The sequence below is a fragment of the Triticum aestivum genome, chromosome 5D (assembly GCF_018294505.1).
Source record: "Triticum aestivum cultivar Chinese Spring chromosome 5D, IWGSC CS RefSeq v2.1, whole genome shotgun sequence".
Classification (NCBI taxonomy): Eukaryota; Viridiplantae; Streptophyta; class Magnoliopsida; order Poales; family Poaceae; genus Triticum; species Triticum aestivum.
In genome coordinates, this window is record NC_057808.1 from 187,436,519 (window position 1) to 187,580,697 (window position 144,179).

Genomic DNA, 144,179 nt, shown 5'->3' on the forward strand with positions numbered 1-144,179 from the left:
AAATGCTCTTCCAAAGATTTGCTATAAATCAGTATATCATCAAAATAGACTACCACAAATCGTCCAATGAAAGCACGTAAAAATTCGTTCATTAGTCTCATGAAAGTACTAGGTGCATTAGTTAACCCAAAAGGCATGACTAACCACTCATATAAACCAACCTTAGTTTTAAATGCAGTTTTCCATTCATCTCCCAATTTCATACGAATTTGATGGTATCCACTACGCAAATCAACTTTGGAGAATATTGTAGAGCCACTCAATTCATCAAGCATATCATCTAGCCTAGGAATAGGATGACGATAACGAATAGTAATATTATTAATGCCTCTACAATCAACACACATACGCGACGTACCATCCTTTTTAGGCACTAGTATAATAGGAACAGCACAAGGACTAAGAGATTCGCGTATATAACCTTTGTCGAGCAGCTCCTGTACTTGACGCATAATCTCCTTCGTCTCCTCTGGATTGGTACGGTATGGTGCACGGTTGGGTAGCGATGCACCGGGAATTAAATCAATTTGATGCTCAATCCCTCGAATAGGTGGTAATCCCGGTGGCACGTCTTGTGGGAAGACGTCAGCGAACTCCTGCAAAATGTTAGTGACAGCAGGGGGCAAAGAGGAAGGCACGTCCTCGAATGAAAATAATGCCTCTTTGCACACAAAAGCATAGCAAACAGATTTGTTGAAATCTTGCTCATCAATATCAGATTTTGTGGCAAGTAAACATGCACTTTTCAATTTAATTTCAGAAACAACACTAGATGGTTTATTATTAGGTTTCATTTGTTGCTCAAATTCTTTTGCCACAATCTGATTTTCACTCTTATTTTTCTCCTGTTTTGCTTTATTAGCTCTATTAATGTCATCTTTCAAAATGGAATCAGGAGTCATAGGAAGCAAAGTAATATTTTTATCCTTATGAACAAGAGTACACTGATTGTTTCTACCATGGTGTACAGAATTTTTATCAAATTGCCATGGTCTACCAAGTAATAAGGAACATGCTTGCATGGGTACCACATCACAATCAACATAATCAGCATATGTACAGATACTAAAATGCACACGAACAGTACGTGTTACCTTAACCTTGCCGCTGTTATTGAACCATTGGATGTAGTAAGGATGTGGATGTCGTCTTGTGGTGAGAGATAGTTTCTCCACCATCTCCATGCTAGCCAAGCTGTTACAGCTCCCTCCATCTATGATGACGCGAACAGAACGTTCCTTCACAACTCCCTTTGTATGGATCAAATTATGCCTCTGATTTTGCTCTGCTTGTGTGACCTGCACACTCAAAACACGTTGAGCAACTAAACATTCATACCTGTCAGCGTCTTCAGGAGCCATGTATTGTGTCTCATTTTCAGAATCATCTCCACCCTGTTCTTCACGTGTAATAAGAGCCAAAGTCTCCTCATCATAGTCACTAGCGGACTCATACCCACCATCCTCAGTAGCAATCATCACACGCTGAGATTTGCATTCTCTCGCATAATGTCCTCTTCCCTTACAACGACGACAAATAATATCACTTGTGTGCGCTGTTGACGCATGGAAGAAGAAGAGATCTGCGCAGGCCCGGCAGGTGTGCTCTTGGCAGAGAGTGGTGGTTGTGCCTGCTTTCTTGTATCACGGCTGGAGGTGGCACCTGACGGAGGTGATGGTGAAGTGGAAGTAGAGGATGCACGCGGTGTCCATGATGAAGGTCGACTTGCAGAAAAGTTAGTTCGCACCAATGCTTGTCGATCCTGCACTTCACGTTCAGCTTTACAAGCAAGATGAAATAAACGAGTGATATTATTATAATCCTCATACTCTAGAATGGTCTGAATCTCTTTATTTAATCCACCCATAAAACATGCAAGCATAGCTTCATTCTCCTCAACAATACCACATCTAATCATGCCAGTTTGTAATTCGGCCCCTAAGCTGGGCTTTTTTCCCCTGATAGTCAAAGAACATCATTTGCCGCTGCTTTTCATACAAGTTTCTCAACCCATTGACACTCCTTTGGAAGGAAATCCGAGAGATTATGGTGAGTATAAACATTACTCTATCTGGAAAGGACAAACCTTGCATTATGCACATGCGCTATCATCCGGGGAATCCCATTCTTTTGTAAATTCAAGAAAATAAGGAGACTATAAGGCTTATTCTCCTTGTTTTTGCCGTGTGGCATGCCGTAACGTACGTGTGTGACAGCCAATAATAAGAGGGCAATCCTGGCATCGGTCAACATATATGTGGAAACAATATCTGCACTATGGAGGACGCAAAATTTTGGGGTGGCGCGCTAGAACTTGTCACGAGAAAATTAAATTCTTTCAAGGACTACCATATAAAGCACCAATGTTCACTAAAATGGTCATAACTTGGTCATTCGTAGTCCGTTTCGTACCCACAAGTACTCAAAATGCTCGTGACAAGCACGGGAATCTAGAAAATACTTCTGGCTTACGCAGGAGGCCCGGAGGACCCTCAAATTCGGCCCCTAAGCTGGACTTTTTGCCCCTGACAGTCAAAGAACATCATTTGCCGCTGCTTTTCAGACAGGTTTCTGAATCCATTGGCACTTCTTTAGAAGGAAATCCGAGAGATTATGGTGATTATAAACATTACTCTATTTGGTAAGGACAAACGATGCATTCTACACATGCTCTATGATCCGAGGAATCCCATTTGGTTGTAGACTCAAGAAAATAAGGCGACTATAAGCCCTATTCTCCTTGTTTTTGCCATCTGGCATGCCATAACGTACGTGTGTGACAGCCAATAATAGGAGGGCATTCCTGGCATCGGTCAACATCTATGTGGAAACAATATCTGCACTATGGACGACACAAAATTTTGGGGTGGCGCGCTAGAACGCGTCACGAGAAAATTAAATTCTTTCAAGGACTAACATATAAAGCTCCAATGTTCACTAAAATGGTCATAACTTGGTCATTCGTAGTCCGTTTCGTACCCACAAGTACTCAAAATGCTCGTGACAAGCATGGGAATCTAGAAAATACTTCCGGCTTACGCAGGAGGCCCGGAGGACCCTCAAATTCGGCCCCTAAGCTGGACTTTTTGCCCCTGACAGTCAAAGAACATCATTTGCCGCTGCTTTTCAGACAAGTTTCTGAATCCATTGGCACTCCTTTAGAAGGAAATCCGAGAGATTGTGGTGATTATAAACATTACTCTGTTTGGTAAGGACAAACGATGCATTCTACAGATGCTCTATGATCCGAGGAATCCCATTTGGTTGTAGACTCAAGAAAATAAGGCGACTATAAGCCCTATTCTCCTTGTTTTTGCCGTGTGGCATGGCATAACGTACGTGTGTGACAACCAATAATAGGAGGGCATTCCTGGCATCGGTCAACATATTTGTGGAAACAATATCTCCACTATGCAGGACACAAAATTTGGGGCGGCGCGCCAGAACGCGTCACGAGAAAATGAAATTATTTCAAGGACTGCATATAAAAGACCGGTGTTCACTAAAACGGTCATTACTTGGTCATTAGGAGTCCGTTTCGTTCCCACAAGTACTCGAAATGGTCGCCATGAGCGTGGGAATCTGGAAAATCCTTCGGTCTTGTGCAGGAGGCCCGGAGGACCGTCAAATTCGGCCCCTAAGCTGGGCTTTTTTCCCCTGATAGTCAAAGAACATCATTTGCCGCTGCTTTTCATACAAGTTTCTCAACCCATTGGCACTGCTTTGGAAGGAAATCCGAGAGATTATGGTGAGTATAAACATTACTCTATCTGGTAAGGACAAACCTTGCATTATGCACATGCGCTATCATCCGGGGAATCCCATTTGTTTGTAAATTCAAGAAAATAAGGAGACTATAAGGCTTATTCTCCTTGTTTTTGCCGTGTGGCATGCCGTAACGTACGTGTGTGACAGCCAATAATAGGAGGGCAATCCTGGCATCGGTCAACATATATGTGGAAACAATATCTGCACTATGGAGGACACAATATTTTGGGGTTGCGCGCTAGAACCTGTCACGAGAAAATTAAATTCTTTCAAGGACTACCATATAAAGCACCAATGTTCACTAAAATGGTCATAACTTGGTCATTCATAGTCCGTTTCGTACCCACAAGTACTCAAAATGCTCGTGACAAGCACGGGAATCTAGAAAATACTTCCGGCTTACGCAGGAGGCCCGGAGGACCCTCAAATTCGGCCCCTAAGCTGGACTTTTTGCCCCTGAGGGTCAAAGAACATCATTTGCCGCTGCTTTTCAGACAAGTTTCTGAATCCATTGGCACTCCTTTAGAAGGAAATCCGAGAGATTATGGTGATTATAAACATTACTCTATTTGGTAAGGACAAACGATGCATTCTACACATGCTCTATGATCCGAGGAATCCCATTTGGTTGTAGACTCAAGAAAATAAGGCGACTATAAGCCCTATTCTCCTTGTTTTTGCCGTCTGGCATGCCATATCGTACGTGTGTGACAGCCAATAATAGGAGGGCATTCCTGGCATCGGTCAACATATATGTGGAAACAATATCTGCACTATGGACGACACAAAATTTTGGGGTGGCGCGCTAGAACGCGTCACGAGAAAATTAAATTCTTTCAAGGACTAACATATAAACCACCAATGTTCACTAAAATGGTCATAACTTGGTCATTCGTAGTCCGTTTCGTACCCACAAGTACTCAAAATGCTCGTGACAAGCATGGGAATCTAGAAAATACTTCCGGCTTACGCAGGAGGCCCGGAGGACCCTCAAATTGGGCCCCTAAGCTGGACTTTTTGCCCCTGACAGTCAAAGAACATCATTTGCCGCTGCTTTTCAGACAAGTTTCTGAATCCAGTGGCACTCCTTTAGAAGGAAATCCGAGAGATTGTGGTGATTATAAACATTACTCTGTTTGGTAAGGACAAACGATGCATTCTACACATGCTCTATGATCCGAGGAATCCCATTTGGTTGTAGACTCAAGAAAATAAGGCGACTATAAGCCCTATTCTCCTTGTTTTTGCCGTGTGGCATGGCATAACGTACGTGTGTGACAGCCAATAATAGGAGGGCATTCCTGGCATCGGTCAACATATATGTGGAAACAATATCTCCACTATGCAGGACACAAAATTTGGGGCGGCGCGCCAGAACGCGTCACGAGAAAATGAAATTATTTCAAGGATTGCATATAAAAGACCGGTGTTCACTAAAACGGTCATTACTTGGTCATTAGGAGTCCGTTTCGTTCCCACAAGTACTTGAAATGGTCGCCACGAGCGTGGGAATCTGGAAAATCCTTCGCTCTTGTGCAGGAGGCCCGGAGGACCCTCATATTCGGCCCCTAAGCTGGGCTATTTCCCCATATAGTCAAAGAACATCATTTGCCGTTGCTTTTCATACAAGATTCTCAACCCATTGGCACTCCTTTGGAAGGAAATCCGAGAGATTATGGTGAGTATAAACATTACTCTATCTGGTAAGGACAAACCTTGCATTATGCACATGCGCTATCATCCGGGGAGTCCCATTTGTTTGTAAATTCAAGAAAATAAGGAGACTATAAGGCTTATTCTCCTTGTTTTTGCCGTGAGGCATGCCGTAACGTACGTGTGTGACAGCCAATAATAGGAGGGCAATCCTGGCATCGGTCAACATATATGTGGAAACAATATCTCCACTATGCAGGACACAAAATTTTGGGGTTGCGCGCTAGAACCTGTCACGAGAAAATTAAATTCTTTCAAGGACTACCATATAAAGCAGCAATGTTCACTAAAATGGTCATAACTTGGTCATTCGTAGTCCGTTTCGTACCCACAAGTACTCAAAATGCTCGTGACAAGCACGGGAATCTAGAAAATACTTCCGGCTTACGCAGGAGGCCCGGAGGACCCTCAAATTCGGCCCCTAAGCTGGACTTTTTGCCCCTGAGGGTCAAAGAACATCATTTGCCGCTGCTTTTCAGACAAGTTTCTGAATCCATTGGCACTCCTTTAGAAGGAAATCCGAGAGATTATGGTGATTATAAACATTACTCTATTTTGTAAGGACAAACGATGCATTCTACACATGCTCTATGATCCGAGGAATCCCATTTGGTTGTAGACTCAAGAAAATAAGGCGACTATAAGCCCTATTCTCCTTGTTTTTGCCGTCTGGCATGCCATAACGTACATGTGTGACAGCCAATAATAGGAGGGCATTCCTGGCATCGGTCAACATATATGTGGAAACAATATCTGCACTACGGACGACACAAAATTCTGGGGTGGCGCGCTAGAACGCGTCACGAGAAAATTAAATTCTTTCAAGGACTAACATATAAACCACCAATGTTCACTAAAATGGTCATAACTTGGTCATTCGTAGTCCGTTTCGTACCCACAAGTACTCAAAATGCTCGTGACAAGCATGGGAATCTAGAAAATACTTCCGGCTTACGCAGGAGGCCCGGAGGACCCTCAAATTGGGCCCCTAAGCTGGACTTTTTGCCCCTGACAGTCAAAGGACATCATTTGCCGCTGCTTTTCAGACAAGTTTCTGAATCCAGTGGCACTCCTTTAGAAGGAAATCCGAGAGATTGTGGTGATTATAAACATTACTCTGTTTGGTAAGGACAAACAATGCATTATACACATGCTCTATGATCCGAGGAATCCCATTTGGTTGTAGACTCAAGAAAATAAGGCGACTATAAGCCCTATTCTCCTTGTTTTTGCCGTGTGGCATGGCATAACGTACGTGTGTGACAGCCAATAATAGGAGGGCATTCCTGGCATCGGTCAACATATATGTGGAAACAATATCTCCACTATGCAGGACACAAAATTTGGGGCGGCGCGCCAGAACGCGTCACGAGAAAATGAAATTATTTCAAGGACTGCATATAAAAGACCGGTGTTCACTAAAACGGTCATTACTTGGTCATTAGGAGTCCGTTTCGTTCCCACAAGTACTCGAAATGGTCGCCACGAGCGTGGGAATCTGGAAAATCCTTCGGTCTTGTGCAGGAGGCCCGGAGGACCCTCATATTCGGCCCCTAAGCTGGGCTTTTTTCCCCTAATAGTCAAAGAACATCATTTGCCGCTGCTTTTCATACAAGTTTCTCAACCCATTGGCACTCCTTTGGAAGGAAATCCGAGAGATTATGGTGAGTATAAACATTACTCTATCTGGTAAGGACAAACCTTGCATTATGCACATGCGCTATCATCCGGGGAATCCCATTTGTTTGTAAATTCAAGAAAATAAGGAGACTATAAGGCTTATTCTCCTTGTTTTTGCCGTGTGGCATGCCGTAACGTACGTGTGTGACAGCCAATAATAGGAGGGCAATCCTGGCATCGGTCAACATATATGTGGAAACAATATCTGCACTATGGAGGACACAAAATTTTGGGGTTGCGCGCTAGAACTTGTCACGAGAAAATTAAATTCTTTCAAGGACTACCATATAAAGCACCAATGTTCACTAAAATGGTCATAACTTGGTCATTCGTAGTCCGTTTCGTACCCACAAGTACTCAAAATGCTCGTGACAAGCACGGGAATCTAGAAAATACTTCCGGCTTACGCAGGAGGCCCGGAGGACCCTCAAATTCGGCCCCTAAGCTGGACTTTTTGCCCCTGAGGGTCAAAGAACATCATTTGCCGCTGCTTTTCAGACAAGTTTCTGAATCCATTGGCACTCCTTTAGAAGGAAATCCGAGAGATTATGGTGATTATAAACATTACTCTATTTGGTAAGGACAAACGATGCATTCTACACATGCTCTATGATCCGAGGAATCCCATTTGGTTGTAGACTCAAGAAAATAAGGCGACTATAAGCCCTATTCTCCTTGTTTTTGCCGTCTGGCATGCCCTAACGTACGTGTGTGACAGCCAATAATAGGAGGGCATTCCTGGCATCGGTCAACATGTATGTGGAAACAATATCTGCACTATGGACGACACAAAATTTTGGGGTGGCGCGCTAGAACGCGTCACGAGAAAATTGAATTCTTTCAAGGACTAACATATAAACCACCAATGTTCACTAAAATGGTCATAACTTGGTCATTCGTAGTCCGTTTCGTACCCACAAGTACTCAAAATGCTCGTGACAAGCATGGGAATCTAGAAAATACTTCCGGCTTACGCAGGAGGCCCGGAGGACCCTCAAATTGGGCCCCTAAGCTGGACTTTTTGCCCCTGACAGTCAAAGAACATCATTTGCCGCTGCTTTTCAGACAAGTTTCTGAATCCAGTGGCACTCCTTTAGAAGGAAATCCGAGAGATTGTGGTGATTATAAACATTACTCTGTTTGGTAAGGACAAACGATGCATTATACACATGCTCTATGATCCGAGGAATCCCATTTGGTTGTAGACTCAAGAAAATAAGGCGACTATAAGCCCTATTCTCCTTGTTTTTGCCGTGTGGCATGGCATAACGTACGTGTGTGACAGCCAATAATAGGAGGGCATTCCTGGCGTCGGTCAACATATATGTGGAAACAATATCTCCACTATGCAGGACACAAAATTTGGGGCGGCGCGCCAGAACGCGTCACGAGAAAATGAAATTATTTCAAGGACTGCATATAAAAGACCGGTGTTCACTAAAACGGTCATTACTTGGTCATTAGGAGTCCGTTTCGTTCCCACAAGTACTCGAAATGGTCGCCACGAGCGTGGGAATCTGGAAAATCCTTCGGTCTTGTGCAGGAGGCCCGGAGGACCCTCATATTCGGCCCCTAAGCTGGGCTTTTTTCCCCTGATAGTCAAAGAACATCATTTGCCGCTGCTTTTCATACAAGTTTCTCAACCCATTGGCACTCCTTTGGAAGGAAATCCGAGAGATTATGGTGAGTATAAACATTACTCTATCTGGTAAGGACAAACCTTGCATTATGCACATGCGCTATCATCCGGGGAATCCCATTTGTTTGTAAATTCAAGAAAATAAGGAGACTATAAGGCTTATTCTCCTTGTTTTTGCCGTGTGGCATGCCGTAACGTACGTGTGTGACAGCCAATAATAGGAGGGCAATCCTGGCATCGGTCAACATATATGTGGAAACAATATCTGCACTATGGAGGACACAAAATTCTGGGGTTGCGCGCTAGAACTTGTCACGAGAAAATTAAATTCTTTCAAGGACTACCATATAAAGCACCAATGTTCACTAAAATGGTCATAACTTGGTCATTCGTAGTCCGTTTCGTACCCACAAGTACTCAAAATGCTCGTGACAAGCACGGGAATCTAGAAAATACTTCCGGCTTACGCAGGAGGCCCGGAGGACCCTCAAATTCGGCCCCTAAGCTGGACTTTTTGCCCCTGAGGGTCAAAGAACATCATTTGCCGCTGCTTTTCAGACAAGTTTCTGAATCCATTGGCACTCCTTTAGAAGGAAATCCGAGAGATTATGGTGATTATAAACATTACTCTATTTGGTAAGGACAAACGATGCATTCTACACATGCTCTATGATCCGAGGAATCCCATTTGGTTGTAGACTCAAGAAAATAAGGCGACTATAAGCCCTATTATCCTTGTTTTTGCCGTCTGGCATGCCATAACGTACGTGTGTGACAGCCAATAATAGGAGGGCATTCCTGGCATCGGTCAACATATATGTGGAAACAATATCTGCACTATGGACGACACAAAATTTTGGGGTGGCGCGCTAGAACGCGTCACGAGAAAATTAAATTCTTTCAAGGACTAACATATAAACCACCAATGTTCACTAAAATGGTCATAACTTGGTCATTCGTAGTACGTTTCGTACCCACAAGTACTCAAAATGCTCGTGACAAGCATGGGAATCTAGAAAATACTTCCGGCTTACGCAGGAGGCCCGGAGGACCCTCAAATTGGGCCCCTAAGCTGGACTTTTTGCCCCTGACAGTCAAAGAACATCATTTGCCGCTGCTTTTCAGACAAGTTTCTGAATCCAGTGGCACTCCTTTAGAAGGAAATCCGAGAGATTGTGGTGATTATAAACATTACTCTGTTTGGTAAGGACAAACGATGCATTATAGACATGCTCTATGATCCGAGGAATCCCATTTGGTTCTAGACTCAAGAAAATAAGGCGACTATAAGCCCTATTCTCCTTGTTTTTGCCGTGTGGCATGGCATAACGTACGTGTGTGACAGCCAATAATAGGAGGGCATTCCTGGCATCGGTCAACATATATGTGGAAACAATATCTCCACTATGCAGGACACAAAATTTGGGTCGGCGCGCCAGAACGCGTCACGAGAAAATGAAATTATTTCAAGGACTGCATATAAAAGACCGGTGTTCACTAAAACGGTCATTACTTGGTCATTAGGAGTCCGTTTCGTTCCCACAAGTACTCGAAATGGTCGCCACGAGCGTGGGAATATGGAAAATCCTTCGGTCTTGTGCAGGAGGCCCGGAGGACCCTCATATTCGGCCCCTAAGCTGGGCTTTTTTCCCCTGATAGTCAAAGAACATCATTTGCCGCTGCTTTTCATACAAGTTTCTCAACCCATTGGCACTCCTTTGGAAGGAAATCCGAGAGATTATGGTGAGTATAAACATTACTCTATCTGGTAAGGACAAACCTTGCATTATGCACATGCGCTATCATCCGGGGAATCCCATTTGTTTGTAAATTCAAGAAAATAAGGAGACTATAAGGCTTATTCTCCTTGTTTTTGCCGTGTGGCATGCCGTAACGTACGTGTGTGACAGCCAATAATAGGAAGGCAATCCTGGCATCGGTCAACATATATGTGGAAACAATATCTGCACTATGGAGGACACAAAATTTTGGGGTTGCGCGCTAGAACTTGTCACGAGAAAATTAAATTCTTTCAAGGACTACCATATAAAGCACCAATGTTCACTAAAATGGTCATAACTTGGTCATTCGTAGTCCGTTCGTATCCACAAGTACTCAAAATGCTCGTGACAAGCATGGGAATCTAGAAAATACTTCCGGCTTACGCAGGAGGCCCGGAGGACCCTCAAATTGGGCCCCTAAGCTGGACTTTTTGCCCCTGGCAGTCAAAGAACATCATTTGCCGCTGCTTTTCAGACAAGTTTCTGAATCCAGTGGCACTCCTTTAGAAGGAAATCCGAGAGATTGTGGTGATTATAAACATTACTCTGTTTGGTAAGGACAAACGATGCATTATACACATGCTCTATGATCCGAGGAATCCCATTTGGTTGTAGACTCAAGAAAATAAGGCGACTATAAGCCCTATTCTCCTTGTTTTTGCCGTGTGGCATGGCATAACGTACGTGTGTGACAGCCAATAATAGGAGGGCATTCCTGGCATCGGTCAACATATATGTGGAAACAATATCTCCACTATGCAGGACACAAAATTTGGGGCGGCGCGCCAGAACGCGTCACGAGAAAATGAAATTATTTCAAGGACTGCATATAAAAGACCGGTGTTCACTAAAACGGTCATTACTTGGTCATTAGGAGTCCGTTTCGTTCCCACAAGTACTCGAAATGGTCGCCACGAGCGTGGGAATCTGGAAAATCCTTCGGTCTTGTGCAGGAGGCCCGGAGGACCCTCATATTCGGCCCCTAAGCTGGGCTTTTTTCCCCTCATAGTCAAAGAACATCATTTGCTGCTGCTTTTCATACAAGTTTCTCAACCCATTGGCACTCCTTTGGAAGGAAATCCGCGAGATTATGGTGAGTATAAACATTACTCTATCTGGTAAGGACAAACCTTGCATTATGCACATGCGCTATCATCCGGGGAATCCCATTTGTTTGTAAATTCAAGAAAATAAGGAGACTATAAGGCTTATTCTCCTTGTTTTTGCCGTGTGGCATGCCGTAACGTACGTGTGTGACAGCCAATAATAGGAAGGCAATCCTGGCATCGGTCAACATATATGTGGAAACAATATCTGCACTATGGAGGACACAAAATTTTGGGGTTGCGCGCTAGAACTAGTCACGAGAAAATTAAATTCTTTCAAGGACTACCATATAAAGCACCAATGTTCACTAAAATGGTCATAACTTGGTCATTCGTAGTCCATTCGTACCCACAAGTACTCAAAATGCTCGTGACAAGCACGGGAATCTAGAAAATACTTCCGGCTTACGCTGGAGGCCCGGAGGACCCTCAAATTCGGCCCCTAAGCTGGACTTTTTGCCCCTGAGGGTCAAAGAACATCATTTGCCCTGCTTTTCAGACAAGTTTCTGAATCCATTGGCACTCCTTTAGAAGGAAATCCGAGAGACTATGGTGATTATAAACATTACTCTATTTGGTAAGGACAAACGATGCATTCTACACATGCTCTATGATCCGAGGAATCCCATTTGGTTGTAGACTCAAGAAAATAAGGCGACTATAAGCCCTATTCTCCTTGTTTTTGCCGTCTGGCATGCCATAACGTACGTGTGTGACAGCCAATAATAGGAGGGCATTCCTGGCATCGGTCAACATATATGTGGAAACAATATCTGCACTATGGACGACACAAAATTTTGGGGTGGCACGCTAGAACGCGTCACGAGAAAATTAAATTCTTTCAAGGACTAACATATAAAGCACCAATGTTCACTAAAATGGTCATAACTTGGTCATTCGTAGTCCGTTTCGTACCCACAACTACTCAAAATGCTCGTGACAAGCATGGGAATCTAGAAAATACTTCTGGCTTACGCAGGAGGCCCGGAGGACCCTCAAATTGGGCCCCTAAGCTGGACTTTTTGCCCCTGACAGTCAAAGAACATCATTTGCCGCTGCTTTTCAGACAAGTTTCTGAATCCAGTGGCACTCCTTTAGAAGGAAATCCGAGAGATTGTGGTGATTATAAACATTACTCTGTTTGGTAAGGACAAACGATGTATTCTACACATGCTCTATGATCCGAGGAATCCCATTTGGTTGTAGACTCAAGAAAATAAGGCGACTATAAGCCCTATTCTCCTTGTTTTTGCCGTCTGGCATGCCATAACGTACGTGTGTGATAGCCAATAATAAGAGGGCATTCCTGGCATCAGTCAACATATATGTGGAAACAATATCTGCACTATGGAGGACACAAAATTTTGGGGTTGCGCGCTAGAACTTGTCACGGGAAAATTAAATTCTTTCAAGGACTACCATATAAAGCACCAATGTTCACTAAAATGGTCATAACTTGGTCATTCGTAGTCCGTTTCGTACCCACAAGTACTCAAAATGCTCGTGACAAGCACGGGAATCTAGAAAATACTTCCGGCTTACGCAGGAGGCCCGGAGAACCCTCAAATTCAGCCCCTAAGCTGGACTTTTTGCCCCTGAGGGTCAAAGAACATCATTTGCCGCTGCTTTTCAGACAAGTTTCTGAATCCATTGGCACTCCTTTAGAAGGAAATCCGAGAGATTATGGTGATTATAAACATTACTCTATTTGGTATGGACAAACGATGCATTCTACACATGCTCTATGATCCGAGGAATCCCATTTGGTTGTAGACTCAAGAAAATAAGGCGACTATAAGCCCTATTCTCCTTGTTTTTGCCGTCTGGCATGCCATAACGTACGTGTGTGATAGCCAATAATAGGAGGGCATTCCTGGCATCGGTCAACATATATGTGGAAACAATATCTGCACTATGGACGACACAAAATTTTGGGGTGGCGCGCTAGAACGCGTCACGAGAAAATTAAATTCTTTCAAGGACTAACATATAAACCACCAATGTTCACTAAAATGGTCATAACTTGGTCATTCGTAGTCCGTTTCGTACCCACAAGTACTCAAAATGCTCGTGACAAGCATAGGAATCTAGAAAATACTTCCGGCTTACGCAGGAGGCCCGGAGGACCCTCAAATTGGGCCCCTAAGCTGGACTTTTTGCCCCTGACAGTCAAAGAACATCATTTGCTGCTGCTTTTCAGACAAGTTTCTGAATCCAGTGGCACTCCTTTAGAAGGAAATCCGAGAGATTGTGGTGATTATAAACATTACTCTGTTTGGTAAGGACAAACGATGCATTATAGACATGCTCTATGATCCGAGGAATCCCATTTGGTTCTAGACTCAAGAAAATAAGGCGACTATAAGCCCTATTCTCCTTGTTTTTGCCGTGTGGCATGGCATAACGTACGTGTGTGACAGCCAATAATAGGAGGGCATTCCTGGCATCGGTCAACATATATGTGGAAACAATATCTCCACTATGCAGGACACAAAATTTGGGTCGGCGCGCCAGAACGCGTCACGAGAAAATGAAATTATTTCAAGGACTGCATATAAAAGACCGGTGTTCACTAAAACGGTCATTACTTGGTCATTAGGAGTCCGTTTCGTTCCCACAAGTACTCGAAATGGTCGCCACGAGCGTGGGAATCTGTAAAATCCTTCGGTCTTGTGCAGGAGGCCCGGAGGACCCTCATATTCGGCCCCTAAGCTGGGCTTTTTTCCCCTGATAGTCAAAGAACATCATTTGCCGTTGCTTTTCATACAAGTTTCTCAACCCATTGGCACTCCTTTGGAAGGAAATCCGAGAGATTATGGTGAGTATAAACATTACTCTATCTGGTAAGGACAAACCTTGCATTATGCACATGCGCTATCATCCGGGGAATCCCATTTGTTTGTAAATTCAAGAAAATAAGGAGACTATAAGGCTTATTCTCCTTGTTTTTGCCGTGTGGCATGCCGTAACGTACGTGTGTGACAGCCAATAATAGGAGGGCAATCCTGGCATCGGTCAACATATATGTGGAAACAATATCTGCACTATGGAGGACACAAAATTTTGGGGTTGCGCGCTAGAACTTGTCACGAGAAAATTAAATTCTTTCAAGGACTACCATATAAAGCACCAATGTTCACTAAAATGGTCATAACTTGGTCATTCGTAGTCCGTTTCGTACCCACAAGTACTCAAAATGCTCGTGACAAGCACGGGAATCTAGAAAATACTTCCGGCTTACGCAGGAGGCCCGGAGGACCCTCAAATTCGGCCCCTAAGCTAGACTTTTTGCCCCTGATGGTCAAAGAACATCATTTGCCGCTGCTTTTCAGACAAGTTTCTGAATCCATTGGCACTCCTTTAGAAGGAAATCCGAGAGACTATGGTGATTATAAACATTACTCTATTTGGTAAGGACAAACGATGCATTCTACACATGCTCTATGATCCGAGGAATCCCATTTGGTTGTAGACTCAAGAAAATAAGGCGACTATAAGCCCTATTCTCCTTGTTTTTGCCGTCTGGCATGCCATAACGTACGTGTGTGACAGCCAATAATAGGAGGGCATTCCTGGCATCGGTCAACATATATGTGGAAACAATATCTGCACTATGGACGACACAAAATTTTGGGGTGGCGCGCTAGAACGCGTCACGAGAAAATTAAATTCTTTCAAGGACTAACATATAAAGCACCAATGTTCACTAAAATGGTCATAACTTTTCGTACCCACAAGTACTCGAAATGCTCGTGACAAGCATGGAAATCTAGAAAATACTTCCGGCTTACGCAGGAGGCCCGGAGGACCCTCATATTCGGCCCCTAAGCTGGGCTTTTTTTCCCTGATAGTCAAAGAACATCATTTGCCGCTGCTTTTCATACAAGTTTCTCAACCCATTGGCACTCCTTTGGAAGGAAATCCGAGAGTTTATGGTGAGTATAAACATTACTCTATCTGGTAAGGACAAACCTTGCATTATGCACATGCACTATTATCCGGGGAATCCCATTTGTTTGTAAATTCAAGAAAATAAGGAGACTATAAGGCTTATTCTCCTTGTTTTTGCCGTGTGGCATGCCGTAACGTACGTGTGTGACAGCCAATAATAGGAGGGCAATCCTGGCATCGGTCAACATATATGTGGAAACAATATCTGCACTATGGACGACACAAAATTTTTGGGTGGCGCGCTAGAACGCGTCACGAGAAAATTAAATTCTTTCAAGGACTACCATATAAAGCACCAATGTTCACTAAAATGGTCATAACTTGGTCATTCGTAGTCCGTTTCGTACCCACAAGTACTCAAAATGCTCGTGACAAGCATGGGATCTAGAAAATACTTCCGGCTTACGCAGGAGGCCCGGAGGACCCTCAAATTCGGCCCCTCAGCTGGACTTTTATCCCCTGAGAGTCAAAGAACGTCATTTGCCGCTGCTTTTCAGACAAGTTTCTGAATCCATTGGCACTCCTTTAGAAGGAAAACCGAGAGATTATGGTGATTATAAACATTACTCTGTTTGGTAAGGACAAACGATGCATTCTACACATGCTCTATAATCCGAGGAATCCCATTTGGTTGTAGACTCAAGAAAATAAGGCGACTATAAGCCCTATTCTCCTTGTTTTTGCCGTGTGGCATGCCATAACGTACGTGTGTGACAGCCAATAATAGGAGGGCATTCCTGGTATCGATGAACATATATGTGGAAACAATATCTCCACTATGGAGGACACAAAATTTGGGGCGGCGCGCCAGAACGCGTCACGAGAAAATGAAATTATTTCAAGGACTGCATATAAAAGACCTGTGTTCACTAAAACGGTCATTACTTGGTCATTAAGAGTCCGTTTCGTTCCCACAAGTACTCGAAATGGTCGCCACGAGCTTGGGAATCTGGAAAATCCTTCGGTCTTGTGCAGGAGGCCCGGAGGACCATCATATTCGGCCCCTAAGCTGGGCTTTTTTTCCCTGATAGTCAAAGAACATCATTTGCCGCTGCTTTTCATACAAGTTTCTCAACCCATTGGCACTCCTTTGGAAGGAAATCCGAGAGATTATGGTGAGTATAAACATTACTCTGTCTGGTAAGGACAAATGTTGCATTCTGCACATGCTCTATGATCCTGGGAATCCCATTTGTTTGTAAATTCAAGAAAATAAGGAGACTATAAGGCTTATTCTCCTTGTTTTTGCCGTGTGGCATGCCGTAACGTACGTGTGTGACAGCCAATAATAGGAGGGCATTCCTGGCATCGGTCAACATATATGTGGAAACAATATCTGCACTATGGAGGACACAAAATTTTGGGGTGGCGCGCTAGAACGCGTCACGAGAAAATTAAATTCTTTCAAGGACTACCATATAAAGCACCAATGTTCACTAAAATGGTCATAACTTGGTCATTCGTAGTCCGTTTCGTACCCACAAGTACTCAAAATGCTCGTGACAAGCATGGGAATCTAGAAAATACTTCCGGCTTACGCAGGAGGCCCGGAGGACCCTCAAATTCGGCCCCTAAGCTGGACTTTTTGCCCCTGAGAGTCAAAGAACATCATTTGCCGCTGCTTTTTAGCCAAGTTTCTGAATCCATTTGCACTCCTTTGTAAGGAAATCCGAGAGATTATGGCGATTACAAACATTACTCTGTTTGCTAAGGACAAACGTTGCACTCTACACATGCTCTATGATCCGAGGAATCCCATATGGTTGTAGATTCTAGAAAATAAGGCGACTATAAGCCTTATTCTCCTGGTATTTGCCGTGTGGCATGGCATAACGTACGTGTGTGACAGCCAATAATAAGAGGGCATTCCTGGCATCGGTCAACATATATGTGGAAACAATATCTCCACTATGGAGGACATAAAATTTTGGGGCGGCGCGCCAAAACGCGTCACGAGAAAATGAAATACTGTCAAGCATTGCCATATAAAGGACCGGTGTTCACAAAAGCGGTCATAACTTGGTCATTGGGAGTCCGTTTCGGACCCACAATTACTCAATATGCTCGCGGCGAGCGCGGGAATGTAGAAAATACTTCTGGCTTGCGTAGGAGGCCCGGAGCGCCCTCAAATTCGGCCCCTAAACTGGACTTTTTGCCCCAGAAAGTCAAAGAACATCATTTGCCGCTGCTTTTCAGACAAGTTTCTGAATCCATTGGCACTCATTTGGAAGGAAATCCGAGAGAATATGGTGAGTATAAACATTAGTCTGTCTGGTAAGGACAAACGTTGCATTCTGCACATGCCCTATGATCCGGAGAATCCCATTTAGTTGTAAATTCAAGAAAATAAGGCGATTATAAGCCTTCTTCTCCTTGTTTTTGTCGTGTGGCATGTCGTAACTTACGCGTGTGACGACCAATAATAGGAGGGCATTCCTCTCATCAGTCAATATATATGTGGAATCAATATATCCACTATGGAGGACATAAAGTTTTGGGGTGGCGCACTAGAACGCTTCACGAGAAAATGAAATTCTTTCAAGCAGTGCCATATAAAGGACCGGTGTTCACTAAAACGGTCATAACTTGGTCATTAGGAGTCTGTTTCGGACCCACAATTACTCAAAATGCTCGCGAGGAGCGTGGGAATGTAGAAAATACTTCCGGCTTGCGTAGGAGGCCCGGAGCACCCTCGAATTCGGCCCCAAAGCTGCACTTTTTGCCCTTGAAAGTCAAAGAACATCATTTGCCGCTGCTTTTCAGACATGTTTCTGAATCCATTGGCACTCATTTGGAAGGAAATCCGAGAGATTATGGTGTGTATAAACATTACTCTGTCTGGTAAGGACAAACGTTGCATTCTGCACATGCTCTATGATCAGGGGAATCCCATTTGGTTGTAAATTGAAGAAAATAAGGCAACTATAAGCCTTATTCTCCTTGTTTTTGTCCTGTTGCATGCCGTAACGTACGTGTGTGACAACCAACAATAGGAGGGCATTCCTGGCATAGGTCAATATATATGTGACAATAATATCTCCACTATGGAGGACATCAAATTTTGGGCTGGCGCGCCATAACTCGTCACGAGAAAATGAAATTCTTTCAAGGACTGCCATATAAAGGACCGGTGTTCACTAAAACGGTCATAACTTGGTCATTCGGAGTATGTTTCAGACCCAGAAGTACTCAAATGCTCGTGACGAGCGTGGGAATCGAGAAAATACGTTTGCCTTGCGCAGGAGGCTCGGAGGACCTTCAAATTCAGCCCCTCTGCTAGACTTTTGCCCCTGAAAGTCAAAGAACATCATTCGCCGCTGCTTTTCAGACAAGTTTCTGAATCCATTGGCACTCCTTTGGAAGGAAATCCGAGAGATTATGGTGAGTATAAACATTACTATGTCTGGTAAGGACAATCGTTGCATTCGGCTCCTGCTCTACGATCCGTGGTATCCCATTGGTTGTAAATTCAAGAAAATAAGGTGACTATAAGCCTTATTCTCCTTGTTTTTGCCGTGTGGCATGCCGTAACGTTGTAGCGACCCGACCTCAGACGGTCAAGTCTCTGTGCTTAAGTGTCATCCCTGGATCGGTATGCTGACACACATAGTACTCGAGGATTGAGAACAGAGGTAAATCACATGTATAAAAATAACGTAAATACTATTACCTCAATCCAAATAGCGGAAGTAACAACAAGGTTATGGATTCCCATCAACACCAACGGCAAAGTTGAGTTTAGAAATCGTAACCCTAACGTATCACTTACTCGTCGTAAGAATCCTGCAACATGACACGTTGCAGCCACAAAGGGTCAGTACATTGAATGTACTGGCAAATTCACACCATAGGATAATGATGAATAATAACTATCACTACATGCATATATGGCTGGTGGAGGCTCTATGGTTAACAATGTTTTTGTTAAAAGCCAATTTTCCCTACTACAAAGGAATATGTTTTATTTAACTACAAAGTTTGTTGAAAACATTTGGAATGGTACCCCCATCTCAGTCCCACTTAAAAAGTTAACAGCCCAACAAATTAATTATATAGAGTGATGAGATCAACATGATAATCCAAGAACCAGATACTCAAGATGTCCATAACCGGGGACACGGCTAATCATGATTAGTTTGTACACTCTGCAGAGGTTTGCGCACTTTTCCCCACAAGACTCGATCTCCTCCGTTGGATTTCTCGCACTACATGATGTTTGAGAAACGGATGACCGAGACACAGTCTTTCAGAAGCATTAACTCTAACCCCGGGTAGACAGTACCAACCTACACCCCCTACATCTGCTAGCCTACCACTAGAAGAGGTCATGCAACCTACTCAACTATGCTAGAGCCCATAATAGCTTGTGGCTGCACACGGAAGTTTCTAGCATGAATAATCTTATGATCCCTTTAAGCCTGGGTGGCGGACCATAGGATGATCACACGGTATATCCCCGGGATCTCCTAGGACAACACTGGTATATCCCCAGGTGTCCGGGCAAGTCCACTGGTATATCCCCAGGGTGCCCCTAGCAATCCACCCAGATGTGTATTAAAGTAGCCACCTTAAGTTGAACCTTAGTTAACAAATAGTCTCTCACATGTTTCATGAATTCTCTCAAACCAATCCACGTCTACGAGCATAGCATAGCAGTATAAGCATAACGTAGTAGTAACTCCCAAGGTTTGAATGCAGGACAATAGGTTCCTACCTCATCAGCTACTTCCCAATACCCACATGTTATCAATCCTACTCATGCAATGTTTGAGCGCTGAAACTAATGCATAAAAACTGGGTAGTAAAAGGGATATGATCAAAGTGTGAACTTGCCTGTACTGATGATGAAGAGGATTCACGCTCATAACTCCTGATAGTTCTACTCGTAACACTCCGGTCAATCTATCGTGAGCAAGCAATAGTAACCACACATAAGCAATCACTCAAAAGATCGGAAAGAACGAAGAAGACAATTCGGAAAACATCAAAACCAATCAAATAACTCTTGAAACATAAAACAATTTCTAATAGTACCAAAATTGTGTGAATTTGGCCTTATCAGAAAGTTAAGGTCAAGAGCTTCGATTTGCAAAAAAGAATCAACTAAATCGGAGTTATAAAACTCAAGTTATGATCAAAAGAAGTTCAAATTCAAAACTGTTTGAATTCAAATTTTAAAACTTTCAAAAATTGTTTAAGTTGTTTTACTGGATAGAGGGGATCATAACGAAGAAGTGGGCGTTGGTTTCGTTGGATTTGGACAAACGAGCGAAAAGTTGTGATAGATTGAAGATCAGGGGCTAATCTGCGAAGAAAAATATTCACAGATGGGTCCCTGGCCGAAATCTAAAATAAAAAGAAAAATCCTATCGAACGAACGTTCGCTACAGAAGCATGAAAACCGTTCACTACAGAGGCCTAACCAGTGAACGTTAGCTATTTAGATCTAACTAAAAAGAAAACCGATCTAATAAAAATAAAACCGGACTAATATAATAAAAAAGGGCGGGTTTGGTTTATACCGGTTCGCGACGGTTCGAAGAAAACCGGCGGGTCGGGCGGACCGGGGCGGCGGATCGGGTTTCGGCCGGCGGACTCCGGCGCACGCGTCGGGGCGGCGGCGGCCGGAGGAGCGGCGGGCGGTGGTGGCGCGGCGGGGCAGTGGCGAGCGGCGCGGCATCGGCACCGGCGGCGGCGATCTGCAGCGCGGCGGCGTGAGATGCGAGAGGAGGTGGCGGCGCGAGCAGAGAGGGAAACGGGGCCCGGGGCGGCGGCTTTATAGTAGGGGAGGCGGCGCGATGCGTGGGGAAGGGGCAGCGCAAGGCGGCGGCGGAGCGTGTCCCGATCGGACACGAGGCGCGGCGGCGGCGGACGCCGTGCGGGAGGGGGAGACGGTGCGGTTGGCTGGCTTGGGCCGACGCGGTCGGCTGGGCCCTGGGCCGGCCCAGTCGGCGAAGGGGAAATTTTGTTTTTTTAACATTTTTTAAGACAAAGAAATAAATAATAAAAACAAAATAAATAAGAATATTATATAGGCATATAATATATCAAAATTTTCAGAAAAAGATTTTCTACCACTTGAACATTTTTGTAAAATCAAATAAAATACACACAAATTTGAATAAAGCAAAGAGTGTTGCAGCTTTAATAAAATCCAATAAAAATCGTTTTAAAAATACGAAAATTATTTCAAATTTATTTCTCTCCAATTTTCTAATGTAGGGAATCATTTTACCCTAGTTTCTGTATATTTTATTTTTGGAGTAAAATAATTTGAAGAAAAATCCAAATAACTCCAAATTGAAAATAATTTCAAAAGGACTTTAATTTGTTCCTTTTAAACTTCCAACTCATATTTCATATGTTTGAAGAAGTCATTTTATCTTCTCTCATGAAAATCATTGAGTTGCTTGAAGTTTCTGATGTTGAAAATATTTCCAAATGGAATTCAAATCTTTTCAAAAAGCCTTTTCATTTATTTAAATGGAAGAAGTCATGTCATCTTCTCTCCAAGGTTTTGTGGTGAAAAGAATTTGAATTCATGGAGATCATAAATGCAAAAATGGAAGTTTGGGAAGGTCTGATAACCCACAAGTATAGGGGATCGCAACAGTTTTCGAGGGTAGAGTATTCAACCCAAATTTATTGATTCGACACAAGGGGAGCCAAAGAATATTCTCAAGTATTAGCAGTTGAGTTGTCAATTCAACCACACCTGGATAACTTAGTATCTGCAGCAAAGTATTTAGTAGCAAAGTAGTATGGAAGTAACGATAACGGTAGAAAAAGAAATATTTTTGGGTTTTGTAGTGATTGTAACAGTAGCAACGGAAAAGTAAATAAGCGAAGAACAATATGTGAAAAGCTCGTAGGCATTGGATCGGTGATAGAGAATTATGCCGGATGCGGTTCATCATGTAACAGTCATAACATAGGGTGACACAGAACTAGCTCCAATTCATCAATGTAATGTAGGCATGTATTCCGAATATAGTCATACGTGCTTATGGAAAAGAACTTGCATGACATCTTTTGTCCTACCCTCCCGTGGCAGCGGGGTCCTAGCGGAAACTAAGGGATATTAAGGCCTCCTTTTAATAGAGTACCGGACCAAAGCATTAACACATAGTGAATAGATGAACTCCTCCAACTACGGTCATCACCGGGAGTGGTCCCGATTATTGTCACTTCGGGGTTGCCGGATCATAACACATAGTAGGTGACTATAGACTTATAAGATAGGATCAAGAACTCACATATATTCATGAAAACATAATAGGTTCAGATCTGAAATCATGGCACTCGGGCCCTAGTGACAAGCATTAAGCATAGCAAAGTCATAACAACATCAATCTCAGAACATAGTGGATACTAGGGATCAAACCCTAACAAAACTAACTCGATTACATGATAAATCTCATCCAACCTATCACCGTCCAGCAAGCCTACGATGGAATTACTCACGCGCGGTGGTGAGCATCATGAAATTGGTGATGGAGGATGGTTGATGATGACGATGGCGACAGATTCCCCTCTCCGGAGCCCCGAACGGACTCCAGATCAGCCCTCCCGAGAGAGTTTAGGGCTTGGCGGCGGCTCCATATCGTAAAACGCGATGAATCTTTCTCTCTGATTTTTTCTCCCCGAACACGAATATATGGAGTTGGAGTTGAAGTCGGTGGAGCTCCAGGGGGCCCACGAGGCAGGGGGCGCGCCCCCACCCTCGTGGAAAGGGTGTGGGCCCCCTGGCCTTGATTCTTTCACCAGTATTTTTTATTATTTCCAAAAATAACCTCCGTGAAGTTTCAGGTCATTCCGAGAACTTTTGTTTCTACACAAAGATAACACCATGGCAATTTTGCTGAAAACAGCGTCAGTCCGGGTTAGTTCCATTCAAATCATGCAAGTTAGAGTCCAAAACAAGGGCAAAAGTGTTTGGAAAAGTAGATACGACGGAGACGTATCAACTCCCCCAAGCTTAAACCTTTGCTTGTCCTCAAGCAATTCAGTTGATAAACTGAAAGTGATAAAGAAAAACTTTTACAAACTTTGTTTGCTCTTGTTGTTGTAAATATGTAAAGCCAACATTCAAGTTTTCAGCAATGATTATGAACTAACCATATTCACAATAACTCTTAGGTCTCATGTTTACTCATATCAATGGCATAATCAACTAGCGAGCAATAATAATAAATCTCGGATAACAACACATTCTCAAAACAATCATAATATGATATAACAAGATGGTATCTCGCTAGCCTTTTCTGAGACCGCAAAACATAAATGCAGAGCACCTTTAAAGATCAAGGACTGACTAGACATTGTAATTCATGGTAAAAGAGATCTAGTCATAGTCATACCCAATATAAACTAATAGTAATGGATGCAAATGACAGCGGTGCTCTCCAGCTGGTGCTTTTTAATAAGAGGGTGATGACTCAACATAAAAGTAAATAGATAGGCCCTTCGCAGAGGGAAGCAGGGATTTGTAGAGGTGCAAGAGCTCGATTTTGAAATAGAGATAAATAATATTTTGAGCGGCATACTTTCATTGTCAACATAACAACCAATAGATGGCGATATTTTCCATGCTACACACATTATAGGCGGTTCCCAAACAGAATGGTAAAGTTTTTACTCCCCCTCCACCAACAAGCATCAATCCATGGCTTGCTCGAAACAACGAGTGCCTCCAACTAACAATAGTCCTGGGGGAGTTTTGTTTGGAAATATTTTGATTTGATTTGCATAAAGCATGGGACTGGGCATCCCGGTGACCAGCCATTTTCTCGTGAGTGAGGAGCGGAGTCCACTCCTCTTGAGAATAACCCGCCTAGCATGGAAGATACAGACAACCCTAGTTGATACATGAGCTATTCGAGCATACAAAACGGAATTTCATTTGAAGGTTTAGAGTTTGGCACATACAAATTTACTTGGAACGGCAGGTAGATACCGCATATAGGAAGGTATGGTGGACTCATATGGAATAACTTTGGGGTTTATGGAATTGGATGCAGAAGCAGTATTCCCGCTTAGTACAAGTGAAGGCTAGAAAAAGACTGGGAAGCGACCAACTAGAGAGCGACAACAGTCATGAACATGCATTAAAATTAATAAACATTGAGTGCAAGCATGAGTAGGATATAATCACCATGAACATAAATATCGTGAAGGCTATGTTGATTTTGTTTCAACTACATGCGTGAACATGTGCCAAGTCAAGTCACTCGGATCATTCAAAGGAGGATATCACCCTATCATACCACATCACAACCATTTTAATAGCATGTTGGCACATAAGATAAACCATTATAAACTCCTAGCTAATTAAGCATGGCATAAGCAACTATAATCTCTAATTGTCATTGCAAACATGTTTATTCATAATAGGCTGAATCAGGAATGATGAACTAATCATATTTACAAAAACAAAAGAGGTTGAGTTCATACCAGCTTCTCTCATCTCAATCAATTCATCATATATCGTCATTATTGCCTTTCACTTGCACGACCGAACGATGTGAATAATAATAATAGTGCACGTGCATTGGACTAAGCTGGAATCTGCAAGCATTCAATAAATAGGAGAAGACAAGGCAATATGGGCTCTTGGTTAAATCAACAATAATGCATATAAGTGCCACTTCAACAATTTAATCATGGTCTTCTCCTATCGACCCCCAAAGGAAAGAAAAGAAATAAAACTATTTACACGGGAAAGCTCCCAACAAGCAAAAGAAGAACATGAAATATTTTTGGGTTTTCTTTTTAATTATTACTACTACAACAAGAAAGGCAAACTAGCTAAACGCTACAACTAATATTTTTGGTTTTCTTAAGATTTTTCAAACACACAAGAAGAAAGCAAGAAAAAGATAATAAACTAGCATGGATAGTACAATGAAAGAGTATGAGCACCGACAACTAGCAATGAGTGTGTAAACATAAATGCAATGTCGATGAGAGATACATACTCCCCCAAGCTTAGGCTTTTTGGCCTAAGTTGGTCTATTGCCACGGCTGGCCTGGCGGATATCCAAAGTTATAGCTGGGGTCGTACTGAGAAGAAGCCTCGGATTGCCACTGGTTGGCAATCACCTCCGGATCTCACTGGTAATTAGACTGTCGTGGAGGATCAAATTGTAGTTCCGGCTCTGGCTCTGTAGCCGATATAGAGTTCCGGTAGGCGTGGATGACCGCCAGCGGAACGAGATACTTGCCTGCAGATAAGTCAATTAGGGAAGGAGCAGGCAAGGTAATAGTCTCAGGGTGATTTTTACCAAACATTAATTTATACTTAAGCGCCTTTTCCCTATTCTTCACAATAAAATCATGTGCTACCATACTCTTATAATCTAGATAAATAGGAGGCATCAATTTTTCTTCTTTCTCATAATGCTCAATAGGTATGCTATAGTATGCAGCGAGGCGCGAGGCGAAGATGCCTCCCAAGATGGGGCCCTTAGTACGGTTAAGATTTAACCGCTTTGCAACAATAGCGCCCATACTAAATGTGTCATCACGAAATAAGGCATGTCACAAAATAACAATATCAGGGGCACTCAGGTTTCCACAGTTTCCGCGACCAATTAAGCATCTACTAGCAAATATAGCAAAGTAACGTAGAACAGGAAAGTGTATGCTAGTAATTCGTGCGTCGGAAACCTTCCTTGTTTCCCCGACGGCAATGGTATCAATAAACCCATCCACATCATCAAGATGTGGTTCCTCTATGATGCCCGAAAAGGGCAACTTGCAAACCTCACAAAATTCACGAAGGGTCATCTCCTTATACTCATCATATAAATAAAAATCCACCGTAGGTGGTGACCTCCTAGAATGGAAATGGAAATTTGCACAAAGATATTAGTGAGTAAGAGATATTGTCCGTGTTGGTCGCGGAGGAAGTCGGTGGGGCTTGCATTCTCAGCCAATTCATAAAAATTATCATAAATCCCAGCTGCTCTCAAGAAATCATCGCAAGACCATTCACACGGCCGAACCTCCGCGGTGCGAGGCAGATTATATTTGGGCCTCTCTTCTTCTTCGCTTTGCTTATCCTTCGAGCTTCGGCTCGACGAGCCCCTCAAAAATCTCTTCATCATTTTCTGAAAATTTCTGAAATTTTTAGTAACTTCAAATAAAAAGTGAACCAAGCTCAACAAAATTGATAGCAACTACTCCCACAAGTGCCTAGAGCATTAGAACTACTTGGGACAATATAAATTTGATATGCAGGCTCAAGAACAGGGTCACCTAGGCAGCACAAATTTGCAATGAATAAAGCACTAGAACAAAAACTAATTGGACCATTGGAGGAGTTACATACCAAGGAACAATCCCCCAAAGCAGTTTTGTGAGAGGTGCTTTGAGCAAGGAGATCGAAAATCGCAGCAAAATGAGCTAGAACTCGTGCTTGAGCTGGTTGGTGATTTTTTGGGAGGAAGAAGGAGTGTGTGTGGTGGCTGGAATAAGTGGAGGGGAGCCACCATGGGCCCACGAGGCAGGGGGGCGCGCCCTGGACCCTCGTGGCCAGGTGCCAGCTCCCCCTGCTGTGTTCTCAGTGCCAGATATTCTCAAATATTCCAGAAAAAATAATATTTCAATTTCGGGGCATTTGAAGAACTTTTATTTTCGGGGTATTTTTTATTACACGGATAATTCAGAAAACAGACAGAAAATACTATTTTTACTTTATTTCAACCAAATAACAGAAAGTAAAAGGAGGGCACAAAAGGTTGTGCTTTCTAACTTCATCCATCTCATGCTCATCAAAAGGAATCCACTAACAAGGTTGATCAGGTCTTGTTAACAAACTCATTCCGAATTGCATGAAACCGGAGAATTTTTGAATAGCACTATGTTACCTCAACGGGGATATGCACGTCCCCAATAATAAGAATATCATATTTCTTCTTGACAGTAGGAAGAGGAAATTCAAAACCTCCAAAAATAATCGATGGAATTTTTCCAATAGAATTGATACTGTGGACTTGAGGTTGTTTCCTCAGAAAGTGTACCGTATGCTCATTACCATTAACATGAAAAGTGACATTGCCTTTGTTGCAATCAATAACAGCCTCTGTAGTATTCAAAAAGGGTCTTTCAAGAATAATAGACATACTATTGTCCTCGGGAATATCAAGAATAACAAAGTCCGTTAAAATAGTAACGTTTGCAACCACAACAGGCACATCCTCACAAATGCCGACAGGTATAGCAGTTGATTTATTAGCCATTTGCAAAGATATTTCAGTAGGTGTCAACTTATTCAAATCAAGTCTACGATATAAAGAGAGAGGCATAACACTAACACCGGCTCCAAGATCACATAAAGCAGTTCTAACATAGTTTCTTTTAATGGAGCATGGTATAGTGGGTACTCCTGGATCTCCAAGTTTCTTAGGTATTCCACCTTTAAAAGTATAATTAGCAAGCATGGTGGAAATTTCAGCTTCCGGTATCTTTCTTTTATTTGTAACAATTTCTTTCATGTACTTAGCATAAGGATTCAATTTAAGCATATCAGTCAACGCATATGCAAAAAGATAGGTCTAATAATTTCAGCAAAGCGCTCAAAATCCTCATCATCCTTTTTCTTGGATGGTTTGGGAGGAAAAGGCATGGGTTTCTGAACCCATGGCTCTCTTTCCTTACCGTGTTTCCTAGCAACAAAGTCTCTCTTATCATAACGTTGATTCTTTGATTGTGGGTTATCAAGATCAACAGCAGGTTCAATCTCTACATCATTATTATTGCTAGGTTGAGCATTAACATGAACATCATCATTAGCATTATCACTAGGTTCATGTTCATTACCAAATTGTGTTTCAGCATCAGAAATAGAAATATCATTGGGATTCTCAGGTGTGTCAACAACAGGTTCACTAGAAGCATGCAAAGTCCTATCATTTTTCTTTTTCTTCTTTTTAGAAGGACTAGGTGGATCAATATTATTTCTCTGAGATTCCTGCTCAATTCTCTTAGGATGGCCTTCAGGATACAAAGGTTCCTGAGTCATTTTGCCCCCTCTAGTCATAACTCTAACAGCATTGTCATTATTCTTACTATTCAATTCATTGAGCAAATCATTCTGAGCTTTAAGTACTTGTTCTACTTGAGTGGTAACCATAGAAGCATGTTTACTAATGAGTTTAAGTTCACCTTTAACTCTAGGCATATAATCACTCAAGTGTTCAATCATATAAGCATTGTGTTTTAATTGTCTACCAACATAAGCATTGAAGTTTTCTTGTTTGACAATAAAATTACAAACTCATCTTAGCATTGGCTAGAAGACTTATAACGAGGAATATCACCTTCATCAAATCTATAAAGAGAATTTACCTTTACTACCTGTGTCGGGTTATCAAGACCATGTGTTTCTTCAATAGGTAATGGATTAAAATCATGTATTTATTCAATAGGCAGTAAATTAAGACCATGTATTTCTTCAACAAGAGGTAGATTCTTAACATCTTCAGCTTTTATGCCTTTTTCTTTCATAGATTTCTTTGCCTCTTGCATATCTTCAGGACTGAGAAATAGAACACCCCTTTCCTTCGGAGTTGGCTTAGGAGTTGGTTCAGGAAGTGTCCAATTATTTTCATTGGTCAACATTCAATAGAATTTCAGCTTCATCTGGTATTCTTTCCCTGATAACACAACCAGCACAACTATCCAGGTGGTCTTTGGAAGCATCGGTTAGTCCATTATAAAAGATATCAAGTATTTCATTTTTCTTAAGAGGATGATCAGGCAAAGCATTAAGTAATTGGAGAAGCCTCCCCCAAGCTTGTGGGAGAGACTATTCTTCAATTTGCACAAAATTATATATTTCCCTTAAGACAGCTTGTTTCTTATGAGCGGGGAAATATTTAGCAGAGAAGTAATAAATCATGTCCTGGGGACTACGCACACAACCAGGATCAAGAGAATTAAACCATATTTTAGCATCACCCTTTAATGAGAACGGAAATATCTTAAGGATATAATAGTAGCGAGTTTTCTCATCATTAGTGAACAGGGTGGCTATATCATTTAATTTAGTAAGATGTGCCACAACAGTCTCAGATTCATAGCCATAAAAAGGATCAGATTCAACCAAAGTAATTATATCAGGGTCGATAGAGAATTCATAATCCTTATCAGTAACAAAGATAGGTGAAGTAGCATAAGCAGGATCATATTTCATTCTAGCATTCAGAGTTTTTTATTTCAGCTTAGCTAATAATTTCTTAAGATCACTTCTATCATTGCAAGCAAGAAAGTCTCTAGCAGTTTCTTCATCCATAACATAGCCCTCAGGCACAATAGGCAATTCATATTTAGGGGGAGAATCTTCATCATCACTTTCATCAATATTATCAGTTTCAATAATTTCATTCTCTCTAGCCCTAGCAAGTTGTTCATCAAGAAATTCACCAAGTGGCACAGTAGTATCAAGCATAGAAGTAGTTTCATCATAAGTATCATGCATAGCAGAAGTGGCATCATCAATAACATGCGACATATCAGAATTAATAGCAGAAGCAGGTTTAGGTGTCGCAAGCTTACTCAAAACAGAAGGTGAATCAAGTGCAGAGCTAGATGGCAGTTCCCTACCTCCCCTCGTAGTTAGGGATAAATTTTTGTTTTTGCGTCTTTCAAGTTCTTCATAGTGGCTAGCAGATATAAATCCCAAGTGACTCAAAGAATAGAGCTATGCTCCCCGGCAACGGCGCCAGAAAATAGTCTTGATAACCCACAAGTATAGGGGATCGCAACAGTTTTCGAGGGTAGAGTATTCAACCCAAATTTATTGATTCGACACAAGGGGAGCCAAAGAATATTCTCAAGTATTAGCAGTTGAGTTGTCAATTCAACCATACCTGGATAACTTAGTATCTGCAGCAAAGTATTAAGTAGCAAAGTAGTATGGAAGTAACGATAACGGTAGCAAAAGTAATATTTTTGGGTTTTGTAGTGATTGTAACAGTAGCAACGGAAAAGTAAATAAGCGAAGAACAATATGTGAAAAGCTCGTAGGCATTGGATCGGTGATGGAGAATTATGCCGGATGCGGTTCATCATGTAACAGTCATAACATAGGGTGACACAGAACTAGCTCCAATTCATCAATGTAATGTAGGCATGTATTCCGAATATAGTCATACGTGCTTATGGAAAAGAACTTGCATGACATCTTTTGTCCTACCCTCCCGTGGCAGCGGGGTCCTAGCGGAAACTAAGGGATATTAAGGCCTCCTTTTAATAGAGTACCGGACCAAAGCATTAACACATAGTGAATACATGAACTCCTCAAACTACGGTCATCACCGGGAGTGGTCCCGATTATTGTCACTCGGGGTTGCCGGATCATAACACATAGTAGGTGACTATAGACTTGCAAGATAGGATCAAGAACTCACATATATTCATGAAAACATAATAGGTTCAGATCTGAAATCATGGCACTCGGGCCCTAGTGACAAGCATTAAGCATAGCAAAGTCATAGCAACATCAATCTCAGAACATAGTGGATACTAGGGATCAAACCCTAACAAAACTAACTCGATTACATGATAAATCTCATCCAACCCATCACCGTCCAGCAAGCCTACGATGGAATTACTCACGCACGGCGGTGAGCATCATGAAATTGGTGATGGAGGATGGTTGATGATGACGATGGCGACGGATTCCCCTCTCCGGAGCCCCGAACGGACTCCAGATCAGCCCTCCCGAGAGAGTTTAGGGCTTGGCGGCGGCTCCGTATCGTAAAACGCGATGAATCTTTCTCTCTGATTTTTTTCTCCCCGAACACGAATATATGGAGTTGGAGTTGAGGTCGGTGGAGCTCCAGGGGGGCCACGAGGCAGGGGGGCAGGCGCGCCCCCCACCCTCGTGGAAAGGGTGTGGGCCCCCTGGCCTTGATTCTTTCACCAATATTTTTTATTATTTCCAAAAAAAATCTCCGTGAAGTTTCAGGTCATTCCGAGAACTTTTGTTTCTCCACAAAGATAACACCATGGCAATTTTGCTGAAAACAGTGTCAGTCCGGGTTAGTTCCATTCAAATCATGCAAGTTAGAGTCCAAAACAAGGGCAAAAGTGTTTGGAAAAGTAGATACGATGGAGACGTATCAAGGTCCTTTTATTCCCTCTCATTTAACTTTCAAAAAGTTTCGAATTTCACTCAATTTTGCACAAGCAACCACACCACAATCAAACAATCAATTAAATCTATTTATTTATTATAACATTCCAAAATTTATAATTTTGGGATGTTACAAACCTACCACCCTTAAAATGAATCTCGTCCTCGAGATTCAGAGAGGCTAGAAGGAAATAGGTTAGGTTCGGGGGTCTTCTCAAAATCCATCGATCATCACAGGGGGTCTGGGGTGCTACCACCCTCAAAAGCATGGTTACGGTTCCATCAAAACTCATATACTCTATCCTCATTCTTGAAAGTGTCGGTCTTCTCAGATTTTCGGGAAAATCCCTTCTCTGGGCTCTTTCGGTAGTGGCATAACCTTTACCGCAATACTTCTGCCCTTTCATCTTGGTAAGGTTATTCCGAGACTGGGTCTTCTTAGCTGACGGGTCTGGCGCCAATAGTAAACAAATATTGATATCTCATGGTGGTCAACAATTTATGGTTTCTCCTGCAGGAAATGGGTCTAGGTTGAACCTCACCGTATGACCTACGATTGGCAACAACTGCCTTGTACAAGGGGAAAATTTTGTCATACCTTTCTAAGGTTTAAGCAAGGTTTTCATCATCGTCGCTCTACTATTGGTAAGTTACTCAGATTTACCATCCCATATAGCAAAGGCGAATAATAAGAGTAAGTCGGTATGGTGATCAATCCATCCCGCACCAAAATCATTACCTTGTATATGGTTTAGCGAATCTCGCATTCTAACACTCGGCCATCCTCACAAGCATTGCAGAATTTCTCTTATCGACGAACTAAGTCGGATAAATCCATGGATTCTACAAGCCAAACAAACATCTATCGTTTCTTCACAACTCCCAGGTTTTTGCGTAACTCCTATAAGATCGTCTGTCGATAAGGTCGTAACTTCTTCCTGGGTTTTTCCTTCAGCAAGAATGTGCTTGCTTCTTGGTAGCTCCTGGGGCCTGTGGGTTATGGCCCATCTCATCACTTGTAAACCTTGAACTCATCCTCGGGGCAGTTGATCACTAATCCAACATCCAACTTCCTAGCATTCTTAAATCCATCCAATTGTACTGTCTCTCTTCCTTCTATTAGCACCAAGCTAAGACGTGATTACTCAGACTCATCATGGAGTTGCAATCGCTCCATATTTCCAGCATCATACCTCCTTTATATCCAATAGTACTCCATCCCTTCATACTCTTGGGATATCTCACATATCGAGATAAAACTCATGCGTATATTGTTCGTAGTCCACTCTGTGGAATATTATCATCTTTTCCAGGGGTTTAGAGTCCTCACAGGGTACTACCACCCTTAAAATGCTCCAATTCTTCCATAGACCACATTTCTCATATCCTCGAAAATGGTCAAAATCTTTCTTCATAGAGTAACAACTCATAAATCCGAATCAGTACCAATGAGACTAACTTTATTCATTCTCCAATTATTACAATCTACTGTGTTTCCATTATACGCCACAACTCAACACCTCATTATGACAGAATTGTTCCCACTGCTACTACTATATTTCACACACACACAACTAATTATCTCAAGTGTCCTTCTCCTTGGGACAATCTCTGGCAAAGTGCCCTGCTTCATTACAATATAAACATATTACTTCAGACAAGTCTCGAGGTTTCCTTATGACTACATAGCCTCCTTGGGTCCTCGGCTTCCTTTTTAGGCAACTGCTGAAGTAGTGCCCTGACTCCTTGCACCTGAAACAGGTGATATGACTCAGGTCCTTCCTGGTATCCAATCTACTTCTCTTCCTGGACTTTTCCGTGCCGATCAGGGCTTCTATTTCCCGTGGGTCATACTCTACTTCCTCTATCAGGAAATCTACTAGATCCCCATTCATACAATTCTGGGAGATGTGTCCTTCTTCTCCACATGAATAGCATGACTTAATGCATGGTTTAATTGGGTCTTCTTGGGGTGTGTCCTCCACCTCTTCCTTCATCACAGGTTCTTCTAAAATTTCCATGAGGGCTCCTTCCATTACTTCTTTCTTTTGTTGTACGGTTCTTTGTACCATGGGGTAAATGTGACACTGAGCAGGGTAGTGGGTAGTCCCTTCACACAAGAAACAAGTAATCTGCCTAGTTGGGCATTCTTCAGCTGGGTGACTTCCTTCACAATTAGGGCATTCGTCCTTGTGTTCTTTATGGGTGTGTCCTATTTCTCCACAAATCTTGCATGCACAAGGTTTCTTCATATTATTTCCATAAGTCCTCAACTTCTGGGACACAAGACGAGATCTTTGCAGAGTCAACTTAAATTCTTTCCAAGTGGTTACTCCTTGCCATCGATGGTTTGGTACAACCTCCACCAAGTAGCAGCACCTCTTTCAAAGCACTGAAGAGCATGCTGGGTCATATCTTTTCCGACTATAGTGTTATTCTTCATGTGATCCTCCATGTTCTGAATCCATCGGTCTGTCTCCAATTGACTCATCAGTCCAGAAAATACAAGCTCATCTCCATTCGTCCTCTATTGGGTCCATGGGTTTGGGGTGGGATAAGAGAGATAGAGAGGGATACACACAGAGGGATACACACAATGCAAACAATAGTTTTGAAAAGACGGATTTTATCTTGTGGCTGTCGGAAAAACATCAAACAAAATGACAGCTCACAATCGTCGCATCTAACGTAGGTATATAACAGGGGTTTGGTCTTCTAAAGGTCAATAAATCTTCAAGATCGACAAACTCTTCAAGTCTTGTTCATGTCTCCAATGGCTTCTTCTGATCGTGCTTGTCTTTCTCAAGTTCTTTTGCCAGATCATCTCTGTTGACGCGAAGTCTCTCGTGACGTCCTTTAATATTCTGGAGTTGCATTCCAAACTTCTGGGTTTCAAGAACCTTAACATGAACCATGATCCTACTGTCCTTCAGTTCCTGACGAATCTCCGGTATCTCGAGGTTTTGCTCCTCCAGCTTGGCTACTTTCAGCTTTTGGGTCCTGAGTTCTTCACGAAACACTTCTTTGTCAAATACGGCTTCCTGAAGGTCCATCTGAAAATTCTTCAGGTAATACTCCAGATCCTGGTGATACACCATCTAAGATTAAAACTTCATCTTTTGCTGATAGGTGCTCCATCAGCCTTCTACCATCCAATCCTTCCATGCATATGCACGCTTAACTCAGCACGGTGAAAATAGCATAAGCGAGCGATAACCTCATGGATAGCCGTGTTTCTTCCCTTGTCATTGCCATGAGCTATCATTCCATAGTGGATATGTCCTGCCTTATAGTTTTCTTGACAAAAACTGAGTTTTAACGCTCCATGTTCCGGTCTTTCTCCGACACTCCTTGATCTCGGGTATTGACAACTTCCATAGTCTGACAAGTTCCACAAGGGTAGCCTTCCTAGGTCATATCAATCCGGAAATTCTTCAGAGCCTTCAAATTCTCCTAGTCTTCGGGGTCTTCAACCATTGAGGTTTCCATTATTCTAATGCACGGTAAAATCCTCCTCATTCCGAAGTGGTCTTAGTTGTCCGATATCTTGTACTTCTTGGAGTGGTCTCATCAGTCAAATCTTCATGTGGTCAAATGGGAAAAGGGGTATGGTCTAACTAAAAGGGAATATTTGAATAAGCTCAAAAGAGAAGAGAGGTAAAAGATATTTTTGAAAATGAAGTTGTAGAGAAAAACTTTCCTATGGGCTTGCCAGTTTCTAGGGGTCACGTTCTACAGTCAACATGTGCTCTGATACCATCTTGTAGCGACCCGACCTCAGACGGTCAAGTCTTTGTGCTTAAGTGTCATCCCTGGATCGGTATGCTGACACACACAGTACTCGAGGATTTATAACAGAGGTAAATCACATGTATAAAATAACGTAAATACTATTACCTCAATCCAAATAGCGGAAGTAACAACAAGGTTGTGGATTCCCATCAACACCAACGGCAAAGGTGAGTGTAGAAATCGTAACCCTAACGTATCACTTACTCATCGTAAGAATCCTGCAACATGAGACGTTGCAGCCAAAAAGGGTCAGTACATTGAATGTACTGGCAAATTCACACCATAGGATAATGATGAATAATAACTATCACTACATGCATATATGGCTGGTGGAGGCTCTATGGTTAACAATGTGATAGAGGCGAAGGTGTCCCGATGTTTCGATGAGATAACTTTCGTTTTCTGTGGGAGTCGACTTTGACGATCCGACTACGAACGTGCGAAGACGTCGCGCCTTAGCAATCGCTAAACCAACTTCCGAGGGTTATTGACCACACCGGAGCACGATCAACCTGACCACGAGGGTCTATTTCCTGCGAGCAAACGAAGAACAAGCAAGAAACTGAGATTGCAATCTAGATATTGCGAATATAAGAGGAAAGCTTTATTAATTAAGGTGGGGTTCTGTGACGCCTTGGTCTGGTTGTTGGACACAAACGAAGTACGCGAAGTTGCAGCTATGGCGAACTTTTGATCTAAACAAAACCCAAAGTCTAAACGGTGCCCTAACGGCTGTGTATATGGAGGAAGAGGGGGGGAATTTCGTGGCCCTTGGGGAAGGGGTCCGAAACCAATCCTATCTCTCGTTTCCCCACATATACGGACTCTAAAAACAGCCTATACTTATGTATTTCGAAATTACATGGGCCTGGCCCAATAATAAGGTGACGCAGGACCTAGAATAGCCTCTGGATGAAATTTATGAAGTGGCATCTTGTATATTTCGTCCAAGGCTTCATGCACTCCTTATGGTGGCTTCAAAGTCCTGAAATCGTCACTTGTAACTCCGTTCTTGTTCTCCTTGCGCATGCCATCAACTCCATGCTTGTTCTTGCTCCAATGTTCATCCTTCTCCAAGCTAGGCCCTTCATTTGTAAGCAAAATAAATGTATCTAATTTAGGCAGCATCATATTCTCATGAACATTAGAATCATTACCAAGAAACGAAAGTACCTGGTAATTTAATTGGCGTGCGCGAGCTCTAGTAATTGGTCCAGTATATGTAATAGTAGGGGTTGTGGGTGTAACAATGGTATTGATGTCCTCATCATCCTCCCCTTCATGAAATGAAGTCGTCCTCGACGGAAGCTCATCTTCCTCACCCAAATAAGGCTTCAAATATGCAATGTTAAAAGTGGGACTAACCCCAAAATCTACAGGTAGCTCAAGTTTATATGCATTATCATTTATTTTCTCTAACACCTTAAAAGGACCAGCAGCACGTGGCATTAGCTTTGATTTGCGCAAATTGCGAAATCTATCCTTACGCAAATGTACCCAAACGAGATCTCCAGGTGCAAACACAACATGTTATCTACCCTTATCTCCCGCAAGTTTATATCTAGCATTCATACGCTCAATGTTTTCCTTAGTTGACTCATGCATTTTTAAAATCAATTCAGCATGTTGTTTAGCATCAAAATTAACCTTCTCCGAAGATGGAAGAGGCAACAAATCAATAGGTGCACGAGGTAGGAAACCATACACAATTTCAAAAGGGCACATCTTAGTAGTAGAATGCAACGAATGATTATAAGCAAATTCAATAGGAGGCAAGCATTCTTCCCACATTTTCTTATTATTCTTCAAAACAGCCCTAAGCATAGTAGACAATGTTCTATTGACTACTTCAGTTTGTCCATCAGTTTGGGGGTGACATGTAGTACTAAAAAGCAGTTTAGTCCCCAACTTAGCCCATAAACATCTCCAAAAGTGGCTAAGAAATTTAGTATCACGATCTGAAACGAGAGTATTTGGCACACCATGCAAGCGAATAATTTCACGAAAGAACAAATCAGCAACATCAACAACATCATCGCTTTTATGACATGGTATAAAGTGTGCCATTTTCGAGAATCTATCCACGACAACAAATATGCTATCCCTCCCCTTCTTTGTTCGAGGTAAACCTAAAACAAAGTCCATAGATATATCCTCCCAAGGAACACTAGGTACGGGCAAAGGCATATATAAACCATGAGGATTGAGTCATGACTTACCTTTTTGACATGTAGTGCAGTGAGCAACAAAACGCTCAACATCCCGTCTCATCTTTGGCCAAAAGAAATGTGTAGCAAGTATATCCTCCGTCTTCTTCACGCCAAAGTGTCCCATTAGTCCTCCTCCATGCGCCTCCTGCAACAACAAAAGACGAACGGAGCTAGCTGGAATGCATAGCTTGTTAGCACGAAACACAAATCCATCGTTAACGATTGACTTGTTCCATGTTCTACCTTCTTTACAATTCTGCAATACATCTTTAAATTCAGCATCATGCACATATTGATCCTTGATGGTCTCCAAACCAAATATTTTAAAGTCAAGTTGAAAAAGCATAGTATAACTACGAGACAATGCATCGGCAGTAACATTTTCTTTACCCTTCTTGTGTTTAATGACATAAGGGAAAGTCTCAATGAATTCAACCCATTTAGCATGTCTGCGATTCAGTTTAGCTTGACTTTTAATGTGTTTCAAAGATTCATGATCAGAATGTATAACAAATTCTTTGGGCCATAAATAATGTTGCCATGTTTCTAAAGTCCGTACAAGAGCATATAATTCTTTATCATAAGTAGAATAATTCAGACTAGGCCCACTCAATTTTTCAGAAAAGTATGCAACAGGTTTGGCAACTTGTAATAACACACCTCCTAATCCAATTCCACTAGCATCATATTCAAGCTCAAAAGTCTTATCAAAATCAGGAAGTTGGAGTAAAGGAGCATGTGCCAACTTATCTTTCAACACCGTGAAGGCTTCTTCCTGTGCGGTACCCCAAACAAAAGGCACATCCTTCTTTGTAAGCTCATTGAGAGGTGCGGCAATGGTGCTGAAATCTCTCACAAAACGCCTATAGAATCCAGCGAGGCCAAGAAAACTCCTTACTTGTGTGACCATTTTGGGCTGCGGCCAAGTCTCAATAGCTTCAATCTTGGCTTTATCAACTTCAATTCCCTGTGGAGTAACAACATAGCCAAGAAAAGATACTTGTTCGGTGCAAAAGGTGCACTTCCCAAGGTTACCAAACAAACGTGCATCACGTAGAGCAATAAAAAGAGCACGTAAATGTTCCAAATGTTCTTCCAAAGATTTGCTATAAATCAGTATATCATCAAAATAGACTACCACAAATCGTCCAATGAAAGCACGTAAAACTTCGTTCATCAGTCTCATGAAAGTACTAGGTGCATTAGTTAAACCAAAAGGCATGAGTAACAACTCATATAAACCAAACATAGTTTTAAATGTTGTTTTCCATTCATCTCCCAATTTCATACGAATTTGATGGTATCCACTACGCAAATCAACTTTGGAGAATATTGTAGACCCACTCAATTCATCAAGCATATCATCTAACCTAGGAATAGGATGACGATAACGAATGGTAATATTATTAATGCCTCTACAATCAACACACATACGCGACATACCATCCTTTTTAGGCACTAGTATAATAGAAACAACTCAAGGACTAAGAGATTCGCGTATATAACCTTTGTCGAGCAGCTCCTGTACTTGACGCATAATCTCCTTCGTCTCCTCTGGATTGGTACGGTATGGTGCATGGTTGGGTAGCGATGCACCGGGAATTAAGTCAATTTGATGCTCAATCCCTCGAATAGGTGGTAATCCCGGTGGCACGTCTTGTGGAAAGACGTCAGCGAACTCCTGCAAAATGTTAGTGACAGCAGGGGGCAAAGAGGAAGGCACGTCCTCGAATGAAAATAATGCCTCTTTGCACACGAAAGCATAGCAAACAGATTTGCTAAAATCTAGCTCATCAATATCAGATTTGGTGGCAAGTAAACATGCACTTTTCAATTTAATTTCAGAAGCAATACTAGATTGATTATTATTAGGCTTCATTTGTTGCTCAAATTCTTTTGCCACAATCTGATTTTCACTCTTATTTTTCTACTGTTTTGCTTTATTAGCTTTATTAATATCAACTTTCAAAATGGAATCAGGAGTCATAGTAAGAAAAGTAATATTTTTATCCTTATGAACAAGAGTATACTGATTGTTTCTACCATGGTGTACAGAATTTTTATCAAATTGCCATGGTCTACCAAGTAATAAGGAACATGCTTGTATAGGTACCACATCACAATCAACATAATCAGCATATGTAGAGATACTAAAATGCACCCGAACAGTACGTGTTACCTTAACCTTGCCGCTGTTGTTGAAGCATTGGATGTAGTAAGGATGTGGATGTGGTCTTGTGGTGAGAGATAGCTTCTCTACCATCTCCATGCTAGCCAAGTTGTTGCAGCTCCCTCCATCTATGATGACGCGAATAGAACGTTCCTTCACAACTCCCTTTGTATGGAACAAATTATGCCTGATTTTGCTCAGCTTGTGTAACCTGCACACTCAAAACACGTTGAGCAACCAAACATTCATACCTGTCAGCATCTTCAGGAGCCATGTATTGCGTCTCATGATCAGAATCCTCTCCACCGTGTTCTTCACGTGTAATAAGAGCCAAAGTCTCCTCATCATAGTCACTAGCGGACTCATACCCACCATCCTCAGTAGCAATCATCACACGCTGAGATTTGCATTCTCTCGCATAATGACCTCTTCCCTTACAACGACGACAAATAATATCACTCGTGTGCCCTATTGATGCCATGGAAGAAGAAGAGCTCTATGCAGGCCCGACAGGTGTGCTCTTGGCAGATAGTGGTGGTTGTGTGTTGCTTTCTTGTATCACGGTTGGAGGTGGCACCTGATGGAGGTGCTGGTGCAGTGGAAGTAGAGGATGCACGTGGTGTCCATGATGAAGGTCGACCTGCAGAAAAGTTAGTTCGCGCTAATGCCTGTCGATCCTGCACTTCACGTTCAGCTTTACAAGCAAGATGGAATAAACGAGTGATATTATTATACTCCTTATACTCTAGAATGGTCTGAATCTCTCTATTTAATCCACCCATAAAACATGCAAGAGCTTCATTATCCTCAACAATACCACATCTAATCATGCCTGTTTGTAATTCCTGATAATATTCCTCTACAAAAGTTTTTCCTTGTCTTAAACGCTGCAATTTTTGAAGTAATTCACGTTGATAATATGGTGGAACCCAACGAGTATGCATAGCAGTTTTCAAAGGAGCCCAAGTAGTTGGAATATTATTCGGATATAATCTACGATGTTCAGACCACCACACACAAGCAAAACTAGTGAAAGCACAAAGTGCAGCAGCAACACGTCTCTCCTCGGGATATTCTAAACATGTAAAACGTTGTTCGGTTTCTAACTCCCAAGTAAGATATATATCAGGAACATATCTACCCTCAAATGGTGGAATATTCAATTTTAGTTTAGGAAGATGGTCATGATCTCGTACCTGAGCTGGCAATGCAGCCCTACCATTGCGATTATTTGCGTGTGGACGTCCGGGTGCTGGTGGTTGCACGTAGTTCTGATTTTGATCAACTTCATCCTCGTAATCTCCCGCATAATCATCCTCCTCCCCATCAGCAGCAGGAGCCACAAAAGTATCAACAGCAGCACCAACAGTTTGGCCAGGCTCAAGAGGGACACGGCTCGCTCGGCGGAGGGCTGTTTCGCGATGTGGAGGTAGTCGTTGTTGTTCCTGTTGTAGCAGAGGTGCAGCAGGTGCAGCCGGTGGTGGTTGTGGAAGACGCGCAAGCACTTCATTAAATTTGTTATCGAGCGTTGTCTCGAACGTCTTCTCAAAGCCAGTTATCTTATCCATGGCCTCTTCAAAATTGTTCAGCACATCTTGCACCTGTTCAGTCATCATTTGCTGAAATTTATCATGCAACTCCTTATTCGTCATGTTCTCCCAGTCAATCTCGTCGGTTTGTGATCCTGGCATGGTTAGCAGCAATAGAAACACACAAGAATATGATCCTACAGACTACTAACAAGTGGTGGTGGTGGTGGGTGTCACAAATCCGTCAAGCAATCTCAAATTCTTACCAGTTCTTACCCAGCAGCAGGCGGTGATCGGCAACCGATGTAGTCAAAACTCTCAAAGCTTGGATAGAGCGATTACCAGGGAGAGTCAAACGCACGATGTAGATGTATGTGGAGCTGGGAAGGCTTATAATATGGTAGCAAAAAGGGTCAGCAATAATCAATTCAGAGATGCAAAGTTGAATAAACGCTCAACGATGGTACTGTGCTGGTCCTAGGCTAGACCGTGCTAGAGACGCGAGCCTAGAACACTAACAAAATCACAGCGCTGCACGTAAACAAGGGAGGAGCACACTTTGAATTTTTTTCTCTTTTTTTTGCACTTTTTTTCCTCTCTTTTTTTTGCTCCGCAACAATTTTTTTTTCGAAAAAGTCTACAAATGGCATAAAAACTGCCTTGCCAGAATTTTTTTTAAACTGGAACTATTTTTCTACTGCGGGTTACACGAAAATTCGGGAGTCGGACTTGGTAACGACTCGGAGTATGGCGAGATCGGGAAATCCAAAACAAAGCAACAATTGCTGGACTCGGACTAGGACTGGTGGCGAAGATGAATCTGGTGGAAACTCGGACTGGTGGCGGATATATGCAGGGTGGTGGAACACGGACTGGTGTCGAATCTGTGATGGAGGTGGACACGGATTAGTGTGATGGTGGTGGATATGTGGTATATGGCAGCGGCGATGACGATGGTGGTATATGGCAGCGGTGATGACAATGGCGGTATCTGGCAGCGGTGATGACGATGGTGCGGCGGCGGCGTGATAACTTGTGAACAGAACTCGAAACTCTAAAGGACTAGATGCTAAGACCAGCAACTTGACACGACGATGCAAGCGCAAATTCAACAAAGCAAAACCCCTAAAAAGATTATGCAAAGGCCCAGATTGGTTCGGATATGATGAACTAACCCTAATTTTTTTTTGTGGCTTTTTCGTGCACTGTAGGTATGAAGAACAGACTCGATCTAAACTACGAAAAACTGTAAAATCTCACCGAGCAACCTGAAAATCTAATACCACTTGATAGAGGCGAAGGTGTCCCGATGTTTCGATGAGATAACTTTCGTTTTCTGTGGGAGTCGACTTTGACGATCCGACTACGAACGTGCGAAGACGTTGCGCCTTAGCAATTGCTAAACCAACTTCCGAGGGTTATTGACCACGCGGGAGCACGATCAACCTGACCACGAGGGTCTATTTCCTGCGAGCAAATGAAGAACAAGCAAGAAACTGAGATTGCAATCTAGATATTGAGAATATAAGAGGAAAGCTATATTAATGAAGGTGGGGTTCTGTGACGCCTTGGTCTGGTTGTTGCACACAAATGAAGTACGCGAAGTTGCAGCTATGGCGAACTTTTGATCTAAACAAAACCCAAAGTCTAAACGGTGCCCTAAGGGCTGTATATATGGAGGAAGAGGGGGGGAATTTCGTGGCCCTTGGGGAAGGGGTCCGAAACCAACCCTATCTCTCGTTTCGCCACACATACGGACTCTAAAAACAGCCTATACTTATGTATTTTCAAATTACATGGGCCTGGCCCAATAATAAGGTGACGCGGCACCTAGAATAGCCTCTGGACGAAATTTATGAAGTGGTATCTTTTATATTTCGTCCAAGGCTTCATGCACTCCTTATGGTGGCTTCAAAGTCCTGAAATCATCACTTGTAACTCTGTTCTTGTTCCCCTTGCGCATGCCATCAACTCCATGCTTGTTCTTGCTCCAATGTTCATCCTTCTCCAAGCTAGGCCCTTCATTTGTAAGCAAAACAAATGTATCCAATTTAGGCAGCATCATATTCTCATGAACATTAGAATCATTACCAAGAAACGAAAGTACTTGGTAATTTAATTGGCGTGTGCGAGCTCTAGTAATTGGTCCAGTATATGTAACAGTAGGGGGCTGTGGGTGTGACAATGGTATTGATGTCCTCATCACAATGTTTTTGCGAAAAGCCAATTTTTCCCTACTACAAAGGAATATGTTTTATTTAACTACAAAGTTTGTTGAAAACATTGAGAATGGTACCCCCATCTCAATCCCAATTAAAAAGTTAACAGCCCAACAAATTAATTATATAGAGTGATGAGATCAACATGATAATCCAAGAACCAGATGCTCAAGATGTCCATAACCGGGGACACGGCTAATCATGATTAGTTTGTACACTCTGCAGAGGTTTGCGCACTTTTCCCCACAAGACTCGATCTCCTCCATTGGATTTCTCGCACTACATGATGTTTGAGAAACGGATGACCGAGACACAGTCTTTCAGAAGCATTAACTCTAACCCCGGGTAGATAGTACCAACCTACATCACCCTACATCTGCTAGCCTACCACTAGAAGAGGTCATGCAACCTACTCAACTATGCTAGAGCCCATAATAGCTTGTGGCTGCACACGGAAGTTTCTAGCATGAATAATCTTATGATCCCTTTGAGCCTGGGTGGCGGACCATAGGTTGATCACACGGTATATCCCCGGGATCTCCTAGGACAACACTGGTATATCCCCAGGTGTCCGGGCAAGTCCACTGGTATATCCCCAGGGTGCCCCTAGCAATCCACCCAGATGTGTATTAAAGTAGCCACCTTAAGTTGAACCTTAGTTAACAAATAGTCTCTCACATCTTTCATGAATTCGCTCAAACCAATCCACGTCTACGAGCATAGCATAGCAGTATAAGCATAACGTAGTAGTAACTCCCAAGGTTTGAATGCAGGACAATAGGTTCCTACCTCGTCAACTACTTCCCAATACCCACATGTTATCAATCCTACTCATGCAATGTTTGAGGGCTGAAACTAATGCATAAAAACTGGGTAGTAAAAGGGATATGATCAAAGTGTGTACTTGCCTGTACTGATGATGAAGAGGATTCACACTCATATCTCCTGATAGTTCTACTCGTCACACTCCGGTCAATCTATCGTGAGCAAGCAATAGTAACCACACATAAGCAATCACTCAAAAGATCGGAAAGAACGAAGAAGACAATTTGGAAAACATCAAAACCAATCAAATAACTCTTGCAACATAAAACAATTTCTAACAGTACCAAAATTATGTGAATTTGGCCTTATCAGAAAGTTTAGGTCAAGAGCTTCGATTTGCAAAAAAAGAATCAACTAAATCGGACTTATAAAACTCAAGTTATGATCAAAAGAAGTTCAAATTCAAAACTGTTTGAATTCAAATTTTAAAACTTTCAAAAATATGTTTAAGTTGTTTTACTGGATAGAGGGGATCATAACGAAGAAGTGGGCATTGGTTTCGTTGGATTTGGACAAACGAGCGAAAAGGATTGATAGATTGAAGATCAGGGGCTAATCTGCGAAGAAAAATGTTCACAGATGGGTCCCTGGCCGAAATCTAAAATAAAAAGAAAAATCCTATCGAACGAACGTTCGTTACAGAAGCATATGCGATGAAAATCGTTCACTACAAAGGCATAACCAGTGAACGTTAGCTATTTAGATCTAACTAAAAACAAAACCGATCTAATAAAAATAAAACCGGACTAATATAATAAAACCGGGCGGGTTTGGCTTATACCGGTTCGCGGCGGTTCGAAGAAAACCGGCGGGTCGGGCGGACCGGGGCGGCAGATCGGGTTTCGGCCGGCGGACTCCGGCGCAGGCGTCGGGGCGGCGGCGGCCGGAGCAGCGGCGGGCGGTGGTGGCGCGGCAGGGCAGCGGCGAGCGGTGTCAGTGGCGCGGGGCGGCGCAGCGTGGCAGGGGCGATCTGCAGCTGGGCGGCGCGAGATGCGGGAGTAGGCGGAGGCGGGATGCGTGGGGAAGGGGCAGCGCAAGGCGGCGGTGGAGCGTGTCCCGATCGGATACGGGGCGCGGCGGCGGCGGACGCCGTGCGGGAGGCGGACGCGGTCGGCTGAGCCCTCGGCCAGCCCAGTCGGCGACGGGGAAATTTTGGTTTTTTTTTACATTTTTTAGACAAAGAAATAAATAATAAAAACAAAATAAATAAGAATATTATATAGGCATATAATATATCAAAATTTTCAGAAAAAAGATTTTCTACCACTTGAACATTTTTGTAAAATCAAATAAAATACACACAAATTTAAATAAGGCAGAGAGTGCTGCAGCTCTCATAAAATCGAATAAAAATCATTTTAAAAATACCAAAATGATTTCAAATTTATTTCTCTCCAATTTTCTAATGTAGGGAATCATTTTACCCTGATTTCTGTATATTTTATTTTTGGAGAAAAATAATTTGAATAAAAATCCAAATAACTCCAAATTGAAAATAATTTCAAAAGGACTTTAAATTTTATTCCTTTTAAACTTCCAACTCATATTTCATATGTTTGAAGAAGTCATTTTATCTTCTCTCATGAAAATCATTGAGTTGCATGAAGTTTCTGATGTTGAAAATATTTCCAACTGGAATTCAAATCTTTTCAAATACCCTTTTCATTTATTTAAATGGAAGAAGACATGTCATCTTCTCTCCAGGGTTTTGTGGTGAAAAGAATTTGAATTCATGGAGATCATGAATGCAAAAATGAAAGTTTGGGAAGGTCCTTTTATTCCCTCTCATTTAACTTTCAAAAAGTTTTGAATTTCACTCAGTTTTACAAAAGCAACCACACCGCAATCAAATAATCAATCAAATCTATTTATTTATTATAACATTCCAAAATTTAGAATTTTGGGATGTTATAAACGTACGTGTGTGACAGCCAATAATAGGAGGGCATTCCAGGCATCGGTCAAACTATGTGGAAAAAATATCTCCACTTTGGAGCAAACAAAATTTTGGGGTGGCGCGCTAGAACGTGTCATGAGAAAATGAAATTCTTTCAAGGACTGCCTTATAAAGGACCAGAGTTCACTAAAATGGTCATAACTTGGTCATTCGGAGTTTGTTTCGTACCCACAAGTACTCAAAATGCTCGTGACAAGCGTGGGAATCTAGAAAATACTTCCGGATTGCGTAGGAGGCTCGGAGGACCCTCACATTTGGCCCCTAAGCTGGAATTTTTGCCCCTAAAAGTCAAAGAACATCATTTGCCCTACTTTTCAGGCAAATTTCTGAATCCATTGGCATTCCTTTGGAAGGAAATCTGTGAGACTATGGTGATTATAAACATTACTCTGTTTGGTAAGAACAAACATTGAATTCTACACATGCTCTATGATCCAAGGAATGCAATTTGGTTGTAGATTCAAGAAAATAAGGCGACTATAAGCCTCATTCTCCTTGTTTTTGCCAAGTGGCATGCCATAATGTACGGGTGTGACAGCCAATAGTAGGAGGGCATTCCTGGCATCGGTCAACATATATGTGGAAACAATATCTCCACTATGGAGGACACAAAATTTTGGGGCGGCGCGCCAGAACGCGTCACGAGAAATAAATTATTTCAACGACTGCCATATAAAGGACCGGTGTTCACTAAAACGGTCATTACTTGGTCATTCGGAGTCTGTTTCGAACCCACAAGTACTCAAAATGCTCGCGACGAGCATGGGAATCTAGAAAATATTTCCGGCTTGCGCAGGAGGCCCGAAGGACCCTGAAATTCAGCCTCTAAGCTGGACTTTTTGCCTAGGAAAGTCAAAGAACATCATTTGCTGCTGCTTTTCAAACAAGTTTATGAATCCATTGGCACTCCTTTGGAATGAAATCCGAGAGATTATGGTGAGTATAAACATTAGTCCATCTGGTAAGTACAAACGTTGCATTCTGCACATGCTCTATGATCCGGGGAATCCCATTTGGTTGTAAATTCAAGAAAATAAGGCGACTATAAGCCTTATTGTCCTTGTTTTTGTCGTGTGGCATGTCGTAACGTACGTGTGCGACATCCAATAATAGGAGGGCATTCCTGGCATCGGTTAATATATATATGTGGAAACAATATCTCCACTATGGAGGACATAAAATTTTGGGGCGGTGCACCAGAACGTGTCACGAGAAAATGAAATTCTTTCAAGGACTGCCATATAAAGAGGTAAAACGGTCAAAACTTGGTCATTCGGAGTCCGTTTCGGACCCACAAGTATTCAAAATGCTCTTGACGAGCGTGGGTATCTAGAAAATACTTCCGCCTTGCGCAGGAGGCCCGGAGGACCCTCAAATTCGGCCCCTAAGCTGGACTTTTTGCCCCTGAAAGTCAAAGAACATAATTTGCCGCCGCTTTTCAGACAAGTTTCTGAATCCATTGGCACTCCTTTGGAAGGAAATTCGAGAGATTATGGTGATTATAAACATTACTCTGTCTGGTAAGGACAATCGTTGCATTCTGCACATGCTCTATGATCCGGGGAATTCCATTGGTTGTAAATTAAAGAAAATAAGGCGACTATAAGCCTTATTCTCCTTGTTTTTGCCGTGTGGCATGCCGTAACGTACATGTGAGACAGCCAATAATAGGAGGGCATTCCTGGCATTGGTCAACATATATGTGGAAACAATATCTCCACTTTGGAGCACACAAAATTTTGGGGTGGCGCGCTAGAACGCATCACGAGAAAATGAAATTCTTTCGAGGACTGCCATATAAAGGACCAGTGTTCACTAAAATGGTCATAACTTGGTCATTCGGAGTCTGTTTCGTACCCACAAGTACTCAAAATGCTCGTGACAAGCGTTGGAATCTAGAAAATACTTCCGGCTTGCGCAGGAGGCACGGAGGACCCTCAAATTTGGCCCCTAAGCTGGAATTTTTGCCGCTGAAAATCAAAGAACATCATTTGCCGCTACTTTTCAGGCAAGTTTCTGAATCCATTGGCATTCCTTTGGAAGGAAATCCGAGAGACTATGGTGATTATAAACATTACTCTGTTTGGTAAGAACAAACATTGCATTCTACACATGCTTTATGATCCAAGGAATGCCATTTGGTTGTAGATTCAAGAAAATAAGGCGACTATAAGCCGTATTCTCCTTGTTTTGCCGTGTGGCATGCCATAATGTACGGGTGTGATAGCAAATAATAGGAGGGCATTCCTGGCATCGGTCAACATATATGTGGAAACAATATCTCCACTATGGAGGACACAAAATTTTGGGGCGGCGCGCCAGAACGCGTCACTAGAAAATGAAATTATTTCAACGACTGCCATATAAAGGACCAGTGTTCACTAAAACGGTCATTACTTGGTCATTCGGAGTCTGTTTCGAACCGACAAGTACTCAAAATGTTCGCGATGCATGGGAATCTAGAAAATACTTCCAGCTTGCGCAGGAGCCCGGAGGACCCTCTAATTCGGCCTCTAAGCTGGACTTTTTGGCCCTGAAAGTCAAAGAACATCATTGGCCACTGCTTTTCACACAAGTTTCTGAATCCATTGGCACTCCTTTGGAAGGAAATCCGAGAGATTATGGTGAGTATAAACATTACTCAGTCTGGTAAGGACAATCGTTGCATTCTGCACGTGCTCTATGATCCGGGGAATTCCATTGGTTGTAAATTAAAGAAAATAAGGCGACTATAAACCTTATTCTCCTTGTTTTCGCCGTGTGGCATGTCGTAACGTACGTGTGTGACAGCCAATAATAGGAGGGCATTCCTGGCATCGGTCAACATATATGTGGAAACAATATCTCCACTATGAAGGACATCAGATTTTGGGGCAGCGCGCCAGAATGCGTCATGAGAAAACGAAATTATTTCAACGACTGCCATATAAAGGACCGTTGTTCACTAAATCGGTCATTACTTGGTAATTAGGAGTCTGTTTCGAACCGAGAAGTACTCATAATGCTCGCGATGCATGGGAATCTAGAAAATACTTCCGGCTTGCGCAGGAGGCCTAGAGGACCCTCTAATTCGCCCTCTAAGCTGGACTTTTTGGCCCTGAAAGTCAAAGAACATCATTGGCCGCTGCTTTTCATACAAGTTTCTGAATCCATTGGCACTCCTTTGGAAGGAAATCCGAGAGATTATGGTGAGTATAAACATTACTCTGTCTGGTAAGCACAATCGTTTCATTCTGCAGATACTCTATGATCCGGGGAATCCCATTTGGTCGTAGATTCAAGAAAATAAGGTGACTATAAGCCTTATTCTCCTTGTTTTTGCAGTGTGGCATGCCGCAAAGTACGTGTGTGATAGCCAATAATAGGAGGTCATTCCTGGCATCGGTCAACATATATGTGGAAACAATATCTCTACTATGGAGGACACAAAAATTTGAGGTGGCGCGCTAGAACGCGTCACGAGAAAATGAAATTCTTTCAAGGACTGCCATATAAAGGACCATTGTTCACTAAAATGGTCATAACTTGGTCATTCGGAGTCCGTTTCATACCCACAAGTACTCAAAATGCTCGTGACAAGCGTGGCAATCTAGAAAATACTTCCGGCTTGTGCAGGAGGCCCGGTGGACCCTTAAATTCAGCCCCTAAGCTGTACTTTTTGCCCCTGAAAGTCAAAGAACATAATTTGCCGCTGCTTTTCAGACAAGTTTCTGAATCCATTGGCACTCCTTTGGAAGGAAATTCGAGAGATTATGGTGATTATAAACATTACTCTCTTTGGTAAGGACCAACGTTGCATTCTACACATGCTCTATGATCCGAGGAATCCCATTTGGTTGTAGATTCAAGAAAATAAGGCGACTATAAGCCTTATTCTCCTTGTTTTTGCCATGTGGCATGCCATAACGTACGTGTGTGACAGCCAATAATAGGAGGGCATTCCTGGCATCGGTCAACATATATGTGGAAACAATATCTCCACTATGGAGGACAGAAAATTTTGGGGCGGCGCGCCACAACGTGTCGCGAGATAATGAAATTATTTCAAGGACTACCATATAAAGGACAGGTGTTCACTAAAACGGTCATTACTTGGTCATTCGGAGTCTGTTTCCAACCCACAAGTACTCATAATGCTCGCGACGAGCGTGGGAATCTAGAAAATACTTCCGGCTTATGCAGGAGGCCCGAAGGACCCTGAAATTCAGCCTCTAAGCTGGACTTTTTGCCCATGAAAGTCAAAGAACACCATTTGCCGCTGCTTTTCAAACAAGTTTATGAATCCATTGGCACTCCTTTGGAACCAAATCCGAGAGATTATCGTGAGTATAAACATTAGTCCATCTGGTACGGACAAACGTTGCATTCTGCACATGCTCTATGATCCGGGGAATCCCATTTGGTTGTAAATTCAAGAAAATAAGGCGACTATAAGCCTTATTGTCCTTGTTTTTGTCGTGTGGCATGTCGTAACGTACGTGTGTGACAGCCAATAATTGGAGGGCATTCCTGGCATTGGTTAATATATATGTGGAAACAATATCTCCACTATGGAGGACATAAAATTTTTGGGCGGTGCGCTAGAACGCGTCACGAGAAAATGAAATTCTTTCAAGGACTGCCATATAAAGGACTGGTGTTCACTAAAATGGTCATAACTTGGTCATTAGGAGTCCGTTTCGGACCCACAAGTTCTCAAAATGCTCGCGACGAGCGTGGGAATCTAGAAAATACTTCCGACTTGCGTAGGAGGCCGAGCACCATCAAATTCGGCCCTAAAGCTAGACTTTTTGCATCTGAAAGTAAAAGAACATCATTTACCGCTGCTTTTAGGACAAGTTTCTGAATCCATTGGCACTCATTTGGAAGGAAATCCGAGAGATTATTGTGATTATAAACATTAGTCCGTCTGGTAAGGACAAACGTTGCATTCTGCACATGCTCTATGATCTAAGGAATCCCGTTTGGTTGTAGATTCAAGAAATGAAATTCCTTGCATAGGTCAATATATATGTGACAATAATATCTCCACTATGGAGGACATCAAATTTTGGGGTGGCGCGCCAGAATGCATCACGAGAAAATGAAATTCTTTCAAGGACTGCCATAAAAAGGACCGGTGTTCACTAAAACGGCCATAACTTGGTCATTCGGAGTCCGTTTCGGACCCACAAGTACTCAAAATGCTCGTGACAAGCGCGGGAATCTAGAAAATACTTCCGCCTTGCGCAGGAGTCTCAGAGGACCCTCAAATTCAGCCCCTCAGCTGGACTTTTGCCCTTGAAAGTCAAAGAACATCATTCGCCGCTGCTTTTCAGACAAGTTTCTGAATCCATTGGCACTCCTTTGGAAGGAAATCCAAGAGATTATGGTGAGTATAAACATTACTCTATTTGGGAAGGACAAACGTTGCATTCTGCACATGCTCTATGATCCGAGGAATCCCATTTGGTTGTAGATTCAAGAAAGTAAGGCGACTATAAGCCTTATTCTCCTTGTTTTCGCCGTGTGGCATGCCATAACGTACGTGTGTGACAGCCAATAATAGGAGGGCATTCCTGGCATCGGTCAACATATATGTGGAAACAATATCTCCACTATGGAGGATACAAATTTTTGGGGCGGCGCGCCAGAACGCGTCACGAGAAAATGAAATTATTTCAAGGACTGCCATATAAAGGACCGGTGTTTACTAAAACGGTCATTACTTGGTCATTCAGAGTCTGTTTCGAACCCACAAGTACTCAAAATGCTCGCGACGAGCGTGAGAATCTGTAAAATACTTCCGGCTTGCGCAGGAGGCCCGAAGGACCCTGAAATTCAACCTCTAAGCTGGACGTTTTGCCCCTAAAAGTCAAAGAACATCATTGGCCGATGCTTTTCACACAAGTTTCTGAATCCATTGGCACTCCTTTGGAATGAAATCCGAGAGATGATGGTGAGTATAAACATTAGTCCGTCTGGCAAGGACAAACATTGCATTCTGCACATGCTCTATGATCCGGGGAATCCCATTTGGTTGTAAATTCAAGAAAATGAGGCGACTATAAGCCTTATTGTCCTTGTTTTTGCCGTGTGGCATGTCGTAATGTACGTGTGTGATAGCCAACAATAGGGGGGCATTCCTGGCATAGGTCAATATATATGTGGAAACAATATCTCCACTATGGAGGACATAAAATTTTGGGGCAGTGCGCCAGAACGCTTCACAAGTGATGTAGGGTAGAACCCTAGTGCCCCGATCTTTCATGATTGGAGTGGATTCCACGAAGAACACGAAGAACACGAGGGGGAAACGCGAGGGGAAACACGAGAGAATCACTCAAACCCACAAGAACAATCACACATGTGCTAGATCCTCGAAACACAAAGAGATACACGATCCACGATCAACAAGGGACGATACATAGGGTAACCGGTTCTTCTCCGTGAGGAGGTCTTGAGGGGGTCTTCTCCGAGAGGAGGTCTTGAATACGCTTGGGGTATCTTCTCCGAAGAGGTCGTGAGCTCCGAGGAGAAGGTAACCAAGTGGATGAGAAAAGCTCTATCTCTAAAATGAGCTAATCGTTTGCTAACCCTCAAATGGAGGAGGGGGAGGAGTATATATAGTCTAAGCCACGAAGGGGTAAGTGAGGGGCGAAGGGGTACATGGGCTTCGACCCAAGTCACGCACGCAGGCGGGGTCCGGATGATCCGGATGGTGGCCCGGATGATCCGGGTGTCGGGGGTTCGGATGATCCAGGTGGTCGTCCGGATGATCTTGCTTCGTCGAGCAGGTTCTTCTTCTTCCTTCTCCTCCTCCATGCTTGGCCTTGGTCCTTGGATCCTCCATGGTCATCTCGGTTGTACCTGAGTATATGCAAGGTCCATGCATGAGGTAGTAACCATGTCTCATATGTGGAAAGTGACGGTTCGAAGAGGAGTGAGTTCACCTTGTGTCGAACGGCGTATGGTTGAGGTCTCATTGTATGTCCTCTTGGGGCTTGGGGAGTAGTCGAAGTGTACATGGGGATGATCGTAGGATGCACCGCATCATCTCCCCCCCCCCTGGGAAAGATCCGACCTCGGATCGTGATCCTCATCACCATGGAAACGGTTGTCGTGGACTTACTTGTAGTTGGACGGAGTTGAAGGCATGACGCAATCCAAGTACTCCAAGGTGTCGCATGAGTGGTATACATGCAAAAAGAGGAAACACAAACAACACTTGTAAATACAATGGTTAGCGCACACAAAGTGTCCATCATGTAAGAATGAGTCCGTGTGGCAAGATTTTTCGTGACAAAACACATGAAGCTTATCAAGATGATAGAGAATGATATGCAAAGCGTTCATGGGAGAAAAATCATACATTGTGCACACAAATGTGTTGTGAATATGATGAATGCAACCACGGTGCAAAATGATGTCATAGTGAGACGGTTTATCAATAGCATGAATATGGCAATGGATGCTCAATATGCTTATGTTGTCATGCAATTGATGGTAGGCAATGTGATCATTATGTATGAATATGCCATCAAGAAAGATCACAACAAATTTGCTAAGGAAATGCACAAGCTCATATATCATGGATGACATGGGAATAGATGCAACAAGACAAGCATAATGTGATTCAATCCATGCATAGGGTGCAAACTTGTGGTGAGTATGATATGTCCATCGAGCATGACATGTGTGAGCACAATCAACAAATATGTAGGTGTTCTTGCAATGTGTCAAAGGAGTCTTGATGTACCAATGCTCGATGTCATGGCATGAGTGGAGTTCCGAAGTTGCATCCAATAAGTGCGAGCGCTCCTCAATGTAATGGTCCATAGAGCCAATCTCCAATGTCGCTCCTCCGTTCGCGAGATGTATCATGTAGACAACAAGAAGGAAACAACAATCAAAGAGTGACCCATACAATATGTGTACTTGAGGATGGCTCAAAGGGAAGGAGTTTACCTTTAGGAGATTCTCCCAAATGTTGGTGTTGCACATCGTGTATGCCTTCGCATGACCAAGTTGTCGCATGATGGTACCACCTTGTGAATCCTTCAAAACGAAATAACATGACAAACACTTGGAAAAACAAATGAGGTTAGCGGAAGTGCGAAACCTATCATTCATGTGGTAAGATACCCAACAAGTGTATGCATCATGCTCATCATAAGAAAGGACAAGGGAGCATTTCATAGTATGGAGGCATATGATGCGAGAACAACCAAATACAATAGGCTCAAACAAACAAGCATGCATCACAAGTAAAGTGTCCAAGTCTCCAAGATCAATAAGCATAGATGCAACAATTGGAGGCAAGAGACAATGATCAACACAAATCAAGTGAGAAGCATGAACATATATGCCATCAACCCAAGAAAGCGAGTAAGAGTGGAACATGGGTTATGCAACCAAGCAAGTAATCATAGTGATCAAGTCAAGCAAGCTAGTAGTGCAAAGATGCAACGTACTAGAAGGAATCATGTCAATCATGTTATGTGTGCAAATGGTGGTCATGAATAATGCACAAGACATATCACAAGCATGAAGGCAAGATATGAGAAAAATATCATCAATGTATTGGCGAGAGGCCATATGTAAATAGCAATGGGACATCAGACTCTCCCAACACAACAAGCATCAATAGCATGAGGCACATGATAAACATGGCAATAGCAACAAGGATCTCCACCAAGCATGCAAATACACACAGAAGTAGTATAATTGTGAATCATGGGTAGATGCAAGCAAGGGTCACAATTGCATGGCAAAATCATGTAAAGAGGCATAACAAGCAAAGTGAACAAGATATAATGGGCATAAAGTAACAAGTGATATATAGCCCATAGCCTTGTGAGAGGCAAGTAAAAGGAATGCGCGTAGTCCTTGCGCGAAGGGAATGGTGGTAAGGATAGTCCACGGGATCCCAAGTCATCGTTGCTCTCAAGAGCTCGTTTCGTCAACTCTTGGGATTGAGAGGTTGACGAGTATATGTCAGTACCTACACAAAACAAAGGCAAAGGGAAAATTGTGTGTGCGTGGTATATGTACACATCATCCATCATGATGCGCACGTGCATGTACGTGTTGGTTAGCACAAAATATCCAATGCTCAAATAAATGAGATGTGTGATATAGAAACATGTCATCCATCATGAAAGGTTTGTTATTATGTATAGCATAATGGAGACTCAAATCGTGTAATGCATCATGAGAAATATGTAGAGCATTGTTATTCATGGAATGCATATGGTGCACGCAATTATTGGAATCATGAAAATTATGGAATGCATCAAGATCTCCCAATATGTATGAGGAAACTATGGGGGTCTCCTCATGAGCATTAGTGGGAACATCACATGGAGAAAACAATGCATATTTGGAGCAATGTGATCATGGCATGGCATAGTAGATGAATTGCGCAAATCATGTAAAGAAAGCATGGAAATTTCATCACATGAAAAACAAAAGCCAATGACCATCATCTCGTCATCTATGCCATAAGTGAAAATGGGATTTATTTTAATGGGGCATGCATAGTTACTATGTTGAGATTGAATTGATGCAATATGGGAGATCTCACTCATAGCATATGACAAGTTCAATGGATAGTCAAACATGATGTGACCAAAAGAATTTTCACAGGATATCCTATGGAGCATAGCATCACAACTAGGCAATTCAACATGCTCATCATATTCATCATAAATAGGTAAGTCATGACATGAAGAAGTCGCACTAGCATGAAGCATGGGAATAGGTGGGTCAACATCATGCGAGCAATCATTGGTAAGATAGTCCGGTAGTGGGACAAGAGAAGCACCATCACCTATGTTACCTTTGGAGCATCGCTCATGTGGTGTAGGTGAGGTGTCGAAGACCAAGTCATGGTCAACTTCATCTTGATGGAACCATGTGGGGGGTGCATCATCGTCCACCATGGCCATCATCGTCTCCATTGGAGGTATGGACTCGTCGGGGGTAGGCATGTCGTCATGTAGGAGACCTAGCACCAAAGAAGAAAACACACTGGGAGTAGAGGTTAAGTCGTTAGAAATCATAGTGGCCTCACATGCCGTGTGATAGAGGCAAAGGTGTCCCGTCTTTCGATGAGATGATGAATATCGCTTTGATGGAAGTCGACTTTGACGATCCGACTACGAACGTGCGAGGACGTCGCGCCTTAGCAATCGCTAAACCAACTCCGAGAGGTTATCGACCACGCCGGAGCACGATCAACCTGACCACGAGGGTCTGTTTCCTGCGAGCAAACGAAGAACAGGCAAGAAACTGAGATTGCAATCTGGATATTGCGAATATAAGATGAAAGCTTTATTGATCAAGGTGGGGTTCTGTGACGCCTTTGTCTGGTCGCTGAACACAAACGAAGTACGCGAAGTTGCAGCTATGGCGAACTTTTAATCTAAACAAAACCCAAAGTCTAAACGACGCCCTAAGGGCTGTATATATGGAGGAAGAGGGGGGAATTTCGTGGCCCTTGAGGAAGGGGTCCGAAACCAACCCTATCTCTTGTTTCCCCACACATACGGACTCTAAAAACAGCCTATACTTATGTATTTCGAAATTACATGGACCTGGCCCAATAATAAGGTGACGCAGCACCTAGAATAGCCTCTGGACGAAAGTTATGAAGTAGCATCTTGTATATTTCGTCCAAGGCTTCATGCACGCATTATGGTGGCTTCAACGTCCTGAAATCATCACTTGTAACTCCGTTCTTGTTCCCCATGCGCATGCCATCATCTCCATGCTTGTTCTTGCTCCAATGTTCATCCTTCTCAAAGCTAGGCCCTTCATTTGTAAGCAAAACAAATGTATCCAATTTAGGCAGCATCATATTCTCATGAACATTAGAATCATTAGCAAGAAACGAAAGTACCTGGTAATTTAATTGGCGTGCGCGAGCTCTAGTAATTGGTCCAGTATGTATAGCAGCAGGGACTGTGGGTGTAATAATTGTATTGATGTCCTCATCATCCTCCCCTTCTTGAAATGAAGTCGTCCTCGACGGAAGCTCATCTTCCTCACCCAAATAAGGCTTCAAATCTGCAATATTAAAAGTGGGACTAACCCCAAAATCTGCAGGCAGCTCAAGTTTATATGCATTATCATTTATTTTCTCTAACACCTTAAAAGGACCATCAGCACGTGGCATTAGCTTTGATTTGCGCAAATCAGGAAATCTATCCTTACGCAAATGTAACCAAACAAGATCTCCAGGTGCAAACACAACATGTTTTCTACCCTTATCTCCAGCAAGTTTATATTTAGCATTCATACGCTCAATGTTTTCCTTAGTTAACTCATGCATTTTTAAGATCAATTCAGCACGTTGTTTAGCATCAAAATTAACCTTCTCCGAAGATGGAAGAGGCAACAAATCAATAGGTGCACGAGGTAGGAAACCATACACAATTTCAAAAGGGCACATCTTAGTAGTAGAATGCAATGAACGATTATAAGCAAACTCAATATGAGGCAAGCAGTCTTCCCACATTTTCTTATTATTCTTCAAAACAGCCCTAAGCATAGTAGACAATGTTCTATTGACTACTTCAGTTTGTCCATCAGTTTGGGGGTGACAAGTAGTACTAAAAAGCAGTTTAGTCCCCAACTTAGCCCATAAACATCTCCAAAAGTGGCTAAGAAATTTAGTATCACGATCTGAAACAATAGTATTTGGCACACCATGCAAGCGAATAATTTCACGAAAGAACAAATCAGCAACATTAACAGCATCATCGCTTTTATGACATGGTATAAAGTGCGCCATTTTCGAGAATCTATCCACGACAACAAATATGCTATCCCTCCCCTTCTTTGTTCGAGGTAAACCTAAAACAAAGTCCATAGATATATCCTCCCAAGGAACACTAGGTACAGGCAAAGGCATATATAAACCATGAGGATTGAGTCGTGACTTAGCTTTTTGACATGTAGTGCAGCGAGCAACAAAACGCTCAACATCCCGTCTCATCTTTGGCCAAAAGAAATGTGTAGCAAGTACGTCCTCCGTCTTCTTCACGCCAAAGTGTCCCATTAATCCTCCTCCATGCGCCTCCTGCAACAACAAAAGACGAAGAGAGCTAGCTGGAATGCATAGCTTGTTAGCACGGAACACAAATCCATCATTAACGACAAACTTGTTCCAGGTTCTTCCTTCTTTACAATTCTGCAATACATCTTTAAAATCAGCATCATGCACATATTGATCTTTGATGGTCTCCAAACCAAATATTTTGAAGTCAAGTTGTGAAAGCATAGTATAGCGACGAGACAATGCATCAGCAATAACATTTTCTTTACCCTTCTTGTGTTTAATGACATAAGGGAAAGTTTCAATGAATTCAACCCATTTAGCATGTCTACGATTCAGTTTAGCTTGACTTTTAATATGTTTCAAAGATTCATGATCAGAATGTATAACAAATTCTTTGGGCCATAAATAATGTTGCCATGTTTCTAAAGTCCGAACAAGAGCATATAGTTCTTTATCATAAGTAGAATAATTCAGACTAGGCCCACTCAATTTTTCAGAAAAGTATGCAACAGGTTTGCCATCTTGTAATAACACACCTCCTAATCCAATGCCACTAGCATCACATTCAAGCTCAAAAGTCTTATTAAAATCAGGAAGTTGGAGTAAAGGAGCATGTGTCAACTTATCTTTCAATACCGTGAAGGCTTCTTCCTGTGCGGTACCCCAAACAAAAGGCACATCCTTCTTTGTAAGCTCGTTGAGAGGTGCAGCAATGGTGCTAAAATCTCTCACAAAACGCCTATAGAAACCAGCGAGTCCAAGAAAACTCCGCACTTGTGTGACCGTTTTGGGCTGCGGCCAACTCTCAATAGCTTCAATCTTGGCTTTATCAACTTCAATTCCCTGTGGAGTAACAACATAGCCAAGAAAAGATACTCGGTCGGTGCAAAAGGTGCACTTCCCAAGGTTACCAAACAAACGTGCATCACGTAGAGCAATAAAAACAGCACGTAAATGTTCCAAATGTTCTTCCAAAGATTTGCTATAAATCAGTATATCATCAAAATAGACCACCACAAATCGTCCAATGAAAGCACGTAAAACTTCGTTCATTAGTCTCATGAAAGTACTAGGTGCATTAGTTAACCCAAAAGGCATGACTAACCACTCATATAAACCAAACTTAGTTTTAAATGCAGTTTTCCATTCATCTCCCAATTTCATACGAATTTGATGGTATCCACTACGCAAATCAACTTTGGAGAATATTGTAGAGCCACTCAATTCATCAAGCATATCATCGAGCCTAGGAATAGGATGACGATAACGAATAGTAATATTATTAATGCCTCTACAATCAACACACATACGCGACGTACCATCCTTTTTAGGCACGAGTATAATAGGAACAGCACAAGGACTAAGAGATTCGCGTATATAACCTTTGTCGAGCAGCTCCTGTACTTGACGCATAATCTCCTTCGTCTCCTCTGGATTGGTACGGTATGGTGCACGGTTGGGTAGCGATGCACCGGGAATTAAGTCAATTTGATGCTCAATCCCTCGAATAGGTGGTAATCCCGGTGGCACGTCTTGTGGGAAGACGTCAGCGAACTCCTGCAAAATGTGAGTGACAGCAGGGGGCAAAGAGGAAGGCACGTCCTCGAATGAAAATAATGCCTCTTTGCACACAAAAGCATAGCAAACAGATTTGCTGAAATCTAGTTCATCAATATCAGATTTTGTGGCAAGTAAACATGCACTTTTCAATTTAATTTCAGAAACAACACTAGATGGTTTATTATTAGGTTTCATTTGTTGCTCAAATTCCTTTGCCACAATCTGATTTTCACTCTTATTTTTCTCCTGTTTTGCTTTATTAGCTCTATTAATGTCATCTTTCAAAATGGAATCAGGAGTCATAGGAAGCAAAGTAATATTTTTATCCTTATGAACAAGAGTATACTGATTGTTTCTACCATGGTGTACAGAATTTTTATCAAATTGCCATGGTCTACCTAGTAATAAGGAACATGCTTGCATGGGTACCACATCACAATCAACATAATCAGCATATGTAGAGATACTAAAATGCACACGAACAGTACGTGTTACCTTAACCTTGCCGCTGTTGTTGAACCATTGGATGTAGTAAGGATGTGGATGTGGTCTTGTGGTGAGAGATAGCTTCTCCACCATCTCCATGCTAGCCAAGTTGTTACAGCTCCCTCCATCTATGATGACGCGAACAGAACGTTCCTTCACAACTCCCTTTGTATGGAACAAATTATGCCTCTGATTTTGCTCTGCTTGTGTGACCTGCACACTCAAAACACGTTGAGCAACTAAACATTCATACCTGTCAGCGTCTTCAGGAGCCATGTATTGCGTCTCATTTTCAGAATCATCTCCACCATGTTCTTCACGTGTAATAAGAGCCAAAGTCTCCTCATCATAGTCACTAGCGGACTCATACCCACCATCCTCAGTAGCAATCATGACACGCTGAGATTTGCATTCTCTCGCAAAATGTCCTCTTCCCTTACAACGACGACAAATAATATCACTTGTGTGCCCTGTCGATGCCATGGAAGAAGAAGAGCTCTGCACAGGCCCGGCAGGTGTGCTCTTGGCAGAGAGTGGTGGTTGTGCCTGCTTTCTTGTATCACGGCTGGAGGTGGCACCTGATGGAGGTGATGGTGAAGTGGAAGTAGAAGATGCACGCGGTGTCCATGATGAAGGTCGACCTGCAGAAAAGTTAGTTCGCGCCAATGGCTGTCGATCCTGCACTTCACGTTCAGCTTTACAAGCAAGATGGAATAAACGAGTGATATTATTATAATCCTTATACTCTAGAATGGTCTGAATCTCTTTATTTAATCCACCCATAAAACGTGCAAGCATAGCTTCATTCTCCTCAACAATACCACATCTAATCATGCCAGTTTGTAATTCCTGATAATATTCTTCTACAGAATTTTTTCCTTGTCTTAAACGCTGCAATTTTTGAAGTAATTCACGTTGATAATATGGTGGAACCCAACGAGTACGCATAGCAGTTTTCAAAGCAGCCCAAGTAGCTGGAACAGGATATAATCTACAATGTTCAGACCACCAAACACATGCAAAGCTAGTGAAAGCACAAACAGCAGCAGGAACACGTCTCTCCTCAGGATATTGTAAACATGTAAATCGTTGTTCAGTTTCTAACTCCCAAGTAAGATATATATCAGGAACATATCTACCCTCAAATGGTGGAATATTCAATTTCAGTTTAGGGAGATGGTCATGATCTCGTACCTGAGGTGGTGGTGCCGGCCTACCGTTGCGAATATATACCTGAGGTCGACCTGCTGGTGGTGGTGCTGGTGGCTGCACGTAGTTCTGATTTTGATCAACCTCATCCTCATAATCGCCCGCATAATCGTCATCCTCCTCAGCCGCCGCAGGAGCAGGAGCCAAAGAAGCATCAACAGTAGGGACAGCAGCACCCGAATTTTGACCAATCTCAATTGGAACGCGCTGTGCCCGTCCCACTTGATTTGGAAGGCGGCGTTGGAGATGTGGTTGTTGTTGTTGTAGAGGTGCGACATGTGCAGCCGGTGGTGGTTGGGGAAGACGCTTGAGTAATTCAGTAAACTTGTTATCCAGCTTTGTCTCAAACGACTTCTCCACGGCATCTATCTTCTCCATAGCCTCTTCAAATCTGTTTAGCACATCTCCCACCTGGCCACTCATCATTTGCTGAAATTTATCATGCAACTCCTTGTTCGTCATGTTCGCCCAATCAGTCTCATCGGCTTGTGAACCTGCCATGGTTAGCAGCAATAGAAACACAAAAGAATATGATCCTGCAGACTACTAGAAGTGGTGGGATGGTGGTGTGTCACAAAACCTTCAAGCGAATCTCAAATTCTTACCAGTTCTTACCCAGCAGCAGGTGGTGATCGGCAACCGTTGTAGTCAAAAACTCTCAAAGCTTGGATATAGCGATTACCAGGGAGAGTCAAACGCACGATGTAGACTTATGTGGAGCTGGGAAGGCTTATAATATGGTAGCAAAATGGTAAGCAATAATCAATTCAGAGATGCAAAGTTGAATAAACGCTCAACGACGGTACTGTGCTGGTCCTAGGCTAGACCGTGCTAGAGACGCGAGCCTAGAACACTAACAAAATCACGGCGCTGCACGTAAACAAGGGAAAAGCACACTCAGGAATTTTTTTTTCGCTCTTTTTTTTTTTTTTTGCGCTCCTCTTTTTTTTTTTTGCGAAAAAATCACTATAATGGCGAGTGTCTCAAAACTCTTCCCAGGTCAAACTGACAGGATGGGCACAAAATTTTTTGACTATTTTTTTTTCGGAAATCAGGGCAGCGACGACGAAAAAGTGCGACAAAAAATCACTATGATGGCGAGTGTCTCAAAACACTACCCGGGGCCTAAAAATAGGATAGGGAAAAAATATTTTGGGTTGCCGAAATTTTGGCCTAAAAACTGCCCGGGGGTCTCCAGACTCTTTTTTTTTTTTTTTTTCCGAGACCTACTCAGGCAAGGAAACACGAAACGGAAAATATATGGATCTCTAAAACAAACCGACTATGAAAAGAACTCGGATTGGTGGTGGATATATGGCGGTAGTATATGGCAGCGGTGGTGGTATATGGATACGGATTCAAAGCGGTGGCGGATAAGCAATGGTGGTAGATGGCAAGGCGATGATGATGGTGCGGCGGCGGCGTGACAACTTATGACCAGAACTCGAAACTCTAAAAGACTAGACTCTAAGACCAGCAACTTGACACGACGATGCAACCGCAAATTCAACAAAGCAAAAACCCTAAAAAGATTATGCAAAGGCTCAGATTGGTTCGGATATGATGAACTAACCCTAATTTTTTTTTGTGGCTTTTTCGTGGACTGTAGGTATGAAGAACAGACTCGATCTAAACTACGAAAAACTGTAAAATCTCACCGAGCAACCTGGAAATCTGATACCACTTGATAGAGGCAAAGGTGTCCCGTCTTTCGATGAGATGATGAATATCGCTTTGATGGAAGTCGACTTTGACGATCCGACTACGAACGTGCGAGGACGTCGCGCCTTAGCAATCGCTAAACCAACTCCGAGAGGTTATCGACCACGCCGGAGCACGATCAACCTGACCACGAGGGTCTGTTTCCTGCGAGCAAACGAAGAACAGGCAAGAAACTGAGATTGCAATCTGGATATTGCGAATATAAGATGAAAGCTTTATTGATCAAGGTGGGGTTCTGTGACGCCTTTGTCTGGTCGCTGAACACAAACGAAGTACGCGAAGTTGCAGCTATGGCGAACTTTTAATCTAAACAAAACCCAAAGTCTAAACGACGCCCTAAGGGCTGTATATATGGAGGAAGAGGGGGGGAATTTCGTGGCCCTTGAGGAAGGGGTCCGAAACCAACCCTATCTCTTGTTTCCCCACACATACGGACTCTAAAAACAGCCTATACTTATGTATTTCGAAATTACATGGGCCTGGCCCAATAATAAGGTGACGCAGCACCTAGAATAGCCTCTGGACGAAAGTTATGAAGTAGCATCTTGTATATTTCGTCCAAGGCTTCATGCACGCATTATGGTGGCTTCAACGTCCTGAAATCATCACTTGTAACTCCGTTCTTGTTCCCCATGCGCATGCCATCATCTCCATGCTTGTTCTTGCTCCAATGTTCATCCTTCTCAAAGCTAGGCCCTTCATTTGTAAGCAAAACAAATGTATCCAATTTAGGCAGCATCATATTCTCATGAACATTAGAATCATTAGCAAGAAACAAAAGTACCTGGTAATTTAATTGGCGTGCGCGAGCTCTAGTAATTGGTCCAGTATGTATAGCAGCAGGGACTGTGGGTGTAATAATTGTATTGATGTCCTCATCACCGTGTCAACTACCTCACTCACTAAGTGTTGTGGCTCACTCACTCCCTCTTGGATGCTCTCACTCGTATGGTTGGTGCAGTCACTCAAATGGCTCTCAACCTCACATAGGATGTGTGGCATGTTCTCATGTGTGGGGCTAGTGGTGGTCACACTCATCCTCTCATAGGAAATGCACTCAATGTCACATATGGTGGAGTCACTCATATCACTCATGGTGGGGTGGCTCTCCTCACATGGGAATTGGGACATCTCATCATATGTGGGTGTCGGAGAGGTGTAGGTGCAAACGTTTCCATGTGCGGCCGCGTAGCTTGATGATGCGGAGCATCCCACATTCATCCCCATGTATACTCCGACTACTCTCCAAGCCCCAAGGATACATATGACGAGACCTCAAACATACGCCATTGGACACAAGGTGAACTCGCTCCTCTCCGAACCTTCAGTTTCTACATGTGAGACATGGCTACTACCTCCAACGTGTGTGCTATGCATGATCAGGTACTTAGAGGAAAGCCACGGAGCCACCACATCCAACGGACGAGCTAGCAAGGACGCCAAGTACAAGGACCAAGAAGAAGAGCTGCCGAAGAAACTCCAGCCACCGGAGGACCGGTCGGGACCGGACGTCCGGCACCTGAAGCAAACCTGCGCCAAGTACTAGGCTACAGCGAGCAGACGTCCGTCCAGGACCGGACGGCCGGCCACACCTCCCAGCGAGCGGACGACCGGGCCCACCAGACGACCGGTGCCACGACACCTGAGCTGAATTAGCGGACGTCCGGACGCCCACGAGCCACCGGACGACCAGCCCCCAGTGGACGCCTGGTACCTGTCTGCGCACAGTGTTCGGGCCCGAGGCCCATGTATCCTCTCTCTCACTTACCCCTTCGTGGACCTAGACTATATATACTCCTCCACCTCCTCCTAGTTAGGGTCAGCAAAGGATTAGCTCATGTTTGTGTGAGAGCTTTGCTCATCCACTTGGTTTCCTTCTCCTCGGAGACGTGCCTCCTTCGGAGAAGATCCTTCCAAGCGGATTCAAGACCCCCTCTTGGGTAGCCCCATCAAGACCTCCTCACGGAGAAGAACCGGTTACCTTTGTATCGTCCTTTGTTGGACTTGGATCTTGTATCTCACCTTTGTGTTCATCTATCTAGCGCATGTGTGATCTATTCTTGTTGGTTGAGTGATTCTCTCATGTTTCCTCTTGTGTTTTCCCTCGTTTTCCCCTCGTGTTCTTCGTGTCCTTAGTTGGGATCCGCTCCTTTCGTGAAATGATGAGGACATCAATACCATTGTTACACCCACAGCCCCTGCTGCTATACATACTGGACCAATTACTAGAGCTCGCGCACGCCAATTAAATTACCAGGTACTTTCGTTTCTTGGTAATGATTCTAATGTTCATGAGAATATGATGCTGCCTAAATTGGATACATTTGTTTTGCTTACAAATGAAGGGCCTAGCTTTGAGAAGGATGAACATTGGAGCAAGAACAAGCATGGAGATGATGGCATGCGCATGGGGGACAAGAACGGAGTTACAAGTGATGATTTCAGGACGTTGAAGCCACCATAGTGCGTGCATGAAGCCTTGGACGAAATATACAAGATGCTACTTCATAACTTTCGTCCAGAGGCTATTCTAGGTGCTGCGTCACCTTATTATTGGGCCAGGCCCATGTAATTTCGAAATACTTGAGTATAGGCTATTTTTAGAGTCCGTATGTGTGGGGAAACAAGAGATAGGGTTGGTTTCGGACCCCTTCCCCAAGGGCCACGAAATCCCCCCCTCTTCCTCCATATATACAGCCCTTAGGGCGTCGTTTAGACTTTGGGTTTTGTTTAGATTAAAAGTTCGCCATAGCTGCAACTTCGCGTACTTCGTTTGTGTTCAACGACCAGACAAAGGCGTCACAGAACCCCACCTTGATCAATAAAGCTTTCATCTTATATTCGCAATATCCAGATTGCAATCTCAGTTTCTTGCTTATTCTTCGTTTGCTCGTAGGAAACAGACCCTCGTGGTCAGGTTGATCGTGCTCCGGCGTGGTCAATAACCTCTCGGAGCTGGTTTAGCGATTGCTAAGGCGCGACGTCCTCGCACGTTCGTAGTCGGATCGTCAAAGTCGACTTCCATCAAAGCGATATCCATCATCTCATCGAAAGACAGGACACCTTTGCCTCTAGCAAGTGGTATCAGATTTCCAGGTTGCTCGGTGAGATTTTACAGTTTTTCGTAGTTTAGATCGAGTCTGTTCTTCATACCTACAGTCCACGAAAAAGCCACAAAAAAATTAGGGTTAGTTCAGTATATCCGAACCAATCTGAGCCTTTGCATAATCTTTTTAGGGTTTTTGCTTTGTTGAATTTGCGGTTGCATCGTCGTGTCAAGTTGCTGGTCTTAGAGTCTAGTCTTTTAGAGTTTCGAGTTCTGGTCATAAGTTGTGACGCCGCCGCCGCACCATCATCATCGCCTTGCCATCTACCACTATTGCTTATCCGCCACCGCTCTGAATCCGTATCCATATACCACCACCAATCCGTATCCATATACCACCACCGATCCGTATCCATATACCACCACCGCTGCCATATCCTACCACCATATATCCACCACCAATCCGAGTTCTTTTCATATTCGGTTTGTTTTAGAGATCCATCTATTTTTCGTTTCGTGTTTCCTTGCCTGAGTAGGTCTCGGAAAAAAAATCCGGAGACCCCCGGGCAGTTTTTAGGCCAAAATTTCGGCAACCAAAAATATTTTTTCCCTATCCTATTTTTAGGTCCCGGGGAGTGTTTTGAGACACTCGCCATCATAGTGATTTTTTGTCGCACTTTTTCGTCGTCGCTGCCCTGATTTCCGAAAAAAATAGTCAAAATTTTTTTGTGCCCATCCTGTCAGTTTGACCTGGGAAGAGTTTTGAGACACTCGCCATTATAGTGATTTTTCGCAAAAAAAAGGAGCGCAAAAAAAAGCAAATTTTTTTCCCAGAGTGTGCTTTTCCCTTGTTTACGTGCAGCGCCGTGATTTTGTTAGTGTTCTAGGCTCGCGTCTCTAGCACGATCTAGCCTAGGACCAGCACAGTACCGTCGTTGAGCGTTTCTTCAACTTTGCATCTCTGAATTGATTATTGCAGACCATTTTTGCTACCATATTATAAGCCTTCCCAGCTCCACATACATCTACATCGTGCGTTTGACTCTCCCTGGTAATCGCTCTATCCAAGCTTTGAGAGTTTTGACTACAACGCCAAGAATCCAAACGCTCCGTTAATTGATATTTGTAATAATTTGGAAATGAAGGGACAGAGGTTCTTTTTAAAGCACTTCTTCTTGCATAAAAATATTTAATATCACTAAAGAAAAATGTTTTATTTACATTTTTTTCTTTTTAGAAAAGTTGCCGATCACCACCTGCTGCTGGGTAAGAACTGGTAAGAATTTGAGATCCGCTTGAAGGTTTTGTGACACACCACCATCACCACCACTTCCTAGTAGTCTGCAGGATCATATTCTTTTGTGTTTCTATTGCTACTAACTATGGCAGGATCACAAGCCGATGAGACTGATTGGGAGAACATGACGAACAAGGAGTTGCATGATAAATTTCAGCAAATGATGAGTGGCCAGGTGGGAGATGTGCTAAACAGATTTGAAGAGGCTATGGAGAAGATAGATGCCGTGGAGAAGTCGTTCGAGACAAAGCTGGATAACAAGTTTACTGAATTACTCAAGCGTCTTCCCCAACCACCATCGGCTGCACATGTCGCACCTCTACAACAACAACAACCACATCTCCAACGCCGCCTTCCAAATCAAGTGGGACGAGCACAGCGCGTTCCAATTGAGACTGGTCAAAATTCGGGTGCCGCTGCACCTACTGTTGATGCTTCTTTGGCTCCTGCTACTGCGGCGGCTGAGGAGGATGACGATTATGCGGGCGATTATGAGGATGAGGTTGATCAAAATCAGAACTACGTGCAGCCACCAACACCATCACCAGCAGGTCGACCTCAGGTATATATTCGCAACGGTAGGCCGGCACCACCACCTCAGGTACGAGATCATGACCATCTCCCTAAACTGAAATTGAATATTCCACCATTTGAGGGTAGATATGTTCCTGATATATATCTTACTTGGGAGTTAGAAACTGAACAACGATTTACATGTTTACAATATCCTGAGGACAGACGTGTTCCTGCTGCTGTTTGTGCTTTCACTAGCTTTGCATGTGTTTGGTGGTCTGAACATTGTAGATTATATCATGTTCCAGCTACTTGGGCTGCTTTGAAAACTGCTATGCGTACTCGTTGGGTTCCACCATATTATCAACGTGAATTACTTCAAAAATTGCAGCGCTTAAGACAAGGGAAAAATTCTGTAGAAGAATATTATCAGGAATTACAAACTGGCATGATTAGATGTGGTATTGTTGAGGAGAATGAAGCTATGCTTGCACGTTTTATGGGTGGATTAAATAAAGAGATTCAGACCATTCTAGAGTATAAGGATTATAATAATATCACTCATTTATTCCATCTTGCTTGTAAAGCTGAACGTGAAGTGTCCGTACAAAGCTTCAAAAGGGGCCATCTTCAAACTGGATTGATAACTGTTGTTGTAAGAGAACTCTGCATATGGCAAGTTATCGTCCCAACTAGATCCATAATCTAGCGCACAAGCTCTCAGCATGTCCTCCAGAATCTGATTGACTCTCTCGGTCTGTCCATCTGTCTGTGGATGAAAGGTTGTACTGAATTCTAGCCTGGTACCCAAAGTTTCATGTAACTGATGCCAGAACTTTGAGGTAAACTGGGTTCCTCTATCTGATACAATGCTCCTCGGAACTCCATGCAGACATACGATTCTGGTCATGTATATCTTTGCCAACTTAGCACTGGGGTAAGTGGTCTTTACTGGGATGAAATGAGCTACCTTCGTCAAACGATCGACTACAACCCATATTGAGTCATAGCCTGAACGAGTCCTGGGCAATCCCGTGATAAAATCCATGCCTAGTTTATCCCACTTCCATTCGGGTATCGGCAATGGCTGTAGCAATCCTACTGGCTTCTGATGCTCTGCCTTCACTCTCTGACATACATCACAAACTGCTACATACTCCGCAATATCCTTCTTCATTCCGGTCCACCAGAAAGTATCCTTCAAATCCAAATACATCTTGGTATTTCCTGGGTGAATCGAATACGGCGAGTCATGAGCCTCCTGTAGAATCAACTTCCTGATCTCCGGGTCATTAGGCACATAAACGCGGCCCTCAAACCATAAGGTATCATGCTCGTCCTCACGAAATCCCTTGGCTTTTCCTTTGCTCATCCTTTCCTTTATTCCGGCAATCTCCTTGTCTGTCTTCTGATCTTCTCTGATCTTATCCATCAGAGTAGACTGTATCTCCAATGCTGCAACATAGCCTCTCGGAACTATTTCCAAACATAGCTCGCGAAGATCCTCGGCCAATTCCTTCGGTAACTCTCCGATCATGAGTGTGTTGACATGGCTCTTGCGGCTCAACGCATCTGCTACTACGTTAGCCTTTCCAGGGTGATAATGCAATCTCATATCATAATCCTTTATGAGCTCCAACCATCTCCTTTGCCTGAGATTCAACTCCTTCTGCGTGAAGATGTATTTCAAACTCTTGTGATCCGTGTACACCTCACAGTGGTTTCCGATGAGAAAATGTCTCCATGTCTTCAACGCATGTACTACGGCTGCTAACTCCAAATCATGCGTAGCGTAATTCATCTCATGGGGTTTAAGCTGTCGTGAAGCATATGAAACAACTCTTCCTTCCTGCATAAGCACTGCTCCAAGTCCTCGACAAGAAGCGTCGCAGTATACTTCGTAATCCTTGCGCTGATCTGGCAGAATCAACACTGGTGATGTAACCAAATGTTTCTTCAACTCTTGGAAACTAGCTTCACATTCCTCAGTCCAGTTGAACTTGGTGTCCTTCTTCAATAGCTCCGTCATGGGCTTAGCAATCCTCGAGAAATTCTCAATGAATCTCCGGTAGTATCCTGCAAGTCCAAGAAAACTCCGGGTCTCTCCAACTAATGTGGGTGATTCCCAGTTTGTCACAGTGTCGACTTTGGTGGGGTCTACTGCTATTCCTTCTCCGGATATAACATGTCCGAGAAATCCAACTTCCTTCAACCAAAACTCACATTTGCTGAACTTGGCGTATAACTGATGTTCTCTGAGCTTCTCAAGTACCAAACGCAAATGTTCCTTATGCTCCTCTTCATTCTTGGAGTAGACCAAAATATCATCAATGAACACCACGACGAACTTATCCAAAAACTCCATAAACACCTTGTTCATCAGGTTCATGAAATAGGCAGGTGCGTTAGTCAGACCAAATGACATAACAGTATACTCGTACAGCCCATACCTAGTGGTAAAAGCCGTCTTAGGTATATCCTGCTCTCGAATCTTCAACTGATGGTATCCTGACCGCAGATCGATCTTGGAAAATACCTTAGCTCCTTGTAAGCGGTCAAACAGATCATTGATCATCGGCAGTGGGTACCTGTTTTTGATCATCACTTCATTCAGTCCTCGATAATCAACAACCATCCTTAACGATCCATCCTTCTTCTCCACTAGAAGCACTGGCGATCCCCAAGGTGAAGAACTTGGGCGAATATAGCCTTTATCCAGCAACTCCTTAATCTGCTTCTTAATCTCCTCCAAATCCTTTGCGGGCATCCTGTACGGTCTCTTAGATATTGGCCCTGTGCCTGGCAAAAGCTCAATCAAAAACTCAATGTCTCTATACGGTGGCATGCCTGGCAACTCCTCTAGAAATACGTCAGGGAAATCCTTCACCACTGGTACTTCCTCCTGTACAACTCCTGATAAAGAATTCACCTGAGTCATCTTCGGCACATGCCGGGATACATACTTGATCCTTCTTCCTTCTGGGGTGGTAAGCAAAATCGACTTACTAGCGCATTCAATGTTCCCTCCATACTTCGATAACCAATCCATGCCTAATATCACATCATGTCCTTGCGATTCCAATACTATTAGGTCCGAGGGAAACACGTAGTTACCAATCCTTAATGGTAACCGATCACACCATAGACTAGCCATATACTCTGCTCCTGGCGAGGTTACTAACAAGGGTGACCTAAGGGCTTGGGTTCGCAATTTATACTTATCCACAAATCCCCTTGATATGTATGAATGCGATGCACCAGTATCAAAAAGAACGAGTGCAGTAAATGACTTCACCAAAAACTTACCTATTACTGCATCTGGCTGGGCTTCAACCTCCTCCACGCTAACGTGGTTCACATGTCCTTTGTTGAAAGGGTTGGGCTTCTTCCTAGAGCTTCCATTGCCATTTCCATTCTTAGCTTCAGGACACTCATTAGCATAATGTCCAGTCTTCTGGCACTTGTAGCAAGTGATTTGGCTCAGATCTCTCTTAGCTGGGGTCGATGGGTTGGTACGGTTCTGTCCGTTGCTTCCTCCATTCCCATTACCATTCTTGGGTCCACTATGGTTGTGCGAACCTCCTGCTCCATGGGTATGCTGAAAAGGTCCTCCCGAATTCGGGGTAAAACGTGGCTTCTGATGAGCTCCAGAATTGTACTTCCCTTGTCCATACTTCCTCTTGCGGCTTTGAATCTGCTGCTGCTTCCCTTCAATCATGAGAGCTCTATCTACCAACTCCTGGTAGTTGTTGAAGGTTGCTACCATCAACTGCATGCTCAGCTCATCATTCAGCCTTTCCAGAAACTTCTCCTGCTTGGCTGCATCTGTAGCAACGTCATCTGGGGCATAACGTGCTAACTTACTAAAGTCCTCCACATACTGGCCTACGGTGCGTCCTCCTTGGCGTAAGTTGCGAAACTCATGCTTCTTCATGGCCATAGCTCCTGCTGAAACATGGGCAATACGAAAACCTTGCTGAAACTGGTCCCATGTGACAGTGTTGATGGGGTGAGTGGCTGTGTAATTCTCCCACCATGATGCTGCGGGTCCATCAAGCTGATGTGCGGTAAAACGCACTCTCTCCGCATCTGTGCATCCTGAAGTGGTCAACTCACTTCCAACTTTGCAGAGCCAATCATCTGCAACAATCGGCTCGGTGCTACTGGAATACACCGGCGGATTTAGCCTCAAGAAATGGGTCAAATGATCAACAGGTGGTGGTGGTGGTGGGTTGTTGTTGTTGTTGCCTTGGTTGTGTACTAGTGCTTGCATCAAGACATTCTGCTGCTGAATCAACTGAGTGATCTCCGGTGGGAAAACAAATCCGGTGCCGCGTCTCGGAGGCATCTGATGGGTTTAGAAAAGATGAGAATTTAGAATAGAATGAGGTCTAGAGAGAAAACACTACCCATATGCACATGAGACAAACACAATCAATATCACTCAAATCAATTCAAACAAGGCATACAATCGATCTAACTATCGTCACAAAGTGCTCGGACTATACTATATACATGGGGGAATACTACTACTGATTATGGTGGTCTACTAGAAATTTTGATCGATCGAAGACTTCATGATATCTGCTCCAGCTTCATCAACAAAGTCATCTTCACTGGGGTCCGAGTCGGTGTCGTCGATGATGATGTAGTTCTCCTCCTGGTGCTGGGTCTCCCATGAATACTCCGATCTTCTTTTCCAGGTCGTCATTCTTCTCCAACAGTGCGATGATTTCCTCCATATAATCCTCGCGCGTAGACTTGATTTCTTCCTCCAACTCCGTGATCTTGGTCAATGCCTTCTTCAGATCTATCATGCCTGTGCACATTTGGTTTTCCTGGCGACGAATGTGCTGGTTTTGCTCCTGGATGAAAGCTGCAATTGATCTATCCTTCTTAGTACTGATCATCTCCCATTGCTCATCTCGGCGCCCACAAATCTGGTAAATGGTATCCTTTAGCTCCTTGTGGTAAACTTCTCCAATGCGTCCCATGGTGATGTGGGCTGCCATGCTCTTTCCTAGACTCCAGGTTGGTGCATCAAAGGAAAACTCTATGGGCTCGGTGACGGGCATGAACGTCCTTCCTGGAACTTGAACTTGAATCATCCAACGCTCCTCTTCTGGTAGTGTGGCGTTGTAGGTTCCGGTGAAGCTTGGTATTCCGATGTTCAGGTATCTAGTGACTTCCTTCAAGTGGCGTCCAAAGGGTGTATCTTCATCTGGTTGCATGAACTTGTTCCTGGCATCCGCCATCCTAAAAGAGTGGAAAATGGAGAGGAGTCAGAAATGAGAAGAGAATGGTGATCTAGGGTTTAAGCTTAGTGGTCGTGTCCTACAGTCAGCGTGTGCTCCGATACCATCTTGTAGCGACCAGACCTCAGACGGTCAAGTCTCTGTGCATCAGTGTCATCCCTGGATCAGTAATGCTGACACGCACAGTACTCGAAGGATTTATAACAGAGTAGCAATCACACACTTATTACCTCGAATGTCTCAAAAGAGAACTTAATACAATAAATATGGCTTAAGGCCATCTAAAAACGATAACAGCGGAAGACTTGGAAGATAAGTGAGTCCATCAACTCCAACGGCATCACTGAGTATAGAACCACGACCTAAGGCACCTTACTCGTCGTCTGAAAAGTCTGCAACATGAAACGTTGCAGCCCGAAAACGGGTCAACACATGGAATATGCTGGCAATGTAACACATAGAGAGTAATGAACAGAATAATGCTATACTACATGCATATTTGGCTGGTGGAAAGCTCTATGGTTACAGTTTTGCGAAAAGCCAATTTTTCCCTACTGCAAAGGAATAAATTTTATTTAACTATCATGGTGGTTGTTAAACATTGAGAATGGGTGACACCATCTCAATCCCAATTAAGTTTCAACATTAATCCCAACAAAATTAATTAAAGTAACATGATGAGATTCACATGATAATCCAAGTACTAGATACTCAAGTTGTCCATAACCGGGGACACGGCTAACCATGATTAGTTTATACACTCTGCAGAGGTTTGCGCACTTTTCCCCACAAGACTCGATCTCCTCCGTTGGGATTCTCGCACTACATGATGTTTGAGAAACGGATGACCGAGACATAGTCTTTCAGAAGCGTTTGCACCTTACGATCGGGTAGACAGTACCACCTACAACCCCTACATCTGCTAGTCTACCACTGTAAGAGTTCACACAACTTAATCAACTATGCTAGAGCCCATAATAGCTTGTGGCTGCACACGGAAGTTTCTAGCATGAATAATCTCATGATCCCTTTGAGCCTGGGTGGCGGTCCATAAAAAAACAGGCAATCGCTGGAATACCCAGGTGCCTCAATCCACCCAGATGTGTGTTTAAGTAGCAACCTTAAATTGAACCATTAATTAACAATCTCACATCTGTCATGGATACACTCACCCAATCCACGTCTACTAGCATAGCATAGCAATATAAGCAAACGTAGAAGTAACTCCCAAGGGTTTGGTAATAAACAGGGCAATAGGTTCTACCTCATCAGCTACTTCCCAACCCACAATTTAATCAGATCCTAATCATGCAATTGTTTGAGGATTGATCTAATGCAATAAAACTGGGTGTGAAAAGAGGTATGATCAAAGTGTTACTTGCCTTGCTGATGATCCGTGAAACCTAGGGATTCGAAGTAGCAAGCGGCGCACTCCGGGTACTCTATCGCAAACAAACAAACAAGCATACAATAAGTACTCGTCTAATGCACAGGTAAAACTCAAATAAGAGATCCAACCAGAAAGTTCAACTTAAGAACTCCGGTTTGCAGAAAGAATCAAATCAAACGAAGCAACGAAAGTCAAACGGTGAAAGAAACAAGCTTCGTTTACTAATCTGGACCTAAGTCAAATTTTACAGTAGCAAAAACTTGTTTGAGTTGGTTAAACAGAAAGAGGGTTTGGAGACGAAACTCTAGGCGCTTGAATCGCTTGATTCCGACAAACGAGCGAAAAGTTAAACCAAAACGAAAAACAGATCAGAAATCGCAATCAGAAATAATCGCGTAAAATCCGAGAAAAAGAAAAACTGAAGAACAGTTTAACGACCGGACGTTCGTTAACTGTAACTAAACGATGAACGCGTTCGTTAAAACGAACGAACGAGCGAACACTCGCTAAATAAGAAAACCGAAAAAAACCGATCTAAAAAAACCTAGGGTTTTCTAAAAAAACCGAATCGGTTTTCTTTAGAAAACCGGGCGGCGGGCGGCTACCTCGGCAAGGGGCTTCGGCGAAGTCTGGCGGCTCCGGCGGGGCGACGGGGCTGCGGGCGTCGGCGGCGGCGGAGACCTTGGGCGGCGGGGCGGCTCGGCGGCGGTGTGGCTCCGGCGGCGGGACGGCTTCCGGCGGCGGGGCTGCGGGTTCGGTGGCTGGGTGAGGGGCGGCGGCGGCTATTTAAGGAGGGGGGCGGCGCGGCTTGGGGAAGGGGGCGCCTCGGGAGGCGTGCTCCTCCCGGACTCGGGGGGCGGCAGCAGTCTCCGATCCGGAGACGGCGGCGGGAGGCGGTGGCGCGGGCGGGCCGGCCTGGTTCGGCTGGGCTTCGGCCCAGTAGGGCGCGCGGGAGTTTTTTTTAACAATTCCGCCAAAACTGAGAAAAATTCTAGAAAATAAAATAAAATTCTAAAAATGCCAAAATAAATTTTTCACCATCTAAATAAAATATTTAGAACAAGATGAACATTTTCTTGGCCCTAAAATGCAATTTTGAAAAACGTGCAATTTTCCTAAATTCAAATAAAGTAGCAAAACTCCAAATAAAATAAGATTTGATTTTTTTATTAAATCCTCAATATTTCTGATTTTTGGGAAAGTCATTTTATTCCCTCTCTTTTATTTTTATAAATGAAATAATTGAAGATAAAATAAATAAAATCAAATGATCCTATTTTCAAAATTTGAGAAAACCCAAATATGAAAATAACGAAATCCCCAACTCTCTCCGTGGGTCCTTGAGTTGCGTAGAATTTCTAGGATCAAACCAAAAATGCAATAAAATCTGATATGCAATGATGATCTAATGTATAACATTCCAAATTGAAAATTTGGGATGTTACATCACTTGACCCCTTCGAGGATGGTATAATACTTGACACCCCTCTCGTGTGCATGCATAGGTATTGTCGGAATGCTACGGACGAGGAGGAGGAGTGCAAGCGCCAAGGAACACCTACACCATCCGCGAGGGAAGCATGGAAGAGAAGACAGAAGAAATGGAGCTGCTACAAGCTACAGCCACCGGACGTCCGGACGCCACCGGACATCCGGTACCTGACGCAGCCCAGACGGCCAGAAGAACTCCAGGCGACGAGTGCTACAGCGGCCGGACGACCGAAGAACACCGGACGTCCGACAAATCCCAGCGCCCGGACGCCCGACGTCTCCGAAAATCCGGTGCCACTTCAACAGAACGTAATTAGCGGACGTCCGAGCCCTACCGGACTTCCGAACCTCCGCGAGCGACCGGACGACCGGTAAGGACCGGACGTCCGCTGCCTGTGTGCGCAGCTGCGGGCCTTTGGCCTTGTATCCCTCTCCCACTTACCCCTTCGTGGCTTAGACTATAAATAGACCACCTCCACCTCCTTTCTAGGGTTAGCAAAGTGATAGCTCATTTGATAGAGAGCTTTGCTCCTTGTACCACTCTACTCTTGAGAGAGAGAGAGAGATTACTACTCCTTATGGAGGCCAAGACCTCCATCTAGGAGAAGATCCTGCGGGATATATCATCAAGACCCCCCTCTTGGGCGGCCCCCTTCAAGACCTCCTCATGGAGATGAACCTTACCTTGTATCTTTCCCTTTGTTGTTCATGTACCTTGTGGATCTTGTGTGTTTGATTGTCTAGTGGATGTATGATTGGACTTGTTCTTGAGTGTTTCCCCTTGTGATTTCCCTCCGTTCTTCCCCGTGTTCATCGTGTTCTTAGTCGGGATCCGCTCCTTTCGTGAAAGATCGGTCGTACGGAGTTCCACTCCACATCATCTTGGTATCATGAGCCACGTTGATCACGATTTCGGAGCCTCCCCTCTTTGTTTTCTAGCTTGATTTTTTTGCGTTCTTCCCCAATTTCGAAAATCCTCACCAAAAATAGCCCCAAATGTTTTTTGTGATTTGTTGGTATGATGAAGTTTTGTTGATTTTGATCCATGGATTTGCTTGGTTTCGAGTGGATCTAGCATTTCCCCAAGTTTACCCATCTTTCATCCACGAAATCTCCTCAATTTTGACCCCAAAATCTCCATTTTCCGCCCAAAATCGCGTCCCGAAGCTCAAATCCCGCGTTGACCCCGACCCATCGGACGACCGCCACTTTATCGGACGTCCGGAGCCCCAGGAACCACCGGACATCCGCTACTTACCGGACGTCCGGCACCCCATTACAGAACGAAATTAGCGGATTTCCGAGCTCACCGGACGTCCGGCCACCGGACATCCGTCCATTTCCAGACGTCCGCTACCTGTACATATCAACTTCGGCTGATTTTTGTTTTGTCCATAACTAATTCATCTGAACTCCGATTTTGACGTTCTTTAGCTCGATTTGAAGCTATTGACATCCTCCTTCCCACAAAACTACCACCAACATCATTTGACTCCATCAATTTTTGGAACTTTGGCATCTTTGCTTAGGGCTTCCACCACATCATCCGCTACACCACCATCGACTTCCGCAACCTAACCCTTTGTGATCCATATTGCATATGTGGTTGCTTGAGTAGTGATTCGAGTCTCCTAAGGTGTTTCGGCTACTTAGGGACGGTTGCTTCTTCATCAACCACCACCACCACTTCCGTACAGGCTTACCCACCATACGTTTCCACCCCAACTTAACCCAATTTTGTTTGAGCTTGTTTGAGTTGTGGCTTGTGTCTCCTAAGGTGTTTCGGCTACTTAGGGACGGCAAACTTCAACATTGACTCGCATAACCCATCATCCCACTTCCGCATTGCGAGTGCAAACCACCACCACATCCTGCTACCACCATTTGACTTTTGTCCTTGAGATTTTGAGTTTGCGGTTTTTCCGTTTCCTAAGGTGTTTCGGCTACTTAGGGACGAGTCTCCATCATCTTGGTATCTAGATCAAGAACACCGCCACTCATCATCGCAAAGGACGGTAACCTCGACGACACCGTTGTACATTCCCCTTGCAATTGCATTGATAACCCCTAGCCCATTTTGCGTCACTTGCCTATCGAGACTAGCCATTTGAGTATTGCCGGCAACGTTACTTGTGCACATTAGTGATCTACACCATCCATTGCATACATAACATATCATCTTGGTATCATATCATCTCTTGTGTCACAAAGTTTGTTCCCGCATATACACAATTGCTATCTTGGTTTGTGCGTTGTGCAAAAGTAGCCATACAAAAAAAAGAATAAGCTTTTAAGCAAAAGAGAGAAACAAAAGAGCTTGTAAGCAATAGCCATAGCATCTTACCACATTGCATAAGATTGTCATATCCGATCATCTTGTATCAAACACCGGGAACCATACACATATAGCATACTTGGGATAGAAAGTTTATCCATTTTGCATCTTATAGGTTGTGCACAAGTGTCGTATCCGCCTATTGAGCAATCGTGCTAGCGTCTCTCTTGAGTTGTGCAACACGAGCGTTTTTCGTGGATTCCACATTTTGTGCTCATTCCTTGGTTGCACGACCCCATTTATCTATCTGTGTGTGCGTTTCCGTGTGCCATTCATTGCTATTGGTCTACTTGTTTCACTTGCGAATTTGTGAATCTCTTTCAACGTTATTGACTCTTGCTAACATTTTGCATTAAATTTTTGTGCCACTATCCTCACCGAGCTACTCCATAAGCCTTAGTTGATAGGTGTGAGTGAACAAGTCCGGTACCAATTCCACTATTCTTTCATCTCACATTGAGTGAAACAGGATACATCCTCAACTTTGGGAAAAGGTAACTTGGTATTGTTTATCTCATTTCCTACTTACCTCTACTCGAGTCTTGTGATGGATAGGCAAGGCATTTCACCTTCGGTCTACAACAACAACGACGAGTTCGATGCCACGAAAAACTCCACCGACGCCAAGATGCATGCTCAAATGGAGGAGATCAAAGCCCTCATCAAGTCCTACAAGCGATCTTCCTCATCTTCGGGAAGACGCTCAAGAGCACATGCTTCCGAGGTACCATCTCCGGCAAGGTCACATCGACACCAACACCAACAAGAACGTGAAGGTCGCGAGCTCAACACCAACAACCGCTCAACGACTTCACCATCGCCCTTGGCATCTTCGCCTACGTACATACGGCATCTTCGTCAACAAGCACCCCAAGACTACGCTCAAGAGAAGCTCCCCAAGCTCAAGTCCGCGACTTCCACGAGCTACTACGACCTCGACATCGACCACACGATTCCTTTCTATGGGACTCAAGAACCCGAGGAGTATCTCGTGTGGGAGCGCCTAATGGACGACTACCTCAAGCTACATCAAGTTCCTCCCGAAGATCAAGTGAAGTGCGCCACAAGAAACTTCCACGACTACGCCTCGACATGGTGGCTTCACACACCTTCGGAAAGCTACGACATGAGTTGGCCCAAGACGAAGAGAGCTTTTGATAGAGGCGGGGTGTCCCGATCTTTCGATGAGATCATAACTATCGATTTGATGGAGACAACTTTGACGATCCGACTACAAACGTGCAACGACGTTGCACCTTAGCAATCGCTAAACCAATCTCCTAAGGTTATTGACCACGTTGGAGCACGATCAACCTGACCATGAAGGTCTATTCCTGCAAGCAATCGAAGAACAAGCAAGAATATGATAAAAGCAATCTGAATATTGCGAATATGTATGAAGTATTGATAAAGGTGGGCATCCGTAAGCGGTCTTGGTCTGGTCGTTGGACACAAACGAAGTACACGAAGTTGCAATGGCTAACTTTTAACTAAACAAATCCCAAGCAAAAATCTACTAGATGGATCTACTTATATAGGAGCAAGGGGTGGCGGCCAAGGAGGTGGGAGGACGTCCCGAGGCATCCTAAAACTAACCCTAGGTCGTACAAGGCTCATGGGCCCAAGTGGAGGTGATGCAACACCTTTGGACTTGTTGTTTGACTCGGATTCTGCTGTAGAGTCAGATTGTTTCATCCACATCTCAACGCTCCAGACGAATTTAAAGGTGAATCCAATTGGGTTGGAAAGAGAAGGAAATCTACTTTCCAACAAAAAAAGAATCACCCAATTCGGAGTGCGTATGAAAAAGTTGTTGGCGTTTTGAGTCAGGTATGTCTTTGCAGTCCGAATCTGAATCCAGAACGTGAGAGACTTGGACTCTGTCTTATCTTGGCCCAAAAGTGACGTGAGAGGACTTTTTGAAGAGAAGCTAAACTTCTCCTTTTCCCCTATCTTCATATGTGGATTGTACAAATGTCCCATACACCTGCAATTAGACAAAACACAAAAGTGTGTGAAGTATTTTTGTTCTGGATAAGATAAATAGATTATCGAATAGTTTGCACTAGAAATCACCTGACAAATATGCATGTATGCAATATTTTTGGTCGTATCCAAGGTAGTCATGTCCTCATCATCCTCCCCTTCTTGAAAATAAAGCCGTCCTCGGCGTTGCTTAATCTGAAATGTGGCTAACAAAAGAGACAAGGTATACATGTTGTATATGTATATGTCATCCATTTTTACTTCCCGTGGATTTTGCACATATGACACATGTATACATGAGCAACTTTGATAGTTAATAAAATATAAAGCCAAAATATTATCACAAGAAGTAGAAGGCATGAAAGTATTGCAACTCAGTTTGCACATATAAGTGAAGCTCTTATTCATATGAAAAGATTGACAATATTCATCATTAAACCATCCCAACATTGGTGAATAAACCTTACTTGCATCAAATTTACATGCTACAACATGCTTAAATAAGCAAACATGCAATAAGTCATTTGACACAGAATCATCACCAAGATTAGAGGTCATATCAAAATGATTAAACATTGGTTCTTTTGCATCAACAGTTAATTCATTGGGTGCACTCAAAATTGTTGGTATTTCAGTTGTTTGATCACATGACGCATTCATGACAGTAACATGATTCTCTAAAATAGGTGATGCGCTCAAATCAACAGGTAACTCAACACATGATGTATTCAAGTTAACTAGGCATGCATCATTCTCATGTGAAGTTATATCATCAATACCTTTACAGTTACCTTGTCGCAAAGATGTAGCTGATGTAGGTACGGATGATGGCAATGTACCATACTCTTGAGATGATGTCGCGCTCACAATCTGAGGTGTGGCTGCTCTAGTAGGTGCAACGGTGGAGGAACCAAGCGGTGGTGGTGAGCATGAACTAGAATAGTAGTTGTTGTAGTCACCCAATGCATCCTCCTGTAACTGTCTCTCAAAGGTACAAGCACGAACATACATACCAGTAATGCTACGAGGAATATACTGAAATCGTGCCTGAATATCATGGTTCAAACCACCAAAAAATCTATTCATTGTATCATCCTCAGATTCTTCTATGTCACAATGATGCATATAAGATTTGAACTCTTGGTAGTAAGCATGAACAGTGTTGTTGCCTTGTTTAAATTGTTCAAATTTGCGAAGCAATTCATGACGATAGTAAGGAGGGAAAAATTGTTGTCTCATTACATCTTTCAAATCTTTCCAAGTTGTGGGTTGGTTATCAATGTTTTTCTTACAATGCACACTCCACCAAACAGAAGCAAAACCAGTAAATGCTCTAGTGGCAGCTCGTACTCGCTCAAGTTCAGAAAAGTCATGGTGACTAAAAACTTGTTCTACTTCAAGCTCCCAAGCTAGATAAATAGCAGAGTTAAATCTACCCTCAAATGACGGTAAAGAGATAACCTGACTATGTGCTTGTGTGTGTTGTCCAAACTCTCGTGATGGTGAAGATGTGTCCGTCGTCCAAGAACTTCTATCTCCGGAACCTGTCATATTAGTAGAAACAAGAAACAAAATTCGAGAATAATGTTCCTATGAACTACTAGGATGTGATTGTAAAGTGCTCACAGTAAAGCAAATATCAATATCTTACAAGTTCTTACCATGCGGCAGGTGGTGACAGGCAACCAACGGTGTCAAATAACTCCTAAAATTGTGTAAAGCGATTGCCAAGGGAACGTACATATACACGGTGTAGAAATATGTGGAGCTGGGTTGGCTATATATGGTAGCAAAATATTAGCAATAATCAATTCAGAGATGCAATGATGAATAAACGCTCAGCGACGGTACTGTGCTGGTCTTAGGCTAGACCGGACTAGAGACGCGAGCCTAGAACACTAATGAGGTCACGACGTAGCACAACTAGCATCAATGAAGGATACTAAGTAGCTCTGGACAGCAAGATATAAGTGAAGATCACAACGGCAGTAAAGATAATGATGAAAAACAACTGCCAAGCAGGATATACAACAACTTTCTCCCCAACTTTTCTCGGGAAAAGTTTGTGCTAATTTTCTAATATTTTTTTCTCAAAATACCACTGACTCAAGCTTTCAAACACAAAAAGAATCACTCAATTCCGAGTTGATATGAGGAGTCAAAAAATTCTGAAACTGGCTTGAAAAACTGAAACAAGGTGTCTTCGCGAACTTCGGATGGCAAAAACACCTATTTAGAAGCCGATTTTGAGGTGTCAAATATTGAACAAGCTTCTGCAACTATTTAGATGTGGCTCGTCGCTAGCTTTCATTTGAGTACCCGCGGAGCCAAAACGGACTTCGTATGAGGAAGTTACGCCTGTTTTACTGATCAGTGCATAAAACAGATTCCAATCCGAATTCAACTACGAGATTGAGTCTAGATAGATTCGAATGTTGTTTTTTTTCTTCTCTTTTTTTCCTCACACTTTTTTATTTTTCTTTCTCTTTTTTTTCTCTGACTTTTTTTTTACTTTTTTTCTCTGTCTTTTTTTTCTCTCTCCCTCTTTCCAAAACAAACTAGATAAGATGCAGATTGGATCAAGCGAAGATGTGAACGACCTCAACTATGATTGTGACAATGAACAATGGGTAGCACGTGGTGGAAATTGATGGATGGGGTGGTGGACAGCGGAAAGGATAACGATGCAGCGGCGATGTGACTAATGTGAACAGAACTCAAAACTCTAAACGAACTAGACACTAAGACCAGCGACTCGACACGACGATGCAACCGATAATTCAATAATGCAAACAATGAAAAGAGAATTGCAAAGGCTCAGACTGGCTAGGACAAAGGATGAATAGATCTAACTTTTTTTGTGGCTTTTTCTTGGTCAATAGGTAAGAAAATAAATCTAATCTAGGGATAACTGGAAATTCTCACCAAGCAACCTGAAAACTGATACCACTTGATAGAGGCGGAGGTGTCCCGATCTTTCGATGAGATGATAACTATCGATTTGATGGAGACGACTTTGACGATCCGACTACAAACGTGCAACGACGTTGCGCCTTAGCAATCGCTAAACCAATCTCTTGAGGTTATTGACCACGTCGGAGCACGATCAACCTGACCACGAAGGTCTATTCCTGCAAGCAATCGAAGAACAAGTAAGAATATGATAAAAGCAATCTGAATATTGCGAATATGTATGAAGTATTGATAAAGGTGGGGATCCGTAAGCGGTCTTGGTCTGGTCGTTGGACACAAACGAAGTACACGAAGTTGCAATGGCTAACTTTTAACTAAACAAATCCCAAGCAAAAATCTACTAGATGGATCTACTTATATAGGAGCAAGGGGTGGCGGCCAAGGAGGTGGGAGGACGTCCCAAGGCATCCTAAAACTAACCCTAGGTCGTACAAGGCTCATGGGCCCAAGTGGAGGTGATGCAACACCTTTGGACTTGTTGTTTGACTCGGATTCTGCTGCAGAGTCAGATTGTTTCGTCCATATCTCAACGCTCCAGACGAATTTAAAGGTGAATCCAATTGGGTTGGAAAGAGAACGAAATCTACTTTCCAACAAAAAAAGAATCACCCAATTCGGAGTCCGTATGAAAAAGTTGTTGGCGTTTTGAGTCAGGTATGTCTTTGCAGTCCGAATCTGAATCCAGAACGTGAGAGACTTGGACTCTGTCTTATCTTGGCCCAAAAGTGACGTGAGAGGACTTTTTGAACAGAAGCTAAACTTCTCCTTTTCCCCTATCTTCATATGTGAATTGTACAAATGTCCCATACACCTGCAATTAGACAAAACACAAAAGTGTGTGAAGTATTTTTGTTCTGGATAACATAAATAGATTATTGAATAATTTTTGGTCGTATCCAATGATAGAGGCAAAGGTGTCCCGTCTTTCGATGAGATGGTGGCTATCGTTTTGGAGGAAGTCGACTTTGACGATCCGACTACGAACGTGCGAGGACGTCGCGCCTTAGCAATCGCTAAACCAACTCCGAGAGGTTATTGACCACGCCGGAGCACGATCAACCTGACCACGACGGTCTGTTTCCTGCAGGCAAACGAAGAACAAACAAGAAACTAAGATTGCAATCTGGATATTGCGAATATAAGAGGAAAGCTTTATTGATCAAGGTGAGGTTCTGTGACGCCTTTGTCTGGTCGTTGAACACAAACGAAGTACGCGAAGTTGCAGCTATGGCGAACTTTTAATCTAAACAAAACCCAAAGTCTAAACGGTGCCCTAAGGGCTGTATATATGGAGGAAAGGGGGGGGGTTTCATGGCCCTTGGGGAAGGGGTCCGAAACCAACCCTATCTCTTATTTCCCCACACATACAGACTCTAAAAACAGCCTATACTTATGTATTTCGAAATTACATGGGCCTGGCCCAATAATAAGGTGACGCAGCACCTAGAATAGCCTCTGGACGAAATTTATGAAGTGGCATCTTGTATATTTCGTCCAAGGCTTCATTCACTCCTTATGGTGGCTTCAAAGTCCTGAAATCATCACTTGTAACTCCGTTCTTGTTCCCCTTGCGCATGCCATCAACTCCATGCTTGTTCTTGCTCCAATGTTCATCCTTCTCCAAGCTAGGCCCTTCATTTGTAAGCAAAACAAAAGTATCCAATTTAGGCAGCATCATATTCTCATGAACATTAGAATCATTACCAAGAAACGAAAGTACCTGGTAATTTAATTGGCGTGCGCGAGCTCTAGTAATTGGTCCATTATATGTAACAGTAGGGGCTGTGGGTGTAACAATGGTATTGATGTCCTCATCATCCTCCCCTTCTTGAAATGAAGTCGTCCTCGACGGAAGCTCATCTTCCTCACCCAAATAAGGCTTCAAATCTGCAATGTTAAAAGTGGGACTAACCCCAAAATCTGCAGGTAGCTCATGTTTATATGCATTATCATTTATTTTCTCTAACACCTTAAAAGGACCATCAGCACGTGGCATTAGCTTTGATTTGCGCAAATTAGGAAATCTATCCTTACGCAAATGTAACCAAACAAGATCTCCAGGTGCAAACACAACATGTTTTCTACTCTTATTTCCAGCAAGTTTATATTTAGCATTCATAAGCTCAATGTTTTCCTTAGTTAACTCATGCATTTTTAAAATCAATTCAGCACGTTCTTTAGCATCAAAATTAACCTTCTCCGAAGATGGAAGAGGCAACAAATCAATTGGTGCACGAGGTAGGAAACCATACACAATTTCAAAAGGGCACATCTTAGTAGTAGAATGTAATGAACGATTATAAGCAAATTCAATATGAGGCAAGCATTCTTCCCACATTTTCTTATTATTCTTCAAAACAGCCCTAAGCATAGTAGACAATGTTCTATTGACTACTTCAGTTTGTCCATCAGTTTGGGGGTGACAAGTAGTACTAAAAAGCAATTTAGTCCCCAACTTAGCCCATAAACATCTCCAAAAGTGGCTAAGAAATTTAGTATCACGATCTGAAACAATAGTATTTGGCACACCATGCAAGCGAATAATTTCACGAAAGAACAAATCAGCAACATTAACAGCATCATCGCTTTTATGACATGGTATAAAGTGTGCCATTTTCGAGAATCTATCCACGACAACAAATATGCTATCCCTCCCATTCTTTGTTCGAGGTAAACCTAAAACAAAGTCCATAGATATATCCTCCCAAGGAACACTAGGTACAGGCAAAGGCATATATAAACCATGAGGATTGAGTCGTGACTTAGCTTTTTGACATGTAGTGCAGCGAGCAACAAAACGCTCAACATCCCGTCTCATCTTTGGCCAAAAGAAATGTGTAGCAAGTATATCCTCCGTCTTCTTCACGCCAAAGTGTCCCATTAGTCCTCCTCCATGCGCCTCCTGCAATAACAAAAGACGAACGGAACTAGCTGGAATGCATAGCTTGTTAGCACGAAACACAAATCCATCATTAATGACGAACTTGTTCCATGTTCTACCTTCTTTACAATTCTGCAATACATCTTTAAATTCAGCATCATGCACATATTGATCTTTGATGGTCTCCAAACCAAATATTTTAAAGTCAAGTTGTGAAAGCATAGTATAACGACGAGACAATGCATCAGCAATAACATTTTCTTTACCCTTCTTGTGTTTAATGACATAAGGGAAAGTCTCAATGAATTCAACCCATTTAGCATGTCTACGGTTCAGTTTTGCTTGACTTTTAATGTGTTTCAAAGATTCATGATCAGAATGTATAACAAATTCTTTGGGCCATAAATAATGTTGCCATGTTTCTAAAGTCCGAACAAGAGCATATAATTCTTTATCATAAGTAGAATAGTTCAGACTAGGCCCACTCAATTTTTCAGAAAAGTATGCAACAGGTTTGCCATCTTGTAATAACACACCTCCTAATCCAATTCCACTAGCATCACATTCAAGCTCAAAAGTCTTATTAAAATCAGGAAGTTGGAGTAAAGGAGCATGTGTCAACTTATCTTTCAATACCGTGAAGACTTCTTCCTGTGAAGTACCCCAAACAAAAGGCACATCCTTCTTTGTAAGCTCGTTGAGAGGTGCAGCAATGGTGCTAAAATCTCTCACAAAACGCCTATAGAAACCAGCGAGTCCAAGAAAACTCCGCACTTGTGTGACCGTTTTGGGCTGCGGCCAACTCTCAATAGCTTCAATCTTGGCTTTATCAACTTCAATTCCCTGTGGAGTAACAACATAGCCAAGAAAAGATACTCGGTCGATGCAAAAGGTGCACTTCCCAAGGTTACCAAACAAACGTGCATCACGTAGAGCAATAAAAACAGCACGTAAATGTTCCAAATGTTCTTCCAAAGATTTGCTATAAATCAGTATATCATCAAAATAGACTACCACAAATTGTCCAATGAAAGCACGTAAAACTTCGTTCATTAGTCTCATGAAAGTACTAGGTGCATTAGTTAACCCAAAAGGCATGACTAACCACTCATATAAACCAAACTTAGTTTTAAATGCTGTTTTCCATTCATCTCCCAATTTCATACGAATTTGATGGTATCCACTACGCAAATCAACTTTGGAGAATATTGTAGAGCCACTTAGTTCATCAAGCATATCATCTAGCCTAGGAATAGGATGACGATAACGAATAGTAATATTATTAATGCCTCTACAATCAACACACATACGCGACGTACCATCCTTTTTCGGCACTAGAATAATAGGAACAGCACAAGGACTAAGGGATTCGTGAATATAACCTTTGTCGAGCAGCTCCTGTACTTGATGCATAATCCTTCGTCTCCTCTGGATTGGTACGGTATGGTGTACGGTTGGGTAGCGATGCACCGGGAATTAAGTCAATTTGATGCTCAATCCCTCGAATTGGTGGTAATCCCGGTGGCACGTCTTGTGGGAAGACGTCAGCGAACTCCTGCAAAATGTTAGTGACTGCAGGGGGCAAAGAGGAAGGCACGTCCTCGAATGAAAATAATGGCTCTTTGCACGCAAAAGCATAGCAAACAGATTTGCTAAAAACAAGCTCATCAATATCAGATTTGGTGGCAAGTAAACATGCACTTTTCAATTTAATTTCAGAAGCAACACTAGATGGTTTATTATTAGGCTTCATTTGTTGCTCAAATTCTTTTGCCACAATCTGATTTTCACTCTTATTTTTCTCCTGTTTTGCTTTATTAGCTCTATGAATATCATCTTTCAAAATGGAATCCGGAGTCATAGGAAGCAAAATAATATTGTATCCTTATGAACAAGAGTATACTAATTGTTTCTACCATGGTGTACAGAATTTTTATCAAATTGCCATGGTCTACCAAGTAATAAGGAACATGCTTGCATAGGTACCACATCACAATCAACATAATCAGCATATGTAGAGATACTAAAATGCACCCGAACAGTACGTGTTACCTTAACCTTGCCGCTGTTGTTGAACCATTGGATGTAGTAAGGATGTGGATGTGGTCTTGTGGTGAGAGATAGCTTCTCCACCATCTCCATGCTAGCCAAGTTGTTGCAACTCCCTCCATCTATGATGACGTGAATAGAACGTTCCTTCACAACTCCCTTTGTATGGAACAAATTATGCCTCTGATTTTGCTCAGCTTGTGTAACCTGCACACTCAAAACACGTTGAGCAACTAAACATTCATACCTGTCAGCATCTTCAGCAGCCATGTATTGCGTCTCATGATCAGAATCATCTCCACCGTGTTCTTCATGTGTAATAAGAGCCAAAGTCTCCTCATCATAGTCACTAGCGGACTCATACCCACCATCCTCAGTAGCAATCATCACACGCTGAGATTTGCATTCTCTCGCAAAATGTCCTCTTCCCTTACAACGACGACAAATAATATCACTTGTGTGCCCTGTTGACGCCATGGAAGAAGAAGAGCTATGTGCAGGCCCGGCAGGTGTGCTCTTGGCAGATAGTGGTGGTTGTGCCTGCTTTCTTGTATCACGGTTGGAGGTGGCACCTGAAGGAGGTGATGGTGCAGTGGAAGTAGATGATGCACGTGGTGTCCATGATGAAGGTCGACCTGCAGAAAAGTTAGTTCGCGCCAATGCCTGTCGATCCTGCACTTCACGTTCAGCTTTACAAGCAAGATGGAATAAACGAGTGATATTATTATAATCCTTATACTCTAGAATGGTCTGAATCTCTCTATTTAATCCACCATAAAACATGCAAGCATAGCTTCATTCTCCTCAACAATACCACATCTAATCAAGCCAGTTTGTAATTCCTGATAATATTCTTCTACAAAAAATTTCCTTGTCTTAAGCGTTGCATTTTTTAAGTAATTCACGTTGATAATATGGTGGAACCCAACGAGTACGCATAGCAGTTTTCAAAGCAGCCCAAGTAGCTGGAACAGGATATAATCTACAATGTTCAGACCACCAAACACATGCAAAGCTAGTGAAAGCACAAACAGCAGCAGGAACACGTCTCTCCTCAGGATATTGTAAACATGTAAATCGTTGTTCAGTTTCTAACTCCCAAGTAAGATATATATCAGGAACATATCTACCCTCAAATGGTGGAATATTCAATTTCAGTTTAGGGAGATGGTCATGATCTCGTACCTGAGGGGGAGCCCTAACATTGCCATTATTTGCATGTGGACGACCTGGTGGTTGTGGTGCTGGTGGTTGCACGTAGTTCTGATTTTGATCAACCTCATCCTCGTAATCTCCCGCATAATCATCCTCCTCCACATCAGCAGCAGGAGCCACAGAAGTATCAACAGCAGCACCAGCAGTTTGGCCAGGCTGAAGAGGGACACGGCTCGCTCGGCGGAGGGCTTTTTCCCGACGTGGAGGTAGTCGTTGTTGTTGTTGTTGTTGTTGCAGAGGTGCAGCTGGTGGTGGAAGACGCGCAAGCAGTTCATTAAATCTGTTATCAAGCTTTGTTTTGAACGTCTTCTCAAGGCCAGTGATCTTCTCCATGGCCTCTTCAAAATTGTTCAGCACATCTTGCACCTGTTCAGTCATCATTTGCTGAACTTATCATGAAGCTCCTTGTTCGTTAAGTTCTCCCAGTCAATCTCGTCGGCTTGTGATCCTGGCATGGTTAGCAGTAATAGAAACACACAAAAATATGATCCTATAGACTACTAGCAAGTGGTGGTGGTGGTGGGTGTCACAAATCCGTCAAGCAAATCTCAAATTCTTACCAGTTCTTACCCAGCAGCAGGCGGTGATCGGCAACCGATGTAGTCAAAACTCTCAAAGCTTGGATAGAGCGATTACCAGGGAGAGTCAAACGCACGATGTAGATGTATGTGGAGCTGGGAAGGCTTATAACATGGTAGCAAAAAGGGTCAGCAATAATCAATTCAGAGATGCAAAGTTGAATAAACGCTCAACGACGGTACTGTGCTGGTCCTAGGCTAGACCGTACTAGAGACGCGAGCCTAGAACACTAACAAAATCACGGCGCTGCACGTAAACAAGGGAGGAGCACACTCTGAATTTTTTTCTTTTTTCACTTTTTTTGCACTTTTTTCCTCTAATTTTTTTGCTCCGCAACAATTTTTTTTCGAAAAAGTCTACAAACGTCCTAAAAACTGCCTAGCCAGAATTTTCCAGACTTAGTTTTTTTTGAAACTGGAACTATTTTTCTTCTGCGGATGGCTCGGAAGTTGGGGAGTCCTATTCTGTCACGACTCGGAGTATCGCGTGATCTGGAAATCGAGAACAAAACAATAATTACTGGACTCGGACTAGGACTGATGGCGGAGATGAATCTGGTGGAAACTCGGACTGGTGGCGGATATTTGCAGGGCGATGGAACACGGACTGGTGGCGAATCTGTGATGCAGGTGGACTCGGATTAGCGTGATGGCGGTGGATATGTGGTATATGGTAGCGGCGATGACGATGGTGGTATATGGCAGCGGTGATGACGATGGTGGTATATGGCAGCGGTGATGACGATGGTGCGGCGACGGCGTGACAACTTGTGAACAGAACTCGAAACTCTAAAGTACTAGACGCTAGGACCAACAACTTGACACGACGATGCAACCGCAAATTCAACAAAGCAAATACAGAAAAGATTATGCAAAGGCTCAGATTGGTTCGGATAAGATGAACTAACCCTAATATTTTTTTTGGCTTTTTCGTGGACTATAGGTATGAAGAACAGACTCGATCTAAACTACGAAAAACTGTAAAATCTCACCGAGCAACCTGGAAATCTGATACCACTTGATAGAGGCAAAGGTGTCCCGTCTTTCGATGAGATGGTGGCTATCGTTTTGGAGGAAGTCGACTTTGACGATCCGACTACGAACGTGCGAGGACGTCGCGCCTTAGCAATCGCTAAACCAACTCCGAGAGGTTATTGACCACGCCGGAGCACGATCAACCTGACCACGAAGGTCTGTTTCCTGCAGGCAAACGAAGAACAAGCAAGAAACTAAGATTGCAATCTGGATATTGCGAATATAAGAGGAAAGCTTTATTGATCAAGGTGGGGTTCTGTGACGCCTTTGTCTGGTCGTTGAACACAAACGAAGTACGCGAAGTTGCAGCTATGGCGAACTTTTAATCTAAACAAAACCCAAAGTCTAAACGGTGCCCTAAGGGCTGTATATATGGAGGAAGAGGGGGGGAATTTCGTGGCCCTTGGGGAAGGGGTCCGAAACCAACCCTATCTCTTATTTCCCCACACATACGGACTCTAAAAACAGCCTATACTTATGTATTTCGAAATTACATGGGCCTGGCCCAATAATAAGGTGACGCAGCACCTAGAATAGCCTCTGGACGAAATTTATGAAGTGGCATCTTGTATATTTCGTCCAAGGCTTCATTCACTCCTTATGGTGGCTTCAAAGTCCTGAAATCATCACTTGTAACTCCGTTCTTGTTCCCCTTGCGCATGCCATCAACTCCATGCTTGTTCTTGCTCCAATGTTCATCCTTCTCCAAGCTAGGCCCTTCATTTGTAAGCAAAACAAAAGTATCCAATTTAGGCAGCATCATATTCTCATGAACATTAGAATCATTACCAAGAAACGAAAGTACCTGGTAATTTAATTGGCGTGCGCGAGCTCTAGTAATTGGTCCATTATATGTAACAGTAGGGGCTGTGGGTGTAACAATGGTATTGATGTCCTCATCATCCAAGGTAGTCATGTCCTCATCAGCTTTGCGGCGAGAGTTTGTGCCTCCAACCTACACGGAACAACTTCTACGCCAATTGGAGACCACCACCCAAGGATCCAAGTCCATCGACGCGTACTTCAAGGAGATGAAGAATGCCTTGCGACGAGCCGGCGTGGATGACCCCATGTCAATGAAGTTCCACTTCATGATGGGATGGCACAACGACATCTCCAAGACTATCTTCCTCACGAACTACAAGTCCCTCGACGACAACTACATTGGTGCTCTCAAGGCGGAACAAGAACTCATGAAGGCCAAGGTTTCTCCACCCCAAGCTCACTTCGCGACGACCAAGCTCCATGAGACCGAGCATGAGGATAGCATCACCAAGATGTCCAAGCCCGACGATCTCCAAGACGATGCTCCCAAGTTTGACTTCACCGCCATCCCTCTTTGTGGCATTGATGATGCCGAGTCTCCTTCGACTCTTTTTCAAGATGGTGCGGCGACGAGTACGACTACGGAGAACTTCAAGGACCAAGCTTTGGAAGCGAGCGACATGGTGACGAGCAAGGATGATGCTTCCATCTTAGGAGGCGAGAGTGATGATGTGCCATCTTCGGCCTTCATCCACGACGACAATGACGAGATGATCGAGCATGGGATTTTCCCTTCGGTCATGGAGGAGAGTGATGATGTGCCATCTTCGGCCTTCATCCATGGCGACGGCGATGAGATGGTTGAGTATTTCACTTCGACCACGGCGACGTATGATGACTTGAGTGACTTGTGCCACCATATTGAGAGTGAGAGTGAGTTTACCACTAGCCCCATACATGACGAGTTAACCCAATTCCCATGTGAGGAGAGCCACAACCCCCACCACTTGAGTGAGATGAGTGACTCCCCCATATGTGAGTTTGAGTGCACCTATTTTGAGGGAGTGAGTGAACCACCACATAGAGAGAGTGAGATAGTTGATAGGGCATGTGAGGCCACTTCGATTTCTAACGACTTACCCTCTACCTCTATTGTGTCTTCTCATTTGGTGCTAGGTCCCATTTATGATGACGCGCCGATTCGCAACGACTACGTCCTCCCTTTGGACAAGACGATGGCCATGGTGGAATATGATGCACCCCCACATGGTTCCATCAAGATGAAGATGACCACCATTTGGTCTTTCCCACCTCACCTACACCACTTGAGTGGAATGACAAAGGTAACATAGGTGACGGTGATGATCTTGTCCCACTAGTAGACATTCTTGACTTTGATTGCTCGCATGATGTTGATCAACCTATTACCATGCCTCATGCTAGTGTGACTTCCCCATGTGATGATTTGCCCATTTATGATGAGTTTGATGATTACCATCTGGAGTCCATTAATTGTGATGCCATGTTACATAGGATTTCTTGTGACAATTCTTTCGGTCACATCATGTTTGACAATCCGCTTGACTTGTCATATGCTATGAATGAGATCAATCATATGTCGTATTTGCAATCTCTTCGTAGTGACTATGCATATGCCATTAAAATGAACCCAATTTGCACATATGGCATAGATGACAAGCCCATGGTTATTGGCATTTGTTTCTCTTGTGATGATATTGATATGCTCCCTTTGCATCATTTATCTCATATGCCATGCCATGACCACCTAGCTTCGGATACGCATTGTTTTGGATGTTGTCCATTTTCTCCATGTGATGTTTATGATATTGTTCATGAGGAGACCCCCATAGTTTCCTCATACATGCTAGGAGATTTTGATTCATCTCATTCATTGCATGATCCCAGTACTTGTGTGCACAATATGCTCCCCATGAATAAACATGCTATTGATGTGCCATATACTTGTATGCTAAATTTGCATCCCCATCGTGTCATACACAATAACTATTCTTCATGATGGATGACATGTTCTTATACCATGCATCAAATTTCTTTGAGCGATGCTTATCTTGTGCTAACTCACACATGCACATACACATCATGATGGATGATGTGTACATTTACCACACACACAATTTCTTTCGTTTGTGTCTCTTTTGTGTAGGTACCCATGAATACTTGTCAACCTCACAATCCCATGAGTTGACAAAATGAGCTCTAGAGAGCAATGATGACTTGGGATCCCATGGATTGCCTTTCCCACCGCTCTCTTCGCGCAAAAACTTCGCGCACCTCTTCTACATGTCCCTCACTTGGCTATGGGTTATTGTCCATTACACATTCTATGCCCATCTTGCCATGTTCACTTTGCATGATATGCTCATTCCTATGCCTTTGACATGCATTTGTGACCCATGCTTTGCATTACACATGATGATTGATTCTCATACTTGTATGTGTATTTGCAAACTTGGTGGAGATATCACTTGTTATTGCCATGTTCCATTTGTGACCCAACCCTATGATGATACTATGATCTTGCTTTGTGTTCGTGCTTGCGGTATGTCATGTGCATTGTCTATGCCTATTATTTGCTCACATGACATGATTGCCATGATTTCCTCTAGTGTGTTGCATCTTCGCTCCACTAGTTTGCACGACTTGATTACTATGATTGCTTGCCTTGTTGCATCACCAATGATTCATACTTGTTCATTTCATGCGGTTGATGACAACCATCTACATGCTTTGCACATGATTGTTATTGCTTCTTGTCATATATCTCCACGTGTTGCCTCTCTCATGCTAGATGATTTGCCGTGTATTGCGTGCAACAATGCTTTTAGTCTTGCTAATGAGATTGCCCCCATAGCATTCTCACATATATTGGGAGATTTTGACATATTCCTTGTGAAGCATGCTTGTCTTACCTCTTTGCACCATATACCTAGTGCCATGAATATTGCCATTGTTGCGTCATATTATTCGTGCACTTGTGCTTCTAACGGTTATGTGCAAGAGAAGAGAACCATCATGATGGATGATGTGTTTATCTACCATGCGCACACTTTCTTTGTGTTGTTTTGTGCATGTGTAGGATACTTGGACTCCGTCTCGACTTCCACTTCACGTGAGTTGACCATTCGAGCTCTTGAGAGCGAACCATCTTCTACCACGACGATTCTACATCGCACTTGCTTGTACTTCGGCATTGTGAAGGACGCACAAGGACACGCTTTCAAGGTGATATCCTTCTCTTTTGAGAACCCCCAAACCATGATCATGGATATTATGGATCATACTACTTGTGTTGCTTTCCCCATGAGACTTATTGTTCATCTTGGACCCCTTGATTGCACACATGTTAGAGATCTTGCTTCGACTTGTCATTTTCACCATTCCATGCATCATGATATATATGCCTTGTGTGTTGCATCCAATTCTTGGATTACTTGCTCCTATCACATGTTTGGTTGCACCAATGCCATTTCTTCACATATGCCATGTCCCATTGATTGCTACATGATTGACTTGATTGCCTCACACATGATGAACAATTGCTCTTTCTATTGTGTTGAGTGCCATACTATCTTCACTACACCCTATGCACGTTATGCTTGGATTGTCTTGCACATGACCCATGTGTTTAGACACTTCATTTTATTTGGTGTTGTGAATGCTTCTTATGCCTACCATCGACCTTTCATTGAGCGCTTTGCCCATGCTTGCTATGAACTTGAGGTAGATGCTTGTTCTCTTGTCACTCATATTTGCATCACTACCTCACATTTACATGCTTGTCCCCAAGATATCTTTGCTTGTGCCCAAATTATGTGCTTACATGCCATGTCACAATCCTTTGTCAAACCATATGCTTTGCATGATGACGACACTTGTTGGGTGAATCACCACTTGAATGCTTGGTTATGCACTAACGCTAACCACATTTGTTTTTCCAAGTGTATGTTGTCTTTGCTCCTTTTGAAGGAATCACGCAACGGTGCGACATTGGAGAGTGCCCATTGCGAGCTTGAAGATGATGAGTACTTGGTGAACGTCCACTTCTACACGGCGAAGCCATCTCTTTCCCATGGTGGTTTGGTTTTCGATCCGAGGTCGGATCTTTCCCAAGGGAGGGGAGATGATGCGGAGCATCCTACGGACATCACCATGTCAAGAGTCCGTTTGGCAAGTGACACGTGCGACCTCTACTTCACATACACAAAGGTGAATCATCTCCTTTACACGTGCTCACTTGACCCCTTCGAGGATGGTATACTACTTGACACCCCTCTCGTCTGCATGCATAGGTATTGTCGGAACGCTACGGACGAGGAGGAGGAGTGCAAGCGCCAAGGAACACCTACACCATCCGCGAGGGAAGCATGGAAGAGAAGACGGAAGAAACGGAGCTGCTACAAGCTACAGCCACCGGACGTCCGGACGCCACCGGACATCCGGTACCTGACGCAGCCCAGACGGCCAGAAGAACTCCAGGCGACGAGTGCTACAGGGGCCGGACGACCGAAGAACACCAGACGTCCGACAAATCCCAGCGCCCGAACGCCCGACGTCTCCGGAAATCCGGTGCCACTTCAACAGAATTTAATTAGTGGAAGTCCGAGCCCTACCGGACGTCCGGACCTCCGCGAGCGACCAGACGACCGGTAAGGACCGGACGTCCGCTGCCTGTGTGCGCAGCCGCGGGCCTTTGGCCTTGTATCCCTCTCCCACTTACCCCTTCGTGGCTTAGACTATAAATAGACCACCTCCACCTCCTTTCTAGGGTTAGCAAAGTGATAGCTCATTTGATAGAGAGCTTTGCTCCTTGTACCACTCTACTCTTGAGAGAGAGAGAGAGACTACTACTCCTTATGGAAGCCAAGACCTCCATCTAGGAGAAGATCCTGCGGGATATATCATCAAGACCCCCCTCTTGGGCGGCCCCCTTCAAGACCTCCTCATGGAGATGAACCTTACCTTGTATCTTTCCCTTTGTTGTTCATGTACCTTGTGGATCTTGTGTGTTTGATTGTCTAGTGGATGTGTGATTGGACTTTTTCTTGAGTGTTTCCCCTTGTGATTTCCCTCTGTTCTTCCCCGTGTTCATCGTGTTCTTAGTCGGGATCCGCTCCTTTCGTCAAAGATCGGTCGTACGGAGTTCCACTCCACATCAATTATGACATGAAGCTGCATTATCATCCAGGAAAGGCCAATGTCGTAGCAGACGCCTTGAGCCGCAAGAGTTATGTTAACACCCTTGTAAACGGAGGGATGCCAAAGGAGTTAGCCGAGGATCTCAGGGAACTACGTTTGGAGATAGTCCCTAGAGGTTTTGTTGCAGCAATGGAGGTTCAGTCTACATTATTGGGAAAGATTCGAGAAGCTCAGAAGGATGACAAGGAGATTGCTGAGATAAAGGAGAAGATGAGCGAAGGGAAAGCCAAAGGTTTTCGTGAGGATGAGCACGACACCTTATGGTTTGAGGAACGTATATATGCACCCAATAATGCAGAGATCGGGAAATTGATACTACAGGAAGCTCATGACTCGCCATACTCGATACACCCCGGAAACACCAAGATGTATTTGGATTTGAAAGAGCATTTCTGGTGGACCGGTATGAAGAAGGACATTGCCGAGTATGTAGCAGTATGTGATGTATGTCAGAGAGTGAAGGCAGAACATCAGAAGCCAGCAGGATTACTGCAGCCTATGCCGATACCCGAATGGAAGTGGGATAAACTTGGCATGGATTTCATCACCGGATTGCCCAGGACTCGATCAGGATATGATTCTATCTGGGTAGTAGTTGACCGCTTGACCAAAGTGGCTCACTTTATTCCAGTGAAAACCACGTATACCAGTGCGAAGTTGGCCCAGATATATATGACCAGGATCGTATGTCCGCACGGAGTTCCAAGGACCATCGTATCAGATAGAGGAACACAGTTTACTTCAAAGTTTTGGCATCAGTTGCACCAAACTTTGGGAACCAGGCTAGAGTTCAGTACAACATTTCACCCGCAGACAGATGGACACATCGAGTGAGTCAATCAGATTCTGGAGGACATGTTGAGAGCTTGTGCACTAGATTACGGATCTAGTTGGGATGACAACTTACCCTGCGCGGAGTTCTCATACAACAACAGCTACCAGGCCAGTTTGAAGATGGCACCTTTCGAAGCCCTGTATGGAAGAAGATGTTGAACATCGTTGATGTGGGATGAAGTTGGAGACCGCCAGTTGTTTGGACCGGATTTGATTAAGGAATCTGAAGAGAAGGTTAAGCTGATTCGAGATAGACTGAAGGTAGCTCAGTCCCGACAGAAGAGTTATGCAGATTCAAAACGCAAGGAGGTAGTCTATGAAATCGGAGACAGAGCGTATCTTCGAGTATCACCTCTTTGAGGAGTTAAGCATTTTGGAGTTAAGGGAAAGTTAGCCCCGAGATTTGTAGTACCGTATCGTGTTTTGGAACGCATGGGAGAAGTTGCCTACAAGTTGGAGTTACCTGAAGAACTGTCAGGAGTACATGATGTGTTTCACGTTTCCCAGTTGAAGAAGTGCCATGCAGAGATGGCCGATATTCCTCTGAGAGATACAGTGCCCCTGGAAGCGATTTAGTTGGACAGTGATTTGACATATGAGGAGAAACCAGTCAAGATTCTTAAGTTTGCCAGCCGAGTTACACGCAGCAAGGTTATCAAGTTTTGCAAAGTTCAATGGAGCCACCATACCGAGGAGGAAACCACCTGGGAACGAGAAGATGATCTAGGGAAAGACCACCCACACCTATTTTCTAGCCAACCCGAATCTCGAGGGCGAGATTCATCCTAAGGGGGGTAGGTTTGTAACATCCCAAATTTTCAATTTGGAATGTTATACATAGGTCATTCTTGCATATCATATTTTTATTGCATTTTGTTTTGCGATCCTCGAAATTCTAAGCAACTCAAGGACCCTCGGAGAGAGTTGGGGATTTCACGTTTTTCCATATTTGAATTTTATCAAATATTGAAACAAGGATCACGTCGGTTTTAAATTATTTTTCTCTCCGAAAATATTTCATATTAAATATATGAGAGGACATAATATCACTTCTCCAAAATAAATGAAATATTGGAGGAAAAATATTAAAATCAAATATTTGATTTTATTCGGATTTTATTGCTATTTTTTGCATAGGAAAAATACACGTTTTTCAAAATTGCATTATAGGCCCAAATAAATGTTCACCTTGTCCGTCATATATTTAGAGGACGGGGAAAATTTATTTCGGGATTTTTCGAGTCCGTTTATTATTTCTTCTCTTTCTGTTTATGCATGTCGGATTGTTTTAAAAAAGAGGTGTAACCGGCTCCGGGCCGGCCTTTTTAAGCCGCGCCCCCGGGGGCCCCGACAGCCCAGCCGCCCCGCGCCCCCTCGCAAACCCTAGCCCGAGCCGCCTCGCCGCCCGCGCCGTCGGAGCCCGCCGCCCGCGCCGCCGCTGCCGCCGCCTCCGCCCGCGCCGCCGCCTCCGCCCGCGAGCCGCCCCGCCGGAGCCCGTCGCCGCCTCGCCGGAATCCCGCCGGACTCGAGGTAGCCGCCGCCGGTTTTTCTTTTAAAATCGTTCGTTTTTTTATAATCCCTAGTTCGTTTTTTAGATCGGTTCGTCGGTTTTCTCGGTTTAGTTTATTTAGCGGACGTTCGTTCGTACGTTCGTTTTAACGAACGGTTTTCGTTCGTTAGCCTGTTCGTCAGTTTTTCTTTTTCTCGTATTTTTCGCGATTATTTTCGATCGCGATTTCTGATCCGATTTTTGTTTTAGTTTATCTTTTCGCTCGTTTATCGGAATCAGGCGATTCAAGCGCCTAGATCTTCGTCTTGAAGCCCTCTTTATGTTTAACCAACTTGAACAAGATTTTGGATAGTCCAGATTAGTAAACAGGTTTTGTTTTTTTCGCCGTTTGAGTTTCGTTGCTCCGTTTGATTTGATTCTTTTTGCAAACGGGAGTTCTTAAGTTGAACTTTCTGGTTAGATCTTCTTATTTGAGTTTTACCCTTGCATCTTTGCTTGACTGCTTATGTATGCTATTGTATGTTTGCGATAGAATTCCCGGAGTGCGAAGCGTGCTACTACGAGTCACTAGGTTTTGCGGATCGTCAGCAAGGCTAGTAACACATTGATCATATCCCTTTATTACCTAGTTTTTATGCATTAGCTACAACCCTCACACATTGCATGAGTAGGATCTCTTAATTTGTGGGTTTGGGAAGTAGATGATGAGGTAGAACCTATTACCTGTTTTCATATCAACCCTTGGGAGTTACTTCTACGTATTGCTTATATTGCTATGCTATGCTCGTAGACGTGGATTGGGTTTGAGTGTATCCATGACAGATGTGAGATTGTTAATTAATGGTTCAACTTAAGGTGGCAACTTTAATACACATCTGGGTGGATTGCTTGTTTGGGCACCTGGGGTATCCGGTGTTGTCCTAGGAGATCCCGGGGTATCCGTGTGATCATCCTACGGTCCGTCACCCAGGCTCAAAGGGATCGTGAGATCATTCATGCTAGAAACTTCCGTGTACAGCCACAAGCCATTATGGGCTCTGGCATAGTTGAGTATGTTGTGTGACGTCTTTCAGTGGTGGGCTAGCAGATGTAGGGGACAGTAGGTGTAACTGTCCACCCGGAGTAAAGAGTTAATGCTTCTGAAAGACTGTGTCTCGGTCATCCGTTTCTCAAACACCATGTAGTTCGAGAAATCCAACGGAGGAGATCGAGTCTTGTGGGGAAAAGTGCGCAAGCCTCTGCAGAGTGTACAATCTAATCATGGTTAGCCGTGTCCCCGGTTATGGACATCTTGAGTATCTAGTACTTGGATTTTCCTATTGTATCTCATCACTCTAATTTAATTTGGTGGGTTAATAATTACCTTTAATTGGGATTGAGATGGGGGTGCCATTCTCAATGATGTTTCAACTACCATGATAGTTAAATAAAATTTATTCCTTTGTTGTAGGGAAAAATTGGCTTTTTCGCAAAATCTTATAACCATAGAGCCTCCACCAGCCATATATGCATATAGTGATAGCATTATCTGTTCATTGCTCTACTGTGTTATATTACCAGCATATTCCATGTGCTGGCCCGTTTTCGGGCTGCAACGTATTACGTTGCAGACTTTTCAGACGAGGAGTAATGTTCGCTAGGTCGTTGTCATGCAGCTCAGCTATGCCGTTGGAGTTGATGGACTCACTTTATCTTCCAAGTCTTTCGCTGTTATCGTACTAGATGGCCTTAAGCCATATTTACTGTACTAAGTTCTCTTTGGAGACATTCGATGTAATAAGTGTGTGATTGCTACTCTGTTATAAATCCTTCGAGTACTGTGTGTGTCAGCATTACCGATCCAGGGATGACATTGAAGCACAGAGACTTGACCGTTTGAGGTCGGGTCGCTACAGGTGAGTATCAACATTAGTCTGCCTGGTAAGGACAAATGTTGCATTCTGCACATGCTCTATGATCCGGGGAATCCCACTTAGTTGTAAATTCAAGAAAATAAGGCGACTATAAGCCTTATTCTCCTTGTTTTTGCCGTGTGCATGCCGTAACGTGCGTGTGTTACAGCCAATAATAGGAGGGCATTCCTGGCATCACTCAACATATGTGGAAAGAATATCTCCACTAAGGAGGACACAAAATTTTCGGGCGGCGCACCAGAACGCGCCATGAGAAAATGAAGTTCTTTCAAGGACCGCCATATAAAGGACCGGTGTTCACAAAATGGCCATTACTTGGTCACTCGGAGTCCGTTTTGGACCCACAAGTACTCAAAATGCTCGCGACGAGCGTGGGAATCTGGAAAATACTTCTGGCTTGCGCAGGAGGCCCGGGGGACCCTCAAATTCGGCCCTTAAGCTGGACATTTTGCCACTGAAAGTCAAAGAACATCATTTGCCACTTCCTTTCAAACAAGTTTCTGAACCCATGGGCACTCCTTTGGAATGAAATCCGAGATATTATGGTGAGTATAAACATTAGTCCGCCTGGTAAGGACAAACGTTGCATTCAAGGACTGCCATATAAAGGACCGGCGTTCACTAAAATAGTCATAACTTTGTCATTCGGAGTCCGTTCCGGACCCACAAGTATCAAAATGCTCACGACGAGCGTGGGAATCTAATAAATACTTCCTGCTTCCTCAGGAGGCCTGAAGGACCCTCAAATTCGGCCCCTAGGCAGGACATTTTGACACTCAAAGTCAAAGAACATCATTTGCCGCTGCTTTTCAGACAAGTTTCTGAACCCATTGATACTCCTTTGAAAGGAAATCCGAGAAATTATGGTGAGTATAAACATTAGTCATCCTGGTAAGGACAAACGTTGCATTCTGCACATGCTCTATGATCTGGGGAATCCCATTTCGTTGTAAATTCAAGAAAATAAGGCGACTATAAGCCTTATTCTCCTTGTTTTTGCCGTGTGGCATGCCGTAACGTACGTGTGTGAGAGCCAATAATAGGAGGGCATTCCTGGCATCAACCAACATATATGTGGAAACAATATCTCCACTATGGAGGACACAAAATTTTGGGGCGGCGCGCCAGAACGCGTCACGAGAAAATGAAATAATTTCAAGGACTGCCATATAAAGGACCGGTGTTCACTAAAACGGTCAACTTGGTCATTCGGAGTCCGTTTCGGACCCACAAGTACTCAAAATGCTCGCGACGAGCGTGGGAATCTAGAAAATACTTCCGGCTTGCGCAGGAGGCCCGGAGGACCCTCAAATTCGGCCCCTAAGCTATACTTTTTGCCCCTGAAAGTCAAAGAACATCATTTGCCGCTGCTTTTCAGACAAGTTTCTGCATCCATTGTGATGTGGAGTGGAACTCCGTACGGCCGATCTTTCATGAAAGGAGCGGATCCCGACTAAGAACACGATGAACACACGGGGAAACACAAGGGAAAACACAAGAGGAAACACGAGAGAATCACGCAACCAACAAGAATAGATCACACATGCGCTAGATTGATGAACACAAAGGTGAGATACAAGATCCAAGTCCAACAAAGGACGATACAAAGGTAACCGGTTCTTCTCCGTGAGGAGGTCTTGATGGGGCCACCCAAGAGGGGGTCTTGAATCCGCTTGGAAGGATCTTCTCCGAAGGAGGCACGTCTCCGAGGAGAAGGAAACCAAGTGGATGAGCAAAGCTCTCACACAAACATGAGCTAATCCTTTGCTAACCCTAACTAGGAGGAGGGGGAGTTCTATTTATAGTCTTAGTGCGAATGGGGCGAAGTGAAAGGGTACATGGGCCTCGGGCCCGAACACTGTGCGCAGACAGGTACCGGACGTCCGCTGGGGACCGGTCGTCCGGTGGCTCACGGGGGACCGGACGTCCGTTGGCTTCCGGACTTCCGCTATTTCTGTTCTGTGATGGCGGTGCCGGACGTCCGGTGTCCTCATACTTCCGTTAATTTCCATTCTGTTGAGGTGGTGTCGGACGTCCGGTGGCTCCGGTCGTCCGCTCGCTGGAGAGTGTGGCCGGTCGTCCGGTCCGGCCGGACGTCCGCTCGCTGGAGCCTGCGTTGGCTGGGACTTGGGCAGGTTGGCCTTCAGGCGCCGGACGTCCGGTCCCGACCGGTCGTCCGGTGGCTGGAGTTTTCTCCGGTAGCTCTTCGTCTTGTCCTTCGCGGTCGGTGGCCTTGCCGTCTTGTCTGTTGGATGTAGATGTACCATGGCTTTCCTCCAAGTACCTAAGCACACATAGTGTTTCCGTTTGAGGTAGTAGCCATGTCTCATGTGTCGAAAGTGGTAGTTCGGAAAGGAGCGAGTTCACCTTATCTTCGATAGACTTAGCTCGGGCTCTTGTCATTGGTCCAAGTGGTGTCGTGGGAGACGTAGGTAGGTCCATGGGGATGACCTTGGGATGCTCCGCATCATCTCCCCTCCCTTGGGAAAGATCCGACGTCGGATCGAATTCTTCATCACCATGGTAGGGCGAAAGATCCTTTACGTTGAAGATGTCGCTCATGTTGTACTTGTCGCGTGGTAGGTCGATCTTGTAAGCGTTGTTGTTGTAGCGTGCTAGCACCTTGAAGGGTCCATCCGCTCGTGGTAGAAGTTTGGACTTGCGTTCGTTGGGGAAGCAGTCCTTGCGAAGGTGTAGCCACACAAGATCGCCAATGTTGAAGATCATGGGGTGCTTGTTGACGTTGAGCTTGGTCGCGAGTCGTTGTACTTGACGTTCGATGGTGTTCCTAGTATCATCATGCATCTTCTTGAGATAGTTGACTCGGCCACTCGCGTCCATGTTGATGCGCTCTTGTAGTGGTAGAGGAAGAATGTCCAATGGGGACAACGGGTTGAAGCCGTAGACGACCTCGAAGGGGGACTTGCCGGTAGTCGAATGTCTTGCTCGATTGTAGGCGTGCTCGGCGATGGGTAGGCACTCTTCCCACTCCTTGATGTTCTTCTTGATTAGCACGCGAAGAAGGGTGGAGAGCGTACGGTTTGTCACCTCCATTTGGCCGTCGGTTTGTGGATGATATGCCGTGGAGAATAGTAGCTTGATTCCGAGCTTGGCGCATAAGGTCTTCCAAAAGTAACTCAAGAACTTGACGTCGCGGTCTGAGACAATCGTCTTGGGCACTCCATGAAGTCGCAAGATTTCCCTACAAAAGAGATTGGCAACATGTGAAGCATCGTCTATCTTGTTGCAAGGAATGAAATGAGCCATTTTAGAGAATCGGTCCACAACAACAAACACGGAATCCTTTCCATTTCTAGTTCTAGGCAAACCAAGCACAAAATCCATGCTAATATCTTCCCATGGTTTATATGGAATTGGAAGTGGCATGTAAAGGCCATGAGATTGAGCTTTAGACTTAGCTTTGCGACATGTAGAGCATCGGTTGGAGTAGCGGTTGACGTCGCGAAACATCTTGGGCCAAAGGTAGTTCTTGGAGAGCGTAGCAAATGTCTTGTTGCGTCCAAAGTGACCCATGAGTCCTCCTCCATGAGATTCTTGCAAAAGTAACAAACGAAGAGAAGACTCGGGGATGCAAAGTTTGTTAGCTCTCATAAGATATCCATCTTTGATGTAATAGCGTTCCCAAGATGTATGCGTCAAACATTTAGCATAAGGAATGGCAAAAGTAGGATCATGCTCATACAAGTCTTTTATGTGCTCAAAGCCAATGACATTCAATTCAAGTTGAGTAACAAGCATGCATATACGGGAAAGCGCATCCGCCACAACATTTTCCTTACCTTTAATATACTTGATGACATAAGGAAAAGACTCAAGAAATTCACTCCACTTAGCATGACGCTTGTTCAACCTAGTTTGACCCTTAAGGTATTTAAGTGTTTCATGATCGGTATGGATGATAAATTCATGAGGGCGGAGGTAATGTTCCCATTCACGCAAAACTCGCACTAAAGCATATAGCTCTTTGTCATAGATGGGATAATTGAGTTGCGCGCCGGAAAGTTTCTCACTAAAGTATGCTATGGGGCGCTTCTCTTGTGTTAACACACCTCCTATGCCATTACCACTAGCATCACAATGTATTTCAAAAGGTTTCTCAAAGTTGGGTAATGCAAGCACAGGGGCATGAGTAAGCAAATTCTTAAGCTCATTGAAAGCGATATCTTGGGATGTTCCCCAAACAAGCGGTGCACTTTTCTTACTCAAAGCATGCAAAGGTGAAGCAATGGTGCTAAAATCCTTCACAAATCTACGGTAGAAACCGGCTAAACCAAGAAAACTACGCACTTGTTGCAAATTGGTTGGTTGTGGCCAAGTTTTAATAGCATTGATCTTAGATTCATCAACATGAACACCCTTAGAAGAGACTACAAAACCCAAAAAACAAGCTTATCAACACCAAAGAGGCATTTTTCCATATTAGCATAAAGTTGCTCTTTTCGAAGAGTTTGTAGCACGGTGCGAAGGTGGGTGACATGCTCTTTGAGAGATTTGCTAAACACAAGGATATCATCAAAGTAGACTACAACAAATTCTCCAATGTAAGGACGAAACACATAATGCATGACACGCGTGAAAGTACCGGGTGCTTCCGATAAACCCATAGGCATGACTAACCACTCATATAGACCAAACTTTGTTTTGAAAGCGGTTTTCCATTCATCACCCTCTTGTATGCGGATTTGATAGTAACCACTTTTAAGATCAATTTTTGAAAAGATAGTGGCACCACTAAGTTCATCAGGCATATCATCAAGGCGTGGAATGGGGTACCTATATCGCACAGTGATAGCATTGATAGGTCTACAATCGAAACACATGCGAAAGCTACCGTCTCGTTTTGGCACAAGAATGACTGGTACGGCACAAGGACTCAAACTTTCACGCACATGTCCATGGTCTATGAGATGCTTTACTTGACTTTGTATTTCTTTGGTTTCTTCGGGGTTGACGCGGTATGGGGCCTTGTTAGGTAGAGGTGCTCCGGGGATGAGGTCAATTCGGTGCTCAATGCCTCGTAGTGGAGGTAGACCCGGAGGTAGCTCGTCGGGGTAAACATCTTGGAATTCCTGCAATAAAGAAGATAACACCAAGGGTAGATTGTGAGAGGTGTTAGTTTTTGGTGCCTCGTCCTTGCAGAATAGGACATAGTGTAGGACACTCGATGGGTTCTCACACACTTCTCTCATCTGACGTTTGGTGGCAAATAGAACTAAGTTTTTCTTGTCGCTCATCGTGGAGGCACTCAATTTGGGCTTGTGGCGCTCACTCTCTTTTTGGTGGTTCGCTCTCTCACTAGTCTCTCCACGATGGGTGGCTTGCTTGTCGGCGAGCACTTGGCTTGGAGACATAGGTCGTAGCACAAACTCCTTCCCTTTCATCTTGAAGCTATATTGGTTTGTGCGCCCGTTGTGGATGACACCTCGGTCAAATTGCCATGGTCGTCCAAGAAGGAGGTGGCACACGGTCATCGGAAGGACATCACACTCCAAAGTGTCTTCATAACCTCCGATCTTGAAAGAGACTTGTACCCTATGCTCGACTTGGATGGTGCCGTTGTCGCTTAGCCATTGAACCTTGTAAGGGTGCGGGTGCTTCATCTTGGCCAATTGGAGTTTGGAGCAAAGTTCTTCACTTGCGAGGTTATGGCAACTCCCTCCATCGATGATGACCTTGACGGGCCTTCCATTGATTCCGGCCTTGGTGTGGAAGATATGGCATCTTTGATCTTCGTCTTGTTGATGTTGAAGAGTCAAGACCTTGGAGACAACAAGAGCGGGACTTGAATCTTCATCACAAAAGACTTGATCATCTTCGTCTTCGTTGTTCACTTGGCGGTGCATGGCCACTTGCTCAAGGGCTTCCATTTCTCCTTCACTCATTGAGTCATAGGTTCCGTCGTCGTTGAGGATCATGGTGCGCTTGTTTGTGCACTCGAAAGACTTGTGGCCTCGGCCTCCGCATGTGAAGCATTTGATGGAACTTGTCTTGATGGTCTCATCGGTTGGAGTAGATGATGATGAAGCTTTCGGCTTGTAGTTGCTTGTAGTAGGAGGACGACTTGAGCTTGTCGAAGCTTTCTTGTAACTTGACTTGTCCCCGTTGCTTGTAGATGGTTTGATTAAGGTAGAAGGTGTTGGAGTCATTGAAGCTTGGGTGTTGGAGAAGCCGTAGGACTTGGATGAGAACTTGGCATACTTGAAGTCGTCTTGTACTTGCCGTTCCGCTTTGGTTGCTTGGTGCACTAGCTCGATGAGGTTTGAGTATGGTTGGAAGTCGGCAATCTTCTTGATAGGGTGATTGAGTCCATTCAAGAAACGTGCCATAGTTTGCTCATCATCTTCTTTGACATTGGCTCGTATCATGGCAATCTCCATTTCCTTGTAGTACTCTTCAACGCTCTTGGTTCCTTGCTTGAGTTGTTGGAGTTTCTTAAAGAGGTCACGATTGTAGTAGTTTGGCACGAATCGTGCTCTCATGACATCCTTCATTTACGCCCAAGTAGTGATGGGTGGTTCACCTCTTGCCACTCGGCGCTCAATGACTTGTTCCCACCAAATGAGGACGTAGTCTTGGAATTCAAGGGATGCCATTGCGATCTTCTTCTCTTCTTCATAGTTGTGCAAGCGGAAGATTTTGTCGACCTTCAATGCCCATGATATGTACTCTTCGGGGTCATTGCTGCCGGTAAACTTGGGCATGGTGAACTTTAGCTTGCCATATCGTTGCTCTTCATTGTGTTGGGGTCGAGGATGATGATGCCCATGTCGTCCCCAACCCCGGACATCCGGCCCGACAGCCACGACATCCGGCCACTGCCCGGAAATCCGGCGCCCGTCACAGAACATGCGCGAAGCTGAACCACCTCACCCAGACATCCGGCCGAAGGCCTGGACATCCGGCCCCTCGCCCGGACATCCGGCCTCCCCTGTCTGCGCACAGTAAAGGGCCGAAGCCCATGTACCCTTTTGCCCCCCTAGACTATATATACTCCTCCTCCTCCCTCTTTCTAGGGCCAGCATTGGTTTAGCTCATATGTGAGATAGAGCATTGCTCATACATACGGATCTGCTCCACGAGAGAGACCGCGGCCCCTCTACGGAGACAATCCACGTTGGATTCAAGACCCCCTCTTGGGTGGCCCATCGAGACCACCTCACGGAGAAGAACCGGTTACCCTTTGTATCGTCCGTTGTTGACTTTGGATCGTGTATCTCCCCTTGTGTTTCGAGGATCTAGCATATGTGTCACTATGTCTTGTTGGTTTTGAGAGTTCCTCTTGTGTTTTCCCTTGTTTTTCCCCTCGTGTTCTTCGTGTTCTTAGTTGGGATCCGCTCCTTTCGTGAAAGATCGGCCGTATAGGGTTCCACCCTACATCATCTTGCTATCATGAGCCACGTTGATCACGATTTCGGAGCCCCCTCTCTTTGTTTTCTTGCCTAGTTTTGTTGATTTTGTTCCTAATCCGAAAAATTGCCCCACAAAAATTGCCCCAATTTTTTTTTGTGATTTGTTGGTGTGATGAAGTTTTGTTGGATTTGATCCGCCGATTTCGTGTGTTCCAGATAGATCTAGCTTTTCCCCATCTTCTCCCCAATTTCCATCCACAAAATCTTCTGAATTTTGCCCCGGATTTGACCTCTCCACGCAGTGTTCATCGAGTTCGTCCACGGATCCACAGCCCGGACATCCGGCCCGACAGCCCGGACATCCGGCCCACCCCGAACATCCGGCCCCTGACAACAACACTTCCATCCACCGCTCCGTTTACCGCCTAACTTTCGCTCGATTTTATCCCGGTGCCCACATACACTTCCGCATACCACCAGCATTTCTACATAGCACCACCATAGCCTTTCCTGCTACCAACTCCGACAATTTTGACCCGTTTTGCTTTGAGAATTTGAGTTGTGGCTTCCGTTTCCTAACGTGTTTCGGTACTTAGGGACGGTTCGACATCAACATCACGACCGCTCATCTTTGCCAAGGACTACTACGAACGACTACATCATTTTGGTATCAACCTCATCTTGGTATCATGATATCATCATACTTTCTTGCATTTGCATTGATAACTCCATAGCCTTACTTTTGCGTCACTTACCCATTGAGACTAGCCTTTGAGTATTGCCGGCAACGTGACTTGTGCACATTAGTGATCATATTTCCCATAGCATACATACAATATCATAGTGTTGCATATCTTGATATCATCTCTTGTGTCACAAAGTTGTCATCGCATACACAATTGCTATCTTGGTTCGTGAAACATTGCATGAGAAAAGAGCTCAAACAACAAAGAGCCAAACAAGCTTTTCAGCAAAAGGGAAAGATAAGCGAGGAGCTTATAAGCAAGAACCATAGCATCATACAACATTAAGATTGTCATATTTGATCATCTTGGATCATATCATCGGAATACCATACATATAGAATACTTGGGATAGAAGTCGTTGCATTTTTGCTTTGTAGGTTGTGCACAAGTTCGTATCCGCCTATTGTGCAATCGTGCTAGCGTCTCTCTAGTGTTGTGCAACAAGAGCATTTTCGTGGACTCCACATTTTGGCTCATCCCTTGGTTGCACGACCCCACCTATCTATTTGCGTGTGTGTTTCCGTGTACCACATTTTGCTATTGGTCTACTTGTTGCATTTGCAAATTTGCGAATCTTTTCCAACATTATTGAGTCTCACTTACAATTGCATCAAATTTTGTGCCACCACCCTAACCAAGCTCCACCATAAGCTTTTACTTGTGTAGGTGTGAGAAACCGACAAGAATTGGTACCAATTGTGCTATTTCCTTGTTACACATTGAGTGATCATTGATCCATCTTCAACATCGGTCAAGGTACATTTGGTATAGGTTTTTCTCTTTCTCCCACTCACATATTTTTGTTTGGAATGATGGATAGGCCAAGTACTTCTACCAACCCACTCTTCCTTGAGCAAGACGACAACCCAAACAACTACGTCACCAAGCTACACCTATTTGGTACACAACGAGCTTTGCATGAAGAGCAACTAGCAATGAGCGACCGCATCGACAACCTCGCCACCGACTTGCAACTCTCTGAGCAACGTACAGGAGACTACTTCGACAACAAGCTCGACGAACACAAGCATGAGAACGACGCAAGAATGGACAAGATTCGTGCCTTGTTGGTCAACCGCTCTTCTACCACTTCGTCCTACTCAAGACGGAGCCGCTCGAGTCGACACTCCAACGACACTATCTCCGGCTCAAGTACCCTGACATCAAACACTCTTTGTCGTGCCGCATGTCAAGACCGTCAAGCCAACCGCAATCCTCTACATGACAACGACTCTCAAGAGCAAGCTCGCGCGCAAGAACATCGACACCGTCAAAATCAAGCTACATTCGCGCATGCACAAGAACGGCAACGCCAACGACAATAAGAACAAGAGGAACGAGCGCGACAACATCAAGATGCACAAGACGCCGAGGCACAACGTCAAGAACAACAACTACGTGAAGCTCAAGCACTTGAGGCGCAACGTGCCCTTCGAGATTCAATTCGAGCCGTAGCCAACCGAGGCCGAAAAGCTCATCTACACCAAGAAGCGCTTCACGATGAGGCTCAAGAAAGGATTTATCAATCACATGTGCACCGTCAAGTTCGTCAAGTTCCTCGTCAAGCTCGACAAGCTCCTCCACAAGCTCGCCAAGAACATAAAGTTCAACAAGAGCAATACGACAATGGAAACCCCCCAAGACAAGAGCAACACGAGGTCGACATCCCTCCTCGCCAAGAGCAACATGAGATTGTCAATCCTCAACGACATGGGCGTCATCATCCCCGACCCCAACACAATGAAGAGCAACGATACGGCAAGCTAAAGTTCACCATGCCCAAGTTCATCGGAAGCAATGATCCCAAAGAGTACATATCATTGGCATTGAAGGTTGACAAAATCTTCCGCTTGCACAACTATGAAGAAGAGAAGAAGATAGCGATGGCATCCCTTGAGTTCCAAGATTACGTCCTCATTTGGTGGGAACAAGTCATTGAGCGCCGAGAGGCAAGAGGAAAACCACCCATCACTACTTGGCCGCAAATGAAGGATGTCATGAGAGCATGTTTTGTGCCTAACTACTACAACGGCGACCTCTTCAAGAAACTCCAACTACTCAAGCAAGGAACCAAGAGCGTTGAAGAGTACTACAAGGAAATGGAGATTGCCATGATACGAGCCAATGTCATGGAAGATGATGAGCAAACTATGGCACGTTTCTTGAATGGACTCAATCATCCTATCAAGAAAATAGCCGACTTCCAACCATACTCGAACCTCATCGGGCTAGTGCATCAAGCTACCAAAGCGGAACGCCAAGTGCAAGATGACCTCAAATATGCCAAGTTCTCATCCAAGTCATATGTCTTCTCCAACTCTCAAGCGTCAATGACTCCAACACCTTCTACCTCAACCAAGCCATCTACAAGCAATGGCGACAAGTTAAGTTACAAGAAAACTTCGACAACCTCAAGTCGTCCTCCTACTTCAAGCAACTTCAAGCCAAAAGCTTCATCATCATCTACCACAACCGATGAGACCTCCAAGACAAGTTCCTTCAAATGCTTCACATGCGGCAGCCGAGGCCACAAGTCCTTCGAGTGTACAAACAAGCGCACCATGATCCTCAACGACGACGGAACCTAGACTCAATGAGTGAAGGAGAATGGAAGCCCTTGAGCAAGTGGCCATGCACCGGCAAGTGAACAACGAAGATGAAGATGATCAAGTCTTTTGGGACGAAGATTCGAGCCCCGCTCTTGTTGTCTCCAAGGTCTTGACTCTTCAACATCTACAAGACGAAGACCAACGATGCCACATCTTCCACACCAAGGCCGGCATCAATGGAAGGTCTGTCAAGGTCATCATCGATGGAGGAAGTTTCCATAACCTCGCAAGTGAAGAACTATGCTCCAATCTCCAATTGGTCAAGATGAAGCACCCGCACCCCTACAAGGTTCAATGGCTAAGCGACACCGGTACCCGCACCCCTACAAGGTTCAATGGCCGTCCAAGTCGAGCATAGAGTACAAGTTCCTTGCAAGAATGGAGCTTATGAAGACACTTTGCACTGTGATGTCCTTCCGATGACCGTGTGCCACCCCCTTCTCGGACGGCCATTGCAATTCGACCAAGGTGTCATCCACAATGGGCGTACAAATCATTATAGCTTCAAGATGAAAGGAAAGGAGTATGTGCTACGACCTATGTCTCCAAGCCAAGTGGTCGCCGACAAGCAAGCCACCCATCGTGGAGAGAATAGTGAGAGAGCGAACCACCAAAAAGAGAGTGAGCGCCACAAGCCAAAATTGAGTGCCTCCACGATGAGCGACAAGAAGAACTTAGTCCTATTTGCCACCAAACGTGAGATGAGAGAAGTGTGTGAGAACCCATCAAGTGTTATGCAATATGTCTTTTTGTGCAAGGACGAGGCACCAAAAGCTAACACCTCTCACGATCTACCTTTAGTGTTATCTTCCTTATTGCAGGAATTCCAAGATGTTTTCCCCGACGAGCTACCTCCGGGTCTACCTCCACTACGAGGCATCGAGCACCGCATCGACCTCATCCCCGGAGCGCCACTTCCAAACAAGGCTCCCTACCGAGTCAACCCCGAAGAAACCAAAGAAATACAAAGGCAGGTAAAGCATCTCATAGATCATGGACATGTGCGTGAAAGTTTGAGTCCTTGTGCCGTACCGGTCATTCTTGTGCCAAAAAGAGATGGTAGCTTTCGCATGTGTTCCGATTGTAGACCCATCAATGCTATCACCGTTCGCTATAGGTACCCCATTCCATGCCTTGATGATATGCTTGATGAGCTTAGTGGTGCCACTATTTTTTCCAAAATCGATCTCAAAAGTGGTTACTATCAAATCCGCATACAAGAGGGTGATGAATGGAAAACCGCTTTCAAAACTAAGTTTGGTTTGTATGAGTGGTTAGTCATGCCTATGGGTTTATCGGAAGCACCCGGTACTTTCGTGCGTCTTATGCATTATGTGTTTCGCCCTTACATTGGTGAGTTTGTTGTTGTTTACTTCGATGATATCCTTGTTTTTAGCAAATCTCTCAAAGATCATGTCACCCACCTTCGCACTGTGCTACAAACTCTTCGAAAAGAGCATCTTTAGGCTAATATGGAAAAATGCCTTTTTGGCGTCGATAAGCTTGTTTTCTTGGGTTTTGTAGTATCTTCTAAGGGTGTTCATGTTGATGAATCTAAGATCAATGCTATTAAAACTTGGCCCCAACCAAACAATTTGCAACAAGTGCGTAGTTTTCTTGGTTTAGCCGGTTTCTACCGTCGATTTGTGAAGGATTTTAGCACTATTGCATCTCCTTTACATGCTTTGAGCAAGAAGAATGCACCCTTTGTTTGGGGACCATCGCAAGATAGCGCATTCAATGAGCTTAAGAATTTGCTTACTCATGCTCCCGTGCTTGCATTACCCAACTTTGACAAACCCTTTGAAATTCATTGCGATGCTAGTGGTAATGGCATAGGAGGTGTGTTAACGCAAGAGAAGCGCCCCATTGCTTACTTTAGTGAGAAACTCTCCGGAGCGCAACTCAATTACCCCATCTATGACAAAGAGCTATATGCTTTAGTACGAGTTTTGCATGAATGGGAACATTACCTTCGCCCTCATGAATTTATCATCCATACCGATCATGAAACGCTTAAATATCTTAAGGGTCAAACTAAGTTGAACAAGCGTCATGCTAAATGGAGTGAATTTATTGAGTCATTTCCTTATGTCATCAAGTATATCAAAGGTAAGGAAAATGTTGTGGCGGATGCACTTTCCCGTATATGCATGCTTGTTACTCAACTTGAATTGAATGCCATTGGATTTGCGCACATAAAAGACTTGTATGAGCATGATCCTACTTTTGCTATTCCTTATGCCAAGTGTTTGACGCATACTTCTTGGGAACGCTATTACATCAAAGATGGTTATCTTATGAGAGCTAACAAACTATGCATCCCCGAGTCTTCTCTTCGTTTGTTGCTTTTGCAAGAATCTCATGGCGGAGGACTCATGGGACACTTTGGACGCGACAAGACATTTGCTACGCTATCCAAGAACTATTTTTGGCCCAAGATGTTTCGTGACGTCAACCGTTTCACCAACCGATGCTCTACATGTCGCAAAGCTAAGTCTAAATCTCAATTGATGCGGAGCATCCTACGATCATCCCCATGGACCTACCATCGTCTCATCAAGAGCCAAGAGGACCCATGACACGAGCACGAGCTAGAGCTCTCGGGAACGAGGTGACTTCCTTCCTTAGTGATATCACATATGATCCACTCGAGACATGGCTACTACCTACGTCCGATATGCTATGCATGATTAGGTGCCAAGAGGAACCTCCCGAGGATGCACGTGAAGACGGACAAGCCGCCAAGTTCACGGATGAAGAGAACCAACGGAAGAAGGCAAGTTCACCTTCCAGGCCCCGGACATCCGGCCCCTGGAGCGCCCACATCAGCAGCAGCCCAGCCGCCCAACATCTACAGGCCCCGGACATCCGGCCCGAGCCCGGACATCCGGCCAGAAGCCCGGAAATCCGGCGCCACGCACCAGAACCTACAGAAGCTTTCGCCGTAGCCGGAATCCGGCCCCTAGCCCGGACATCCGGCTCCTCCCGAAGCCCCGGAAATCCGGCCTCCTCGCCCGGACATCCTGCCCCGCCTATCCAGAGAGCACAGAACGCCTCCACGCCAGCCCGGACATCCGGCCCCCAGCACGGACATCCGGCACCTCCTGAAGCCCCGGACATACGGCCCGACGCCCGGACATCCGGCTCCGCCTGTCTGCGCACGGTGAAGGGCCGAAGCCCATGTACCTCTTCGCCCCCTAGACTATATATACTCTCCCATCTCCCTCTTTCTAGGGTTAGCATTGGTTTAGCTCATATGTGAGATAGAGCATTGCTCATCCATACGGATCTACTCCACGAGAGAGACCACGGCCCCTCTACGGAGACGATCCACGTTGGATTCAAGACCTCCTCACGGAGAAGACCCCCATCAAGACCTCCTCACGGAGAAGAACCGGTTACAGTTTGTATCGTCCGTTGTTGACTTTGGATCTTGTATCTTACCTTTGTGTTCATCGATCTAGCGCATGTGTGATCTATTCTTATTGGTTGAGTGATTTCTCTCGTGTTTCCCTCGTGTTTCCCCTCGTGTTCATCATGTTCTTCGTTGGGATCCGCTCCTTTCGTGAAAGATCGGCCATCTAGGGTTCCACCCTACATCATCTTGGTATCATGAGCCACGTTGATCACGATTTCGGAGCCCCCTCTCTTTGTTTTCTAGCTTGATTTTGTTGTTTTTCGTCCTAATCCCAAAAATTCCCCCACAAAAATAGCCCCATCTTTTTTGTGATTTGTTGGTGTGATGAAGTTTTGTTGGATTTGATCCGCGGATTTCGTGTGTTGCAGGTAGATCTAGCTTTTCCCCATCTTTTCCCCAATTTCCATCCACAAAATCTTCCGAATTTTGCCCCGGATTTGACCTCTCCACGCGGTGTTCTTCGGATCCCGAGCCCGGACATCCGGCCCGGCCAGCCCGGACGTCCGGCCCCTGACAGCAACACTTCCATCCTCCACTCCGTTCACCGCCTAACTCTTGCCAAATTTTGTCCCGGTGCCCACATACACTTCCGCATACCTCCACCACTTCCGCATAGCACCACCATAGCCTTTTCCGCTACCAACCCCGACAATTTTGACCCATTTTGCTTTGAGAATTTGAGTTGTGGTTTCTGTGTCCTATTGTGTTTCGGCTATCTAGGTACGGTTCGGCATCAACATCACCACCGCTCACCTTCGCCAAGGGCTACTACGAACGGCTACATCACTTCGGTATCACTTTCACTTTCATATCATCTTGGTATCGTGATATCATCATACTCTCTTGCATTTGCATTGATACCCCATAGCCTTACTTTTGCGTAGCTTACCCATCGAGACTAGCCTTTGAGTATTGCCGGCAACGTGACTTGTGCACATTAGTGTTCATACTTCCCATAGCATACATACCATCATTGAGTTACATATCTTGGTATCATCTCTTGTGTCACAAAGTTGTCTTCGCATACACAATTGCTATCTTGGTTCGTGAAGCATTGCATGAGAAAAGAGCTCAAACAACAAAGAGCCAAACAAGCTTTTAAGCCAAAGGGAAAGATAAGCAACGAGCTTATAAGCAAGAACCATCGCATCATACAACATCAAGATTGTCATACTCGATCATCTTGGATCAAAAGCATAGAAACATCATACATATAGCATACTTGGGATAGAAGCCGTTGCATTTTTTCTTAGTAGGTTGTGCACAAGTTCGTATCCGCCTATTGTGCAGTCGTGCTAGCGTCTCTCTAGTGTTGTGCAACAAGAGCATCTTGGTGGATTCCACATTTTGGCTCATCCTTGGTTGCCCAACCCCACTTATCTATTTGCATGTGTGTTTCCATGTACCATATCTTGCTATTGGTCTACTTGTTGCATTTGCAAATTTGTGAATCTTTTCCAACATTATTGAGTCTCACTTACAATTGCATCAAATTTTGTGCCACCATCCTAACCAAGCTCCACCATAAGCTTTTACTTGTGTAGGTGTGAGAACCGACAAGAATTGGTACCAATTGTGCTATTTCCTTGATACACATTGGAGTGATCTTTGATCCATTTTCAACATCGGTCAAGGTACATTTGGTATTGGTTCTTCTCTTTCTCCCACTCACATATCTTTGTTTGAAATGATGGATAGGCCAAGTACTTCTACCAACCCACTTTTCTTGGAGCAAGACGACGACATGTCATCCTACGTCACCAAGACTCAACTATTTGGTGCACATCGGGCTTTGCATCAAGAACAACTTGCTTTAGGTGACCGCATCGACAACCTCGCCACCGACCTACGACAATCCGAGCAACGTACAAGAGACTACTTCGACACATCCATGAGTTCCCTCAAAGAAGATATCCGAACCATGATGGTCCGCTCTTCTACAACTTCGTCCTCGTCAAGACGGAGCCGCTCAAGTCGACACTCCGACGACACCCTCTCCGGTTCAAGTACACCGACATCGAACACTCTTCGTCGTGCCACGCGTCAAGACTGTCAAGCTAACCGCAATCCTCTACACGACACCGACTCTCAAGAGCATCGACATCGTCACAACCAAGCTGCTTTCGCACAAGCACAAGAACGGCAACGCCAACGACAACAAGAACAAGAGGAGCGAGCGCGACAACATCAAGATGCACAAGATGCCGAGGCGCAACGTCAAGAACAACAACTACGTGAAGCTCAAGCACTTGAGGCGCAACGTGCCCTTCAAGATTCAAGTCGTGCCGTAGCCAATCGAGGCCGACAAGCTCGACTACATCAAGAAGCACTTCGCGACGAAGCTCAAGAAAGGATTTCCCAAGGACGTGTGCATCGTCAAGCCCCTCGTCAAGATCGACAGGCTCCTCGTCAAGATAGACAAGTTTCTCCTCAAGCGAGACAAGAACGTCAAGTCCATGAAGAGCAACATGAGGTCGACAACCTCCTCGCCAAGAGCAACTTGAGGAAGACAACCCTCCTCGCCAAGAGCAACATGAGACTGCCAATCATCACCGACATGGGCGTCATCATCCCCGACCCCAACACAATGAAGAGCAACGATATGGCAAGCTAAAGTTCACCATGCCCAAGTTTACCGGAAGCAATGACCCCGAAGAGTACATATCATGGGCATTGAAGGTTGACAAAATCTTCCGCTTGCACAACTACGAAGAAGAGAAGAAGATCGCAATGGCATCCCTTGAATTCCAAGACTACGTCCTCATTTGGTGGGAACAAGTCATTGAGCGCCGAGCGGCAAGAGGTGAACCACCCATCACCACTTGGGCACAAATGAAGGATGTCATGAGAGCACGATTCGTGCCAAACTACTACAACCGCGACCTCTTCAAGAAACTCCAACAACTCAAGCAAGGAACCAAGAGCGTTGAAGAGTACTACAAGGAAATGGAGATTGCCATGATACGAGCCAATGTCAAAGTAGATGATGAGCAAACTATGGCACGTTTCTTGAATGGACTCAATCACCCTATCAAGAAGATTGCCGACTTCCAACCATACTCGAATCTCATCGAGCTAGTGCACCAAGCTACCAAAGCGGAACGACAAGTACAAGACGACTTCAAGTATGCCAAGTTCTCATCCAAGTCCTATGGCCTCTCCAACAATCAAGCTTCAACGACTCCAACACCTTCTACCTCAACCAAGCCATCTACAAGCAGCGGCGACAAGTCAAGTTACAAGAAAACTTCGACCAGCTCAAGTCGTCCTCCTACTACAAGCAACTTCAAGCCGAAAGCTTCATCATCATCTACTCCAACCGATGAGACCATCAAGACAAGTTCCATCAAATGTTTCACATGCGGAGGCCGAGGCCACAAGTCCTTCGAGTGCACAAACAAGCGCACCATGATCCTCAACGACGACGGAACCTATGACTCCATGAGTGAAGGAGAAATGGAAGCCCTTGAGCAAGTGGCCATGCACCGACAAGTGAACAACGAAGACGAAGATGATCAAGTCTTTTGTGATGAAGATTCAAGTCCCGCTCTTGTTGTCTCCAAGGTCTTGACTCTTCAACATCAACAAGACGAAGATCAAAGATGCCATATCTTCCACACAAAGGCCGGCATCAATGGACAGTCCGTCAAGGTCATCATCGATGGAGGTAGTTGCCATAACTTAGCAAGTGAAGAACTATGCTCCAAACTACAATTGGTCAAGATGAAGCACCCGCACCCCTACAAGGTTCAATGGCTAAGCGACACCGGCACCATCCAAGTCGAGCATAGGGTACAAGTCTCTTTCAAGATCGGCGCCTATGAGGACACTTTGGAGTGTGATGTCCTTTCGATGACCGTGTGCCACCTCCTTCTTGGACGACCATGGCAATTTGACCGAGGTGTCATCCACAACGGGCGCACAAACCAATATAGCTTCGAGATGAAAGGGAAAGAGTTTGTGCTACGTCCTATGTCTCCAAGCCAAGTGCTCGCCGACAAGCAAAACACCCGTCGTGGAGAGAATAGTGAGAGAGCGATCCACCAAAAAGAGAGTGAGCGCCACAAGCCCAAATTGAGTGCCTCCACGACGAGCGACAAGAAAAACTTAGTCCTATTTGCCACCAAACGTGAGATGAGAGAAGTGTGTGAGAACCCATCAAGTGTCCTACACTATGTCCTATTGTGCAAGGACGAGGCACCAAAAACTAACAACTCTCACGATCTACCTTTGGTGTTATCTTCTTTATTGCAGGAATTCCAAGACGTTTTCCCCGATGAGCTACCTCCGGGTCTACCTCCACTACGAGGCATTGAGCACCGAATCGATCTCATCCCCGGAGCGCCGCTCCCAAACAAAGCTCCCTACCGCGTCAACCCCGAAGAAACCAAAGAAATACAAAGGCAAGTAAAGCATCTCATAGACCATGGACATGTGCGTGAAAGTTTGAGTCCTTGTGCCGTACCGGTCATTCTTGTGCCAAAACGAGACGCTAGTTTTCGCATGTGTTCCGATTGTAGACCTATCAATGCTATCACCGTTCGATATAGGTACCCCATTCCACGCCTTGATGATATGCTTGATGAACTTTGCGGTGCCACTATCTTTTCCAAAATTGATCTTAAAAGTGGTTACTATCAAATCCGCATACAAGAGGGTGATGAATGGAAAACCGCTTTCAAAACAAAGTTTGGTCTATATGAGTGGTTAGTCATGCCTATGGGTTTATCGGAAGCACCCGGTACTTTCATGCGTCTTATGCATTACGTGTTTCGCCCTTATATTGGTGAATTTGTTGTTGTCTACTTTGATGATATCCTTGTGTTTAGCAAATCTCTCAAAGAACATGTCACCCACCTTCACACCGTGCTACAAACTCTTCGAAAAGAGCAACTTTATGCTAATATGGAAAAATGCCTATTTGGTGTTGATAAGCTTGTTTTCTTGGGTTTCGTAGTATCTTCTAAAGGTGTTCATGTTGATGAATCTAAAATCAATGCTATTAAAACTTGGCCACAACCAACCAATTTGCAACAAGTGCGTAGTTTTCTTGGTTTAGCCGGTTTCTACCGTAGATTTGTGAAGGATTTTAGCACCATTGCTTCACCTTTGCATGCTTTGAGTAAGAAAAATGCACCGTTTGTTTGGGGAACATCCCAAGATATCGCTTTCAATGAGCTTAAGAATTTGCTTACTCATGCTCCCGTGCTTGCATTACCCAACTTTGACAAACCTTTCGAAATTCATTGCGATGCTAGTGGTGATGGCATAGGAGGTGTGTTAACACAAGAGAAGCGCCCAATTGCTTATTTTAGTGAGAAACTCTCCAGAGCGCAACTCAATTACCCCATCTATGACAAAGAGCCATATGCTTTAGTGCGAGTTTTGCATGAATGGGAACATTACCTACGCCCTCATGAGTTCATCATCCATACCGACCATGAAACGCTTAAATACCTTAAGGGTCAAACTAAGTTGAACAAGCGTCATGCTAAATGGAGTGAGTTTATTGAGTCGTTTCCTTATGTCATCAAGTATATTAAAGGTAAGGAAAATGTTGTGGCGGATGCGCTTTCCCGTATATGCATGCTTGTCACTCAACTTGAATTGAATGTCATTGGTTTTGAGCACATAAAAGACTTGTATGAGCATGACCCCACATTTGCTATTCCTTATGCCAAGTGTTTGACGCATACTTCTTGGGATCGATACTACATCAAAGATGGATATCTTATGAGAGCTAACAAACTTTGCATCCCCGAGTCCTCTCTTCGCTTGTTGCATTTGCAGGAATCTCATGGAGGCGGACTCATGGGACATTTTGGACGCGACAAGACATTTGCTACGCTCTCCAAGAACTACTTTTGGCCCAAGATGTTTCGCGACGTCAATCGCTTCACCAACCGATGCTCTACATGTCGCAAAGCTAAGTCTAAAGCCCAATCTCATGGCCTCTATATGCCACTTCCAATTCCATATCAACCATGGGAAGATATTAGCATGGACTTTGTGCTTTGTTTGCCTAGAACTCGAAATGGCAAGGATTCCTTTTTGTTGTTGTGGACCGATTCTCCAAAATGTCACATTTCATTCCTTGCAACAAGATAGACGATGCTTCACATGTTGCAAATTTGTTTTGTAGGGAAATCTTGCGCCTTCATGGAGTGCCAAAGACGATTGTCTCGGACCGCGACGTCAAGTTCTTGAGTTACTTTTGGAAGACCTTGTGCGCCAAGCTCGGAATCAAGCTTTTGTTCTCTTCGGCATACCATCCACAAACCGACGGCCAAACGGAGGTGACGAACTGCACGCTCTCCACTCTACTACGTGTGTTGATAAAGAAGAACATCAAGGAGTGGGAGGAGTGCCTACCCATCGCCGAGTACGCCTACAATCGTGCAAGACATTCGACTACCGGCAAGTCCCCCTTCGAGGTCGTCTATGGCTTCAACCCATTGTCACCTTTGGACATTCTACCTCTACCGCTACAAGAGCGCACAAACATGGACGCGAGTGCCCGAGTCAACTTCCTCAAGAAGATGCATGAAGATACAAGAAACACCATCGAGCGCCAAGTACAACGACTCGCAACCAAGCTCAACGTCAACAAGCAACCCATGATGTTCAACATTGGAGATCTTGTGTGGCTACACCTTCGCAAGGATCGCTACCCCAAGGAACGCAAGTCCAAGCTACTACCCGAGCAGATGGACCCTTCAAGGTGCTTGCACGCTACAACAACAACGCATACAAGATCGACATCCCACGCGACAAGTACTCCATGAGCGACATCTTCAACATCAAAGATCTCTCCCCGTACCATGGTGATGAGGATTTTGATCCGAGGTTGGATCTTTCCCAAGGGAGGGGAGATGATGCGGAGCATCCTACGATCATCCCCATGGACCTACCATCGTCTCATCAAGAGCCAAGAGGACCCATGACACGATCACGAGCTAGAGCTCTCGGGAACGAGGTGACTTCCTTCCTTAGTGATATCACATATGATCCACTCGAGACATGGCTACTACCTAAGTCCGATATGCTATGCATGATTAGGTGTCAAGAGGAACCTCCCGAGGATGCACGTGAAGACGGACAAGCCGCCAAGTTCATGGATGAAGAGAACCAACGGAAGAAGGCAAGTTCACCTTCCAGGCCCCGGACATCCGGCCAAGGCCCCGGACATCCGGCCCCTGGAGCGCCCACATCAGCAGCAGCCCAACATCTACAGGCCCCGGACATCCGGCCCCAGCCCAGACATCCGGCCAGAAGCCCAGAAATCCGGCGCTACGCACCAGAACCTACAGAAGCTTTCGCCGTCAGCCCGGACATCCGGCCCCCTAGCCCGGACATCCGGCTCCTCCCGAAGCCCCGAAAATCCGGCCTCCTCGCCCGGACATCCGCCCCCGCCTATCCAGAGAGCACAGAACGCCTCCACGCCAGCCCGGACATCCGGCCCCCAGCCCGGACATCCGGCACCTCCTGAAGCCCCGGACATCCGGCCCGACGCCCGGACATCCGGCTCCGCCTGTCTACGCACAGTGAAGAGCCAAAACCCATGTACCACTTCGCCCCCCCTAGACTATATATACTCTCCCATCTCCCTCTTTCTAGGGTTAGCATTGGTTTAGCTCATATGTGAGATAGAGCATTGCTCATCCATACAGATCTACTCCACGAGAGAGACCGCGGCCCCTCTACGGAGACGATCCACGTTGGATTCAAGACCTCCTCACGGAGAAGACCCCCATCAAGACCTCCTCACGGGGAAGAACCGGTTACCGTTTGTATCATCCGTTGTTGACTTTGGATCTTGTATCTTACCTTTGTGTTCATCGATCTAGCGCATGTGTGATCTATTCTTGTTGGTTGAGTGATTTCTCTCGTGTTTCCCTCGTGTTTCCCCTCGTGTTCATCATGTTCTTCATTGGGATCCGCTCCTTTCATGAAAGATCGGCCATCTAGGGTTCCACCCTACATCATCAATCTCATGGACTCTATATGCCTCTTCCAATTCCGTACCAACCATGGGAAGATATTAGTATGGATTTCGTCCTTGGTTTGCCTAGAACTAGAAATGGCAAGGATTCTGTTTTTGTTGTTGTGGACCGATTCTCCGAAATGGCTCATTTCATTCCTTGCAACAAGATAGACGATGCTTCACATGTTGCAAATTTATTTTGTAGGGAAATCTTGCGCCTTCATGGAGTGCCAAAGACGATTGTCTCGGACTGCCTTGAGTTACTTTTGGAACATATTGTGCGCCAAGCTCGGAATCAAGCTTTTGTTCTCTTCGGCATACCATCCTCAAACCGACGGCCAAACGGAGGTGACGAACCGTACACTCTCCACTCCACTACGCGTGTTGATAAAGAAGAACATCAAGGAGTGGGAGGAGTGCCTACCTATCGCCGAGTACGCCTACAACCGTGCAAGACATTCGACTACCGGCAAGTCCCCCTTCGAGGTCGTCTACGGCTTCAACCCATTGTCACCATTGGACATTCTTCCTCTACCGCTAAAAGAGCGCACAAACATGGACGCGAGTGCAAGAGTCAACTACCTCAAGAAGATGGATGAAGATACAAGGCACACCATCGAGCGCCAAGTACAACGACTCACGACCAAGCTCAACGTCAACAAGCAACCCATGATATTCAACAATGGAGATCCTGTGTGGCTACACCTTCGCAAGGACCGCTTCCCCAACGAACGCAAGTCCAAACTTCTACCACTATCCGATGGACCCTTCAAGGTGCTTGCACGCTACAACAAAAACGCCTACAAGATCGACATCCCATGCGACAAGTACTCCGTGAGCGACATCTTGAACGTCAAAGATCTCTCCCCGTACCATGGTGATGAGGATTTCGATCCGAGGTCGGATCTTTCCCAAGGGAGGGGAGATGATGCGGAGCATCCTACGGTCATCCCCATGGACCTACCATTGTCTCATCAAGAGCCAAGAGGACCTATGACACGAGCACGAGCTAGAGCTCTCGAGAACGAGGTGACTTCTTTCCTTAGTGATATCACATATGATCCACGCGAGACATGGCTACTACCTAAGTCCGATATGTTGTACATGATTAGGTCCCAAGAGGAGCCCCCTGAAGATGCTCGTGAAGACGGACAAGCCGCCAAGTCCATGGATGAGGAGAACCAATGGAAGGAGAAGAAGGCAGCTCCAGGGCCTGGACATCCGTCCGCTGCAGACATCCACTAGAGCAACGTTCCAGCCACCGAAGCTACAGGACCCGAACGTCCGGCCCCAACCCCGGACATCCGTCCCGACAGCCCAGACATCCGGCCATTGAACCACCTCAACCCGGACATCCGGCCAAAGGCCCGGACATCCTGCTCCTCGCGAAGGCCCGGACATCTGGCCCGTCGCCCGGACATCCAACCTCCCCTGTCTGTCCACAATAAAGGGCCGAAGCCCATGTACCCTTTCGCCCCCCTAGACTATATATACTCCTCCTCCTCCCTCTTTCTAGGGTTAGCATTGGTTTAGCTCATATGTGACATAGAGCATTGCTCATCCATACGGATCTGCTCCACGAGAGAGACCGCGGCCTCTCTACAGAGACGATCCACGTTGGATTCAAGACCCCCTCTTGGGTGGCCCCATCAAGGCCTCCTCACGGAGAAGAACCGGTTACCCTTTGTATCATCTGTTGTTGACTTTGGATCGTGTATCTCCCCTTGTGTTTTGAGGATCTAGCATATATGTGACTATATCTTGTTGGTTTTGAGAGTTCCTCCTATGTTTTCCCTCGTTTTCCCCTCGTGTTCTTAGTTGGAATCCGCTCCTTTCGTCAAAGATCGGCCCTATAGGGTTCCACCCTACATCAGCATTGGTGGAATCGGTCAATATATATGTGGAAACAATATCTCCACTTTGGAGGACATAAAGTTTTGGGGCAGCGCACCAGAATGCTTAACGAGAAAATGAAATTCTTTCAAGGACTGCCACATAATGGACCGGTGTTCACTAAAACGGTCATAACTTGGTCATTAGGAGTCCGTTTCGGACCCACAAGTACTCAAAATGCTCGCGACGAGCGTGGGAATCTAGAAAATATTTCCTGCTTGTGCAGGAGGCCCGGAGGACCGTCAAATTCGGCCCCTAAGCTGGACTTTTTGCCCCTAATAGGAACATCATTTGCCGCTGCTTTTCAGACAAGTTTCTGAACCCATTGGCACTCCTTTGGAAGGAAATCCGAGAGATTATGGTGATTATAAACTTTACTCTATCTAGTAAGGACAAACGTTGCATTCTGCACATGCTCTATGATCCGGGGAATCCCATTTAGTTGTAAATTCAAGAAACTAAGGCGACTATAAGCCTAATTCTCTTTGTTTTTGCCGTGTGGCATGCCGTAACGTACGTGTGTGACAACCAATAATAGGAGGGCATTCCTGGCATCGGTCAATATTTATGTCAAAACAATATCTCCACTATGGAGGACATAAATTTTGGGGCGGCGCGCCAGAACGCGTCACGAGAAAGTGAAATTCTTTCAAGGACTGCCATATAAAGGACCGGTGTTCACTAAAACGGTCATAACTTGGTCATTCGGAGTCCGTTTCAGACCCACAAGTACTCAAAATGCTCGCGAAGAGCGTGGCAATCTAGAAAATACTTTCGGCTTGCGCAGGAGGCCTGAAGGACCCTCAAATTCCGCCCCTAAGGTGGATTTTTCCCTGAAAGTCAAAGAACATCATTTGCCGCTGCTTTTCAGACAAGTTTCTGAATCCATTGGCACTCCTTTGGAAGGAAATCCGAGAGATTATGGTGAGTACAACATTAGTCCACCTGGTAAGGACAAACATTGCATTCTGCACATGCTCTATGATCCAGGGAATCCCATTTGGTTGTAATTCAAGTAAATAAGGCGACTATAAGCCTTATTCACTACTGCAGGTTGTTGCTAACGCAACACTACGATCAGAGACCCTTTCGACGAAACTGTGGGCGATGCCATAATCGCAAACGGTGGTGTAAAAAAACCATCAAAAAAGGTGCAAAATGTTTGCGATGGAGGATGCATCAAACACGGTTCAGATTTTAGTTGCGTGTGTGATGTAGGGCATATGGTTCAGCTCAATTAACTGTTTGCGATGAGGAGAAACAAAAGAAACGGGCAGCCAGATGAAGGTGTGTGCGATATACAGCATATGGTTCACTCGGATGAACTGTTTGTGATTAGGCGACACAAAAGAACCGGGCAGCCAGATGAAGGTGTGTCCGATATACGGCACGCGGTTCAGTCGGATGAACTGTTTACGTTGAGACAAAAGAACAGAAACGGTTCAATATAACAAGATGTGTGTGATACGCGGTAAACAGGTTTTTAATCAGAAATGTGTGCGAAGACCGATAATAACACACACAATTGCTTCTAATAAGACGTATGTGATATGCTCTATCTACACAACATCTATTGGCCATTGCGGGACGGGCAGTCATTCAGATACGCCATAAGGATGCAAAGAGGCATCCTATCAGCAAGGACTAGCTGTTCCACCAGTAGCTCATGTAAGAGAACTCTCATGTTAAGTGTACTCAGGCTGGAGCAGCCATCAGATGGGTGACTGGATGGGAAGTTGTGTTGATGTTAAATTAACTGATAGGATGGGTCATATCTGTCAAATTAAATGACTGATACGACCCTTCCCATGAGTTAATTTAACCTCGAGGTCCTTGTTTTTTTAGCACATATTAAAGAAGGTCTATCGCATTACTTTTTGAAAATGTGCAATACCTGGCATACAGTTGATCCATCCGACCTGTTTGTGATTGAATAGGCCGTGTGTGTTGTGGGCAAACGCTTGCTAGTATTCAACCATTTGCGATTGATGAATTCATCACCGACGGGTTCCCAAGTGTAGTCCGTGTTCATCTGACCATCACCTACTTCTTGTGCTAGCTCGATGTTCCTTCTATGCTAAGTTTCCATTAATTAATGGCATTTTATGAACACGCCACCGTTTCCCGCCATTTCCTCACCTGTTTCCCGCCACCCAGCGATAATACGCATAAAGCTAGGCGGCGCATGACGCACGGAGGAGACAAGCGCAGCCTGTAGCACATCCACCTTTTCCAAGCATGCAAACCCACCAAAGCGCCGCCTCTGCCATCAACCTCGTCGACAAGGAAAACGAGCAGGCGCCACGGTCCGTCGAGGCCGAGGCGCTCCCCGGCAACGCGATGGTTAAATATGTTTGACCATCTCATGAGACAAATATGTTTGAAAATTCCTTCTAATTTAATTTACATGGAATTAACTCACACACAAGTACACATATATGATTTTTCAAACCGTTTTGGTTAGCCGTTCCATGTAGATGTAGTTCAAATTTGAATTACGGTAATTAAGTGGCTTGAAAATCGCTCAAATGTATTTGAAAGGTCAAATGACCCTAGAATTTTCCAAAAATTCACATTACAGTTGTAGTAGTGCACGTTAGACGTAGAAAAAAATTGAAGGTCGTAAGAGGAAACTATCTCCCGTTCATCATCAAACATGCATTGTTCCCTCTCGGAACTACGAGCCTACTAGTGAGTTGCTCCGATTTGTGAGGGGTGTGTGTCCAAACTTTCGTCAAACATGCCAATTTTTTTACCTCATCGTCTTAGTGGCATGACATTAAATCAACCAAGGTTTCATGTGTTTCTCATTTTTTAAATTTTTTGGAATTAAAATGCCATGTCACTCCATGCATACATATGCATGTGTCCATGTCGTGAGACAAATATGTTTGAAAATTCCTTCTAATTTACTGCACATGGAATTAACTCGCACACAAGTACACAAATATGATTATTCAAACCGTTTCGGTTAGCCGTTGCATGTAGATGTAGTTCAAAATTTAATTACGGTCATTAAATGGCTAGAAAATCACTTAAATGTCTTTAAAAGGTCAAATGACCCATAGAAATTTCCAAAATTTCACATTACAGTTGCAGTAGTGCACGTTAGACGTAGAAAAAAATTGAAGGCCGTAAGAGGAAGCTATCTCCCGTTCGTCATCAAACATGCATTGTTCCCTCTCGGAACCACGAGCCTTCTAGGAGTTCCTCCGGTTTGTGAGGGGTGTGTGTCCAAACTTTCGTCAAACATGCCAATTTTTTTACCACATCATCTTGGTGGCATGACATTACCTCAACCAAGGTTTCATGTGTTTCTGATATTTTTTTAATTTTTTCGAATTAAAGTGCCATGTCCCTCCATGCATACATATGCATGTGTCCATGTCGAGAGACAAATATGTTTCAAAATTCCTTCTAATTTACTGCACATGGAACTAACTCGCACACAAGTACACAAATATGATTTTTCAAACCATTTTGGTTAGGCGTTGCATGTAGATGTAGTTCAAATTTGAATTACAGTAATTAAGTGGCTTGAAAATCACTTAAATGTCTTTAAAAGGTCAAATGACCCCTACAATTTTCCAAAAATTCACATTACAGTTGTAGTAGTGCACGTTAAACATAGAAAACATTGAAGGCCGTAAAAGGACTATGTCCCGTTCGTCATCAAACATGCATTGTTCCCCCTCGGAACCACGAGCCTTCTAGTGAGTTGCTCCGGTTTGTGAAGGGTTTGTTTCAAAACTTTCGTCAAACATGCCTTTTTTTACCACATCATCTTGGTGGCATGACATTACATCAACCAAGGTTTCATGTGTTTCTGATATTTTTTAATTTTTTTGGAATTAAAGTGCCATGTCACTCCATGCATACGTATGCATGTGTCCATCTCGTGAGACAAATATGTTTGAAAATTCCTTCTAATTTAATTTACATGGAACTAACTCGCACACAAGTACACAAATATGATTTTTCAAACCGTTTTGATTAGGCGTTGCATGTAGATGTAGTTCAAATTTGAATTACAGTAATTAAGTGGCTTGAAAATCGCTTAAATGTCTTTAAAAGGTCAAATGATCCCTAGAATTTTCCAAAAATTCACATTACAGTTGTAGTAGTGCACGTTAAACATAGAAAAAAATTGAAGGCCGTAAGAGGAAGCTATCTCCCGTTCGCCATCGAACATGCATTGTTCCCCCTCGGAACCACGAGACTGCTACTGAGTTCCTCCGATTTGTGAGGGGTGTGTGTCCAAACTTTCCTGAAACATGCAAATTTTTGTACCACATCATCTTGGTGACATGACATTACATCAACCAAGGTTTCATGTGTTTCTCATATTTTTATTTTTTTGGAATTAAAATGCCATGTCACTCCATGCATACGTATGCATGTGTCCATGTCGTGAGAAAAATATGTTTGAAAATTCCTTCTAATTTGCTGCACATGGAATTAACTCGCACACAAGTACACAAATATGATTTTTCAAACCGTTTTGGTTAGCCGTTGCATGTAGATGTAGTTCAAATTTGAATTACGGTCATTAAATGGCTAGGAAATCACTTACATGTCTTTAAAAGGTCAAATGACCCCTAGAATTTTCCAAAATTTCACATTACAGTTGCAGTAGTGCATGTTAGACGTAGAAAAAAATTGAAGGTCGTAAGAAGAAGCTATCTCCCGTTCGTCATCAAACATGCATTGTTCCCTTTCGGAACCACGAGCCTTCTAGTGAGTTGCTCCGATTTGTGAGGGGTTTGTGTCCAACTTTCGTCAAACATGCCAATTTCTTACCACATCATCTTGGTGGGATGACATTACATCAACCAAGGTTTCATGTGTTTCTGATAATTTTTAATTTTTTTGGAATTAAAATACCATGTCATTCCATGAATACATATGCATGTGTCCATGTCGTGAGACAAATATGTTTGAAAATTCCTTCTAATTTACTGCACATGGAATTAACTTGCACACAAGTACAAAAATATGTTTTTTCAAACCGTTCTGGTTAGCCGTTGCATGTAGATGTAGTTCAAATCTGAATTACGGTCATTAAATGGCTAGAAAATTAATTAAATGTCTTTAAAAGGTCAAATGACCCCTGGAATTTTCCAAAATTTCACATTACAGTTGTAGTAGTGCACGTTAGACGTAGAAAAAAAATTGAAGGCCGTAAGAGGAAGCTATCTCTAGTTCGTCATCAAACATGCATTGTTCCCTCTTGGAACCACGAGCCTTCTAGTGAGTTGCTTCGGTTTGTGAGGGGTGTGTGTCCAAACTTTCGTCAAACATGCCAATTTTTTACCACATCATCTTGGTGGCATGACATTACATCAACCAAGGTTTCATGTGTTTCTGTTATTTTTTTTAATTTTTTGGAATTAAAATGCCATGTCACTCCATGCATACATATGCATGTGTCCATGTCGCGAGACAAATATGTTTGAAAATTCCTTCTAATTTACTACACATGGAACTAACTCGCACACAAGTACACAAATATGATTTTTCAAACCGTTTTGATTAGGCGTTGCATGTAGATGTAGTTCAAATTTGAATTACAGTAATTAAGTGGCTTGAAAATCACTTAAATGTCTTTAAAAGGTCAAATGACCCCTAGAATTTTCCAAAAATTCACATTACAGTTGTAGTACTGCATGTTAAACATAGAAAAAAATGGATGGCCGTAAGAGGAAGCTATCTCCCGCTCGTCATCAAACATGCATTGTTCCCCCTCGGAACCACGAGCCTTCTAGTGAGTTGCTCCGGTTTATGACGGGTTTGTGTCAAAACTTTCGTCAAACATGCCATTTTTTTACCACATCATCTTGGTGGCATGACATTACATCAACCAAGGTTTTCATGGGTTTCTGATATTTTTTTAATTTTTTCGGAATTAAAGTGCCATGTCACTCCATGCATACATATGCATGTGTCCATCTCATGAGACAAATATGTTTGAAAATTCATCCTGATTTAATTTACATGGAATTAACTCACACACAAGTACACAAATATGATTTTTCAAACCGTTTTGGTTAGCCGTTGCATGTGGATGTAGTTCAAATTTGAATTACGGTCATTAAATGCCTAGGAAATCACTTAAATGTCTTTAAAAGGTCAAATGACCCCTAGAATTTTCCAAAATTTCACATTACAGCTGTAGTAGTGCACGTTAGACGTAGAAAAAAATTGAAGGTCGTAAGAGGAAACTATCTCCCGTTCGTCATCAAACATGCATTGTTCCCTCTCGGAACCACATGCCTACTAGTGAGTTGCTCCGATTTGTGAGGGGTGTGTGTCCAAGCTATCGTCAAACATGCCAATTTTTTACCACATCATCTAGGTGGGATGACATTACATCAACCAAGGTTTCATGTGTTTCTGATATTTTTTAAATTTTCTGGAATTAAAATGCCATGTCATTCCATGCATACATATGCATGTGTCCATGTCGTGAGACAAATATGTTTGAATATTCCTTCTAATTTACTGCACATGGAATTAACTTGCACACAAGTACAAAAATATGTTTTTTCAAACCGTTTTGGTTAGCCGTTGCATGTAGATGTAGTTCAAATTTGAATTACGGTCATTAAATGGCTAGAAAATCAATTAAATGTCTTTAAAAGGTCAAATGACCCCTGGAATTTTCCAAATTTCACATTACAGCTGTAGTAGTGCACGTTAGACGTAGAAAAAAATTGAAGGCCGTAAGAGGAAGCTATCTCTAGTTCGTCATCAAACATGCATTGTCCCTATCGGAACCACGAGCCTTCTCGTGAGTTGCTCCGGTTTGTGAGGGGTGTGTGTCCAAACTTTCGTCAAACATGCCAATTTTTACCACATCATCTTGGTGGCATGACATTACATCAACCAAGGTTTCATGTGTTTCTGTTTTTTTTTATTTTTTGGAATTAAAATGCCATGTCACTCCATGCATACATATTCATGTGTCCATGTCGCGAGACAAATATGTTTGAAAATTCCTTCTAATTTACTGCACATGGAGTTAACTCGCACACAAGTACACAAATATGATTATTCAAACATGCATTGTTCCCTCTCGGAACCACGAGCCTTCTAGGAGTTCCTCCGGTTTGTGAGGGGTATGTGTGCAAACTTTCGTCAAACATGCCAATTTTTTACCACATCATCTTGGTGGCATGACATTACATCAACCAAGGTTTCATGTGTTTCTGTTTTTTTTGGAATTAAAATGCCATGTCACTCCATGCATACATATGCATGTGTCCATGTCGCGAGACAAATATATTTGAAAATTCCTTCTAATTTACTGCACATGGAGTTAACTCGCACACAAGTACACAAATATGATTATTCAAACCGTTTCGGTTAGCCGTTGCATGTAGATGTAGTTCAAATTTTAATTACGGTCATTAAATGGCTAGAAAATCACTTAAATGTCTTTAAAAGGTCAAATGACCCCTAGAATTTTCCAGAATTTCACATTACAGTTGTAGTAGTGCACGTTAGACGTAGAAAAAAATTGAAGGCCGTAAGAGGAAGCTATCTCCCGTTCGTAATCAAACATGCATTTTTCCCTCTCGGAACCACGAGCCTTCTAGGAGTTGCTCCGATTTGTGAGGGTGTGTGTCCAAACTTTCGTCAAACATGCCAATTTTTTACCACATCATCTTGGTGGCATGACATTACATCAACCAAGGTTTCATGTGTTTCTGATATATTTTTAATTTTTTTCAAATTAAAATGCCATGTCCCTCCACGTCGCGAAACAAATATGTTTGAAAATTCCTTCTAATTTACTGCACATGGAACTAACTCGCAAACAAGTACATAAATATGATTTTTCAAACCGTTTTGATTAGGCGTTGCATGTACATGTAGTTCAAATTTGAATTACAGTAATTAAGTGGCTTGAGAATCACTTAAATGTCTTTAAAAGGTCAAATGCCCCCTAGAATTTTCCAAAAATTCACATTACAGATGTAGTAGTGCACGTTAGACATAGAAAAAAATTGAAGGCCGTAAGAGGAAGCTATCTCCCGTTCGTCCTCAAACATGCATTGTTCCCCCACGGAACCACCAGCCTTCTATTGAGTTGCTCCGGTTTGTGAAGGGTTTGTGTCAAAACTTTCGTCAAACATGCCATTTTTTTACCACATCATCTTGGTGGCATGACATTACATCAACCAAGGTTTCATGCATTTGTGATATTTTTTAATTTTTTCGAAATTAAAGTGCCATGTCATTCCGTGCATACGTATGCATGTGTCCATTTCGTGAGACAAATATGTTTGAAAATTCCTTCTAATTTAATTTACATGGAACTAACTCGCACACAAGTACACAAATATGATTTTTCAAACCGTTTTGATTAGCCGTTGGATGTAGATGTAGTTCAAATATGAATTATGGTCATTAAATGGCTAGGAAATCACTTAAATGTCTTTAAAAGGTCAAATGACCCCTAGAATTTTCCAAAATTTCTCATTACTGTTGTAGTAGTGCATGTTAGACATAGAAAAAAATTGAAGGTCGTAAGAGGAAGCTATCTCCCGTTCGTCATCAAACATGCATTGTTCCCTTTCGGAACCACGAGCCTTCTTGTGAGTTGCTCCGGTTTGTGAGGGGTTTGTGTCCAACTTTCGTCAAACATGCCAATTTTTTACCCTATCATCTTGGTGGGATGACATTACATCAACCAAGGTTTCATATGTTTCTGATATTTTTTAAATTTTTTGGAATTAAAATGCCATGTCATTCCATGCATACATATGCATGTGTCCATGTCGTGAGACAAATATGTTTCAAAATTCCTCCTAATTTACTGCACATGGAATTAACTCGCACACAAGTACACAAATATGATTATTCAAACCGTTTCGCTTAGCCGTTGCATGTAGATGTAGTTCAAATTTTAATTACGGTCATTAAATGGCTAGAAAATCACTTACATGTCTTTAAAAGGTCAAACGACCCGTAGAATTTTCCAAAATTTCACATTACAGTTGCAGTAGTGCACGTTAGACGTAGAAAAAAAATCGAAGGCCGTAAGAGGAAGCTATCTCCCGTTCGTCATCAAACATGCATTGTTCCCTCTCGGAACCACGAGCCTTCTAGGAGTTCCTCCGGTTTGTGAGGGGTGTGTGTCCAAACTTTCGTCAAACATGCCAATTTTTTTACCACATCATCTTGGTGGCATGACATTACATCAACCAAGGTTTCATGTGTTTCTGATATTTTTTTAATTTTTTCGAATTAAAGTGCCATGTCCCTCCATGCATACATATGCATGTGTCCAAGTCGCGAGACAAATATGTTTGAAAATTCCTTCTAATTTACTACACATGGAAGTAACTCGCACACAAGTACACAAATATGATTTTTCAAACCGTTTTGGTTAGGCGTTGCATGTAGATGTAGTTCGAATTTGAATTACAGTAATAAAGTGGCTTGAAAATCACTTAAATATCTTTAAAAGGTCAAATGACCCATAGAATTTTCCCAAATTCACATTACAGTTGTAGTAGTGCACGTTAAACATAGAAAAAAATTGAAGGCCGTAAGAGGAAGATATCTCCCGTTCGTCATCAAACATGCATTGTTCCCCCTCGGAACCACGAGCCTGCTAGTGAGTTGCTCCGATTTGTGAGGGGTGTGTGTCCAAACTTTCGTCAAACATGCAAAAAAATTTACCACATCATCTTGGTGACATGACATTACATCAACCAAGGTTTCTTGTGTTTCTCATTTTTTTCATTTTTTGGAATTAAAATGCCATGTCACTCCATGCATACGTATGCATGTGTCCATGTCGTGAGACAAATATGTTTGAAAATTAATTCTAATTTGCTGCAGATGGAATTAACTCGCACAGAAGTACACAAATATGATTTTTCAAACCGTTTTGGTTAGCCGTTGCATGTAGATGTAGTTCAAATTTGAATTATGGTCATTAAATGGCTAGGAAATCACTTAAATGTCTTTAAAAGGTCAAATCACCCCTAGAATTTTCCAAAATTTCACATTACGGTTGTAGTAGTGCATGTTAGACGTAGAAAAAAATTGAAGGTCGTAAGAGGAAGCTATCTCCTGTTCGTCATCAAACATGCATTGTTCCCTTTCGGAACCACGAGCCTTCTAGTGAGTTGCTCCGGTTTGTGAGGGGTTTGTGTCCAACTTTCGTCAAACATGCCAATTTTTTACCACATCATCTTGGTGTGATGACATTACATCAAACAAGGTTTCGTGTGTTTCTGATAATTTTTAAATTTTTTGGAATTAAAATGCCATGTCATTCTATGCATACATATGCATGTGTCCATGTCGTGAGACAAATATGTTTGAAAATTCCTTCTAATTTACTGCACATGGAATTAACTTGCACACAAGTACACAAATATGATTTTTCAAACCGTTTTGGTTAGCCGTTGCATGTAGATGTAGTTCAAATTTGGATTACGGTCATTAAATGGCTAGCAAATCAATTAAATGTCTTTAAAAGGTCAATTAACCCATGGAATTTTCCAAAATTTCACATTACAGTTCTAGTAGTGCACATTAGACGTAGAAAAAATTGAAGGCCGTAAGAGGAAGCTATCTCTAGTTCGTCATCAAACATGCATTGTTCCCTCTCGGAACCACGAGCCTTCTAGTGAGTTGCTTCGGTTTGTGAGGGGTGTGTGTCCAAACTTTCGTCAAACATGCGAATTTTTTACCACATCATCTTGGTGGCATGACATTACATCAACCGAGGTTTCATGTGTTTCTGTTATTTTTTTAATTTTTTGGAATTAAAATGCCATGTCACTCCATGCATACATATCCATGTGTCCAAGTCGCGAGACAAATATGTTTGAAAATTCCATCTAATTTATTGCACATGGAATTAACTCGCACACAGGTACACAAATATGATTATTCAAACCGTTACGGTTAGCCGTTGTATGTAGATGTAGTTCAAATTTGAATTACGGTCATTAAATGCCTAGAAAATCACTTAAATGTCTTTAAAAGGTCAAACGACCCCTAGAATTTTCCAAAATTTCACATTACAGTTGAAGTAGTGCATGTTAGACGTAGAAAAAAATCAAACGCCGTAAGAGGAAGCTATCTCCCGTTCGTCATCAAACATGCATTGTTCCCTTTCGGAACCATGAGCCTTCTAGTGAGTTGATCCGGTTTGTGAGGGGTTTGTGTCCAAACTTTCCTCAAACATGCCAATTTTTTACCACATCATCTTGGTGGCATGACATTACATCAACCAAGGTTTCATGTGTTTCTGATATTTTTTTAATTTTTTGGAATTAAAATGCCAGGTCACTCCATGCGTACATATGCATGTGTCCATGTCGTGAGACAAATATGTTTGAAAATTCCTTCTAATTTACTGCACATGGAATTGACTTGCACACAAGTACACAAATATGTGTTTTCAAACCGTTTTGGTTAGCCGTTGCATGTAGATGTAGTTCAAATTTGAATTACGGTTATTAAATGGCTAGAAAATATATTAAATGTCTTCAAAAGGTCAAATGACCCCTACAATTTTCCAAAACGTCACATTACAGTTGTAGTAGTGCACGTTAGATGTGTAAAAAAATTGAAGGCCATAAGAGAAAGCTATCTCTAGTTCGTCATCAAACATGCATTGTTCCCTCTCGGAACCACGAGCCTTCTAGTGAGTTGCTTCGGTTTGTGAGGGGTGTGTGTCCAAACTTTTGTCAAACATGCGAATTTTTTACCACATCATCTTGGTGGCATGACATTACATCAACCGAGGTTTCATGTGTTTCTGTTATTTTTTTAATTTTTTGGAATTAAAATGCCATGTCACTCCATGCATACATATCCATGTGTCCAAGTCGCGAGACAAATATGTTTGAAAATTCCTTCTAATTTATTGCACATGGAATTAACTCGCACACAGGTACACAAATATGATTATTCAAACCGTTACGGTTAGCCGTTGTATGTAGATGTAGTTCAAATTTGAATTACGGTCATTAAATGCCAAGAAAATCACTTAAATGTCTTTAAAAGGACAAATGACCCCTAGAATTTTCCAAAATTTCACATTACAGTTGAAGTAGTGCACGTTAGACGTAGGAAAAAATCGAAGGCCGTAAGAGGAAGCTATCTCCCGTTCGTCATCAAACATGCATTGTTCCCTTTCGGAACCACGAGCCTTCTAGTGAGTTGCTCCGGTTTGTGAGGGGTTTGTGTCCAAACTTTCCTCAAACATGCCAATTTTTTACCACATCATCTTGGTGGCATGACATTACATCAACAAAGGTTTCATGTGTTTCTGATATTTTTTTAATTTTTTGGAATTAAAATGCCAGGTCACTCCATGCGTACATATGCATGTGTCCATGTCGTGAGACAAATATGTTTGAAAATTCCTTCTAATTTACTGCACATGGAATCGACTTGCACACAAGTACACAAATATGTGTTTTCAAACCGTTTTGGTTAGCCGTTGCATGTGGATGTAGTTCAAATTTGAATTACGGTAATTAAATGGCTAGAAAATATATTAAATGTCTTCAAAAGGTCAAATGACCCCTACAATTTCCCAAAATGTCACATTACAGTTGTAGTAGTGCACGTTAGATGTGTAAAAAAATTGAAGGCCGTAAGAGAAAGCTAACTCTAGTTCGTCATCAAACATGCATTGTTACCTCTCGGAACCACGAGCCTTCTAGTGAGTTGCTCTGGTTTGTGAGGGGTGTGTGTCCAAACTTTCGTCGAACATGCCAATTTTTTACCACATCAATTTGGTGGCATGACATTACATCAACCAAGGTTTCATGTGTTTCTGTTATATTTTTTATTTTTTGGAATTAAAATGCCATGTCATTCCATGCATACATATGCATGTGTCCATGTCGCGAGACAAATATGTTTGAAAATTCCTTCTAATTTACTGCACATGGAATTAACTCGCACACAAGTACACAAATATGATTTTTCAAACCGTTTTGGTTAGACGTTGCATGTAGATGTTGTTCAAATTTGAATTACAGTAATTAAGTGGCTTGAAAATCACTTAAATGTCTTTAAAAGGTCAAATGGCCCCTAGAATTTTTCAAAAATTCACATTACAGTTGTAGTAGTGCACGTTAAACACAGAAAAAAATTGAAGGCCGTAAGAGGAAGCTATCTCCCGTTTGTCATCAAACATGCATTGTTCCCCCTCGGAACCACGAGCCTTCTAGTGAGTTGCTCCGGTTTGTGAAGGGTTTGTGTCAAAACTTTCGTCAAACATGCCATTTTTTACCACATCATCTTGGTGGCATCACATTACATCAACCAAGGTTTTCTTGTGTTTCTGATATTTTTTAAATTTTTTGGAATTAAAGTGCCATGTCACTCCATGCATACGTATGCATGTGTCCATCTCGTGAGACAAATATGTTTGAAAATTCCTTCTAATTTAATTTACATGGAATTAACTCACACACAAGTACACAAATATGATATTTCAAACCATTTTGGTTAGCCGTTGCATGTAGATGTAGTTCAAATTTGAATTACAGCCATTAAATGCCTAGGAAATCACATAAATGGCTTTAAAAGGTCAAATGACCCCTAGAATTTTCAAAAATTACACATTACAGTTGTAGTAGTGCATGTTAGACGTACAAAAAAATTGAAAGCCGTAAGAGGAAGCTATCTCCCGTACGTCATCAAACATGCATTGTTCCCTTTCGGAACCACGAGCCTTGTAGTGAGTTGCTCCGGTTTGTGAGGGGTTTGTGTCCAAACTTTCATCAAACATGCCAATTTTTTCCCACATCATCTTGGTGGCATGACATTACATCAACCAAGGTTTCATGTGTTTCTGATATTTTTGTAATTTTTTGGAATTAAAATGCCAGGTCACTCCATGCATACATATGCATGTGTCCATGTCGTGAGACAAATATTTTTGAAAATTCCTTCTAATTTACTGCACATGGAATTGACTAGCACACAAGTACACAAATATGTGTTTTCAAACCGTTTTGGTTAGCCGTTACATGTAGATGTAGTTCATAGTTGAATTACGGTCATTAAATGGCTAGAAAATATATTAAATGTCTTCAAAAGGTCAAATGACCCCTACAATTTTCCAAAATGTCACATTACAGTTGTAGTAGTGCACATTAGATGTAGAAAAAAAATTGAAGGCCGTAAGAGAAAGCTATCTCTAGTTCGTCATCAAACATGCATTGTTACCTCTCGGAACCACGAGCCTTCTAGTGAGTTGCTCCCGTTTGTCAGGGGTGTGTGTCCAAACTTTCGTCGAACATGCCAATTTTTTACCACATCATCTTGGTGGCATGACATTACATCAACCAAGGTTTCATGTGTTTCTGTTATATTTTTTTTATTTTTTGGAATTAAAATGCCATGTCGCGAGACAAATATGTTTGAAAATTCCTTCTAATTCACTGCACATGGAATCAACTCGCACGCAAGTACACAAATATGATTTTTCAAACCGTTTTGGTTAGCCGTTACATGTAGATGTAGTTCAAATTTGAATTACCGTCATTAAATTGCTAGAAAATTACTTAAATTTCTTTAAAAGGTCAAATGACCCCTAGAATTTTCCAAAATTTCACAGTACATTTGTAGTAGTGCACGTTAAACATAGAAAAAAATTGAAGGCCGTAAGAGGAAGCTATCTCCCGTTCGTCATCAAACATGCATTGTTCCCCCTCGGAACCACGAGCCTTCTAGTGAGTTGCTCCGGTTTGTGAAGCGTTTTTGTCAAAAGTTTCGTCAAACATGCCATTTTTACCACATCATCTTGGTGGGATGACATTACATCAACCAAGGTTTCATGTGTTTCTGATATTTTTTAAATTTTTTTGAATTAAAGTGCCATGTCACTCCATGCATACGTATGCATGTGTCCATCTCGTGTGACAAATATGTTTGAAAATTCCTTATAATTTAATTTACATGGAATTAACTCACACACAAGTACACAAATATGAATTTTCAAACCGTTTTGGTTAGCCGTTCCATGTATATGTACTTCAAATTTGAATTACGGTCATTAAATGGCTAGAAAATCACTTAAATGTCTTTAAAAGGTCAAATGACCCCTTAGAATTTTCCAAAATATCACATTACATTTGTAGTAGTGCATGTTAGACGTAGAAAAAAATTGAAGGTCGTAAGAGGAAACTATCTCCCGTTCGTCATCAACCATGCATTGTTCCCTCTCGGAACCACGAGGCTACTAGTGAGTTGCTCCGATTTGTGAGGGGTGTCTGTCCAACTTTCGTCAAACATGCAATTTTTTTACCACATCATCTTGTTGGCATGACATTACATCAACCAAGTTTCATGTGTTTCTCATTTTTTTAATTTTTTGGAATTAAAATGCCATGTCACTCCATGCATACGTATGCATGTGTCCATGTCGTGAGACAAATATGTTTGAAAATTCCTTCTAATTTACTATACATGGAATTAACTCGCACACAAGTACACAAATATGATTTTTCAAACCGTTTTGGTTACCCGTTGCATGTAGATATAGTTCAAATTTGAATTACGGTCATTAAGAGCCTAGGGAATCACTGAAATGTCTTTAAAAGGTCAAATGACCCCTAGAATTTTGAAAAATTACACATTAAAGTTGTAGTAGTGCATGTTAGACGTAGAAAAAAATTGAAGGCCGTAAGAGGAAGCTATCTCCCGTTCGTCATCAAACATGCATTGTTCCCTTTCGGAACCACGAGCCTTCTACTGAGTTGCTCCGGTTTGTGAGGGGTTTGTGTCCAAACTTTCGTCAAACATGCCAATTTTTTACCACATCATCTTGGTGGCATGACATTACATCGAGCAAGGTTTGGTGTGTTTCTGATTTTTTTAATTTTTTGGAATTAAAATGCCATGTCACTCCATTCATACATATGCATGTGTCCATGTCGTGAGACAAATATGTTCAAAAATTCCTTCTAATTTACTACACATGGATTTAACTTGCACACAAGTACACAAATATGTTTTTTCAAACCGTTTTGGTTAGCCGTTGCATGTAGATGTAGTTCAAATTTGAATTACGGTCATTAAATGGTTAGAAAATGAATTAAATGTCTTTAAATGTCAAATGACCCCTAGAACTTTCCAAAATGTCACATTACAGTTGTAGTAGTGCACGTTAGATGTAGAAAAAAATTGAAGGCCGTAAGAGGAAGCTATCTCTAGTTCGTCATCAAACATGCATTGTTCCCTCTCGAAACCACGAGCCTTCTAGTGAGTTGCTCCGGGTTGTGAGGGTGTGTGTCCAAACTTTCGTCGAACATGCCAATTTTTTACCACATCATCTTGCTGGTATGACATTACATCAACCAAGGTTTCATGTGTTTCTGTTATTTTTTAATTTTTTCGAATTAAAATGACATGTCCCTCCATGAATACGTATGCATGTGTCCATGTCGCGAGACAATTATGTTTGAAAATTCCTTCTAATTTACTGCACATGGAACTAACTCGCACACAAGTACACAAATATGATTTTTCAACCCGTTTTGTTTAGGCGTTGCATTTAGATCTAGTTCAAATTTGAATTACAGTAATTAAGTGGCTTGAAAATCACTTTAATGTCTTTAAAAGGTCAAATGACCCCTAGAATTTCCAAAAATTCACATTACAGTTGTAGTAGTGCACGTTAAACATAGAAAAAAATTGAAGGCCGCAAGAGGAAGCTATCTCCCGTTTGTGATCAAATATGCATTGTTCCCCCTCGGAACCACGAGCCTTCTACCGAGTTGCTCCGGTTTGTGAAGGGTTTGTGTCAAAACTTTCGTCAAACATGCCATTTTTTACCACATCATCTTGGTGGCATGACATTACATCAACCAAGGTTTTCATGTGTTTCTGATATTTTTTAAATTTTTCAGAATTAAAGTGCCATGTCACTCCATGCATACGTATGCATGTGTCCATCTCGTGAGACAAATATGATTTTCCAAAATGTCACATTACAGTTGTAGTAGTGCACGTTAGATGTAGAAAAAAATTGAAGGCCGTAAGAGGAAGCTATCTCTAGTTCGTCATCAAACATGCATTGTTCCCTCTCGCAACCACGAGCCTTCTAGTGAGTTGCTCCGGTTTGTGAGGGTGTGTGTCCAAACTTTCGTCGAACATGCCAATTTTTTACCACATCATCTTGGTGGAATGACATTACATCAACCAAGGTTTCATGTGTTTCTGTTATTTTTTTATTTTTTTTCGAATTAAAATGCCATGTCATTCCATACATACATATGCATGTGTCCATGTCGCGAGACAAATATATTTGAAAATACCTTCTAATTTACTGCACATGGAATTAACTCGCACACAAGTACACAAATATGATTTTTCAAACCCTTTTGGTTAGCCGTTGCATGTAGATGTAGTTCAAATTGGAATTACCGTCATTAAATTGCTAGAAAATCACTTAAATGTCTTTAAAAGGTCAAATGACCCCTAGAATTTTCCAAAATTTCACACTACAGTTGTAGTAGTCCACGTTAGACGTAGAAAATAATTGAAGGCCGTAAGAGGAAGCTATCTCCCGTTCGTCATCAAACATTCATTGTTCCCTCTCGGAACCACGAGCCTTCTAGGAGTTGCTCCGGTTTGTAAGGGGTGTGTGTCCAAACTTTCGTCAAACGTGCCAATTTTTTACCACATCATCTTGGTGGCATGACATTACATCAACCAAGGTTTCATGTGTTTCTGATATTTTTTTAATTTTTTCAAATTAAAATGCCATGTCCCTCCATGCATACATATGCATGTGTCCATGTCGCGAGACAAATATGTTTGAAAATTCCTTCTAATTTACTACACATGGAACTAACTCGCACATAAGTACACAAATATGATTTTTCAAACCGTTTTAATTAGGCGTTGCATGTAGACTTTTCCAAAAATTCACATTACATTTGTAGTAGTGCACGTTAAACATAGAAAAAAATTGAAGGCCGTAAGAGGAAGCTATCTCCCGTTCGTCATCAAACATGCATTGTTCCCCCTCGGAACCACGAGCCTTCTAGTGAGTTGCTCCGGTTTGTGAAGCGTTTTTGTCAAAAGTTTCGTCAAACATGCCATTTTTACCACATCATCTTGGTGGCATGACATTACATCAACCAAGGTTTCATGTGTTTCTGATATTTTTTAAAATTTTTTGAATTAAAGTGCCATGTCACTCCATGCATACGTATGCATGTGTCCATCTCGTGTGACAAATATGTTTGAAAATTCCTTATAATTTAATTTACATGGAATTAACTCACACACAAGTACACAAATATGATTTTTCAAACCGTTTTGGTTAGCCGTTCCATGTAGATGTATTTCAAA